Raw genomic sequence first — 136,231 nt, 5'->3', positions numbered from 1 at the left:
TTTGGTGTTGGTGGGATTATGGTCTGAGGTTATTTTTCAGTGAAGTTCTAGTGAAAGGAACTCCTCATCAAACCAAGACATTTTGGGCAAATTCATACTCCCAACTTAGCAGTTTGGGGATGGCCCCTTCCAGTTCTACCAAGACTGTGCACCAGTGCACAAAGCAAGGTCCATAAAGACACGGACAAGCATGTTTAGTGTGGAGGAACTTGACTGGCCTGCACAGAGTCCTGACCTCAACCCAAACTGATACAATATTTCGGATGACTTAGAGCCACGACTGAAAGCCAGGCCTTCTCATTTATCATTAGTGTCTGACCATTCTGAAGGAATGGCCAAAAATTCCCGTCAACATACTCCTAAACCTTGTGGAAAGCCTTCTCAGTGTATATTATCAAAGTGCTTACTATTAACCGACACTGACAAGTGATGGACGAATGTCTTTAGAACTGTTTAGAGCAATTCACTTCCCATTAAAGTATATTACTGGAAAACTGTACATAAATGATGAAAATTATGAGCACTTATTCTGCATAAAAATGATTCTGACTACTGAGAAAAAACTAATATAAAAATTTAGTCAATTTTGTAAATCCTGGTCATATAGGATAACTATCTGTGTTATGCTCATTGGCTTGCTCATTGACAAGGCAATGCACAAGTGGTTTCACATTCACACCCAACCATTCTCATCACATCCTTTTTTTTCCTTTTTCTAACCAAGATGGAAACAGTCAAAACACTAATCTCAAGTCTTTGAAACAAGACTTCAGAAACGAATCTGTGACATCACGGTAGCTATGCTCACTTTTATACTGTCTATGCTACTTGGCTTGTAAAGCTCAAGCAAGTGTAAAGAAGACATGGTCAGTCTCATCAAAACAATAGATACTACAAATTTCAGCAATCAGAGTCAAAGAAAATTAATCTTGCTTCCTGGGAGAACAGCCAACACTTCCTACGAGATGGCAGTAATTTAATAGATGGATGCAAACAAGCTAAACGCTTTATGAGAAAATACTGTTTGAGATGCACGACGAAAGACTGCTTTTGCTTTAGGTTTTAATTAATGTCTGGTTGTAGATTTCACCAGACAAGTAGCACTTTCCTTACACTACAAATGTGTAGATACACTGTAGGAGCTGTAAAGTTTGGTTGAGAAACCAAGTAACATTTACCTATGGAAAATTCTCCTTGACACATCTGCAAAGCCTAAACCAGCTCCAAATGTGAAGCTATGGTCGTTGTAAAGTTTTTTACCATTCAAGATCGATTATTACTAAATTGTGGTTTGAACCTCAACTTTCACCACCTCAAAGCTAAACTACAGGCAATCTACAAGCTCAAAATTTACACTGGATTAGACTTAAACACTTGGTTAAACTAAACCAAACAGTGCCCACCTGTGTGAGCTGATGGTCTTGTATTCCCAGAAAGCTGTGGGGGAAACGCAGAAAATTAAAAGTTTAGTCAATGACGGACTGAAAATAATTTTTTAATTTAAAGTATCCAAATATGAGGATGCATAAAATGCATACACAGTGTGTGAATTAAGGGAGAAACTAAAAGAAAAGTGAAGACATTTGCATTATTTCGATCTAGACTGCTGAATGTGAAACCTGTGGGACTGTTCAGTTCTTTTCAAGTTAAAAAGACACAGCTTTCACCCTGCGAGTGACCGCTCTAATGTACTGTAATTTTACAAGACCTAAACTCTAAAGCCTCACTAGCTTTCCCAGGAGGTTGCAGTGTTCATTAAACTTTAAAGAGATCTTTCAAATCAGATGTATTTATCTCCTTGAGAGCATGAATGTTTTCAGCAAATTTCACTCAGTTCATTCATTTGTGAAAGTTCAGACTCACAAATGACTGTTTGACCGTAACTATGGTGAAGAGGATCTGCTGAAGTTCAAACCAAGTATCAGAAAGGTAAGAAAAGTTGCTTTGAATATGGCATGGTTGGTGGTGTAAGACAAAAAAAAAAAATAATAATTGGGTATTAATAGATAGGGTATTCTTCTTTTCTCATTGTTTTTAATAATAATTTTAGTGATAATAATAGTAAATAAAATAGTACATTTACATTTTAGGTCAATTTCAAAGTTAAAAAAACAAAATTGACATAAGCTAAGAATCTCTAAGATATAATGTCTATAATAACATTTACAAGAAAGCCCTATGATACAAATCAGTCTTTAACACTGACTTACAAGATGACAGTGAGTGTGAGCTGGAATCCTGCAGGTAGAGTATTCCACAACCAAGAAGTCCTAACAGGAAATATTCAATCACCTTTTGTTTTTAAGTGTGCAGTGGGAACAGTTAACACGTTTCTGAGGATCGCAGGCTGCACAATGGTTGATAATGGACTTCAGTTCCAATATGTATGCCAGAGCCAGACTGTGAATGGCTTTAAAAGTAATGAATAAAATCTTAAAATCAATTTCAAAAGTAATGGCCAGCCAGCGTTGAGTCAATGAAACTGGTCTAATATGTTCACTTTTTTAAGAAGTCTATTTATCGATTTATGTCCCCTATAGCTGGGATAGGCTGCAGCCCCCCCATGATCCTGTTAAGGATAGGTAGAAGAGGATGGATGGGATGGATCTATTTATTGATACCTATTACAAGCAGGACCAGGTGATCTTGTTTATGTGTTTCTCAAAAATTAGATCAGAATCAAATAGCACGTCAGATTTCTAAAAAGTGATTTCAAATAAACAGATGAAGGACGAAGAGAGGATATGACGCTTGGAGGCGACTTGTCTAAACAATTGTAAGGACATCTGTTTTAGCTGAGGTTAATTTAATAAAAATAGCGCACATCCATTTCTTAATATTGGGTAGAAATATTGTAAGATGGGAGAGGTTTTATGCATCTGTCAATTTTACTGGGAGCTAGAGCTGCGTGTCATCGGCATACAAGTGGAAGAAAATGTTATTTCTCAAGATTGGAGATCGAGATTTATAAAGATTCATACAGACCTAATAAACCTATTTTGTAATTTTGGCTAGAAAATAATTTTTAAAAAAGAACCACGTGACATTTTTACCTCGCCCAAAATGGTTGAGGAGTAAGGTCACATGAAGTGCTCATGGTAAAATATAGGCAGACCTTACTCTTTCTGTCTGTGTTCACATTGCAGTACTTTATGCCTTGTGCTACTGTGATACATGAATTTCTCCATAAAGCAAATTTTCTCTTCTTTACGAAAACAACTGTAGTTTGTCTCTAGCATGTGGTAACAATTTCAAGAACGCTTGTAAAATGTTTCATCTTAAAGGGGTTAAGAACAAAACATTAGATTTTCCATCAAACTGACAAACAGTTAAGGCAAATGTATTTTTTAAGAAACTAAAAATTACTAAATTCTGTAACACAAGACTGTCACCATGACCACATTTGATGAAACATACACTTTGTGTTTCTCCCTTGATTAACTTTCTTATAAGTACTGTCTGCTAAAAAGACTTGCATTCACTGGATCGCCTAATAATACAGTCGTTTCTTTAAATGTAGATGCATCATGGATATTGTGAATCGCCTGTATTTACTTTTTGTCAGGAAATGAAGACAAAGCACAGATGCCGATTGTTATTATAGATCTATTCTGCTTATGCCTATGGTTCAAGGATTTTTTTCTCTCACTAAAACTGAATGAAATAAAAATCATTTTATACACTGCAATGTGGAGCCAAAAGATATGCCTGTGCACTTTTTTGACATGTAATGTATTTTCTGTTCAGATGAAGAGCACAAACAGCCTAGCTCTTAGACTTGCATGTGTGTGATTTGTATTTGACATATATTAATGTGCTGATAGCAAATAATGAAGACCCAGTGCAGCAGAGGCTGCTCCTACCTCAGCACCAAAACGGCCAGGTATCTGTGGTCAACAGAAAACCCTGCTCTGTGGAGCCGGCAGGGGAAATGTCATATTTGCATAAATGCCACAAAATATTGTATTTCTTCTTTTTTTATATAATTCATATTTGAAGATGTAGAATTGTAGAGGCCGCAGACAGCGGGTTGATATTTGTTCTGTTTTTCCTTGTGCAAACATCAGAGATCTCTGCTCAATGAGGGGGAAATTTAGATTGAACTGTTACAATCTAGGGAGGAAATACACTGAAGGGTACTTGAGTTAAGTTACTGAAGTCTGTGTTCACAAAGCTTCTCATTGTGATTTTTTTTTACTGCATCCCTCCTGACATCTGGTTTTAACCTGGACTCACCTTTTTTAAAGCCTCTGTTTTAAGGATATTCTGTATTATGCGCAACTTCTTTCATCTCTAGAACTGATGTAACATTTTCATTAAAAATCAATGTCATAGTTTTTGTAGTTTTACCTCTTCAGTCTATTTTGTGGGTAGAGCTTTATAAACTGAAGTGTATTCAGTATAATTATGTTGTGATGGAAATTTCCGCTGTTTCTGAGCCTTGGGGGCTTCAACTAAAAGCAACCAGTTTCAGTCTTGTTCACAAAAAAATTTATTTTCACCACGACGTGCATAAACAAGCTATGATAAACAGCACTGCTCATGCAAAAAGCCATCTTCATCACTGTGTGAGGAAAAAAAAATAAGAGAGAAGGGCATCCTGAAAGCCCATTTATATGTGACCCATGCAAAATCACAAAAAGATCAGTGGTGATGACAGCCATTGTCAATGCAGACCTGCACAATTACATTTCAAAGGATGTTATATAGACAGGTTGACAAGTCCACCTGCTTTGAATGTTATCATCCTTTTGAGTGACTGTTATCATTTGTAATCACTCACATAGATAGTGGCTAGTAGGTGCCCTCCTGCACCTACCTCCCTAAAGTCGTGTTATCATTCACTTTAATCACTGATAAACAGAAAGAAACAGATTATGTAGGAGGCTCCTAGAAGTTGCTAGAATTACCCTTGAAACGTATAAAAACCTGAGCTTCGTAACGTGTTATGTTGTCAAAAGCTGGGTCTTAACCCAAAGCACCATCTTTTACAAACCCTAACAAAATGCTTTCACAAGCAAGTCTCACAACAATAGCTTGTTACTTTGAAGCCCTAATGTAAATGAATAGGGAGAAAGACATTATTTTAGTTGTAGTGCTATAAAAACCACATCTATTCAAACATTAGAAAAATCCCATATAAACCACCTCTTTCTCCCTAATACTTCTACTATGCATGCTGGTATGAACCTCTGTTGTTCACTGTAGTTGTCAATGCAGCATGACTGGTTAAAATTTTGACTCCTCTCCTGTTTTGACTGATGATTGGCTCTTTGGGGGCAGTGCTATGTCTATTCCTGAAATAATGTTACTGCCATAACCAAATATTTGTGATGCCTGAAAATGTCTGAGCAAACAGTGTGTCAAAACAAAACTTGGATTCAAAAATGTGTCTGCTAGTTCATTTTTCTTTAACATGTTTTTCAGTTTTTGGTTGCAGTGTTGTTGGATATAGGAAAAAAAAAAATAGGCATGGATGTATATATATAAAAAAATAAACAGTGCTATTACACAATGTGTGGCAGAATACAGTAATGGCAAAGTAAAGACCTTCCATCCTATTTGTCATAGATCTTACGCTCAAGTTTAGCAGGTAAAACTGATAAAATTGCTATTCCTCCCGTCCCCTTAAGCAGACTTTAGTTTCTCTTTTAAAACTCTGGGGGCAACATGGCCACCTTAAAATGAGGTGAAAACTGGGTACCTGAGTGGTGGAAGAGGTTGCATACTGACGATATCTATAAGAGTGATTGTAATTGATAACAGCCATTTAACTGGATAACAACATTGAAAATGGGGGACTAGCAACAGCCATTTCAAGGAAGCTGCAACATGTGCAGCATATGTTATGTTACGTTAATGTTTTTCTTCAGGTTTATCATGAATTTCACATGCACTGCTAAAATGGCAGCATGTAGAGCATCAGTAACTTACTCTGACCACTGTAGAGCTGCATTACTCTCATTCCCTTAATAAAAATATAGAAAAAATCAGATAGGAGACAAAAAAAAGCTCTGCCCAGTTTCCCATACCTGCACTAAACTGGATTTTTTTTAAAATACATATACATAAAACTACTCAAAATAAGGTTATCAGTGTTTAACAGTTTGTGTGGAAAACTGAATATAAATGATAATGAGCGTGCTTTTCTCCTGTACATGAATGTAATGATGTTGGCAGATGGGGGGGATGGAGGAGTGTTTTTTTCTGCTGTAGCAATTCTCAGTATTTGATCATGCATCGGTGCATTGGTAGAATTCCTGGTAGAATGGTTCTTTATGTTTTCCCAGGAATGTCATGTTCATGTGGTAAGTGATGGATGGCATGTCTATTTATTTATTTTTATGTGTAAATACTGAAAGTTGAGAAGCAACGGTAAATGCCACTGACAGCAATCATTCAGCTGATTACACAGGCAGCACCAGCTGCAACTCTGCAAACACTACAATTAATTGACAATAACACAAAATCAGTTCTGCAGATCTACTCCTCCTCTACTTATTAAACAAATTTGGGGAGTTTTTTTAACCATAGTTTTAAGGTTTGTGCCATCAACTTGGTTTGAACATAAATCATACTGAAAATGTTTGTGCCTCACATAGTTTGCACATCACTGCACTGGTAATATTTATTTAGCCAACTGGTCGGGTTTTGAGCCTTAGAAATGTTTATTTGATGGGTTGGTTCAATTCAAAACTATGCCGCTGCAGTGTAGGGAGTGCACACAGATGCTGAGCTTTGCAGTGGTGATGCTGGTGTGGAAAACTGGAAATGTGCAGAAAATTAAAAATGCCTCTGGATTACAATTAACATTAGTAACTGTATGTACTGCAGAAAAGTTCTGCTGTACTTTTTTATATAAAGATTTATACAGGTGTGTTTTAAACAGTTATGATACTTGATAGAACAAGAGGCATGTTGCAACTAAGAAAAAAATTATTTTCCATCATTGCCCCCCGTGTTTTTAAGAGGTAGGACAGATCCATTATAGCAAACCGAGTTCAGTCAATCTCCAGACGGTGTGAAGACTATTTTTGACACTGCTTGACATGACCTACTAATAAAACTATGACTCATGAGTTGTGCTTCTGTTTTGCATCTGCCTTCTAGGCAGCTGTAGCAGCACTGATGCCTCACAGAAAGAAAGTCCTGGGTCCCCAGGTGTCGCACAGTGGCTGCCCATTGGTCCTACTTCACATAGGTAACAGCAGAGAATAAATTTCCCTGAAGGCATTAAAGAGTATTTAATCTTATTCTATGACTTGTCCTTTATATGTACAGATATTTATATAGTTGTGTTTCTTTTTATTAGGTTTTTCTTACTTTGCTTTTGTTTTGCTTCATGGCATAAATAGTCTTAGCAGAATGTGCAACCACCAATTTTGCTTTGGTTAATTCATTTTGCAACTGATTATTTTCTATAAATTCCAGGTCAAGATAACGGTTGCGTTAGCTTAACTTGCTGTCTGTATGCTTGCTTCATTATTAAAAAGTTAAGGTGGTTAACACAAGCAGCATTGCAACCCACCGATATTTACACTGAGCAAGAGTCCCAAAGTAGATCAAGCAAAACATCCTCCCAGTTAAGAGAATGTAAAAGAGGAAGGCCGTGGATTTTGTTTAAATTGCAGGATTGGGTTTGGCATGACTCCTCGCACAGTGATGCAAAATGATCTGAGCAAAGCATATTGTGATCCTTCGAACTCACAGAGTCTAAATGTCTGTTCATTTGTTCATTTTGGTTTAGGCTCATTTGACTGTGCATCTGCAAAAGAAAATTTTGAGCCATTTACTCACCACTTCATTACAAATTCAGAACACTTGAGTTTTACTGTACCTTTCATCTCTGAAAATGCTGAAATGACTGGTGTGGCTTGCTAGGTAACATATCAGCTTGCATTAATGCTGAGATTGGACATGGTGTGGTTCAGTAGCTTAGTTCAGCCTTTGCGAGCACAAATTCTGCTACCATGTAATAATAGTAGATGAAAGTCAGAGGTTTCACTGCCTAATGAGAGCTCTCATTATTAAGGTTGTACTATCTACTGAAGGACCATATGGGTACTCATATTTCTGTATATGTAAGAACACACTGCCCAAAGGGAAGGGAAAAATATGGGAAGCTTGTGCAGTGGACTGAGGAATTGCCATGCTTTGCACATGAGTGCAAGGAGCAGGGTTCAGTGATTTTTTTATAGCCCTGAGGATCACTTCTCTTCAACTACAAACAGATTGCTGTTCTATGCGCCAATGCAACACAATGCTCAAAGACACCCTCAATAGTTATGTGCCAAAAAAAAAAAAAAGGAAAGAAGTTAAACATTCAGTTCAACCACAGTGTCATTTGCATCAGTGTCTCCACTGAGTTGAATGTTGAATGCACCAACTTGTCATATTCCTGGCACTAAATATACATCAGTGCTTTCTTCTAAATGATTGACAACTGTTCCCAGGACAACAATAAATACACAAGTAAAAGTAGTTTATTTCAACAGTAAATACAAAAAAAAAAAGACAGCCTTTGTCAAAGGGCACCAAGTAATCGACTTGCAAAATAGCAGGGAGCTACCTTCATAACTGAAGGTCATGGCAGCAAAACAGGTAACTGAGGCGAGCCTCCGCCTCCTGCTTCTAAAGTGCATTTGTTAGTTCTCTAAACTGACCCCAGCATAAAAAATGAAAGAAATCCTCTTTCCTATAAGCAAGTGGAACAAAAGCTAAATGTCACCGCTGAATCTTTTCTGACTGACAAACCAGCGATGCGAAACATCTACAATATATGAAGTTTATCGTAAATAATAAATGAACTTACTTCCCAACAGCCTGTTAAGAAAAGCACACTAACACACACTTTTCAAAGTTCATGGTGTCAGATTTCTTGAGTCGCTGTGGCAAAAGGAGGAGATGGAGCTGGGAGAGAATACAAGCTAATTTAGTTGGTTGTAAATGAGAACAAACCTAGAAAGACAATTAGACAAGATGTAGGGTTTTTATGGTCTTGGAGTCAGAGAAGAGCTTGCTTGTTTTTTGCTTTACTATTCTTTTTGAGACTTAAATTATGTGGATAAAACCTCCTGTTATTTTTTTTTATTTATTTATTTATTTTTTTTTTATGTATACCAAGTACAGATCTCGCTGGTTCTATCCAAACTAAAACCATGACCACATAGCAGCTATTAAACTTCCTAATTAACATGTCCCATGTGTTTAATGCATCCACTAACAGAAATGCAAAAAGGCAGCAGGTGGCCACAGTGACCGTGTAGCCTTATCAATCGTCTCAACAAATAACAAGTGTATATCTAAGAATATTAAACTACTTGTTCTGAGTCTGCACAGTTCTGAAAAAAGAAATTCTTTATTGATGATGTGACTGCTGATAGAAGTATCAGGATGTGTTCTGTACAGGGCTATACTCTCTGCTCAGATACAGTCAAATGCTCAAAACTGGTCAGATGGCATTTCACATTACAAATGACCCAAAAGCACACCGCAAGGTAACCTAAGAGCTTCTCAAGGCATAAAACATTGGATATTGTTTAATGGCCAATTGAGTTACCTGATCGCAACCCAAAGGAGGATGCTTTTTAGTTATTAAAGATAAAACAAGCCAACGAACAAACAGCAATTGAAGGTGGCTGCAGCAAGGGTCTAGCAGAGCATCTGAAGGGAGGAAATGTTTGGAGAGATTCACTGGTTCTTTAGACAGTCAATTACTGCAAACAATTTTCATCAGTGTACAACAATAATTCTATTTAAAATGATATTAGTTTCTCAAACAGACTGCTGTGTGCTGTGTGAATGGACGGTTTGTCTGCTTTTGAGTCTCTGAAAACTTTATATTGTTTGTAGTTTTCAGAGGCAAAACTACAAAATAAAATGTGTTATTGTCCAAATACATGCTGTATATGTGCTTGCCTAAGGTTATAGTCTTTAAGCGATATAATATTTTGTTCCACTGCTGTGCAGATGACTCACATGTTAATATGCTTTGGAGAAGGTAAAGCCATGACCTATCTGAAGGCCTTTTTGGACTGCCTGGAGGACATCACAACCTGGATGGTACAAAACATGCCTAATCTCAATTAACAGATGTGCTGTTTCGACCCCCTAACCTCTACGCCATCCTAACTGATGACATCGACCCCTAGGGTTATGAAAAGCCTTGGTTTTACAAAGAAAAACAAACTGGAAGTGATTTGCGAAAATACTGTGATACTTGATAAACAAATAACTGCATTTGAATGCGCCAGTTTCTTTTAACGTATCTTTTTTAAAGCTTTAGCTTTTTGTGTTCTTGAGCCTTTTATTTCATCTTAGCTTGACTACCCCAACACAGACACTACAGGCTTTAAACAGTCTGCTTTCTCACCCGTAAGTGATCTAAAATGCTGTCGCTCAGTGCCTAACAGGCGCACTTCACATGAGCTTCTCCGCATTGGCTCACTGGTTTTATTTTTTAAGTCAATGAATGGGATAGCACCCACCCCCACACCTCTTTGATCTTTTAACGTTGCACACTTCCACAAGATCACTGAGGTCTGTCAACCAGATGCTCCTCGCCGTTCTAAGGTCCAGGCCAAGGCTGGAATTATACTCGCTTACAAACACAGACACGGACAGCTGCCGTGGATGAGTAGCTGTTCCTGCTGTATTATTTTCAAGTTCACTTAGAATCTGTGTGAAGGATGCACGGGTAGCTGGTGCATTGTGTCTCATGGACACAACATGATGGCTCGCGTTTGCCCTTTGAGGATAAAATTTGCATCACTCGTGCCCAAGAGGTCATGCCCGTACGCTCAGACATGGAAACACTCGTGTAAAGCAACTACGGCACAGATCCAGTCTCTGCCCTCCAGATCAGAGCCTCAACAACACTGCACTTTAAAAAAAGAAAACGTATTTGAAAGCTTAATTTGATTTTAATTTGGTCTTTGAATATTTATCTTGTACTTTAATTGTTTTGTCTTTTTTAATTAACACTAGCAGGATTATGAAATATTATGGCTTCTTTTTCTAGTGCTTAGGAATAACTATAATAAAAGATAACTGTGGCTTCCTCCCTTTTCTTTTTGGTTGTACAACACTTTGATCAGCCTTTAAGTGTGCTTATTAGTACATGGTCTTGACTAAACTGAGTGAGTCTAAATAATTATAATCATCTACCTGTTAGCATCTGATATCTTGATGCTGAGCTGGGAACCTCATTACTGGCCAGATGCTGACTTGTTATTCTATGCACATCTTGTCAGCGCGGCACAGATGGGATGGGGGGACAGGATGGGTAGCCTGGGAGGTACCACCGACCCCCTTCCCCTCCCCATCAGCTGCACCAACAACATGCCACATGCTTCACGGGTCCGACCCATCCTCTCCTCTGACAGAAGCTCACCTGCCCTCCAGCCCCTAAGAACAACAGAGTGAGCTTGCCTGCCACCTGTGTTGAACAGCCTGAGCTACTGGCTCACTGAAGCCTGAACAAATTCTCTGCTCGCCACTGGGAGACTTCCCGTTCATTAGGGATGTGACATTTTATTAACCATGGCATAAATATCTATTATTGGAAAAAGACTGCAAGGAAAAAAAAGGGCTGATGGTGTAAAGGAGTATCATATATATTTAAGATAAGCTCATTTAATGATACATTTGATGGAATAATAGTGATAAACTGGTGTTTGTCCACTGAAGGAAACATAATGGAGCTTTTGGTAGTTCAGGCAGGCACAGAAGTTGTTTTATAATCACGTTACACTCTCCAGTCATGCATGTCCGTGACCTCTCTCTCTTTCCCTCCACTTCCTCTGCATCCTTTTGTATTAGCATTTAACGCGTTTGTTCATGTTCATTAAATGTTGTGCGCTTGTGGGTTTAGGGACAGTCTGTGCATTTTCCCAAATGCTATTTCAGTGCTGTTTAGGTCATAGGTCTACTGAGTAACTCACAAAGTATTTTAAAAAGAAATAATACTCAAAGTTAAATCAAACTGGTCATATTTCCATCTCGGAAATAAATGTTGCATCAGTGCATATATAATTTGTACATAGAGCGTGCTCGCTGTCGTGAACGGGCCGCGCAAGGTTTTAGTGGTACACCGATGGAGCTCTCGCAGACTAAAATGCTTCAGCTGCTCTTCAAACAGCCTTAGGCATCATATGGTCATTTCTAATTATTTATTTATATATTTTTCAGAGTGAAACCCTGAAATTGTTTACTGTCAGCTCTGCAGAGCAGCCTCATTCGCTGCCCCGCTGAAACCTGAACAAATTCATTGCTTGCCACTTGGAGACGGTTTGATTTTGTGTTCATTACGTTTCTGAGATTTTCTAAACAAATGGAATAAGTACACTAAGTAAAACATCCGCATGTAGTCAGAATGTCTAATGCAACACAAATTAGTTTCCCCAAGTGATGAATACTAATGTTATTTTGACAGGTTAGATTGTCTTGTTTTGGTTAAGGCCTGTTTTTGTGAAATGGAAAACTGCTTATCTGAATGCTTTAAATTTTTCCATCCACAGAATGCAAATTATTCCAATAAAACAAGAGATAGAAAGCAAAAACATTCCTCCATCAACAATATAATATGTTAGCTTTCAAGCTGTGCCGGGATTTATTTAAATAGTTCTTCTCTCTACTACCTTGTCTGCCTCTTGCTTTTGGAAAAAGTGAAGCTGTAGGCTATAAAGAGGGTGTGATACTTAGACAGAAGATGAAAGCACACTGGGCCTAGACAGCTGATTCCCAGAGGGCAGTCCTGACGCAAGACATTAGAACCCAAATAAATCATGTAATGTTGCTGTATCATCCCTCTCTTGATCAATCTCACCTGATCAATATATCAGTCTTCAGGCACAATATCTGAGCGACAGTACAGCCGGCAACTGGTCATTAGCATCAGGTGAATAATTGGCTGACAAAAAGCTTGGTGGGGGTGACGCTGTTATATCAAGGGCAACAAGGGGCGAAAAGCAAAACACACTAATAACAAAACTCGCTGTTACAAATAGAGATGGGTCATTTTACTCTATTTGGTCTGTGCATCAGCCCTGTGCAAACTTTAGAGAAGGTTACTGTGTATTATTTGTTTGAATAATACACTACTCGAGGTCACTTGTTAATAACAAAATGTGGCCATTCACAGCATGATGTTCAGTTATCTGACAACACCCCGTATTGTTCGGGCAGGTTATGAATGCACGTCGATTCTTATTTCATTCTGCGGAACAAAGATAAAGAAAGCAATAATCCTGTGTATTAAAAGTATTGCCGTGGCTCCTTCAGTTCATCAAAGCACTCTGTGAAATAACAACACACTGTGCTACTAGTTGCCCATTAATTCATGTCACACTTGCTCACAGCAGGAACAAAGAGTCTCACTCTGAAATCTTATTTCCTTATTTTCCTCATTAGGGAACATTTTAACTTTACGGTGAATCGTTTTGCTTTTTACTGAATACATTGGCACACTTTGCTCAATTCAGGGGCTTTATACCTTTTAAAAGGCAATACTCTGAGAGGGTTTATTTTGTTTGTTTGTTTGTTTCTCCAATGACATCTTAAATTGTCATCAGTAATTTGTTCCTATTGCTCTTCGGAGAAGATATTTTGACAAGTCACAGTAGAAAAATCCCAGGTTAATAACATCAGTATGGGAAGAATTCCATTTAGCTGCTTCAGTTTTAGATTCTGTTATTGTTAATGCAAGGTCACTGGCACACTTGGGCAGAATAGAGCCTTCACTGATCAAATTAGTAACACCTATGAGTGTTTACAACTGTGAAAGTGGCCTATGACCTTTTTGTTCCAAAAAGTAAAAGTTCAACAACACCTGGTTGTTTACAGAGCAAGAACTTTCAATTTTGTAAAGGCAAACGTCTACCTTGAGCATGGATGGATTATAGTTTAGCCACTTTTGAACTGACATGAATAACAGACTACAGGCATGGAGGAGCGAATCCTGATACATGACTAAGAAAAAGGGCCTAAAATATGTATTCTTCAGTAAAAGTTTCCGTTATCCATGGAAGTGTTGTTTACAGAGCTTGAAACCCTAAAAGCAAGACGCAGACTCTACAGGCTCACATAGCATATTCATGTAAAATCTCATGACAGTACAATTACAAAAATAGAAAAATGCTGAACATATATAGGTTGTTTGTAAGAGTTGCCAGGAGACAGCCTCTTCTCTCTAAAAGCAGCAGCACAGCTTAGGTTTGCAAAGTTGCATCTCAACAAACCACAAGACCTCTGGAACATTGTCCTTTGGACAGATGAGACCAGAGTGGATATGTTTTCCTATAATACGCAGTAGCACATTTTGGTTTTCACCAAAAACCAAAATTTGCCAGTCAAAGTCCAGATCTCAACCCAGTAGAAATTCTGTGGTGGGATCTTACAAATGACTGCAAACCTCAACGGACTGAAGCAATGTTGTAAAAAGAGTGGGCCAAAACTCCTCTCCAACAATGATAAAGTCATACAGAAAACAAGTACTTCAAGTTATTGCTGCTAAAGGTGGTTCTGTAAGCTCCTAAATCATGGTGTGGACTTTAAAACGTTTCCTTTTACACATATTTCTGCATTTTGGCCAAGATGTTGTTGAATAATAGCTCTGTGTAATATGTCATGTGTTGGTCATCTACGAATGTATAATGTCCTGTATATGTAAAACCTTAGAACTGAATGAATGTGTGCTAGCCTTCTGACATGACTGTATGTTTACCGACCATTTGGTTAGATCAGACAACCAAAGCTACTTTGCTAATTTTGTTGTTGTTGTTTTGTTTTGGGGGGGGCTCTTCACAATGTTGAAAATTTTTGCTAAAGGTTATGCTAAAACTTGACGACAAGATGTCCTGACAGACTGTCCGTAAGTGTTGACCAAGGGCCTTTGCTCTTAAAGGTCATTAAGGGGGGTGTAACCCTCTCTAAAGTCCATGGGATGAGGGAAAGAAATCTAAAAGTGCTCCGGAAAATAAAAGAAGACAGCAGAGTTTTATTATTGAATTACTGAGAGAGCTTCAAAAATGCTTCTAAAAACAACAAAACAAAAATACTGGTCAAACGAGGGTCGTGCTTTGCCCCAAACACGCTGCCCTGTACTACACTGGCCCTAGCCGTCTCATGTGCCTCAACTATATGTACCCCCCAGGCTATTGACTGAGTCGAGTCAGATTTGGGCAAACCACCAACCCCGCAGGAAGAAGAGTAGTACCTGAGAAAACACAGGAGAGATAGAAGCACCACAAACGCCCACACAACAGCCCAAAGTAGTTAAATAGAGCTATATCAGAAACTGAGGCCATGTTACATAACCACAGCAGCCCACTGACCATCGAGCTTCTCCATCAAAGAGTATGCCTCTAAGCGCTCACATTAGGGTTATTATTTCTTTTTAAACAAATCCAGTTTAAATTCCTACTTTAAGAAGATACATCTGTGTAGCTCAGTAAAGAAGTGAATGCAGTATACACAAATTACAAGTACGGCCTTGTTGCCAAGAATAAAAGATTGATTTCCAATAAAGAAATTGAGGAAAAAAAAAAAAAAGTACACAGTAAGAACAAATGGGTGGACAAAAACACAATGTTCATGCATTCAAGGACCTTAGCAACATTGCTGACAGTGTAATTATATTGTTGCCTTAACAGTGATATTATTAAGTCCATTATACAGTGTTACTTAAATAAAACAGGAGTGTTTCTCTTTGAAAGAGCCCTTACTTGTTTTCTTAAAAGACACATTTGTCCTCATGAAATGAAACCCTTATTATGATTATAGCATTCAATTTATTCACCTCGCATAACCCTAACCCTTATAAATTATAATTAATAGTAAGTATTCCTGCACTAAATTCAGAGTCAACACTGCAGTGTGTAGTTTAATCATCAGTTGGCAGACATTTTTCAGAGTTGCAGCTCATACAAGACTCCGTCCTGTCTATCACCCTGAACCTAAACACTATGCACTTTTTGCTGCACTAGGATAACGTGTTCAGACAGAAAGTAAAGCAAAAGTTTTAAAAGGTGCACAATTATAATCGTGAAATGAGAAACATATTAGATTTAATATGAACGGAAAAAAGTTAGCACATATCCCAGAAGCACATGCAGTTTCTAAATGCAGGGAGACAAAAGCAAAGAACATCACTCGATTAAAAAACAAACAAACAAACAAACAAACAGCTGGAATCCCTGCTAAGTTCAGTCTCGGGTAAAATAAAAGTCGCTTCTTCCGGCTCATGTGCTCTGCAAAAACTGACACAGTCTCACAAACCGAAGATTCTCTCTGATTTTTATTTATTTCTTTTTTGTAGTATCCACCTAATGATGCATAGTGATGGATGCTGATCTGGGATAATTAGTAAGCAAAGTAGCTGGAGGAATTTTATTTCAATATTTTGCTCAGCTGTTTGGCTCAGTTTGTGTGTTCTGCCTTGCTGACATTTACTCCAACAGGATTTAGCCACGCAGTCGGACTGAAAGTCGTCATTCCAGCATGATAAATAAACAGCTGCAGGCCGATAGGCTCAGCTTAATATTCAATTTAGCAGCACCGAAATCCAGCCTTTTATGGCTGATAATCAAGATAATTTATATTTGAATGTTTAATGTACACGTTAAAGAAGTCATTAATCAACAGTTTGATATTTGTAGGTTAATAATAAAAGAAGACTATACTTCACACGCACAGCTACTTGATTTAGTGTTTGCTTATATTGATAAAATTCCCACAAAATTCTTATAAAGAACGATGTGTGGACATAGGAGTAAATTGATCAAATATTTTACAGTGTGTACATCACTAATTTGGTAGATTTGCCTTTTTATTTTAATTAAACTGCAGAAGGTAACAACACTTTATGGAGGACTGTATAAGTGGTTGAGAGCATTTACTTGTGTTTCCAGTGAACGATGAAATGAGAAAATGGCGTTAGAAGCTAAAGAGCGTGGCGTTACTCGTTTCACCAGAGTAACCCACGCTATTGCAAGAGTGTTGTGACGTGCATACACTGCACATGGTTGAGTGTAAACTTAAAGGGTATATTAAAATAAAATGTATATGTCACAGAAAATCCATCATTAATTGTCTGCTTTTGTCATTATTATTAGTAGTAGTATTTTATTTATCTTTTTGCATATATTCATTTATTTTTATGTTTTTTATATTTTCAGATTTTTATTTAATTTTAATGACCTTTGACACCTCACTGAGTGAGAAACCCTGCTGCGGAGAGGTGTGCATGTAGGAGCCCAGTCCAATGAAGATGCTGTACTGAATTTATTTTTCTGTAAAACAGCTCCCGGGAGAATAAACCCACCTCAGCTGGGATTCCTCTCTCCATTCACACAGCAGCACCGAGCGTCAGACCAGCTACGTAAACAGCGACTCAGCTTGTTGGCATGGCTATGGCCACTACAATGCAACTATGAGCAATACCGCCGAAGACAGTCCATACAAAGATTTGAAGGAGCTGATGAATGAGTTCACAACAGATTCTGACAGAAGAAATAGAAAGTTTCAGTCTGAATGTCACTGAAAATATCTTCAAGTGATTGATGATAACAAGAAATTATTGACAGGGTAAGACAGTGAACCAAGCTGCAGAGTTCCTACAGAGCTGTTTTACAGCCAATCTATCACGAGTTGCCCTGATTTATGACAAATTGTACGCATTTATGAACACAGACGTATTTATCATACATAACCTAAACATACAACGACTCTTTCTATGAAGACGTGCATTTCAACACTTCAGTTTTAAATCAAAAGGCATGGCATTTCTGTAGAAGACACGTTAATTCTTAAATGGGCTTTTATTGTGAGACATTTGCTGGTAAAAACATTTTTCCCAGCCTGTATTTGAAGATTGACTGCTTGTTTGTGTCAGCCATGACCCAGGCATTATTAGAGACTCGGCTTTTAATTGACTACTGCTTCTATTTGAGGAAACACATATTCATATATATATTTTTTCCTTTCTCAAATTGACATTAGCACTACAAAGAGACAACTATTAGGAGGTAAGTGGGCATAAAAAGACAAAATTGAACGGGACTCTCTCTTTGACTAGCAGGTCAGGAAAAAAAAAAAAGATTTTCTCACCTAAACAAGGCTGGCTTTAAATCAAGGAAAGACGCTACAGTTTAATCCAGGAAGTATTTTCGCTATGAATTAATGGTGGGTCTTTTGATGGACTGCTGCACTAATAAGATCAGCACAATGCATAATGGCATGTGACCTTTTGCTGTACTTTTGGATTCACCTCCAGATTGGAACATTTAGCTGTGGCTGTGGCCAATTATTTCACAGGTACCTCCTGTTGTGCGGGATAATAACACTTAATTAGCCGGAGAATGCAGGGCGGGCTCTCTCTTTTGCCCCCTCATCTCCCACTCGCTCTGTCTGTCTGTTGGAACGCAGCTCTCCAACAGGGTTTGCAGTGAGAGTCAATCATGCCCACTCTACTGCCTCAACACTCACCTGCACAGCGAGGGGTCGTGGGCCTGTGCAGTCTGGCCTGGCCATAATCAGGGTATTCACAGGTATCATGCTTTCAAGGGATGGTGAGGTCAGACCAGCTGCGGGCAGGAGGGAGGGATGAGGGTCCATCTGCCTCTATAGCCCCAAGGCTCCTCTGATTATCATCTTTATCATCCAGCAGGGAAGAAAAGTAGGAGGAAAGATTAGCCAGCAGCCACAGAAATATGTTGTATGAAATCTGTTCCAGAAAACTGTGCAAACTAAGGTCGTAATCAAGATAATGGACCAAAGCGGGTTGAAAATTAATCTTCGGTGCGAGTCAAAGGAGAAGTAAAGGATCGTAGAGAAATGCTGACCGATTTGAATGCACGGGATAAACCAAAATCCGGTCAACCGATGAGCATGTTAAGGCCACAACTCCCATAAAACTCAGGTAAACAAGCATCTAAAACAGCCATTGATGTGCAGATTTAAAAGTAACCATTTACAAGCTGCAATGTATGTTTACTGAAACTAATAACTGACACAATATTAATCTCTTATGCTATAGCAGTGCACATATTCCCTGGGATGATTTAAAACTAACTTCTGCTGGAATACCGGAAAATTTACACACGCCCTGCGTAAATAATGATAGTGACAGGAAACTGACACATTCTCTCAGCAGGTTTGTATTCATATGTGCAATAACAAGCATCAGAGGCTTTTAAATATTTAGTCTCAGCTTGCGAGTTAACATCACCTCCAACGGTTACTTCACAATCTTCTCCATGGCATTTTCCAAGCTCGTCCAGCAAACGTAGAGTACGATTTAATGAATCAAACTCAGTCAATGACTGTCTGATTTGTTCACACCTTCTGGTTCACACTGAGTTTACTTCTTGTTACTTTGGGCACCCAGGCTACCAGAGGGTCCAAAGCTCTACAGTAAGTGGACAGTTTAAAAAAAAAAAAGGGATGAGATTCATTTCTTTTTGGGTCAATGTGCAACAGCGTGATTATTTTACAAACAGCCAACCATCTGACTCACTTAAAACTAGTCAACATTGAAACTTTCCTTACAATAAATTGAGGCTACGGAGAAACACAATCTACCGCTAATAAGCCAGAAAGACACTTGAGCATGAGGCAATTACACTCAAGAGAATGTGTGCTGACACAAACACAGAGTGGATGGACAACTGCAATGCAAAGTCAATATAAGGTCTTTCAGTTAGCATTGACTTGAATGCATTATTTCTAAGCTTTTCTCTTATAAAGTTTATGTCTTGGTGCAATACTTGTTGGCGATTCAGTTCATTTAATAAGAAGTCATGTCAGTAAATGCAAGCCAAGAATTCATTAAACTGAGCCTTAATTTGGGGTAATGAAACAGTCTCTCTGAAAATCTCACAAAAAGTTTGAAGAATCTTTACACCCTCTCTTCCTATTGCTTTTATTATATACTGTAATTGTTCTACAGAGCTGAAGACGTAAATGAAGCTATAAGATTACATTACATTATTGCTGCTTATTGAGAGCTCCTAGGGTTAATTCAACTGGCCCTCCTAAAATAGCAGCTGCTCCCAGTCTGACACCTGTAGATGAAATGGGCCACAGAAACCTCTGGTTATATTGTGTAAGTGTGATTAAAAGTCTCTTGTGCAAATTATTGCTTTATAGCATTAAGATTTAATTAAGGGACTGTATAATTCACCAACCTATTTACGTCACTTCTCTCACAATTAACTAGGTACTCTAGCTGTCTCTGCACGTGGCATATTTCCTCCTCCATTAGTCCTCAAGACGAAAAAAAATGAATGTGGGCACCATCACCTCACCCACTGGTTTGTGCAGGCATATTTGGATTTTATTAATTCAGGTATGTAGTTATGTATGTAGGCAGAAATGCCAAATCATCAACTATAGCAAGCAAGTCTTGTTATCAAGCTCCATCCCAAAGCTGTATGGCTGCTTGTTAAATAGTATTCTAAAACAAAACTACAATTTCAGACACCAAAATGGACGCTCAGACTTTTTTGTATGGACAATTAACCAACAATAACATGGACCAGAGCTCCAGTTCAGTGACTCCAATTACCTGAGGTGGCCTAGCAGACAGCTAGTGGCCTAGCTGACACCCACCTATCATTCAAAATAGCCATGCTCCTTAATCTGCATAACTTCAAAGAGTAGACTCTATAAAATATGGATGTGATGCCAACCATTACTGGTTTTGGACATTGATCTTTTTTTGCATTACGATATTAGATGAAAAGACAGAGTGCAAAGTTATCGGTTAACTCCAGCATACTTGGTTTGCAAGCTGCATGCATAAACTGCGTAGTTGCAACACAACACTGCTAAGAAACGGACCGATAAAATACTCGAGTTTTACTCACCAAAACATAAGGACAAAATTATGGGACAGCTTGTTCCACAAAGCAAGCCGTAATATTTGTTATGGTACCAACAAACACAATGAGGAGGCGTGGCCTGTGAGGCTACAACTACCTGAAACTCCACCCCTAAGCCCAGTATCCAGGTGGATGAGTTATACAAGTTTCACCCCCCTGGAGCTATTATGAAGACAGAAATGATGGTTTTGCAGCTTTTTAACAAGGCTGTAAACATGTTTTTTAATTATGTAAAGTTGAGCATTTTAGCAAGGTAGTCTATGGAGACTGACTGATCTCTGGGGCTAGCAGCTAAATGGCTTTTGACAATTTAACCTTTCACCTCAGGTTACCACTTGCTTAAAAACATACAATTTACTGTAAATAGTTTAGTATTAACTATATATATATATATATATATATATATATATATATATATATATATATTGATACATGTCTACTGCTGCATAATTTCTATTCTTTATATGATCAAACTAGTTGTCTCTCAAAACCTCACCCAAACTTGGGTGCTACAGAGACGCATTACATTTGTAAAATAAAATATGAGGGACCTGAAATGCCACTTTCAGTGTTACAGCATATATTTAGCCATTAACAGCAGATAAGACAGTGACCTGACATTTTTGTTATTACAAATTTTGTTTAATGCTGCAGTGCAGACCGAGTAAAGCTTTAAAAAATGCTTCCTCGCTGCAAGAGTTGATGTGTCTCGTAAAACTCCCACCTGAATCAGATCGATCAATTATAATTCAAAACAGAAATAGTGTGTCAAACATATCCTTACACTAGGGACAATGCTTCAGTGTTTGGCTGCACTTTTCTCTGTATGTGTTTGAGAGTTTTCACCACATTAGAGAAATTCAACATTATTCACATCTTTTCAGCCAACCCTGGGCTAAAAATAAGGCGTAGATAGCGGAAATTGCTAAACGGGGCACACCATTTTGCTTTTGATGTGGCCACAGTGAAAGTCAAAGCCGTAGCCAACTAGCTGATGTCTGTGGTCTCGGCCAATCATTGTGAAAACGGCAGACAGCAGGACTGTGATCAGAACAAAAGCACAGACGGTCACTAAAGGACTTCAGTCAGTCAGTCATCAATTACCCAGAAGACTATGTGGGAAGTACAAAAGCCACCTAATTACATTTAATCTCAACTCTAGATGTAAAACAGGAGGTTAACATAATATCACTTAACCATCTTCATGGTTCAGTGATGCCAAATGACTACACTAATGAAAGCCAGTCTGCCTCACTAACACCCTCTGACTGGTCATTTTTTGCGAGACAAGGCACTCTTGAAAATCCAATTTTCTGTGTGCTTGGTTTCTTTTTTATGTCTGTTCACTTGTCGTGTCCTGCGTCAAAGAGATTATTATTTTATTTTATTTTTTGTGCAGTTTTTCTCCCTCTCTCTAAATCTATCATTTACAGCAGGTACAATACTTGGATAGGGCAAATCCTTTCTGCATGAGCTCCCCTTCTGTGGCGAGGACTTGAAAGGGGATGGAAACTGTTGAGCAGAAGGAATGAGTTCTGTGGTTTTGAATATGTCATTGGCTTTATAATCTCAGGAGGTAGGGCTACGCTGTATAGGGGGAAAAAAAAATCTCAGACATTAAGAATTTAAGTCTTTTGGGGTTTAAGCAGGAAAACACTCTACAAACTGAACCTTAAAGAAGGAAAATTAACAAAGCTTTAAAACCCACAGTGGGAACATACACATAAGCATAAAACCTAACACGCCTGCACACGTTTCACGTGTCTCATTGGTTGTTATCTAACTGTCATAGATCACGAGGAGTTACTGCACTTGTAGCTTGTAATGGGTCTGTACAAGTAATGGGAGAATGGCTTGAATGTGACTGACAAATTGCCAATTTTCTTCCCAAACGCAGAGGGCCTCTAATACTCCCCCCGTATAGTTTGTGCTCTCTAAAAAGCACCAGAAAAAGGAAGACGTATCAAGAAAATGACACATATAAAATGGTGTTGTTTAAAAAAAGAAAAGCGGGGGGAAATAAATTGACATTAAAAAGCATATATCAAAGTTGAACCTGTCTTATTCAGACAATTACCCCAACAATGTTTACAGATTCTGTCAGCGTGTCGAGGCAAACTCTTCAATAACCTAAGGCACTTACAACCAAACTGTATAACAAAGTACATGCACAAACTCTTAAATTAAACTACTGTAAACATGTTTCTAAATAAGTACCTTGCCTAGAAGCTGACATTGACAGCAGCCAGTGTACTGATTCAAATTAATCTAAATTAGGTTTTCAGGCAACAACAGGTAGGTTTTGGGGGGCATTTTTTAAAGATGTCAGCTTTGTAATCGGTGGGGGGGGCAATGTTATCAACAGCAATAACACAAATTCACAATATGTTGTACTGTATGTTGTACTGTAGGAGAGTGGGCTTGGGAGATGCTGTCCCAAAAGAGGGAGTTCAAGTATCTTGGGTTGGGAAGACAACATGCAACTTGGACCAGGAGACTGGAGAGCTGAGTCGAGAGGCAAACCTTTCAATTTACCTTTGAAATACATAATTCTAACCTGTATCTATGGTCACAAGATCTCTAACCAAAGCAGTAAATGACCTAAATGTGCTTTTTACTTGAGGTGGCTAAGCTACGCCATAGATATAGGAGCTCAGACATCCTGAATGATGTCATACTAGATCCGTTGTGCCATCATCTCAAAAGGAGCCAGCTCTGGTGGTTCAGGCATCTGGCTAGAATACCTCCCTTTGTAGGCTTTCCCAGACACGGAAAACTAGGAGTAGACGGGGAGGTAGACCCTGAACTCATTGCAGCTCACCTGGTCTGAGAACATTTTGGGATCCCGCAGGAGAAACTCGGAAGTGATGCTTAAAAAAAGGACATCTGGAGTACCTGTATGACCCGACTTCAGATAAGAAGAATATAATGGATGTATGGATTGATAAGTAAAATTTATATATTTATAATTGTAAGCAAGTTACTGCTTGCTAAAACAACTTGCACATTTTGAAAGACACCGATCCGGTTGTGTGCAATTAAAGTGAAGCACAGCAGCTTGTTATCTCAGTTTAGCACAAAGATTAGAAAGGGGAAACTATCTGTAAAACAGAGCATTTAGTGTTACCTTGAATTTTATTTAAATGTGTATAAAAAGTTAAAAAGGTCATGCTTTACAGGTGTTGGTTGACATGTTTTTTTGGACAGTGTCACACTTAGTATTAACAATCGCAGAAAAACATGTAAATCTTAAAATTGTCAAACTATGCATTTAAGAGACTGGGATCTCACTTAATTAAACACAAAATTCTCTGATAAAATTAACCTCATCATTGGTATAAACCCTCTTTCTTTTGATCCTCTTCCCCTTTTGTCTGTTTTCCTCTGATAACCTGAAATTTGTTGACCTTTTGTGACAAAAAATCTCCTTCTTGCAATTCAGATTCCACCCCCCCAAAAAAACAAGATTAGAGACTGACAGAGGGGTCCCTAGACACCTTCTTCCAATACTGTGCACCAGCTGTGGGGTAGTTGAAGCCTCTGGGGTTAATCTGCTATTTAGCAGCAAACAAGAAGACATTAAGTGGATTTCCACTCAGCACAGTCCTCTGCAAGAAATGTTCCACAGGACTCTGATTATGCTCAAGGGCTTACATTACGCTTGAACAAAAGGCCGCCTTGTGCCAAGACTCCACCGATTTTCATTCAGAGAATTATGCCATCACTGGCATTGGGGCAAGAGCTCCTTCCCTTTGCACTCTGTGTGTTGAAGTGCTCAGCTTTAGAATAAGCTTTCCTCCTAATGAAGGACGTTGTGTTTTGTAGTTTTCCCTCGTGTGACATATGTGTCCAATATATCATAACAATGTTCAAAGCCTGAATTCCTTTTGTTGGTCTTTGCAACATCCCTCGCTACATGAAGGATACAACCTTTTTTGGACATCAAATATATTCGAACATTATGTTATTTGAACCTTGCGTTTAGAGCTTTCTATAGGCCCCTAACAAAAGAATAAATGAGCCTTAAGCCTGTTGTCCAGTTGTCTGTAAATTATACTAACATGCACACACAAATAACATAATGTGGTCTTCTATATAAAGCTTGGACCATTACACGCTGTGTAACATGTTGTGTTCACTGTAGCTTAATCGTTCCCTCATCATTAGCCGTGTCACATTATTGACAGAAAATAAAAGATTAATGTGCTCTATTGGCCATACCTTCAGCATAAACCTCTCCTCTAATCCAATGTCCATTGCTTACAGGCAATTGTACATGTGAGCAGAATACTAATGTCACTCCAAGGACTTGATGGCTTTGAAGTGTGCTAAGAAGCTGAGAAAAGAGTAAAAAAAATTAATCATATATTTATAGGAAAATGATCATGCTTACAAGGCAATAATCAACATCTAATGAAATGCAACTCTCGCACATACTCTGATTATTGGTTACATTTTCTGTGAACGTGTTTTACACTGGCTCTGCCCTTTTTCTTACACTATGTTAAAGACAGTACCCACAAGAGGCGACAAGCAGCACCCAGAAACCATGAAATGTCAATGAAATTCAGTGTCTTGTGGAGATGAAGTGACAGGCAAAATAAGTGTTAGTGACGTAAAGCAACAGAGAGCGGGATAAATTGATCTTCACTTTGAGGCGAGAAAATCAGAAGAAGCAAAGGATATTGTTGACTAAAATATGAGAGTTACTGTACAGTACATGCCCAGCCTGTAACATCATCTATGGGGCAAACAGGGGCCAATGAATGGCTTTATATGTGGACAGAGTTTTACTGGGTTCAGTGACTGCAAATGCTTTAGCTCTAAAATATGCCATTATTAAAAAAAATACAATTACACCAGAATAAATAGCTTAAAGAGCATCCTCATGCCTTTAAAGCAGGTCCAAACACATATTCACAAATGAAAAATAAATAATAAAATTTTAAAAATAGCAACAATGTTGCTATTACTAATAACAAAAGCAATTCGTTATTAAATTAAAAAATAAAACAAAACTTTAAAAAAAAAAGTACAATGATGACAAGGAGGTGATATCTATGGAAGCCCGTTTCCGCCACTAAAAAAAACAAAAAAAACCCAAGTATCCATAACTCAAAATCTCGAGTTAATAACTCGAAATTTCAAGTTAGCTCTGCCAATCAGTAATCTACGTGAATGAGGTCGCTTTCTTGTTACCCGGAAGCATATGGCGCAGAATAACGCACACTCAAAACCGGATCGCAACAAATTGGCGCTTTCGCGAGTACGTTTGCTGATAGTAACGCCATGTGATTCAGCTAATAACACAAGGATTTCATCATTTTTGAAGCCATGCTGAAAATACTCAGCAATCTGTGCATTCATGACTGGATGTAATACCGGTAGGTTAGCTGTAGCATTTGTACCTGAGGGCTTCAGCTTCCGGGTAACAAGGAAATGACGTCATTTACGTAGATTACTGATTGGCAGCGCTAACTCGAAATTTTGAGTTACTTTTCTCAAAATTTTGAGTTAATAAGTCGAAATTTCGAGTTAATAAGTCGAAATTTCGAGAAAATAAGTCTAAATTTTTTTGGGGGGGCTTCCATAGATATCTGAAGACAAGTCATTCATCCATTCCTCCAATCAGAGGAAGCCACACAAAATAAGAAGCACAAAAGTTTTATTAACCAACTTTATCTCATATAAAAGGGGACATTAAGGAGAATCTGAGGATCAGAGCTTCTTAGTGCATAATAAAGCACAAGGAACAAACATTGTTCAGGCTATTGCACTGGAAAATGAATTGGCACCAGTTAATAAATTATTGTAATAGTGGTTGCTCGCATTTTGGTGAGTAATTTGAAATACTGCTAGACCTGATGCATGTTGTGTGGCTGTGACAGGATTGTTAGATTAACTAATTAAAGTACCATTATCCCAACCGCTTAAGATTATGACAAGATATAATAAGATATCCTGTCAGAATATCTAATGTAGGTGATACGTGAGATGGCTGACTGTCAAATTTAACTCCAGCAAGAAGAGCTTGCTACCTTCAACGACCTGAGAGCTCGGGGCTATAAAAGCAGAAGGCTGCCTTTTTTTATTGCATTGTTCTCACTGGTTATCACTGGATCCAATAATGGCAATACCGTGTTACAGCAAGAAGAAAAAAGGTGAAAAACAGATTCTGTAGAGCATTATGGATTTGTAAAATCTAAATCTATATTTAAATGGTGCAAAATAAGTGATCAGATGTTTACTCAATTCCTAAATGTGCAGCCCCTTAAGGCAGCTCTGCAGTACAACCAAAAGAAGCTATGTGTGTTTAGCTTGTTGCTCGATGGGCGTTACCTTTCTCTTAGAGAAAGGTAACGCCCCTCTATCTCTATCGCCTCTTAGCGGTTTATTTTCAGGAGTGCCACCTTTAAGGATAAAAACATTTGTAATCAACACCGCTACCATTTCATCAGCTCAGTTATTTCGTTTTTTTATAGTCCCTGTTTGTCATCTATTCCTGTCACTATAACTGTCAGTTTCTTCCTTCCCGAGTTGTTTCTATACCATATATGTTAAATTAGGCAGTATACTTTTGTAGCGATTTTTCAAATTGCACTTGGCAGGTCGTATTTGTACTCAGCCTTCAACCTGAGTACAAATACGTGCTCTGTTTTCAAGCCGTTATTCCTCGTGTTCTCCTATTTTTCCTGATGTATTTTATGGCTATGTTTGTAGTATTTTTTTTTAACTTTAGCCCTTTTTTTTTTTTTGGCACTTAACCTTTTTGTCTGCCCCTTGCGGGGATTGTTCAGCCACACTGACTGATTGCTTGTGTATGACCATTGCTTGGTGATTAAACATTTGGATTTTACTCTGCCTCCGGTGTGCTCCATTTGGTTCCTCTCATCCCGTGAACCGTCGCAACAATGGGAAAGTTTAGGAGTGCACAAAGCCCCAGTCGATGATTTTGAAAAATTCAATTTAAAAATGACAGGCTAACAGTTGGTGGCACCCTCCTGTCCTCTGTCCTCCTCCCTCTGCTGCTGATGCGAGACTCTCTGTTGGAGGACAGCATGCTGCTGGTAGAGAGGAGGAAGGGTTGCTTTGCCTCAGTCTCAGTGAGAATTCATATATATTGCTAATTAGAAACCAAAAATTTGCATTTGTTTTCAGTTTGTTCACATCAAACTACTAAATTTTGTACAACAAGCACCGCAGGGGCTGTGTAAAACATACCGCTTCAGTGGCGAAGAAGTGATTGTGTTCAGCAGGTACTTGATAAGTAGTGTCACCATTAGTGGAGGCTTTTGTTGGTAATTTTGTTGTTAATTTACACCACCATCACAGTGCAAAGTAAAACAAAGTAATTTAATTCATTTGCTGTGTGAGCACTGCCTCATTTTTATGGGATATACAGTATGTAGGACAAAGCATAGGAAATTCAAAGGCAACAATCCATGCATCTGAACCAGGGTTGAAGTAGCTTTATTAGTTCAAAGTATGAGCTGTATTAGCAACTCACAATTATTTTCGTTATTGAGTCATCTTTTTTTTCCCAGATGATCGTTTGGTCTACAAGACATTGACAAGACTGAGTGAAAATGTCCATCACAGTTTTCCTGAGGCGACTTCATAAACTGTTGTGTTTTAATTAATCGACTAATCAATATAGCCCAGTTTTATATGTGAACAGACTACCCCACCTTCTTACCTCCTGAGGCTATGCATTGTGCTTGTTACTGGTTTATGTTTTGCACACAAAAAAATAATATCCACATAATTTCTAGAATAATTGTATGACAGAAGTCACAAAGCACTTTGGTTAAAGTTGGGTAAAGAAAAAAGGTCAAGGTTCATGCTTCAAGTCAATATTTTACTAAAAGTGTAATCGTTGTGGATGTCGAAACAAAATATAAAAGGTGTAGATAATACTTTTCTCGACGCTGCAGAGATAAAAAGTATAATTACCAATATTTTAATGATTAGGTATTAGATTTATACATTTAAATTGATATATTTGGGTCAAAGATGTAAAATCACTGCAATCAGATGCAAGTGTAAGCCACTGTTCAAGGTAAAATCCAAGCAGCACCGGCCCTTCAATAAATACAGCTGAAAATCAATTTTGTGTGGTTAAAAAGAAACCGTTCAGACTGAGGGAAAAAAAATTAAACAAATATGATTTTAAAAACAATGTATCTGATTTTTTTCTTTGTTGGAGTTGGAACATTTATATAGCACGCTTTTAACTGCTCACTTGAACCTTGGACAGTTATCCAGGCTTTCAGCATGTTTTCCTGTGCAATCAGTAGCCACTTTACAAAATATCTGAAAACAAAAAAGCACTTGTTCATAGCCTTGTAATTCTTTCTTTTCTACATTAAAGCTTGAAGTGGATAGAAGAACAGAGGAATGACACATAAATCCCTCTGCATTCTCATTAGCACACAAAAGGCATCTAATAAAAGGCTGACCTTCACACCATGTTTTTTGAGGGAACCTGCAGTTTTAAAGTCAAAGTCTTTATGCCAGATAAGCAGTAGTGCATTTTAATCCTCTCTCTGCTGAGTGGGGCATCTGGTTAAATAACTGCCTTTTCACCTCTTCTCTTTGTAGTGGGGATTTCTGTTATGGCTGCGCTTCCCTCCGCAGATCCCCAAGACCTCAGATCTACCCATTGTATAGGCACATTGTGTCAAGCTTAAGCTCCCAGTCCAAATAGCCTTCACAGGCTAGGGCAGCATATTCCTGTTCGTGGCATTACCCAATCCGCATTTCCAGTGAGTTCAGATTATAAAACTTTTTTTTCAATATTTCTGTTTCCGTGCTATGTTTACAAAAGCTGCTATTGGTCAGCTATGGTTGAATCTCAAAACCAATTAACTTTTTTCTGCTCTCCTCACTGAGCTGATGCTCCTTCCAACATTATCTGCTTGGTGCTTCCAATCCAATGTTTCCAAGGCAACAAGGCATCAGCAAGATGCTGGTGGTTTGCCATTTCAGGCATTTTGAACTCCACCACTTCAGCCAGGCTAATTACTTACTAAAGATTTAAAAAGTGCATACTGACATGGTCAATACATGTAGTGAGAAGTGGGTGGATTCCTGTAATGAACCTCATTATTCTTACCATGCGCTCCACACCCTGATACGAAGCATGTGAATATGCGCCCTATAAATATGCATGCTCTGAACGTTTGACTGTACTACCTGATAGGCACTATGTCCAATCAAAGCTGTCTCCACTCCATATCTGAAAGATCACAGGAGGTGTCAGTGTATGACAGTTTCCGTGCTGCTGACTTTGGTGATGCTGTGGTGATCTCCCCCAGGCAATGGATTTTCAGCTAGCTCCTTCAGAGCTGATATATGACTCTTGGAGATGATGCAAACTGGTTTTGCTAAGTGGCAGACAAGCAAACTGTATTCGGCACCTCACCTTGCTGAAAAGTCCTCTTATACTTAAAACTTGAACTTCCTTTTGAAAGTCTTTGTGAAATGTGATTTGAGAGAACTAAATACACAAAGTGCAAAGCAGTATCCACAAAATAAACCACATACGGGCAAATTATTACTACGGACGACATATTAAAATTGAACATGAGGTGGGTATTAACTTTCTCCCGGTTGGTATTACACTACATGCTGTATGACGAGGGTGCATGGCCTCATTCTCTGGTGGCTGGCAGAGTAATCTCCTTCTCTGCAAAGACTTTGATACGAGGCAACCCTCGGAAGGATTTGCACACAGATTATTTTCCTGTTCTGACCATCCATGTGCTTAAGTTACTTGATAGCTGAAAACTGAAATTTCAGTCATACTGTTCAATAATGTTGCACATAGTTTACTTGGTCAGGAAATGTAAGACAACCCTCAAATAGTGGATATAGTATTGTAAGAAAATCTACATTTTGAGTAAATTTTTTGTTATTCACTTTTATTATAAATTAGCAAATTATGCATTTAATTCAGTGCACTAGAAGCATGAATGTATGTAAGACATGAAGTCACCACAAACATGGTTTTGGTTGTGATACACAGTGCTGTGGGTTGGAGGAAATAATGAGGGTACCTATACTGTTAATGACAGCACTAACAGAGCCAGGGGAGAGGTCATACTGTTCTAACAGCTATACCGTAATGGATATAGGGGTGACTGATGCAACACATAAACTGAGTGCCTGACCCACAACAAAGGACTACATCAGAATGGTATGGTTTTAAAGGCATATGGTTTCCATTTCCACAACACTGTTTATTGGATTCTAGACTTTGATTCAGGTCTACACTGTGTACTGTACATTTCTGATGATGAACTTTGAGGAGAGCTTTTTGAGTATTTATGCTGCTGGATAGTTTGGTGGTGATCTAGATTCATATCCAACATATTACAATTAGATGGATCTGCAAGCATGTTTATAAACTGCTTCATTCGATTATTTTATGTAGGTTTGTAATTAATGTGAAGATTAGCAAAAATGACCAATCCAGTCTTTGGACTTTAAACTAGGGATAGGCATTTCAGGCAAAAATATGCATGCATGTAAATGGTGTGAACAGAAGCGCGAATGGTTGCCTGCGTCTGGGCGTTGACCCTGTGGTAGACAGGTGACCTGTCTAGTGATAGCTGGGATAGACTCCAGCCCCACTGTGACCTTGAAAGTGGATGGGTGGTGATAACAATAATAAAAATAATTAATACTTTTACTCTACTTCTTGCAGTCCTCTGCAAAAAATGTTGGCCAAAGATGCACTGAATTTTTTTTTTTTTTTTTTAAGAACTATGCCAAAGCTCGGGTAAAAAGCAGCCATAAGCAAACCTGTGACAAAGTGATGGTTAACCAAACAAAATCAGTAGTAAATCCACTTACACTCCACTGAGTGGAATAAAGATTTTTCTCAAAAACAATCTATTCTCGCCGAGCTCCATCTTATACACAAAAGAACAGCAAAAACAACAACAACAACAACAACACAAAAATAAAGCACCTGTTTTTTTTTTCATGCCACAAATGTGTACATCACCCTTTGAAATCTCTCTGAGAATAAATAGGAACCCTTTCTGTGGCGCTCACAGCCCATCGTTTAGAATAAGTGTAATGAGAACTTGTGAGAAATTCCAATTAACATTTTAAAGCGGCGTGTACCTCATTGGTAATGACTGCGGCGCCTTGGTTCTGTATGCCGATGCACAGCACAAATATTTAACAAGGTCTTTCCTGAAACTGATGAATGTAAAGAGGAGGTCGAATTGAATGTTGAAGACATGGAGACATGCCATGTATTTCATTGGTGATGTTTAAAAATATCGATCTTCACTAAGAAGAAAAATGAGAACATTTTGAGCAGATGAGAGGAGATCCTGTAATGGTAGCAAAGATACACGCAACAGTGTGCCAGATTTCTTCCTGGAGCTTTCAGAAAAACAACACAATTCCAAATGCTCATAAAGGATGAGTGTATGGAGCCCCCTACAGATCACAGTGAGATAAGCGATAAGATTTGTGCTAGCTCACAACACTTTTGCACTTTGATCAACAGAGAAAGGCTGAGCTGTACTATAGCACCATGTAACATTATAAACTACAGAGAGAGTCAGTGTACGCTGAGCTGTGGTTGCATGCTTGGGCGCAAGTCTGTACCGTTGCATTCAAAGAGAAGAGGAGCTGTTACAGATACTCACTGACCACTGCAGATGCAGACTGGAAACATGGGATGACACAGCTGTCAGTGATTGTGGCCACTGCCATGCGGTGCTTGTTACGATTATGGCTGTGACATGTTTTTTAAAAGGGCGTAAGTTTGACTTCAAGCAACAGTTGTACGTGCGTGTGTGTGTGTGTGTGTATACATATATATATATAGTTGTGTGCACAGTGGTGTGGTGTGGTGGCTGAGCGTTGTATTCAGTACACTGTGTTTTAGGAAAACATCTGTCACAGAAGCACCGCAAGTTCAAATAGTGTGGACATTTCCTTAGCAACATGGCTGAAGCACAGCAGCAGGAGAAATTCGAACACTAAACACTTCCAGCCACAGTTTCATCTGTCACAGCTGCAACAGCAGCTGTAACTATGCTCACAGCCAGGAGATTGTCTTTTTAAAATGAGTAATGAGCACTAAATGCATCACATAAAGTGTCACATCATCTTTCCATGCCACGGTGTTTGCTGTCCTTCCCTTAAAGGGCAGTAACTGTACTGGACCAACAAACCGAGGATTGCAGACGTGGTCACCGTCTTGAAACAAACCAGGACAATATACTGTAATACCACACAGCCAATATGAAAAGTAATGTACTTCCAATTTTGTAATTAATCAGGGCATAGTGTGAAAACCACTTACATGGGTATTCTGAGCTGATGTGGGGCTTTGCATCAGTCAGGTTAGCAAACAGCACCAGTGGCACTGCAATAACCTCCAAAGATGGGATGTGTAGTATTATTAATAGTTTTTATTAATAATGGCATTGTCATGATAAATAACGGACAATCTGACCCATCTGTAATTTGTAAAGTTACCTGAAGTAATTCCAAATGTATTTTGCTTATGGAATATAAATTCCTGTTTGACTTTCATCTCCTTCTCATGGAAATAAGGGCAGTGCTGTAATCTATAAAGCGATGCATTTTGCTAAATGGGAAGATGACAAATTATAAAAAGGAGAAGATATATGAACTGACATAATCTTGCTGATCCAGTGAATGGTGCTCTGGAGCTTCCTCTGTGATTGACACTTCAATGCTAAGGCCTTACTTTTGGGCAGTACTGATGAATATGAAAAGAGTGCAGTCAAAGCAGGAAGCACAACTTTATGATTTTGGACCACTTGCATCCATCTTGTTTGACAGAGGCATTTCCAGTAGAGTTCATTCCTACATCAGCTGTTCTTTGATGTCAACAGTGAGAATTAGTTCAGTAAAACGTAAAGTTTTTGGAGGAGAGTGAGTATCCTGGGCCTGCTGTCCTTCATTGCCCATTGTGAAGGACATTTCCCTCTCCCTGACTGCCCAATCAATCAGCCTCCTGCGAGAAGAGGGAGCTTCCTTGTCCCTGTCACAACAAGTGATTGCCTTGGCTGCACTACTAACAGAACGCCAAGCTCTCAGCAGCTCATAATCGTCCTTACCTGACAAAAACCCAGGTCTCAGCGGATGAAGGTATGGGGCTGAATGAAAACAAAGTTATTACCAGATATTTGACTATGTTGGTTGAATTCTTATGTGTCAGAAGGCTGATTATTTTTCAGGTTTTAGAAATACAAAACATGCAGAACAGAATCCAGATCAAATCAGGGAAACTTGAAACTAGGGTGAGACATAAAGTACCGCAACGAGCAATGTGTAGAGATGATTTTTTTACTTTAATTTACCTTTTATGTTTTTTTCAGATTTCAAATCACTGCAAGACTTGTAGATAGTGGGTATTTTGCCTTTAGTATTTCTAGTATTTTGCATAAAGCTGTTACCCAAACCAGGGACTGCACAGCTCGCTCAAGAAGCCACAACATGCCAGACACTGCCTGGTGCCCATAACAGCAGACACATCCAGATCAAACAAGTAACACGAAGCAGTCAACCTGTAGTTGCACTTCTGGCAGGAAAACACATTCGAATGCCACTGGAGTACGATGTTAGCCAAGTGGAAGGCTCAGACAGCAACAAACAGGTGCGCTGACTCCACACGTGTGTTGGTTTTGTGAGTTTTCATAGAGACTTGTGGGAGCTGCACAACAAAACAGGTCGACCTTGGCTTTAAATGGTCCTCTTCGGCAAGAAACGTCATCCAATGAACTGCTCGATGTTAGATCCAAGAATAAAAATGTAGACTGTGGAGTGGCTGCAAAACAGTTGACTTGCTCTTTCCCCTCGCAAGGTTACAAGAGGAGTTGGCCCATTCACTCTAAAGCTTTTGTAGACTTGGAAAGGGATTATCGTCGTGTCCCAAGAGGTGTCTTTTGGCCATCTGCAGGATTATGGTACATAGATGTTGGTACAAGCCATCCAGGCCTTATATTATTAGATAAGAATAAGAATTGCTCGGCCTGGAGAAACATTTATGGCAGCATCAGTAATATTTTCTGTTTCAAGGTCACTATTGGGACTATGAATACAACATCTGACACAATTAATTTGCAGCTTTTTTCCCAGATGATTTTCAACAACAGTGCTTGAAGCTGGGAAGTTTAAAATGTTTCTCTTTAGTCCTCATTTATTTTGTGAATAAAAATAGAGAAAAGTGAAGCCTTAAATGCCAATTTGGGGGTATCAATTATGCATTAATCAGATTAAAATAAAAAAGGTATAACAAGTCTGAATCACTGAGCAGGCATGGCGTATTTTCTATAGACTCTTGGCTTTTATTTTTTTAAAAATATTAGAAAAAGAAAGGAAAAGAAGGTGCAAAAGGATATTAAAATAAAATCAGACCTTGTTTTTCTCAGGATTATAATGAACATATGTAATAAATTCACTGAACTGCTAACCTGTAAGATTACATTTTTTGTAAATTTCCACTGAGTGCCTCAAAGTTTAAATGACCCCTGGCTATAATGTGATGGTGAATAGCCTTTTGGGAAATGAGACACAGGGTGCTCGGCTGCCATGAAGGTAGCCTAACGCGAGAGACAGGGAAACAAAAGAACAGTTACAAAGTGAGAGTGGGTGCTTTTAGTGCTATTTCTGTCCTTTTTGAATCCAGGTGAGTGATGTGAAGCTGTTGCTTGTCTGCTCTACTCAGCCTCAGGCACCATTCGCTCCTTTCTTTCTTTCTTTCTTTTTTCCCTCTTTTACACTGAATTGTCAACTGAGGCCTACTGTTAGAAGCAAAAGCTTTTTCTTTAGAAATTGCAGCAAATAATTCCCCAAAATAATGTGTATAAGTGCAAAAGCACACAGATGTCCTGCAAAATATAAGACTGGTATTTAGAGGGAAACATTATCCCATTCAAATTTGTATTTATCCCCGTTCCACTTTCACTGAAGTAAATCTGTGAAAGTAGTGTGTTGCGAGAAAGCAGTAATCTGACGGTTTGTGCAGGCTTGCAATTATTATCTTTTTTTTTCCAGCTAATGTTCCTCTATACTGTGTTTGCTGCGCAGGGGTGGCTAAAAGGGTACCCTAAAGGTTTCTTGGAATCACCAAGAGGTTTCTTTTTCATTTCAGACCAAAATGCATCAGAGTTTTGTTGTGCTCACTGAAAAGAGAATTATGGTCACATAAGTGCAGCATGTTCGTGGTGGTCATAATGAAAAGCAAAGCTGAAATGAGTTTTGGGGGGAGAAATGCTTTCCTGTTTTTGCTTGGCAGTGCATGTTATACAGAAACATGACTGCGATCCAGATAACCTTTAGTACGTATCAGACAGGAAATCCTCTTTCATCAGGATAGAGGCAGTGGAAGGCGCATGTCCCCACAGATGCCTCCATATCCCTGCGATGATGGGTGGACGGAAAGATCGGGGATAAAACAAGCCAGTCCGAGAAGTAATATTTCCTCAGAGGCTGTAATATAATGGCTTGGATCTTAGCTGTGATAGATTTTGCCTTGACATTGGGTAAAGAAAATTTCCACACTATCCAGTTTCCATTTGTAAGTGCAAACAATGCTAAGATGGGTCGCCAGTTTATTTGTTTCACGTTTGTTCTGTGCTCCCTGTGGGTAATGGTTTGCAGAGAAGTGTCATTGAATAAAACAAACATTTAAGCTGAGAGCTGCCCTGACTGTAAAACAGTCTCTGAAATCAGCTGTATTGATTTCTTGTCCTGGGCACACAAACACAGTAGCAGGGTAGAGTACCACCTTTATCTCGACTTTTCATCGCTACCACGACTGATAGGAGAGGCCCTTTGCTAACAGGTCTGTCCTCTACATACGTGGACAGTTCAGATCAGCTATACATTGTCCTCTGCACACACCCTGCCAGCACCCTGAACCAGCAGTTACAGTATTTGACGAATGGACTGATGCTATCTGCCTCAACAATACTCTGACTTCAACAAAAAGCAATTCACTGGGACATTTCGGTATTTATAAATGTCAACTTCAGTGAAAGCTGAGGTCTCCCACTGCAAAGGTTTTGTAATTAAAGGTCAGCATTTGTGATAAAGTTGTTTTTTTTGTTTTTCGTTTTTTTTCCAAACTATTCCATTTTCTTCTGCCGCGCTATGGGAAAGGCGTAAAAACAATCTTAGATTAGAGTTAAATGTCTGCATTCAAGCAAGACTTGGGAAGCATAATTTTAGGGTTTTAGACATAAAAGAAACACATATCAAACTGTGACAATTACACAAAGCATTTAAAATTAACACAAATGAAGGACGTGACTAAGAATAAAAAACACTTTACAAGATTGAATATATACGGTGACAGTCTCTATGTGAAGTATCTGCACAATTTCTGACGGTGACCTTCTGAATAAATGTCATCTCCTGTATGTGTGTTTGTCTGCTGCCCATCAAGCTTTTTGACATGCCCGGCGCTGTCACCCACTCAGGAGAGAGCACTTGTGGGAGGACCGACTCAATCCATGAGAGGGCCATGTGCAGTATCAAGGCAAAAAATAACTAAATAAAGAAACAAATAAAGAAAACCTGGAAAACATCAAATGAGACACCTGTTTCCACCCCAGTAATGCAGTGACAGGTAAAAAGGGATGGCCTGCCTCGGCACAGGGGGCCACATAATGATGACATAACAACATGTTACCTTCAAATAGAAACAGCAACGAGCTCACATGCATAAGCTGCAGGAGTGGCTTTTAAGATTTGATTCAACTTTATTTATTCATTTATTTTCTCTTTTAACACTGAGATATACAGAAATAACGCGAGTCTTCTGTTTCACAGTCATACATGCATGTTAGATGATGTCTAAGCAGTCTAAGTAAAAACTGATATCCAGTGACCATTTGTGCACTTTCATCAGACATCACATCATGTAGTGAATCAAATCAAATTATAGAAAAAAATAATAAAATTATGGCCCACATATCTTCAAATAATCGCTGAGGCTTCCAACAACAAATAGCAGGCTTGTGAATAATATATAATAATATATAATTGAAGGGTGCATTGTCATTTATTGTATTTATTTATTACCAACAGCAAAAGACAGAAAACCTTTTTAACCAAATGTTTTGTGTAATTATTTGTTTGTGTGCTATTTGTGATGCTTTTAAATGACTAAAACCTGAAAATTACACTTTTCAGTACAAACAATCAGGCTGCAGATTTTTTATTTTCCATTGTGTGCACGTGAAAACAAAGACGCCAATGACCGGTGAGAAAGGACTACACAAGAGGGATGTCGAACCATTTGATTGGAAGACTAGAAGGAAGCTGACGTAGAAGGGTTTGTTTATTTCCAGCTAAATCCAAGATATTTAAAGCTTTTAAGATCTCACTGGTTGTGGCAGATTTAACATGGTTCCCGACCAAAGGGAAGTACTACAGTTACAGTTTGTGCATTCTTATTTATTTATTTTGCTTTGAATAGGAAGTGTGATCGGGGAGTGCTGGGTAGGCGTCTGTTAAAAAGGGATTGGGAGTTACTGGGGAGGGCAACATAAACAGTTCCTCAAAAGCTAGCCTTGAATCTATGGGCTGTGCACAGCAATTTTGTTTGTTATTAATTTGAGCCAAAAGACTGTGATTAATCATAATATTCATGAGACTGCGGCGACAGAGTGGGAGTGACCTTGACTTCTCTCTCTCTCAACATGCTTATGCAAGCCCCGGAGTCAAGGAATATCAAAGGGGACAAAGTCCTCGAGATCTGGGGCAGAGACATCACCCACATCTGTCACGGACCTCTGGGCTAAACCAACACTCGGAAAGGCTGAACCACACTCTGGTTAAAATATCAGGCTTTAAGTGGTCTTCCTAACTCGAGCTACTAGTTAAATCTGAGTAGAGCAAAGCAGTGTGTGTGTTTCGTGTGTGTGTTTCAGCAGTGAGCCCATGAAAAATAAGATGAATGGATAAAGCTGGGCAATAAAATAATTTGAAAAATACACCACAGAATTGTTTCCTTGATTAACGAAGTTCATATTAATCAAAAGTTTATAATTAATGTGATTCTCTGAGTGTATTTTTTTCTTTTTTTTTAATCATTCAGCCAATCAAGCTGAAGCCAATCAGGATACAGTTTGTTCTGTGCAGGCAATCAGACTTTAGTTTGCTTGTACAGTGTCACCAATGCATATGAAAATTAAGTAGTCACTGACTGAAAAGGCAAACAAGAGCGATATATGATCTCTTCATGTAATTTTGCTTCTGTGAAACTAAAAAAGCACAACCAAATTTATATGTTACACCCAAGTTTTAATGGAGGCAAGAAGAATAACTAATTACCTTCCTTACATTGTGCAGATACCAGGCTAGTACATTAAGGAAGATTCATGTTAATGACGGTACAGTAAAATCCTTGCTGTCTCCTTTCATTCAACTTGTGCTCACCGTCTCTGTCTCTGATTGAGAAAGGCACAAGGTAATTATGCAATCAGTAAGTGGGCCTCTTAACAATGTGCATTTTATGAGTGAAACACTAGTTTAAAGATGCTTTTAGAGGCTGGGAAAAAAGTAAGCTCAGAAAAGAAAACTGAAAATTCAAATCGGAGCCATCTGAATGCTAATGGTGTTCATTTAGACATAATGTATTTAATTCTAATATATAAAAACACTGATTATTTTTCTGATCACAGAAAGAAGTGTTATACTTAAAACCATCATTAATTTGACTTGATGCAACAAACTACAGCTTGGATTTGGTTCAGGCAAACAAAACCACTGTACGGGATTCTGACGAAGCCCCATATGTTTTGTGTTGTACTATTTATGTACCAATTTGGAGCCTCATAGTGTCACATTAAGAATCTTATTAATAGGGAGTGTTCATTTAAGCTATCTCATCTATTCTGGCTGTCTCCCATTTCTGTCAATTTATAGCACTCCGAGGGAGGCACCTGATGACCAGATAGACCAGCTCAGCCTTTCTCGAGGTTCACGTTCTGCAGCGCCAGCATTGGCTGTCGGGGACATTTAACAAAGAATTTGCATTATTTATGAGGCTACCTTTGAAATGCTTTCTTTAATTATGTTCCAAATTTCCATACAGGAGTCAGAGGCGCGTTCTAGCTACTTAAAATGTCCTCAAAACACACACCTACCTCAGCAACTGGAGAACAACAGCTTAGCGTCTCGACAGTTTGAGTTGTGACACAAGTCCTGATTGATCATGTTTACTTCAACCATCTTGCAACTCGCATTACAGATAAACTAATTTTAACCAATTTACAACACTTAAAGCAGTATGGTTTCCTTGGTTACTTTTTGGTCCAATCACGAAGCACAATGCCTGTCCTCGCCCCCTCCCTACATGTCAGCCTATAAATGGCAGATTAAGTTAGGGGACTTGGATAGATCCATTCTAAATAGCCTTGGGTTACACTAAAACAAGCAAAATAACGCAGGAACTAAATTACCTTTGTTTGTGCCTGTGAATGATATCACTCAAAGTCACTTTAATACAGTGTATCGGCGACTGTGCTGTCTGTCTGAGGGTGTGTTTTATGATGCAAAAATATTACATGTTGATTCTGAATGTAGATCAACCAACAAAAAAAAGATCGCATATCAATTGTTTTCTGTAGCATTTTTATGCTTTCAGTCATAAAATCTACCCACGTAATGAGACAGACACATAAAAGAGTTAATGTGTGACACTGAGCGTGTTTACAGTGTGTCAACAGAGACTAAAGTAGTTCTGCATTTCTGCATATCTAATACAATTGACTGCATATGAAATATTGACATAGTCACTGCCACGTCTTCCATTTTTTTAAGCCGTGTATGAAATGTCACTGTTAGCATTTTGGCCACTGCTGTGGTGTTTTTTTGGAGCCATGACCAACCTTAGCTAGAACGCGTGCTTTCTTACAGGGTGTAGCTTGGGAAGTAGAGCAGGCCATCCACAAATTGGAAAGTTAGTGGTTCAATCCCTGACTGGAGACTGAACCACAAGTGTTCTGTGATGCATCCATCAGAGTATGAATATCTGTGAATGTTAGACAGAAAGCACTGCAGCAAAAAGCGCTTGGGTGAATGGATGAATGGGATAAGCATGAGGCATCTTTGAGTGCTCCACTAGCACTATATAAGAGCCAGTCCATTGAATAAAGCACAACTATAGACTATATTTTTGCTAGCGGCTAATTACTGCATAACAAATTTGAAGAATATATTTAGTAGCTGTATGTTTGTGCTTAGGGTGTGTGACTGTGGGGATTAATTAGCTGTTAGAGCCAGTCTGAAGTGGCCACTTGAGGAACTGCATTTTTACTAGAAACTGTGTTTACTGTCGACTGGTTATAAACAGGCAACAGTGATGTTTACAACTAAAACCTGCAATTTATATAGTTGAATTCAACATTATAGCGACTTATTTATAACCAGGGATTAAAATGGGCCCGAATGATCCGGAACAGCATTTCAAATTCTACCTTTTATATGATATTCATACTGCCTAGACTTTCTAAATCAGCCATGATGGCTCAAGTAGCATCTACGTATATTTAGCTAAATTCAGCTGGATAATCCACAGAGACAGTAAATCTCAGAGCAGCAGCAGAGGCACAGGTCAGCTGATTACAGCTTGTATGCAAAGAAAACACATTTACTGGAGCTCACAATACAAATTATTATCCAACTTCCTAAGTTATTCCTTTCCCCACACCACATCATTGGTTTCCTTCACCTTCTAAATCCTTTATAACCTTTATTAAATAAATTTAAATGACTGTAGCAATAGACTTGACATGATCCATGCTACCTCCTTTAACCTCCTTTAGCCTCTCCTCTGCAGTAGACATATATTTGCTTTTCCATGTTTTCCTTCCATTAGCAAGTGTAGTCATGTGAACAAAGTAAGTGGAAATTGTTAGCTTTGACACATTTAGTCAACCAAACCTTTATTCTTATTAGAAAGTGTTTACAGATGATGAACAGAAACAATGTATAAAAAAAATGCCTTTTCAACAATGTATTCTACAGCAATTTTCAATACATTGTGAATAGATCAATAGATGTAACACTTATAGGAGAAAAAGCTTTTTGTGGAAATTGTTCACATTGGCTTGTTGAAATTTTTTGACCACTTTTCTGTGTAAAGTACCTTCAGTGTTTTCTTGTACGTTTCAAATTCCCCCATAAGTAGGAATCAAACGTCCCCTTTGACTTGACCATTTTCCTCTTTTTAATCCTTTTTGGTGCATTTGCTTGTGTACAAGGTCCACTTGTGGTTTAACTGAAATTTTTGGAGAGATGGTTGCAAATTACTCTGTACTGTGAAAAGCATTCCTTGTCAGTCTTCAGATGCTACTCTTCAGATTGTATTCTCAATCATTAGGGTTTAATATGATGTCAGCCAATCCTTTGCAGCTACAGTAGCTTCAACTGTTGTGGGAAGGCTTTCCACAAGGTTTAAGAATGTGTTTATGGTCATTTTACACCACTCCTCCAGAAGCTCATGATAGACACTGATGTTAGACTAGAAGGCCTGGCTCGCAGTCTCGGCTCTAATTCCTCCCAAAGATCTTCTGTCAGGGTAAAGTCAGGACTCTGTGCAGGCCAGTCAAGTTATTCCAAACCACAGTAGCTTATCCATGTCTTTATGGACCCTTGCTTTGTGCAAATGTTTGTAGAAGCAGTCTGTATGCATAGATGCTTGATCTTTGTAAGCCTGATTGGAATGACTGAATTCACTGAATTCAAACCTTAAGTGTGTATCTTAAAAATAATTATCGAATATGACACAGAATTTATAGTCAAAACAATCCCTGAAAGATGCTCAAACAATTCCAGTGTCATATTTCACAGGTGGCATGAGGTTCTTCTTCTAAAAAGCTAATTTTATTCTTTTCCAAATATCTTATGGTTTCCTGGGCAGATACCTTCCTTTTATTTGTCCCTGCGGATCATTTTTTCCAGCTTCTCGTATATTATCAAATTGTTATTTTTCACAGATTTTCACTCTTTAAAGAAAAAAATCTTTATATAACCCCTATCTGCATTTTTATTTCTGTAAGTTATGATAATAATGACAAAATATCAAATAAATATATTGTAGACTTGAATACCGTATAGCTGTGAAGGTGAACTTCAGCATTAAAAATAAATAAATAATGAAAAAGGATAAGATACAACAGCTTTTTTAGGTTCTTTTAGAGTAATGCTTCAAGCATAAGAAGCTGAAGAGGGGCTTATGCACTTGATTTCATAAACCTAATCATAACCATGACACCTGTACACATGTGAGACCTAAATTGCACTTGCATAGTAATTTGAATTGAAAGAAAAGCACAGAGAACTACACAAACATTTTCGCTTATCAGTGTTTATTAATCTTCTTTTTCTAGCAGAAAGGATAACGAGTTAAAGCTGATATTTAAATGACTGCAAATGTTTTGTCACTGCCAAGTAAAACAATTTGAGGCTGCAACACACAGCTCACAGCAACACACAATTGGGGAGAATTTTAAGATAAAAATTTGCTGTTTTACTTCAGACTGCGAGCAAACATGTTCAAAATGTGACGGTAATATTTTGTAGAACAGATGCTTAAAAAACGACGGTCATCAAAAATTATAGAATAAATACAAGAGAAAGATAAATGGTACTCATGTGGAAGAATATTTGACAGTATTTCCTGGATGCATGACTAAATAATATCTCCTTTCCAAGTCACAGAGAAGTAATCAGGTGCTCCTTCAGCATCTGGCAGAATGATGAATTCCCTCATCGGATCCTTCAGTGAAGTGTTAACGTATTTAACAAATTGCATTCTATCACAGAGACACTGTGGGGAAGGGGTGGCAGCTGGGTAGTTGTGTTGTGGCCTTTGAGCTACTTTTTTTTCAATTCTTTCTCATTTCTGTTACTATTAAGCCAACAGCAAGACATATTAAAAATATGACCTGATATTTTTTTCTTTTGACATGCAAATGCAGTTTCAAGAGATAAATCCCATATTTATACACATGAGGAAACTCACAGAAACTCTATAGATGCAGTTATAATCACACAATAAACGATAGTATATTTAAAAGGGTTTATGGATGAAATCAAAGCGGTACTGTGGTACTACTCAGCATATACTGTTTAAACAGTTCATGTATAAAAGTATAAGAGCTTGACCTTGATATCACGGCCTTTGCAGCATTGACATTGACCAATATTTCTAAAAAAAAAAAGAAAATTATTATGCGTGATGGAGTTAGAATATTATCATTTTAAACAACGTTTACCCTGAAACATGGAAAGTTTGACAAAAAAGAAAGTAATGGAAAAATGTTAGTAGTAAAAATGTTAGAAAATGTTACCAGAAAATATTGAACTTATATGTTCATTAAACATAATTTTTCACCATTTATTTCTGCAAAAACTCTTTCAGTTTCTGAGACTGTGCTGTTTAATTCTCTCTCTCTCTCTCTCTCTCGCCTTAAATTCCAGCTGTGCAGAAAGCCCAGTCAGCCCTGATTGGTCAGCTCCCACAAGTCTGTGCAAAAACCCAGTCTCTCCAATAAGGATATGTTAAGCAGAGCTGGATATTGCACTCGTATATGGTGCCCACTCACTTGAATATAAAATTGTAAACCTGGCACATGAGCCAAAAAAAAATCTAGCCTCTGGGTTTGCATCCACATTGCGTGGCCCACTGCACAACAGGCATTAGTGTTTCCCCCGATGGCCCTGCCTTAATGTTTCCACTCAGAGTTTAAAATGGAATCTATTATCTAAGTGCTGGGAAAGTTTTACAAACATGAAATGTTCATGAATTAAAGATTCATAATAGAAAGACTACAAACTGACCTTGTTTGCAGGTGGAGGTATACACAACTTTCTTTTTTTTTCAGCATAGTGTTTTTTGTTTGAACACTGTGAATTATAATCCAGCAGCTAATCCAGCAGCTAATCCCGGAGCAAACAGGAAAGGGAAAAAGGATTTTGAAATGCAGTTTATTAAATTGGAATTCAAAAATGAATTTACAATTGCAGAATTTATTCTACAATTCATTATTTAAGCACAGAAATTTTTATTTCGATGCACGTGGCTCTTGTGGTCCTCCATAGTGAATGGCCATGGGAAGCAGATAGCAGCAAGGGTATGTGAATAGCATCATAATAACCACTTGCAAAATAAAACCTTCACAAAAGCACATGGGCCCTGTACTATGAATCAAATCCAGTATGCCCACGATATGTTTCTTTTGTCTGTCCTCACTTGCGCTAAGATCAGCAATCAGGCTAAGTGGTCACACGTCAGTGGTTATATACTCAGTAGTTTAGCCCAGGTTTTCCCACTCCAGCTATGAGTGTGTTCTCATGTAAAGTGGTGTTGGTAACATCTGACCAATCACAACCATGGATAAGTTTATTTCAGCAGCAGAGTGAAAAAATATAAAGAGGTTAAAAACAATACAGCGTGAAAAACAACATGGACACTGCAGAGAAATTAGTGCTATGTGTGAATATAGCAGGAGAAGAAATATACAACAGGCTTGTATTAAGATAAGATAAGATAAGATAAGATCTTTATTAGTCCCACAGTTGAGAAATTCACATTATTATAGCAGGACAGCCGACACACCAAGAATAAATAGATACAGCACAGCCTAACAGCAATAATACAACACAAAAACCCTAGCTCTGTAATACGGAAAGCTACCAATATTAATAAAGTTTAGCCCACTTGATACTAGAAAGAACTGCTTGCAAAAATGTTGATTGTGTTAACAAAGCTATGAATATCACAGCTCTATCATTAAGACAGAGAAGAATCTGACAGATTGCAATTATTTTTACATTAAATTAATATTTAGCCGTGTGGAAGATCATAATATAATTTATATAATCGAAGTGTAAATATAAAAGAAAACAATTCAAACACAGGCTAAGTCTGTATGAAAATTCAAATAATGCAAATAGGAGTCCTGTTTTATTGTCACGTATTAATAGTTATAGAACAATAAAATTCCTGTAAAGCTGTTTATAGCAGGGATTTAAAAAACAAACAAACAACCAAGGCATTTGCATCTAAGAATTCTTATTTATTACTGATGCTAATCATGAAAAGACTTTAAATGCTATTTAAAAACAGATCCTAATATCTGTGTACAGATGTCCTGAGATCCAAGACTTGGATAAGCCCAAATCCTGTTTTTAACCTGACTTGACCTAAGGTGGTTTAGCCTGGTAAACTGAGTCACCTTTGTGACACACAAAACTCTGGCTTTAGGGTCAACATAGGTCACTAACCCATTAATTTGACTTTGTAGTACAACCATCTGCTGTCCAGTCAGCCCTAAGTGTATAAATAGTCCTGTCTCGCTTTTGTCAAAGTATCTGTTCTGTTCACCATTAACATACTCTGTGATCTCCAGTTTTGCCTCGCTTCCCCTGTTCTTTGGATTATTACTTTTCTTTTTCCCCGTACTCTGTTTGTACTTTATTACCTGTGCCATAAATGTCATTCTGTTTCTAAACATGATAGCTCGACTTTGTAAGGGTGTAGAGTGGGGTCACATAAACAATCCATTAAAATTTGGCATACATCCACCAAGATCTTCAAGGTCAACTTAATTAATTCACAAAAAGACTTAAAACTTGAAAAAAATCTAGGATTCTTACAAATGTGGGTCTACTGTCAATGTATAAAAAGTACCGTTTAAAGATATGAAATATCATATCGCATTTGTCCTTGTATGGGGATACTAAATATCACATTATAGTTTTCCAGACATGTTGTTCCCACCAAATTTAAAATCATGTTTTTCACCAAATAGTAAACTGTCCCTTTAATTTCTATGCGTTCTGTGTTCAATTGTGAATAAAACATATCTTTTTATGAGATTTGCTAATCATTGCATTCTGTTTTTACTTTTACACAGTATACCAACTTTTTGGATTTCGCAACACATCATCACATCAATCTATGCAGTTTTAAACAATATAATCTGATCCTTTATATGTTTTTGAAAGATATCAATATATGTATATTAAAAACCTAATATATCACCCTGCCCTACACATGCAGTATCCTTTATTTATTTTTTAATTTGTCTGTGATTTCTTCAATATGTGACATCCTGTGTGACAGTGGCAAAGACGTGTGGACGACACCCAAACAGATGGCATGATGCATCCAGTCTTTGAGGCATGTTCTTAGCTTTGTCATTAGGCCAGCTAGTTTCTCATCACATGGACTGACTGCAACCCCTCTTCCACGCCGCCTTTGCACATTTCACACATATTCACTAATGACAGCCTCTTAACAGTGCAGCTTACAAAACGGGAGGGGAGACAAGTAAATCAACTCAGAGTGGGTGGTATGACTTTACTTTGTGGGGACAGAGCCAAAGATGTAGTGAGGATGTGGGGAAGACACGAGGTGCAAGAGAAGCCTCCAAGAAAATGGACATGGACAGAGAGAGAGAGAGAGATTTGGGAGATCTAAAATAACAGTGACATTGTCTCTAGACAGCACTCATTATTTCTCTATTCAGTGAGCCCAGTGCTGAGGGGACATGGCTGAAATACAACTTCAGAATACATTTGACAGCAGGAGCAGAGATGAGGCGGTGGATTTACAGTGCCATACAGTATCAGCATAATATTCAACTCCTGTCATCACAAATCACAGCGCACAGCACACCAGATAAAACCTACAACTTATTTGCAGAGAAGAGATATTTTCTGTTGGTTTAAAAGGAGAGGTAGGAAAGATAAAGCCCATTTGATTTTGTGCTACAAACATCACGCCAGAGTATGCAATCTCATGCCAAATGATATGTGGGCCATCATGGCACAGACACCTCTCTGAATTTGAACTTACTTCAACAACAATTTGACCCGAGAGTTATCTAGATGAACTGCTAACTCAGACAGTGGGCATAAAAAAATAGAAAAAATTATATCAAAAGATTTTTAAAGAAAGAAAAGAAAGTCTTGTTTAAAGATAGCATCTAAAATTTTTATTTTCTCCACAGTCAGCATGGTCAGTCATCTGCAGCTCTGCACTGCAACAGCTACAATGCTTTAAAATAGTCAAGAGATGCTCTGCTCCACATACAGGTGACCTTACACGGGTTATGTGACATGGATCATATAAATTAAAAAAACAACAACATATGACTAACAAAATGAAAAATAGCTTTAGGACTAATTCCTATAACAGGCTCATGCTTCTGGATTAGTAACCAACAACTGTAGTAGTAGTGTAACTCTATACAGTGGCACAGTTTAACTCCAACCATGAGCTACATCTTACCTGAAAACCAAGCAGTTTTTTTGGACAAAATGTAAAGAAATGTGGCTTTTAATTTTTAAGGTCACCTCCACTCTCCCTGTCTCCTGGATGGCTGGAGAGGCATTGAAGCGGTCTTGTCTTCAGAAGTGCTTACATGGATCATTGCAGTACAAGTGTTTTACCAGTTGGTGGTTGCAGGAGTACTTTTCTATGCTGTGGTGTGCTGGGGGAGCAGCACAGCAAAGAAGGACTCATCCAGGCTGGAAAAACTAATCAGGAAGGCTGGCTCTGTGGTCGGCATGAAGCTGGACACTCTGGTGACAGTGGCAGAGAAAAGGACACTAAAGAAACTGCTGGACATTATGGACGATGCTGGGCATCCTCTGCACACGGTCGTAAATAATCAGAGGAGCCTATTCAGCGACAGGTTGCTTCTCCGAAAGTCAAGAAGCAACAGACTTAAAAACTCCTTTGTCCCACACGACATCAAACTCCTCACCGGAGGGGAGAGGGAGGGGAAACAGGGGGACAAAGGAGGGCGGGAACAACTGAGCTGTAGTGCCTTTTTTCACTGTGCAATATTCGCAATATTTGTTCTTATATTCAACTGTGCAATAATCACTCGGCAATAGACTCACTCAAATGTGCAATCCACTGGTATTCCTATTTATCCATATTATATATTCTGTATTTATATGTGTGTATATGTGTATATATGGTATATTTATGCTTATATTCTTACTCTCATTCCCCTTTATTGTATCTGTAACATGCAACTTCTGTCGGTGTTGTGCTACTGGAAACTGAATTTCCCTGAGGAATCCACCCGAGGGATTAATAAAGTTTCATCTAATCTAATCTAATCTAATCTAATCTAAATACAACAAACATGCTTATTGAACAAATGACTGATATGAATATTTAGTTGGAGGACCTTATAGGTAGGCAAGCCTTAGATTTACTGATTTATAATTAAAGATGATGGTGATGCTCTTTGTGATTTTCATTTCTTGAGCCATGACTGTTCTCTGACTCTGCTTGCAGTTGCTTCTTTGTATTTTTCCAGGAATATATGTGTTTTCCTGTTTTGGCCTTACATATGTCAGTTACGTAATCCTGTTGTAGCAGCCTGAGAGACTGACTAGGCTGCAGATGAGGGCTGACCAAAATAGGACTCGATTACTGTAAACATTTTTCATCATTAGTTTGGTATTTTTTTCCCCAGTAATTATCAAGACTGTACCATTAGCCAGACCCAAAACAGATCATGGCATTTTCAATGCCAGGCTCCTTTTTTTCTACTTGTATGTGAAGGTATTATACCCTGGCCTTTTTTGTCTTTTACATTTGTTGTCTAACTTAAACTTGTATATTTAAGTTTGCAGTCTTGCAAATTGCAAACTATAAATGATAAAAAAAATCAAGAAAATGTATGCTTAAACCTAAAATAAACCAGGATGAAAAGTTTTGCAGGTACCTAGAACATCCACAACTTCTGTTTTCATATTGTTATCCATCACAAAAATAAATACCAATATATTCTGACCAGTCAGCATGAATATGATAACAGTGACAGCCAGCTGATCTCAGTGCTTTGCAGGAGAGCTGATCTAATTAGCACCATCAAATTACAGCTGATGTTTGTCAGGCTGCTGTAGAAACGTCTCTCATGCTCTTCCAGCTCTGTCAGTTTGTCAGGTCTAGATTATATTTTAAGATTGGTCAGATACTCGTTCTACACTTCTGGCGTAGACAGTAAGTTGAAAGAGAAAATTATAGTGGCGCACTTCTTGTCTGAAACACATTTTGGGCTGCAAGTAATTACTATTTTCATTATGGCTTAGTACAATGATTATGTTCTCAATTAGGTAATTGTTTGGTCTATTAAAGACGCCAAAAAAAAAATGCTCATTCCAGTTTCCAAGCGTTCAATGTGATGTCTTAACACATAGTGGTTGGATGCTTCAGTTTATAGATGATTCAAGCAAATATTCAAGAACCAAAATTGCTGCTGATTAATCAAATGAACTACTTCTTTCAGCTTCAGGGTCATGCACGAAAAGTAAATGCAAGCTTTTTCCCCCAATATAGCAGAGGGCCTCAAAAACAAAAATCCTTCTAAATTCAGTCATGCAGCAAAACATGTATGTTGTGCTCACTAATACACTGTCTTACTTCCAGTTATATGTTGTGCAAACCCAGAAAGCTATTGTCCTCTTAGATTCACTATTGTCTTGCTTCATCTTTGTGTCTTTCTTGTAAAGAAGTACTTTGATTACACTATTATTCCACTGATTTGGGATGAAAATGAATGTCACAGTCCGGACAGTAAATACCACTGAACTATTGAACGTGCCGCTCTGAATGAATAACAATGAAGTACGGGCATAAGATCAAGGAGAGTAGCACTCTGTGAAGACATGAATAAGTAAGTAAAACAAATCTGTATGCTCGAAATGAGTAGGCCGTATTAATCAACTAAATGACTGCGTATGAGTTGCCCTTTAAAATCACATCTGTCCCTGGGGAAGTGCTAGCTGTTAATATTTAATACATACATGTGTAGTGTCACAAATCAATCTGTCATACAAATTAGTTCAAATTAATTCAATTGGTGGTCAAAAAGCCATCTGATTAATACGAAGTGCTGACGAGTTTTTCTCGTTTTGTAACATAAAGCAGTTTTCCCACTTTTCTTTCCAAACTACAGCGTGATGATGATGAAGTATGGCATTTCTGTGCTACCTTAGATATAAACGAAAGGGCAAAGTCATTTTGTGGTTTGTTAAAGTTAACGTGGCACAGGCACTATTAGTGCCAATGGATTGTTTTGTTCCGGCTATACTTTGGTAAGCACCTGAATAGGCCGGGTGTTAAACAGATATTTCTAGCTGGCGTTTAGGTGGCAGCACATCATAAATATGTATGTACCTGAGGTGCTCATGGAAAGCAATAAGACATCATCATCACAGAGATCACCCTGCTGTCACTCCCTTCTGCAGGGCCCATTAATAAACACTGACAATCGGAGCCCTTGACCTGCCCCTGCCACCGTGGAGGGTTGAGTGAGAGGAGCGGCCCTATTCCCCTGATGCCCCTAAACACTCCTTTTAGGGGTTTGGCTCCAAGGTTCTTTACATTTAGATTAAATTTCTCTGCAACAATTTCTCTGATGCCCATTACCAATTTGCTACAGGAATATATTTTGATGATTATCATTACTTAATAGTTACTTGTGGCAGTCGTGCTGAACTAAAGCGATCGATCGATAGGGAGGTTTTCCTCATGACTTGACTTAGATTGACAGATTTCAGATAGAGGATTAATGTGCTAACACTGTTCCAGGAATAAATGAGAATGTAGAGACAATTACACACACAAAAGATAACATTTAAGCACTGTGTGCGATTTACAGATAGTGGAGAGACACATGGAACCCGTTCCATAAGTGTACTTTTTTAAAGTACACTTTAAAAAAATCCCTTCAGTACACAGAACTATTTCTGCCATCTGTGTCCACAATTACTGTAATAACATTAACTTCTCTTTGGCTGATTGTGGAGACCTGTCAATATATTGTTCATGCATCAAAGACAAAATCGACATGTCAATGCAAACCAGCAAATACACCACACCTCCATGTCAAATCAGCATCGGACTAATCGGAGTCTCTTTGTAACTTTTTTTCAGACAAAGAAACTTTATTTCAGACATCGTGTTCCATCTTCATATAAAAGAAAGAGAGTAAAAGCAGCACAAGGATAACACAAATTCCAAAAGCAAGACTAGTATCTGATTCAGAGCAAGTTCAGTTCAGGGCATCATGACCACATTTTCAGAATCCCAAAAGGTTGAATCTGTTCATCTGGATGTAACGTTTTCAGTGGGAGAAACGTTTCGTCACTCATCCAAGCGACTTCTTCAGTCCCAGCTGACTGCAGGTTTCCCCAAACTTATAAACAGTACATTACACAACAACTGAAACTAGCCCACTGAATGAACAATGGGCTGCGAGGTCAGTTCCTTGATCATTAATATGCAAATTATGATTTGAGCGTGCATCAATCAGTGGATGAGCAAATAAATTGATGCATAACATTTAGGAACATGAATAGTTAAAACATGTTTTCATGACATCCTTGTTTTTTTTTTTTTTCATTTTTACTGTATTATAAGTGCTGTATAAAGTCAAGTACAGTAGGCTCTAAAAAGAACTATTTCACCATCATCTGCACACATGCAGAATTTATGGGTTATAATTTTTTGTTTGTGCATACAGTTTACTACTCTGGTGCTGCACATCACCATCAACACAGAGATCACTCCTGGTGATGTGACTCGAATGTCTGACTTTAGGTTTAGAAGTTGATCGCTCTTACATCAAGTATTCTTCTTCTTCTTCCTGAATGCTTTAGAAAAAGCATCCATACACAAATTGAAAAGAACCGACTCTCCTTAACAGTGATGCTATTTTTGGATTAATTTACATTCTTTTCTCGGTCCTCTGTTCGTTGCCCTTTCTTGTTTGGCCCGTTGACCCTCTGCAGATTTTCACGTCTTCTTTTTCTTCACCTCATTGCTTGCTGTTGGTTTTTCCATTTCCTCTGACGTGTTTGTTATGGTCACCTTCCTTTTCATGTTTAATACAAGCCGGGAAACTATGCTATGACTCATGAACACCACCCCCTGCTATGGAGTGCGTCATTGGTGTCTTTGCTTTTACATGTTTATGCTCAGTTGCTTGGGAACACACATATGATCGTATCTCTCAGCCAGCACATCCAGAAAGCGGTCGCAATCAGACCTTTCAGAAAAAGTGTAATACAAACTAAATATTGGATTTAAAAAGATTAGTTTTTGTATGTTTTGTTTTACATTTTAAACATATACATCAATTTAACATACAATTTATTTATTTATTTTACCACTGTAACTGTGGGTGACTTTATGATAGAGGCAGGAATAATGTTTGAATTCCACAGCAAAATTCAACACTGCATTTCCATTCACTCCAGGGCAGCAAGTGTCTATCCAGGTTTAAGCAAGTAGCCTTTATGACGAGACAGGCAAGATTTTGCCTCTAGGTAGCAAACGCATTGGTGAATGAACAGGAGGGCTGTCACACCTAGCTGTTCTCCTCGGCCTGTCTAAGAGGATTAACCTTTGTTTATCCTTACCTCCACTCGTAGGGCTTCCACAGCAAGCCAAGTGCCCCTGGGAGCACTGTAAGCATCATCACCATCTTCCTCATACCTCCACCTACTTCTCACCATCTCTACAAGATGTTTCGTAGATTAAAATTACTGCAAGTGGATTAAAGCTGGATTTTAAGTTGTCTAAACATAACATAAGTAGTTGACATACACTACATAGACAAAGGTATTGAGCCTCACTTTTTAATCTGTGAATTCAGGGGCTTTCGGTCTCATTGCCACAGGGATACAAAACCAAACACCTACTAATGCAGTCTGCCTTTACATATATTTGTGAAAGAATGGATCGTTCTAAAAAGCTCACTGAATTTGAGTGAGGTACTGTAACAGGATGCCGCCGATGCAACAAGTCAGTTCATGGAATTTCTTCCTTGCGAGGTATATCATGATCAGCGGGTGGTATTAGCTCAGTATCAGCCAGTAAGTGTCAGACCATGTAAAGTTACAGAGCAGGGTCATCGAGTGGTGAGGTGCATAGTGTACAAAAGTAATGAAAGCTTCAAATCTCCTCTGACATTAACATCAAGACAAAAGCTCTGTGCTGGGAGCTTCATGCCATCGTTTTCCACGGCCGAGCAGCTCCTGTTCTGTATTTTTTACTTAGTTTTATTTATTTTGCTGTATTTGAACAAATAGTTGATTCCGTTTGAAACTGTGCCCACAGATAGTTTATGGTTTAAGATTAAAATCAAGATAAAAAGAAAATAAAGATTTTTTAAAAAGAGTCCCAAGTAAGGATTTTCCCACTCCTCATTAGGAGCCAGTTAATTCCCTTTAAGGGGTGTCACGAGAGACTTGTCACATTTAAACCTCTAACGTTTAGTGTGGGATTCTCTTTGGCACTGAAATATGTGAAATATATGCAAAAAATCTAAAGAACTCTTTAAGGCCCTCAAAATACCTAAGGGATTTTAAAACACCTCCATATTACTTTAAATCAACAAGTGCTAATAACGGTCCAGCTCCAAAGTAGGCCACAACAATCCCAGAATATCAAACCAGTAACTGCTGATATCTCTTCAAGCTGTTGCTGTCAAAGCGCATGAATCTACAGTCAGAAAAAAGACTGAAGAAACTTGATCTGCATGTGAAATGCAAGAGCAAAAAGTGCTAGCTAGCCTAAAAGAATATTAGAGAAAAACTCCAGTTTGCCAGTGAAAATACAGGAAAAAAATACAGGAAAAAAAAAATGCAGGAAATACAGGGGGAAAAAAAGAAAAGACTTTTGTCTTTTCTTTTTTTTTCTCTTCAAGTCTGTCAATGTACTTGTTTGCAAGTCTACAATAAACTTCCTTTAGATTCCCTCAGCTTGCCTTTTTTCTAGCTGTATGACTGTACAGAACAAGATTTAGTGCATACAATCAAAGCAATTTTATATTTTAAGTTGTAAAACTTTGAACAGATATCAGTGGTTAAGTGAATGGACCAGAGCTTTTGTTTAAGATGACTATTTCCACTTCAAACAGATGGAACCACAAAGAAAGATAAACACAGAGAGAGATCTCCAACATGATAAAAAAAAAATACTATGAAAAGTAAACACCAAACATTTACCATGAGGTGCAAAACCTCTGCAAGGAGGAGCTTTGTGTGTAACTGTATGCACCTTTGTTTTGATCATTTTTAGAGAGATGGTGGATTCTTCATATGTTTGAGACAGACATCCATTGTCTAATAATATAGCCATGCATTTTATCCATAACTAGCCACACTCACATCCATAACCAAGCTGGAGTCAGCAATCACACTAATATGCAGGTCTCCTGGAGGACACCCGAACAGGCACAGGAAGAATGTGGAAAACCCACAGAATCTCCAGATTCCAACCGAGACGAGGCGCCAGTGCTAACCTTTGCACCATCATTCCACCCAATTACATAGGCATGACTAGTTTTAACAACAATATCAGATTAAGTATTTTAATAATGTTATAAATCCTATGAAGATAAAGCCGTAATAAATATTTCCTACAGGAAGACCCATGGTACAAAGTCTTAGTGCTGCAGCTGTAAATTACTACATAATTAATGCCACCATATAATGCTCACTTAATTTTTAAGTGTACTGCAACCCAGATAAAGACCTGAAGTAAAGTTGTTGGTGGGCAAGTGTGTTGATTTAAACAAAAAAAGAAAGAAAAACATGGATAAATTGACTTTTTTAACGTTGCTTTGAAATGACAGATTCAAAAGAACAGGTTTTGTGTAACACCTACAATTTCACGCATTTTACTATGAAAATATGCCAACCACTACAAGTTATCTTTTATGAGAGCTACTACATCTACTACATCCATGCTTTACGAGTCTGACTAAGATATCTGTGAGGAATTCTTTTTAATAAATTAACTAGCAATGGACTTGAGACGACAATTCCACGGAGGTACCACTTGTCTTTTAGCTTCAGTTCGCTCTCGTTCCTATTAAGCTGTGATTTATAGGTTCATAAGCATAATTGCTGAAGGGCAGCTGCTCCACTGCATGATTCAACTGAGTTTTCAGGGTGTCAACTGCATCACCTGCTGTTCTGCTTGGAACTAGACATCACAGGTAGGAGGCTTCTGATGAATAACATAATGCACAGCCTGGCTGCAGTCGAGAAAAAACACAGCACGAAATGACTCGAACTGAAGAGGAAAAAAGAAAATCACCAGAGCGGCTGCTTTCATTTCATGCAAGTCATCAAATATGAAGACTGGACCCCCTGCTTAAGCTTTGTGACTTAAAGAAGTAATTAATGAAATTGCTGGATGCGTTCTAATAGTAGGAGCAGAATACAGGAGATGACAGCCTGCTGCGCGTTGTCCTATTAATACAGGTGCACATTTAGAAACATCAAATAGGACCTTTGTGTTAAGGTTTGCATTACCTTGCAATTGCTGGCAGCTCAACGGCCTTAAAATGTTTGCCTCGTTTTGCATTTCAAATGCAATCATGGATAATTCTGTCGCAATTTATTTGAGTGACAGCATGACGGTGGAGTAATGACTGTGAAAGAGCAGTTCATCACGTCGTATCTTCATATTCCAAATTACAGACATAATCCAGAAATCCAGAGTGTGGCGGTCCAAATTTTGGATCTTCTTTTTAATTTATTCACTGTTTTGATAAGAAATCTTTTGAATATTCCAACAATTTAAGGGTGTACTTGCAGCCAAACTAACAATTGCAAACTAAATCTTCAGCCTGTGAACTTGATTCTTTCAGCTCTTTTTGACCAAAATGATAAAGCATAAAAAATAAATAAATAAATAAATAAATAAATGAAAGGAGTTTTTTATTTCTTGGGCCAAAAATAAATGGAAGAAATTCAGAATTACGAGATGGTTAGGTATTTCTATACATATAACTTCTTGAACATATTGGCATAGAGTTACTTTTAAATGACCTTCACGTGAGAGCTGTAAACTTGTGTGCTCGCTGCCTTTTTTCTTGCATTACATCAATTATAGCACGCAAAACAAGAAAAGGTCATTTTCTGTCTTGCTTTTTCAGTACACACGAGGACTGCTAAGAAAAGCTTTGCAATATCAGTAAGTAGTACCCACAGTGTAGGTTTTAAAAAATGTATCTTAATGCAGAATTTAATTTAATTTGGTAAAAAAGACAATAACCATGACTACTCTAATGCCACAATCATTCAGAACATCTCCAGGCACCAAAATGATTACCTTATTTCAGCTTATAGTAGTTGAAGTGATGTCTACTTAAAAGTTAATTAATTAGACAGATACTGCTATTGTTTCAATGGAGAGTCAATTGTGATAATATTGGTATACTATATATATACACCTACAAAGGTCAACTGCCTATCACAGAGCTAATACAGAGAGACAGACAAGTCTTTCATGACTGTAGGAGGAAGCGAGAATGCATGGAGAGAACCTGTGAAGACACGAGGAGACAACACAGGGGCCCCAGCCAGCCAGCAGATTCAAACATAGGACTCATGACAGTGCTGGAGCTTAAATGAAAACTGTGAATTCATCTAAATTCTTCATGTGTACTCACCAGCCACTTCATTAGGCTTACCTGTTTGACTTCTCATTAACTTAGATATCTAATCAGCCAATCAAATGGCAGCAGCTCAATGCAATTAGGCATGCAGACGTGGTCAAGATGACCTGCTGGCTTTCAAACTGAGCATCAAAAAGGGGAAGAAAGGTCATTTATGTGACTCTGAACCTGGCATGATTGTTGGTGTCAGACAAACTCATTCGAATGTTCCAGAATCTGTTGATCTGCTGGGATTTTCCCACACAACCATTTCTAGGGTTCACAGAAAATGGTCAGTAACAGAGAAAATATGTAGTGAGAGTCAGTTCTCTGGGTGAAAAAACCTCGCTGATGTCAGAGGTCACAGGAGAATAAACTTACTGTTTTAACCTGTTAGGAAGGCAACAATATAGATAACCACTTCAACAATCCATGTAATTGGAGAATAACATCATGGATGTGCATCAGCTGTATATGCACCAAAATCTCTGAGGAATGTTTAGAGCACATTGTTGATTCTACGACACTTCTAAAGACAAAAGCCGTCCAACCCAATAATAACAGAGTGTACCTGGTGTACCTAATGAAGTGGCCAGTGACTGTATAAACTTCTGAGAGTACTAAAACTCCAAGTCAACTCCACTTACTCCAGCACAAAGAGCATATGAATGCTTATGTAGTTATATAATATAAATAACAGCTTTAGATTTGCTGACAGAGATAACAAAGGCATGTTAATATCTTGCACACAGTTCTGGATCCATTATGACAGAAGTTATTTATCACTGGCAAAAGGATAGCAGTACTGCAGCACGTCTTGGAAAAATAACAATTATAATAGTTTATTCAGTGAAGTGAAAACAATAACGACTGCACAGACACAAGAAGAGAAACGGGGTACTGTGAAATGTGTACATTTACCAGCAACAGCACTGCGCGATTTTCCCTTTCAGTAAATAATTTTGATTTCTGAAGTTCACAATTTATTATTTAATGACAGCAGTCTATTGGCATCGGTGATTGTTACTAGGTCTGTGTTATTTTTGCAATCCAAAATAAGAAAAGGGGAAAAAAAACCCTCAGAATTGCACAGAGCATCTTCAATTTAACACATCTCATCTATTGATTAGTGGACATCAGAGCCTTGTGTTTAAACAATAATTGATTTGTTTCCACACTGTGTGTCTGGAATCATTGATTTGAACACTTCGGCAGCTGCTATTGTACTGCACTAATCGGTTTGCAGTGTGGGGGTGTCAAAATGTTATTATGAATGAAAAATCAAAGGAGGATAAGCTGCACGACGCTTTCTGTGTGATAGCCACTATTTTAACGATGCCATTTTACGACGGGAGATCTGAAATGATGGATCCGATACTCAGACTTTAGTAGGTGGTGGTAGTGGTGGAGGCCAAGTTATTGCTTTTTTCCTTCATGTCAAATGAGAATTGCCATACTCAATATTATATTGTGATTTTTCAAATGGAAAGCTTTTGCTGTGTGCTGTCCAGTTTTGTCTAGATCGCTGCACTGACTGTATTCTGACTGGATGACATTTTTCCATTTCCTTTTAAATATGTAGTAACTCAGATCTTTTATCTAGAGGTAACAGACCTATTGCTGATATTGTTAGGTTGTAGAAACAGGTAGTCAACAATGAGTTTTAAGGGGTTCGGAATCTGCTTCCTCTGGTTAAACATGGTGCCATAAATACAATAGTTCTCATTCACAAACAGTGATGCAACACATCTGTATGTAAACTCAGGTTACCTTTCTTGATAAGCATCCTCTGCCTGACATGGCACTGCAAGGTTTAAGGAATAAATAGTTTTAGCAAAATTCCAGACAATTAAAAGAACAATATTGATCACAGATCAGTTTTCAATGCTTAGCATAAAAAAGACAGACATACAGGAGTTTCTTATTGAATCATTCATTAGGTTACTTCCATCCTTGCTAGATGATATCACTTACAGTCTAATTTCAATCATATGGATGCTGGATGTTATGGATTTTTTTGTCAGCAAAAGTAGTGAATCTCATCTCGGTCTGATAGATTAGGTGCTGCTCATCCTCCGGTTGATTCCTTTGCTGGTCTGTTACAGTTTCTGCAAATATGTGTCTTTTCTAGCCTCCTCTTTAGACACCGTTGTTTTTGTTTCATCCTGTAAATGGAGGCAGATTGAAAGATCGAGCATGAGTGCAGCTGTGTGTAATATTTCTCTGAATATACTAGTGAATAATGACAGTGAACAAAAACAGTAAAGAGAGAAAGCAGCTGTCATACAATCAAAAATGTTTAATTCTTGCTTGCATATGCAGTTTGCATTCACCTTAGTGAACATTCAAGAATTACTTGAAAGTTCTTTAAATAAATCTTAACCACATAACTCCGTTTGGACGTCATCAGAGTAACTAAGTTGTGTATGTGGTGATGGAAGAGAACTGTAGCAGCTGTGAAGACCAATAACAGTTCACAGTGTTAATGTGCACAACTTAAACGTGCAAGCTGGCATTCAGTAAATTAAACATTTTGAGTCATAACTGAAATAATCTCATTAATCTTGAAAATAAATTGATCTTGTAATCGATTTTCAGTGTTGTAATTCTTTCCGTCCCCCTTTTTTTTTCATTTTGAAATGTCACACAACAGGCTGTTATTACAGCTCCACTAAATTACACTCGGCACAGACACTTCAGTCACTGTTGTAATATTTAGACACACAAGAGTGCCTAAGGTTGTATTTTGCACTACAGACAAAGCCGCCCGATGAGTGCTAAAAGTGCTTCATTCATTCATCACATGGACTTTTTGGTAGCACGATGCTGCACAGTGATATATAAAAATACTGTGCAGCATCTGTCTGTGACTACTGTGATTGGATGGTTTGATGCTTAATTAGAAACAGTTTAAAGTGACACTCAACCACCGAATTTGTCTTTTATTTGACTTAAAGAAACCCATGAAAGGCAAAGCTCTTTGACATGTAGCAGCAAATCTTCCATAAAATTCAGTTTGATCAGATCAAGTTCATTTCTGTGATTTTCAGGAAAGAAATCCTCTCAAACCCAAACACTTGTACTCAAAAGATGGCCATATTTTACATAAAATATGCATTTGAGTCTACTTGCATGTCCGTGTTTTGACAACAAAGCTCTTCATCCTCTCCAAGCTTACTTACTGGCATGCAATTTAAAGAAGGATAGTTTAAGCATTCTTCGTCTGCCCCCAAAATATATACAAACATTGTCTTATTACCATCAAATTGTCATCTTATTCTTGGAGTAAAAGGGGAGTGCCTGATAACTAAAGAAGGAACAACTTAAGAAAAAAACCCATCTAGTAAATTATATTTTATCCTACTTCTTTAATAAAATGCATGTTGTGGAGAAATTACACCATGTACCACTGATTCCATCGGTATGAACTTGGCACTTCTGCCGGTTTACAGTTGTAAATAATGGAGTTAGGATGTCCCTGTATTATTATCCCTGTTGTCAGCTGCAATCCTGCCATATATGATGCAACAGACATAAAGCACAAGAAAGGATGAATCATAGCAACACCATGCAATTTGTGTTTGTCACTTGTGTTTTAATGACTGACAACAGTCTGGATTTTAAAGGTTATCTGCTGAGTTTGACATCCAGCCTATGTATATATGCTTTCCTAAGTAAGAATGCCCTGTTATGCATCAAATGTTTAAAATTCCAATCTTACTCTTGCAGACGTCCATAAAATGAAGGGACATCAAATACTTGAAAGTAAGTGTACCATTTAATTTGAAGCTCATGCTTTTGATGACCAGTTCCTAAATTTCAAGAGTGCTTTCTGTGACACTGTGAAGAAACTCAACATTAAGAGTCTTCCTCTGTCACAATTTAAAGCACGCTGGAATAGCTTTCCTCTCTGCTCTTGCCAGTGCTCTGTTCTTTAGTTTAAATTGGAACATTTTCCACAGAGATCTGGCCTTTGTGGAGCTGAGCCCTGAAAACATTAGCTGATTATCAAACAGGATTGCGGTGCAAAAATGAACTAACTTCTGAGGTTAACCTCGTGAAGTCCTGCACATCTTAAATGTAAACCCATCAGTCAAGACTTAGAGTAATGTGACAAATTAAAGGAAAACCCCGAACCTTTGACACTAGTGAGGTGGATCCTTTGGCTCTGCTACACTGTGGAGGTCATTTTTACTGGCATGGTTTAGGCCCCCTAGCCCCCTTTAAGGAAGGGTCACTGGAAATCAATACAAAGTCGCTCTGAGTGATCACCTTTATCCCATCGTAAAACCTTTCTATCTTGACAGGACTGTTCTCTTCTATGATGACAATGCCCCCATCCACTGTGCACGAGAGGGGCAGGGGATGGCTTGATGAAAATGAACCTGAATTATATCCAGTCAACATATCTCAACCCAAACAAATGGTCACCATCATCAAAACACCATGTGATTAACATATTCATAGCTAGTTTTAATATGCAGGCCAATCACAAAAATACACCACTAGGGGTGTAAAGCTTTACAAGTGATCTACTAACAAATGCTAAATTATACAATAAGATGCAGCCGGTTTTCTTAAATAATGACGATAGCAATCTACCAAGACCAACACAGCTTAGTGCCAAAGAAAATGTGACATATAACTAGCAAAAATATGTTTCTACACAACAACAAGATGCTACAAGAAGATAAATGAGAGATGACTGACCTGTATGGTGCACAAAAGTAGGGTTAGATGTTATCTACCATCAGATCCTGTCCCAGTCACGCGCTCTTTTTGGTAACTGTGCATTCATAGATTCATGTGTTGGTCTTATTTATTTTTCTGCATGTTATATGAGGCTGCAGTCAATATTACAAAATGCAAGATTCAGAAAGTCTAATTGGCTTCAGATCCATCCTATTTATAGCTGCATTTATACAGGTATTGGTCTGTTAGTCCAAATGTATTTGGAAAAAAATACATTTAGAGCAAAAGTCCAAGGGAAAACCATTACAGACACTCACACAGAAGATAGAGACTGGTTAGTGACCCACTGGCATCCACAGGTCTCTAGAGGACAATGTGTATTCCCCATTTAGTTGGCGAGTTGTTTCTGGAGGTTGCTGTCAGACGAATGGTCAGAAAAATGTATGCACTGCAGTGCAGCACCTAAAAATCTCCTTGCAATTCCTTGCCCAGTGCTCGACAAGAGGTGGTGAACTTGAAAACATGTGATGCAAACCATGAACTGAGACCATTCGTCTGAAAGGTAAAAGTTGCTCCTTTTGAAACATGTTGATTTGCAGCCATTTATGTCACATTTTCAAGTTTCACTACTGCTCAGCGAGTACTCTGCTACTGCAGACAGGATTTCTACAGGGCACAGATAACTTAGTGCATTCATAATTATAAGACAATTAATAATGGGCACAGAGCAATTTTCATATCACAACGAATTTCCATGATAACTGATGATGTAAGAAATGTTTGCGGCACAAGTGTTTGCCCTGACTACATTTCAAATGAGACTTTGAACGTCAGGAAGAAAATTCATTATGTTTTAAGTGAATGACACATTGTTTTGCCAAATTTGTGTCATTAATGACAGGACTGCTGATTAGCAATTACTGCAATGACAGCATTTACACAGTCTTCCATCACTGCTGCTCAGGGTAACGTGGTGAGACTTTGTGAATGTAAAATGTAGCTCCTCTTAGCCTCTGTGAGGAGAAATAAATATACATGCTTATATGGTCTCTTCCAGTTATCTCGTTTTATCTTAAATGCAGCATTTTTGACGTATTAAAGCCAATAATTCAGTTTTCCTTTTTTTAAAAGTTTGGATACTCAAGAGCACACATGTCTACGTTATCCAAGCAAAGTATCTAAAAGAGAGATAACCCCAATCTTGATGTTGGGTTTGACTATTCAAAGGGTTTTATGAAAGTGGGTTACAGGGATGGTTGGTATAGCCTTAAAAAGAACGTGGTGTGTTTAGGGTTGGTTTTTCTTTTACCCAAAGAAGTCTTTATAGCCATCTCATGCAGTTTCTGCTGTTTGCATTTGTTTGCAACTGTGGAAAAAGCCAAATTAACAGATGAAAAAGACTATTTCATCATACAGCACTGCGGACAGCAGCTCTAAAATGACTTAACTGCTTTGCATGATGTTAATAAAATGTGACTGTCCCTGAGCTGTATTTTCACAAATCACACACACAGCTATTCCGAATTTGAGAGCACACTATATATTTTTCTTTGGGATGCTCCCAGTGGCATGTTTCCATCGCCTTGGCTGTGATTGCTGCATTCCCCTGGCAGCTGGGGATTGTAATGTGCTTACTTTTTGAGGACCAGAGAGTGTACAAACAGTCAACTGCAACCTGCTCTTAGAAGGGGAAGTCACTAATTTGCAATGAGCCAAAAAGGATGTGCATCTTGTGTTGACAAAACGCATCTGCACTGCAGAAAGCATTTGTAATACCATAATTCAGGCAAGCTGTCAGGTCAACAACTGAGCAAAGAGCACAAACAGTATGCAGCAAATTTCTGGCAAAAAATGTTTATACAAATATGAGTCTAATTCAGACTTGCATAGATAATTTTCACTTGTGTTGTATTTTAAGTGTTCTCTATTTTGAAGCTTGTCAGTTTTTCCTGTGGTAAAAGCCTATTTTGTGCATTTTAATGCAGCCTCGATGCAGCAACAGTGCACTCAAATATTTGAGCTGATAGGAGAAAAAAAACAAAACATGTTTGGCCTTCTTTCTGTCATGCAATTCCACTTATTCTAGACCTTGAAAAAACATTTCAACACAAACACAGTTATTAGTGTTTTTCAAGACGGGCATTATAATAGTTTGAAAATCATCTTCAATGACACATAGCAAAGCAATGCAAAGATTCCAAACATTGAGTAAAATTAATAAAAATACACGCTTAGACAAAGAAACGGGTTAGACAGACACACAATGTCGAAATAGCTGTGAGCACATCAAAACAATGAAAAAAAATCTTTTAAGCTTAATATAAACTTATATATCTCAGAAAACTACAAATGTTAAAGCTACCAGTTCAGTCAATTCTTAGGATTCAAAGCCTCGTGTCTGAAGTTTGCTCTGATACACCTGTAATCATCCACCGTCATTATCAGCTTAAATCAGGGTACTTTAAAGAAAAGAAAGCTTTAGTGCTTTTAACAACTGGTTGATCACAGAGTGATAAGCTATCAGAGATAAAAACCTTTCTCAGCACTTTACCTCATGCCTAGGTGTTGCTTCTAATATTTTGTGATTTTATTTCATTTTCAATTTCTAGACCTGAGGTTCTCAAAGTGTGTCCTGTGGTCCAACGGCAGGCTTTGGTAACTTCAGCACAACAAGAAAACAATCCTCAGACTTACGTAAAGTGATTGGAATTTTGACAACTCCTGTTCTGGACAATCCAAATAATTAGACAGCAACAGGTCATTTATTATTGATGAATTTATGGGTTATCTTTACATTAATCAATATACAAAGTGTCACTGTTTTGTCACTTTAAATTGCTCTTTGTGTTAATATTAGAAACCCCCAAATCACAGAGGTAATCAGTTCATATTAAAGTGAACAAAGATTCAAATCACTGTGGGTGAATTAGTATTGATCTGTAAAAGTAATTTCAGCATGAACAAACAGATAAGAATCCCTCCAATACCTGATCCTAAACATGCATTTAAAAGACAAAGTGCACTGCTGAGGTAATCTCAGTAAAAACAGGAAAACAACCAAATATAGCAAAAGCGAAGCCACCCTAATCTCTGAAAGCACATTCAGGTTGTTCATTGTTAGGGAGCTAACTCTCGTTGGAAATGTACAACACAGCAGTGAAGTTTTTTAAACTACCGTTTATTACAGAAGATTCAAAGGCTCAAAAATAAAGAGAATTTCTGAACACAAAGGTGATCCAAAGTGGATAAAAGGCCACCTGCACCATTAACATGAACAAGTAGGAAGGATGGCCACAGGCTAGCCTGCCAGCACCACTTGAGTTTGGTGAAACGGTGGAAAAAAGCTGGTGCAGTTTTAATACTTTTTATTGATTCGCTTATCTTTAATTACACTTAATAACATGAATTTGGGAAAATTGTTGTTGGCTCAGGTGTAGGATTTAATTACTGCTCAGTCAGTCAAATCTGGGTAAATCCAGGTTCATTGCATCAATATTCATTCACACACAACACTGCTGCTATTATATTACTGACAGAACTCAATCTTTGACACAATCGTGGACTCCAATTAAAATAAATAAAATATATAAAGATGACTAAACCTAGTAAAATGCTAATTTTACATTAATGCAAAATGACAACAGTTCATTGTCCAAATCTTTGTCGATTAGATTGTAATTTCCCAATATTACATGCCACCACATAAGTTGCCCTTTGAAGGCTGTAGTCGTTTTTTCATGTATTGTATATATGAGATCAGGTTGGTTAAGGGTTTGGTTTGTTGGTGCTCCATGTGTTATCTGTTTGGGGTAATTCAGCGCATTATAACCACTCCCTGAAAGTTTAATGCTGCCAAAGTCACTTAGAAATGGATTTGGATATAATACTTTGGTTTAGGTGCCAATATATTTCCCTTTTTTTGTTCCGTGTGATTTTCTACAATCTGAATTAATTAAAAAATGTTAGACAGTTGAAAGCCTTGTTGTATTGAATCAAGGTCTACAGAGGGATTTCAAACTGAGGTTCTATTAATTTAATTGACAGGGACAATTATTTTTACAATTATTTTGCTAAAAGCCAATGCAAACTCTATCTGCTTTTAATGAAATTACTTCACATATTTCTTTTCTGGATTAAGCAGAGAATGAGTCATAGTTTCAAACATCTAACAGCACAGGATGTGCTTGATCTGTTTGGGGGGGTTATGTGCACAGGATTAAAGTCATTGGCCAGTGGAAGCAGTATTAAAAATCACAAGGACTTAGCTACTGAAAAAAATTCCCAAATGGACAAATCTTAAATGCAGATACAGGTGTTAAAATTTACACTTGCTTTCATCCGAGCAGACTACAGGTCAGAGAGAAATCTTAAGTAAGCAAGGAGGGGAACCAGTCCGAGCTGTAATGAGTGAGCATATGTCTGTACATGCATCGCTGGTCATGATGCGATCAGTGAAATTAAACTTGGAGTCAATAGACATGATCAAATTGTCTCTAATCTGACAGGCTCATTCATCACCCAGTGGCACATTCCCTCCCGTCAGTGCCAGCCTTTCAATCTGTTCTGCAGCACTGCACTGACTGAAATATGACACGTACGGGACGGTGTTTAGTGCAGGCATTGAGACTTTTTTGATCTAAATCACAACCAACTTTGTTTTGTTTTGTTTTAAAAAAAAAATCTCAGTATTTTAAGTATTATTTAGTTGTTAACTTGAATTTACAGAAGCCTTTTCCTGTGATCTGTCACGGTTATGTAGAAGCACTGACAGGGTGACAATAAAAAATTCATGAAGAATTCTATTTAATTGACTTTTATTGATTATTTTATCTCATTTACTTGTGCCAACAGCAAATAGGCCACTTAGGCAATCCTGTTTGCTGGGTCTGCCCCAACCTGTAACAATTACAAGAAGTAAAATATGTATTAGTGAGCTAAACGGTAAAAGAGCTATAAATTATTGAACTGCCCTAATGATAATTTCTTCCACTTACAGAGAATTAGATTGTCTGCCGTCATGCATTCGGTTTGTGCTTTGGAGATTAATTCCTAACCCAAACCAGGTGACGCAAAGCTCCAAATAAACAATAGTTATCAAATAATTTACTTACACCCCTTATATCCTAATTAGGGATGTTTACTTTGGCAATAATCATTTTCAATTTCACGCCATTTTAACTTGAAGTTAATTAAAACAAGGTTGTTCATTAGCATGGTTCCAGACCCTTCCCTAGCCACTGCACCTGCACCATAATGCAATGCAAATAGGTAGCAGGGGAAAACCTAAGTGCTTTCACATTTCCTTCAAGGAAATAATGAAATGGTCAGAACAGAAAAAGGAAAAAACAAACCATTAATTCCACAAATGCTCTCGCAGATGGAAAAACACTGGTTAATTTATGCTCTGTGTTAAGTGGCCATATTTATAAAGAAATAGCGCTCGGTAATGCGGCTCTAACACGAATTTTCTTTTCTCTGCTGTAGTAATAAAAAAATATGCTAATTTTTATGTTGCAACGCAGCACACTTCCAGCCCCTCAGTTCACCACTGCCCTGGCGTTACAACATCATCATGCAGATGACAGGCACAGGAACAATCGGCTGCTTATCAACATTTTAAATGAAATACTCTCCAGACAGTTGTGTTTGTTCCATGAAAAATAACCCAATTAAAAGAGGCTTGACAAATGACCTTTCTGAAGGTAAAAATAATGACTGGCCCGTAAATAATTCTACCGAGGTACAACACTAAGGTTCCATGACTTCAGGCACCACTCATATTAGTTCTGCTTTTAAATGACAAACCATGATACGGGGTATAGCTGCACAGTTTTCATTTCAAAATTTAATACTTTCCTGACTCACATCTCCACACTGTTCAACATCTGCGTACAAGAGACAACTTACTGTAGGTGATGTTTGGTGGAAATAAAACCAGAATAACACCTTTAAATTTAAATTTCACATTTTAAAATGCCTGCATGTTACATTCTAACTATTTCTGGAGGATTGAAGCTGTAAAATCAAAATAAAACAGGAAGCATGTTATATTTTGCTTCCTGTTGCTACCTTTTCTTCCATAACGTGGAAACCATGCCCCCACCCACACACACTCTCATGGAAGCTCTTCCAATCTCTTAAATCCACCTTGGAGGAGATAAGGAGAGTGCTTCTGGAGGACCTAAGAGTTAGGGAACATAGGTATATCCTAAGCTGAAATCTTTTATCGAGTGGCATGAACTGCGTATGCTGCACATCCACATGTAACACAGTTTATTCGCACTGTGCTTGCATGCGGGGTCATATATCGGGATAATTGGCAGCTTCAGCCCTTGCTTGTACCTCTTTCTCACATCTACACTGGTAGGCGCTAAAGCATGATTAAGAGATGCAAGTGAAGGAAGTGGAGAAGCAAGCTAGCACAAAAAAGCACCCTGTACATAAAAACACGAGACAGATATGGAAAACTGATGTTCTAGGCAGCTTTTGTCTAAATTATACAAAGCGACTGAACCTAAACTTTTATAGCACAACATTTTCTTCAAATTGCAGAAATTGTGAGCAATCCATGAAAAAGGAACATCTCTCCCTTAAGTGAAAGTTAACTAAATGATGCTACTATTTAGTCACTCTGGAGACATTTTGCTAAAAGCGTTGTGTGAGTATGTTGCCTTTGCAGGAGCTTGAAGAGCAATGTGGTGGATAATTGTGTCTGGCCTGGCAACAATCTTTATGCTTCTCACACATTTTTGTCCTTTACACCATAAATTCTAAGAAACGTACACATCTCCACACACAACTGCACAGTTGTAGCCCACTCTGTCATTTTCCAGTACAGACTTAAGAAATAACATAAATATTTTATCAGTGAATGAATGAGATGAATGTGATACTTCTGTGTATTACAGACAAATGTAATGGGATTACAGCAGTGTGTCACTTTGTTAGGTTTCCCCTATATTTCCTTTCAAGCTAATTTGGTCGCTGATGTCTGGATTTGGTCTTACTATTAGGAATCTGGGACAAAACTCAGCGAGCAAGGCAGACGCAAGTAGGAGGAGAGGGCGAAATGGTGAACAGGCAAAATGACAAAGGACAACTAGAGAAACAAAAAGCTAATTACACCAGAGCAATTGGGAACTGGTAGAAATAATAAGGGGCAGGAACAATTAGAAGATGGCAGGTAAGACACACAAGAAAAGTTCAAATAAAAATACCACAGGAAGTGATAACGAAGAGGGATAAGTGAACTGACACAGAGGAGATCTTTGTTATATAAATGAGACTTTCTCTTGTTACTTCTATTTCCATTACACAGACGTCATACTCACACATAACTACATGAAAGCGCGTCCTTCTTCTTACTGGTCAGTTGCACTAGAATAGGACATCAACCTCCTTGCAACTAGAAGAAAAAAGAAAACAAATTAGTGGTTGGCTGCGTATAGCATAGTTTTGGTTTTTTTTCACATTTGGCGACAAATTGTAAGTAGTTGGAGGGTCTAACTGGTCAGTCAGACACTGCAACATCCTCAATGTTCCAGTCACAAGATGATTGTGGAAGTCACCTGGTGGGAGACAACTTGTCTCCAAACAGTTGCAGTCTGACTCAGATTCACTGGCAAAGCTTTGCAGATAACAACACAGACAGACTTTGAACACCTTCTGATCAATCTTTGTTGATAAGTGCAACTCATTTGCAACAAATCTCTTTGCAAAAAGTCACTCAGCTGAACTGGTTGTCAACTAGTTTTATTCTGGTCCATTTAAAAAAGCAAGGTTACCAAGCACCTGTGTCATTTTGTAGTTTAATCGCTGTCCCTCAAAACATTTGTGCACAATGTGAATCTCACATTCATGTGAATGTGGATGTGATACTATGAATGTTCTGTGTATAGACAGATGTCTCATTTATCACATTTAATCACCATATTATCACAAACAGATTGTATGTACTTGCCACCTTGAGCCTATTCAATCTCAAACTGAAAGCAGACTAACTCAGTTGTATTACTGAATTATTACCACCGTGCCGCTCTGAAGGGAGCTGTTGACAGCGAGCGGTTGCAGACCGGGTCCCTGCAGCCTTTAATCTCTGTTTTCCAGAGTGTGACTGTTGCAGAAAATCCACCTTGATGAAGTCAAAGAGAGAGAAGGCTCCTGGACTAGCATAGCTTGAGAAAGCACAGGTGTATCCTACAGAGGTGTTTTATCAAGTGATGTGAACTATATATGCCACAGCCATGCATGTGAGACTGTTTATTTTCATAGTGCTTGCTCTTAAGGTTGCATATATTTCTCATAACTTGGCTGGTAGGTTCTCAAGTGTGACGAAGAGACACAAATGAAGGCAGCGACAAGTCAAGCCAGCATAATGAAAATTATCCATATGTGAAAAATGGGAAGTAGGGAAGACAAAGGGGAAAAGAGAGAAACAGAAGATAAAGAGTTATGGTTACAACAGTGACATTAATATGTTTTCATCACTGTCTTTTTTTCCTCTCTCTTTAAAATTGTATTTTTACACAAAAAGATTAACATATTGCAATGCTGACATCAGAATAAAACATCAAAGTTTTAGGGGGGGTTGTGCTCTCCGGGTGCTCGTTTTTGTCCAGACATGACCTTTTCCATATCGTGGAAGAAACCTAATGAAATGAGCTCCCCTCAGTTCTTTTAGCTAGGCTGCAGTGAAAGACAGCACAAAATCCAATATCTTCAAAAACAAATTAATATTTTATGTATAGTTTGTTAAGGTCTCTTAAAACCTGAGGTGTCTATACAGTGGGAAAAGATACCTGACTGGATTATGAAGTACAGTAAAGTATTCTGAAATACTTGTGCAAAATAGATTTGCCAGTAAGGTTTAAGGCCTTCATAAGTTGGTAACAGTGATGCAACAAAGGCTGTTTGTTTCTTCAACAACTTCATATCTTCGCATCATATCTGACTCGAGACGATCTATTGATTGATTTTATAACATCCCTATTCTCTAGTGTTAAAAAACCCCACTTCTACACAACAATGAGGATTTTTTTTAGTATTTACAGCTAAAAGAATTGACAGAGCCATAATGATGCCTTTTCAATTCAACATATCTAAGAGTTGAACATTAAAAGCTTTTTAAAGTAATTACCTTGTGGACGTGCCTTTTGTAAATTAACTATGCATGCATGCTACCTGAATAAAATTTAATCTTATCCCTGCAGTGGGGTTCAGGTTTCCATAGCAGGTTGGTTTACTGTAATCTGGTCCTATTTGAAAACAACATAATGAACTGTCACCCCTCCTACGTTTGTGATAAAGTGTGTTTTGGTGCAGCCGAGGAGAAGAAGTGAGGACACCAATGGACACTTCATTATTACTTTATTTCAGCTTGCACATGTTTTGTCATATACTAGCATTAATCTTCACTTTTAGAAATAGCACTGTGGCTGTAATACGGCCCATTTCATGGCTTGGTGTGTGTTTCTTTGGAGGGGCGGTAAACCGTCAACACTGAGTTGTGGTTTGTGCAACGTGCAACACTGCTGTCATCCTCACTGTGATATGTTTCTTTTCTATGTAGCAGCCACGCATGGCGTCAATGTCTTCATTAACGGAGCAAAGGAATCCTACTTCCCTTTGAGGCAAGTCTTGTTCACAGTGTGAAGAGTGGGGGTGGGGGACCTCTGGTGTTTCACAGCCCATGGCTTCACAGACCATGCTCCTTGATTGATGTTTTTATAAGTAAGACCTTGCACTGCTTTCCCCCTGGGCTGTGCCTATGCTTCCTGGCATCAATCACATATCATTTCCATTCTTGCGCCTTTGCCTGACAGAAATACTGTAAAGGTGATCTATGTGTGTGTGTGTTAAGTAATTATTAAGTGTCCACCTACATTAATAAATCATTCACATGATACCACCACCTTATTTCCAACCTCAATTCTATGCCCCATTCCCCACTTGCTTCTTTACATTTTCTCCGCTGCCCTCTGAAACAATATCAAAGCTGCAAAAGAGCTAGCTATAGTATGATCCATTTCTCTTTTTCTGGAGTACAGTTGGCTTCTAGGGGACTTCTAATTGCAGTGCAACTGCCTGAGTGAGGGAAAACGTGTCTATTGGACATGTTAGGAGGCCTTGGACTGCTTTGTTGTTAATGAGATGGCTACCATCAATCAAGAGCTGTGGGAGATGACTGTAAATAAGGCTTTAATCACGGGAGGTGCATGTTGACAGGCGGGTTCCTGGCCCACTTTACTTCCTCACATTTGAGTTGTGTAAACACATGTCAAAGTGACAGAGGTTAAGGTTTGGGGTGAATTTGGCTGTAATAATGTTCTCCTAACAATGACTGCAGAGAGATTATTTTAGCAAATTCTGTTGCTTGCTTCTTTTTGGAGCGCCAAAGCTGGAACTGCAGCTCAGTTGAGCTTTTGTTATTCTATGTGTGATATCTGCTGTCAAATTTGCATCAAAATGTAGATAAATGCACTGTTCACATGTATGCTAATCTATGTCAGCAGCTCTGTAAACATGTGTAATATAACAAGGTTCAAGGTTACTTTATTTTACACCCGTAGGTAAATTTGCTTTGCAGAAAATGACAGCATATAACACCCCAAAGTAACTCTCCTACTGGTCCACCTCATGTACTTTAAATTATAGAAAGAAACATTCTGGGTTTTGTTTGGTTTGGGTTTTTTAAGCTAACAAGTCTTGAATTTCTGATGGTAAATTATTTGATTGATTGATTGTTTGATTTATTTAATTTGTACAATCACCCCGGCTGATTCTTTGACGCATTTCGCTTTTTGCAAGATCAAAACACAGCTGTAGCCGAGAGAAAAGATGTCTCGCTCTGTCAGGGTTGTTGGGACTAGAAAAAGTCTCAGGCTACTTGAACTTTAGTGGAGGGTTTCGTAAGTAGCTACCGTCATTACTGTTCAATGCAATTAGAGGCTCCCTGTGCAAAGCCAAGCTATCATTAAAGAGAAAAGAGCAGAAACAGAAAGGATAGGATTTTTTTTTAACAATCCATTAACGTTTGCCTAAACACCAAGCATTAGAGTTATTTCAGGACGTCTAGTCAAATACAATGTATGTGGTTAAGCTATAGCTTTTTATTCAATTGTCTTATATAAATGTGCATTTGAAGACTACTCATAAACGTTGTCACTTCACTAAGTAGTGCTATTCCCAACAAAGAAACTGAGGGTTAGTACCATGACTACTGCTGAATTGGACATTTTAATCATATTTCTCATTTATTCACCTCACATATCTGATTTAAATACTCCACTATTGAAAATGATGATTAAAACAGTGAGTGTTATTAGATGAGAGGGGATTGCTTTAAACAATAGAGAGGAAATCTTATTACTCCAGATGGCCAGTCCATCCCTGCTGTCAGGTCTTCAATGACACTAATTGTTTTGTAACAATCGAGCATTCAAAGTTTGGGGATATTTTAGATTTGGAGTTTTCAAAGTTATGCTGAAACCAGGGGGAAAAATGTGTAACTAACAGACCTGTGCAACTTTGACAACAGCTATTTGTTCTCGACTGAAGACTGGGTCAGTGCATCTCCAAAAATGGCAGGGCTTGTGGGATGCTTCCAGTCAGCACTGGTGAGTCCTCCTTATCGTCATCCAGGGAGACATGTTGTAAGGTTTTATGCACTACTGAATTTAAAGGAACTGCTGCAAACATCTTGATGCCAAATCAATCAGGGCACCTTAAGAGGTGTTGTAGAGCCCATTCCTCAGTAATTTGGAGTTGTTTTGCCATCAAATATTAAGCAGGTGAGGTCATTATGTTTTGGCTCATCAGTGTATGATTTATAGCTGGAAACAGCCAATGTCCAACTCCATATTAAAGGCTTGTTCAATATCACTACTTGAGAATGTGTTGGGGGGTTTTTCTTATTTTAAAATTCTGCTACATGAAAGTTGCAAGTTTGTGTCCAGATATATTTATAAAAAGAGAGATTGTGACCCGAACTGACACTTTGTCTGCACCTCACACCAGGGGGGACCTTCGTTTTCCTGTAACCACATGCTTGTTAGCGATCTCTCTTACTGTCCAATAATGGCCTTTGAGACTTAGTTCAGATAGGTCACCCACAGCAATTTCTGTGTTGCAGAGCCCAAAAGCTTGCTGTAAAACAGTCGCCCATATGCTTACAGCACTCAGCAGTCCACTCATTTTTGTTATTCAAGCCGCTTGAGAGTTTCACTGAAGTTTACACATTGCTGCTAATTTACTAGAAATTTTAGAGACAAAACAAACTAATCTTGTTGAGGTAAGTACAGTCAAGTGTAGGAATGGGCTGTTAGGCAGGTGAGTGGACAAGAACACCATGAATACTTTTGTAATATACACTTAAATCTCTACTGCAGAGGATTCACATTTGCAGTTGTATAAAGAATCAGTGTGGAAACAAACTGATCCTGATGAAAATGATAATGACTTTGGGTTTTGGTTTTTTTTGGTTTTTTACAAATCAACGCCTTTGTAGCTAAAGTTTTTGTTGTACACATTTGTTGTACTGTTTAATCACAGAGTCTTTTACAACTAAAACATGAATACGACAACTTCCTTAAAAAAAAAAAAAACTCCATAAGTATCAGACTGAGAAACTGACTGTAGCATTAGTTTGACTTTTCAGACACTGCGATATTTTCCATTTTTTAAATTCAGTACTTGCTGAAAAAAGAAAAAAAAAAACTGTTCATCCATCTGGTTCGTCTGTTAAAATGAAGCGTGCATGACTCCCATGGGGGACAGAAGGCACAGAAGATGTCTGTTTACTTCTGTATTTATGACAATATGCACAGAAACACTGTACATTTCAAATTCTCAGCGATCAGCTGGCATCTTTTAAAAGAAGCAGTTAAACAGATCTGCACAGAGGCACCCCTGTAGATCACAAAATAAATTTAGAATGATAGTTATGTTGTTTAAGTCTTCAACTTTTCTTAGGTTTCAACTTACAAAGAAAGAGAGAAAAAAAAAGAAAAGCATGTTAGTATGAAAGCCACTACAGAGACCTGTCTCACCAGTGAGGAAGTGCCATCACTCATGATCTGATGCAGAAAACCATTTCGGGTCCATTATTTCTCTTCCTTACTACTAAGACTACAGTCTCCACCTTCACTCACCTGAGAAGGCCTGAGCGCCAAACCAAGGATATAAATCTACTTCTGAGCCATGGCAGACAAGGTGAGCGATGTGATACTAATAACACAAAGGGGCTGAGAGAAGAGGTAATGTTGGAAAGGTTGTTGGGCTTTAGTTGGGCTTCATCTGTCTTGTCTCCTCTTTTTGGAAGACATCAACCTAGCACAAAATTGCACTGTTCAGCACTGTTCTGGAAACTTCCACTGTTAACGGTGGGATGGATGGCACATTTTGCGGCATAAGAAATGAAATCGCTGAATCGTTAGGTCTGTCTTAAGCAAATATTAAACTTTGCTTTGATTTATTTTGCAGTTTTATTATTTCTGTGTATTTAAATCAGACAAATACAGCAGCTTCCCTTCTCAGGGTGCATGCTTTTGAAGTGAACAATTTTAAAAATATTTTCATGCTTTGATTTGATTTACCATCAATCCAGTTTTACAAAATAAACAGACACATGCATAAATTATATATATTTATGTGTTTATTTATTTAAAAATGTTATCTAGTTCAGCAGACACATGACTTATTAGCTAAATAATGTCAATGTTATTTTTTCTAAATGTCAGAAAATAATACACTATAACATTACAGTTGTCATTATAGGTAATTTCATATGATTTTTTTTTAAATTTACTATTTTGTTTCCTTTTGTCATTTTGTTTTCCCAATTTTTTTATTGTTGCATATGATTTCTCTTTTTTCTTCCTGTTATGCCTGTGAAGCACTTTGAACCACACTAACCTCTGTGAAAGGTCTTTGTGAAAGGTACAAACAAAGCTTGATTGACTGATTGACTTCAGAGCAAATTGCACAAATAATATGGCAGGCAAGGTGAGCGACAAGGTGAACTGTTTCATGCGCACCTGATAATGATGCCTAAACGTAAGGTGACAGCGGGATGCTTTTCTTCTAAAAGTTCACTGTCCTGTGACACTTGAAAGAACACAATCACGAGTCCCCTCTCTCCAATTACAAAACAAAATGCGCTCATCCATTTCAGTTGTTTTGGGAACTGCCTGTCCCCTCCCATGGCCCTGCTATTCCTGACAGCTGACAGATGTTTCATGGTTTCTTGTTTTAACTCACACTATATCACTTCTTGTAAAGTTCTACCAATGCACTTATAAATGGATGGCACTCTGGGGACCAACTCCCACATAGTGTGGGTAAGGAAATAAACCCTGAGCTGCTGGTGATTGTGCCACCAGCAATGTGTCTAATTCCGACGCTTATCAATGGGATTTAACTGAAAATATCACGATACAGGTGAAGAAGAATTTTCCATTTTACTTATTACTTTTTTTTTTTTTTTTTAAATCTAAACAACAATTGGTACTTTTCACAGCTCACTGAACTCTGCTTCCTTATCCTCCAGACTGGCCTCTGGTGGAGAAAGATGCACATTGCACTACAAGGGATCACCTCAATATTAGTATCAGTTTAATAAAAATAGGGGGTGGAGGCATTTCAGATGACATAGAAAATTCAGGAATTTTAAAAACACTGTTACACCTCAAGGATGAAAGAGCCGAGCCTTGTGAAGTTGTTGCTATGCAGGCAGCCCAACACTTATTAATGTCGCAGACCACTTTGGAATTTCTTCTTTAGCTCACACAAACTTTTAATCACATCTCTAATCAACACACAAGTATGATGTCTTCTGGTCGCATGCTTTAAATCTCAGAAATAGCTCCTATTTTCACTTGAGCGCTTTCTGCGAGTACTTATTTTTGTTATCCCAAACTGTTTCTTACTCTTCTGACGATTCAGTTGTTGGTGTTCATTCTCAATCTGTAGCTAATCTTTCAGCACCTGAGCTTCACCACTGAATTTCTCCACTACTAATGAGGTATTCTGTTAATTACAATTCCTACAATCTAGAGCAACAAAATAGTTCTGGATCAAAAACCGGTGGGATAAATGAACACCACATGATTTGAAAGAGATGGCTTCTTCAGGAACGTACTAATACTAATGAAATCTCAAGGCACACATGTACCACCTTAATATTCTAATCAGGGGGGGCATGGCCCACGCTTTACTATTGAAAATTCCTTTAACAAACAATTACAAGAAAAATTAATCACTTGGTTTGATGTTTTAGTTTTCATTTTGCACATGGGACTGAGACATTTCTGAATCTCTCCTCAGCTCAGCCTTACGCAGATCCTTTTTCTGCTGTTGGATTTTATAGACAAATGGAAGTCAGAAAATAGGAAACCTCTCCCTGAGTTCCATTTCATGCATTTAGCTGGTTAGTAGATGAGGCCAGGTGGGTTTTTTTAGCCACACAACAGCCTGTGTTTCAAGGTCATAGTTCAGGCTAAGCTCAGCATGACCCCCACTCATGTAAGTGCACTAGGTTTGCTTTATGAAGCGTGTTACTCAATGTGATGGCCACCCTTTGCGATAATGTTGTATACCATTTCTATATAGTAGCCCCTGCTGATGAAGTCTGGTTACCTCTAATTGGTTCCTGCTTGCTGCCCCTGCCTCTATGACCCTTTCATCTTCATTAACATGAAGATGATATCCTCTCTTTATAGACAGACAGTATTCCTCCATCACTCTACATCCTCCTCTGCTCACCCCATGCACTTCTGTCTGCAGAAAAAAAAAAAAAACAGAGAAGCATTGATTTTCTAAAGCTGCCATTTGATGCAGAATGATTTAACAGCCCCCACACCCCTCCCTTGGTATGAACTCTACGGTTGAGCCTGTCCAGAGCAGGGCAGGGCTGAATAACTCAGACTTGCTGATGGATTTGGATGAGACCTTGTCCGCCCTCCTGTCTCCATAGCAGCATAATGATGGCAGCAGCGCCAGTTATAGTGCACACGATGCAGACAGAGATCCATATAGATAAGAGGAACAAATCACAGCTAGTGTCTTTCAGTGTAAATTAATGTTCATCCCCTTGAATTACACAGCCAACCTGTGCCTTATCCGCAATTATCAACACTCCATGACCACACAAAGTCTAGTTCAACTAAAGCAAGAGAATACAACAGGCCTATCATCAAGTCAAGAGTGTAATCTGATACCATGGTACTAACGCATGTAGAATTTACCACCCCTGCAATCACAAAGTGGAGTTCAACTGTTTTGACAGAGCAGCAGAGATACATTAAAAAACTGCAGACTTATCTAATATATCTGGGTAGGTTTGTTGTTGCACACATAATGTAATAACAGTAATACCATATTAAAACTCAAGCTTCAAAAAGCTATAGCATGGCTCTAGACCAGCGGTCCCCAACCCCTGGGCCACAGCCCCGTACCAGTCCACGAGAGTTGAGGCTCGGGTGTGAAACTCAGGGTTTTTAGCGTTATTGTTTTTAATCGTTTTTATCATTAACTCTGTTTCCCTGGGTCTTTTCCCGTGTGTTATAAATAAATCTATTTTTTTGGTACCGGTACTGGTTTTATTTTGTTGTATTTATCCACGACACCTTTAAAAGGCAGGTCCGTGAAAATATTGTCAGGTATAAACCGGTCCGTGGCACAAAAAAGGTTGGGGACCGCTGCTCTAGACTGTGGCTATCATTTTGTGCGGAAATTTTAAACACCGGTTACAGCAGATGGTTGCCCCTCCCTGAGTTGGAGGTTTATTCCTGTTAAAAAGGAGTTTTTCCTTCCCACTGTTGCCAAGAGCTTGCTAATCACGGTTGCTGGGTTTTCTCTCTTCACTTTACATCATGAAGTGTGTTGAGGTGACTGTTCTTGTGATTTGGAGCTGTATAAATCCAGTCAAATTGAATTGAATTATTTCATGTGCAGCTACCCTCATTCTACAACTATGTGTAATATGTCAGTCATTGGACAGTGATGGACTAAAGAATCCATTTAGCTGTTATCATCTTTTAAAGAAGCTGTCTATAGGTGATTATTTTGAAAAGTGATTGATGGAGAGCTGACAAGAGGTCCCAGCTCAGACACAACTAATAATAGTGCAGGTGCATGCAGGAAATTGTCTAAAAGAAAAACTGCTTTCAGCCAAAATGGATAGCACAATACCCCAGTTGTGGTATAAAAGATGTTTTGCTGCACTGTTGGCAACTTGGCATGTCCACTGTAGGCAACTTGAAATATTTTACTCGTGTGTGTATGACACTGAGGAGTACAGAGCAGACGTGCACACACTGAAACAGAGGCCAGATGAAAGCAGCAAAACAGTCGAAGGGAATCTCACTCTGAGCTAAAATGATAAATTTGGAAGCGCACAATATCATACACACATTGGTTTTTGGCTTTGTTAGGGAAAGCTCTGGACTACATGCAACTTCACTATTGTCTCTTTATAAGTGAAGGGAGGGCCAGCACAAACATACGCAGCTGACTGGCAAAAACAATGAACAGTGTAGCACACACACAGGGAGACACTGTTACTCCACTGAATCCTGAAATGGCAGATAAAATGTTGGTGTTATAATAACATGCATATTAACATTCACGTTATCACTATTCCAGCCTTTGAAGTTTGACAACTATAAGAAGAAAAACCTTCAGGGTCAGATTAATGACCTGAAACAGCCTCCTGAATAGTTTCAGTGACTGAAAACACACACACTGATTGTTATGCTCGATTTTTCATTATTTTGTTAATTAAAAACATTTTATTTTAATGTTTGGATACAATATGACCTATTTCGTCAGCCCCTGCTTGTGGCAGAGATTAAGGTGTTCTCAGAGAGTTGAGACTTAAATGCACAACCATGGCGTGAAAATCGGCAGCACCAATACTACCAGTGAAACTCTTTGTCTGGTGGGCTGTTTTGGAGAAAGTGTCAAGGACAGAAATGCGAAAACAAACAATATTTATGCAGTGAAGTGTCATGCAGTATTTCAAAAGCAGAAAGGTCTGAAATATATCAATATCGTCTCTGGATGTCAAAGCTGTTTGGGCTTTATCCTCTTTGCTGCTCAACGCAGAGTTTAACATCAGCCAAAGGTGGATGTATGGTGATTTTCCAGTTTAAACACAAGGGAAGAGGAAGGAAGCCTTAGAAATAGGCTCTATTCTTTAGCAGTTTAACATTCTGGGCATGCAGCAGCAAAGAGATGAGAGAGAGAGGCTCAAAAGGTTTAGTTTGGGTTGCAGAATGAAACAGCATCAATGTGTGTATGTGTGTGTATATGTATATATATAGTAATAAAAATGTTGAGGTTGCTCTCTAATTATTAGAGAAAGGATGGTTCAGTAGGTTTAATAATATTTTCCAAATCAGTTTAGCATGGCTATAAATGAAGCTGACTGCAAGCCCGACAATAAGTCATGCAAACCTCATTAGGCTTTTCTTTTTGTGAGTGTGCGTGTGTAGTAGTTATACCATTTAACTATAATGCAGATTATGAGATAATAGCTTATTAAAATTCAAAGTTCACTGTGGTCGTGGAAATTAATTTCAGGTATGGAGCATAGCTTTTTGTAACATTTAAGTTTGCCAGACTTCCTTAATTGCACGACAAACAGAATTAGCCCAGTGGATAAGCTAATATAAAACTGCAGCACTGTCATTTTCAGGGTGGCTGATGAATGTTGCAAGTAATGTCCACATGATTGTTACAAATGAGACAGTCATTAATTTTATAAGCAACAATTTGCTAAAACTATTTTTTTTTCTAGATTAAGCATTAAATCACCCTGAAATGGCAATATCCTGTGGAATATGTTCTCATACAATGAAAGGTACAATGATTCTCTTTATTTTCTTTCAAAATGCTTTCAGTGTGGACTTGAAGGATTAAAATTTGCCACTGAACCGGTCTAATAAATCCTGAAACTTTCCGTTTCATTTACTGTTCACTCAATTTACTATTTAACCTTTTTCACTTTAGAAAATAAAGATCAGAAACTTCATCCACAAAGGCTTTCTTCGGTAAAGTCTATAATTGACAATTATTGCACACTGCTTTGGACAGGTGCAATTATTTGTTTCATGAAAAAGGACACATGACTGAATAATTGGTAAGCAAGCCTGTTATTATAACTCCTGAAATGGCACAGTGGAAACGCCCTGCCAAACATAAGAGTGGTCATAACCACCCATTTGAAAATGCTAAACTACAATCTTTACAGAGTAAAAGAACTTTTTTAATTTAAGATGTGACGCTCCTGCTAAAAGCAAAGCTAAGCAGGGACAGCAAGAAGAGATCACTTTTCATTATGTTTCAGTCAAAACTTGAAAGGGTAAAAAAAACAGCTTGTGCAACATGAATAGGATCGAGTATCAAGTATACTACGTTTTATGGAAATCTAGCTTCTGTCTTGCCTCTTAAACTATAACAACAGAGAAATATCACTATATCACTAAGACCAGAGAAATGACACCTTCACACAGAAGCGGCAGTGTCATCTGTGCAGAATACGTCACCCTGCTAACCAAGATACTCGAGGAGAACTTCCTCACATTTAGTCGATGTGAAAGATAATTTAATCCAAATCTTTTCTAAAACTTACTCATGTACTTTCATTGCTTAAATCTAACTAAAGCGTGACTAAAAATGTAAACAAAAACACTAAGAATTCCACCCATAGGATATGTACCCAAGTCATCTGAGTGAAAAAGTCATGATTCATTTTCTCTCGTGACGAGTGTTCAGCAAGTTGGTGATTTGTCATCCAAATGTCAGTCTAGAATAGAAAATGCAAATGGAAGTGCACAGTAGTTGTGCCTTTATGAAAAATGATCACCCCTAAAGCTAAAAAGCTAAAAAGGGAATCTTTCTGATGTACTTATATGCGTTTCCAAGTTTAGAGACCTCTACGGTCTTGCTGGGTAGGTGCGTGGGAGGTCTTTTCTCATCTTACTTAATAACGATCTCACTCAAATCATGTCTTCCCTCTTGGAAACACATTTAGAGCTCTTATCCTGTCTGTGATTTTAGCATAGCCGGGGTCTTCGCAGACCATTACTCTTCCTGAGTTTCTGAATCAAGGCTAAGGAGCTGAAAGCCTCTTGTGTGCTGCCAGGTCCTCCAACTGTACATCTCTCTCCATTAGTTGTGTCAGCCTGTCTCTGTCTGATCACGGTAACACACACACACACACACACACACACACACACACACACACAGCCATATAAGCATACTAGTAGTACACATAAACACAGTTGGAGGTTGCAGATGGGCAGTGTCAGATAGCCTTGCTCTGCAAACAAGCTCGGGAGGACGACATCATTCCAAAACAGCTCATTAAACGCTATTAGCCTGTCATTTCATCTAAGTAAATCTTTTCTCGATTCCTCTGCTTAGCAAACAGCTTTGGGGTCACAGCTAAAGACGAAGGGAAAAAAAAGACAAGCAAATGAAGCAGGGCCACTCGCCCTAATGGTGCTTTTGGGACTGACATAGAGGATAATGTGTTGTCAACGATCAGAGAACAGAATTTCAATCTAATTATACACTGAAGAGCAGTGGATGCAGGATAGTTTGTGCTTTTGAGAACATGCATCTCCCAAAAAAAAACAAACTAAATAACAACATCCAATGAGCTGTGTAACACAAAAACAGTTATCCAAGTCATGCAAATTACCAATATAGTTACAGGCCAATTGCAGAGTTAATGTTGTGTTGGGAAACTGTAATAGTTTCAAGAGCATTGAAACAAGATGAAACGCAAGGATGCAAAAGCTGGTTAGAAGCCGCACATGCAGATGTGCACACAGAAAAGAATTAAAGTCTTCTTGAAGGTCCCAAAAGACTAAATAAATAAAAAAAAAAAAAAAAACACTCAGTTTTTAAATCAATTGAACTACAGGAAATCTTTGTGGTCATGCACAATATTGTCTAAATTCATTAAATTCGCTTGTCTGGTACCATTTGGTCTTTACTAAGCCTGGTCCTAACTGCTAAGTCAGTCTTTGTTCAGACCTGTCTTCATAATGGATGTTACACTGACTCCATCAAGATCAATTAAGTCTAAACTATGCCCACTCTAAGCAATGAATGTGCATGTAAATACACACACCTATGGCCATTGTCTAACAATATACCTTCATCAGAACATAGTGATTTCAACATGATAGCAAACTACAAGAAGCAAGTGAGCAGGAAATAAATCAATATTAAATAAAGACAGCCTTAGCTAGAAAGCATTGTGAGGAAAAACCTGCTTTAGGCAGCAGAAAGTGGCAGTGACCATCTGCTCACTTGTGGGCCACCACAAACAGCTCTTCAGTAAGCTTAAATCGATATTTTACAGATTCAAAACCACTAGTTCAGCTCCTCATTAGTGTATACTGTATATCCAGCTGATTGCTTCTGTCTCCACTGTCTAAAAGTCAGTTTGTTCTGAACTCTACATGTGACTGGCAACATTACCTGTGGTGTTACAGGTCACATAGAAATGGCCAAGATTCTGACTTTGCTCCCAGACTTGACAAGGCAGAGGCTCTTTGGTTAGTCTTGGTGTGAGGAAGGCCTAGATCAGATCAAACTCCAGTCCTCGAGGGCCGGTGTCCTGCAACTTTTCCATGTGTCTCTGTTGCAACACACCTGAATAAAATTAGCGGGTCATTAGCAAGACTCTATAGAACTTGACTGCATGCTGAGGTGGCAGTTCAGCCATTTGATTCATGTTACAGCAGCTTGTGAGTGAATGAACATAGTGCAATAAAAGTAGTTTTAGGACTACATTTTTCCAAACACTTACATTTACTTACAATTACCTGAGTAGGGTTAGGGGTTGTCACTTCAGCATGCAGTTAAGTTCTATACTCTTGCTAATGACCTATTAATTTTATTGAGGTGTGCTGCAACAGGGACACATGGAAAAGTTTCAGCAAACTGGCCCTTGAGGTCTGGAGTTTGAGACTCCTGGCCTAGATGATGCAACTGGTGGAAGTATTGACTGGGACTCAGTACACCAAGTTGCAATCAGTTTAAAATAGTGTAAGTCCTGTTAGGATAATCAATTCCTGATGTATATCTTTACAGCAAAATGCTATTATGCTATCATTCTGTTATTTTATGCAATTCAAAAGATCAAGGATTTTTATTCAGTAAAGCCTGTACAAGTGGCAATGTCTGTAAAATAGTTGGATAGGCACATGATTTAAATCTTCTTGAAAAATCCCTGATGACTCTGACAAGCATTCACAGAGAAGCCAAGTGGTTTCACTTGAAATTTGAAGTGCAAAAATCATATATAATACAGCAAAGCCTTTAAAGTATAGTCTATTATGATCTCACCAGTTTATTTATTTATTTATTCACTCTGACGAACAGGATCAAATGGTGCCATTCAACTTTATTTGAAAAGTTTTTGTCTGGTGCCTCCCTGCAGACGGCTATATAAATCAATACGACTCAACAAAGACAGAATACAGCCTAAGTGGGGGCTAAACAGATGATTAATATGTCTCAAGGTTTTTATAAAGGTCAATTTCGTAAAAGTATGCATCGGTTTGAAGCAATTACCACCAGTGATCTGGCTCCACCTGCAAAATTAGAATTGCTATGGATACTTGCTGAGCAGGAAAGAGTGATGCTTACCCAGCATGACAACATTTTAAATGTATTCATTACATCTGTGTTTACCTGCCAGTGGAGCTGGACACATGGATTTCTTCTGAATATTCAGCAGCAGGATTTTGTTGTATATGTGGTAAACTATGTGCTTTCATTTTTGTTAGAGCACATGACATTAACAGACATAATGTTTGTGTGTATATAAAGAATTAAAGGCTTAACTCAAGCACCCGAATCATCATCTTTTTATGATGATAAAAAGCAATTCCTATATGATAACATATAGGAATTGCGAATTACATATCCTGCCCCGATATGGCTGGCCAAATATTTTGGACTAGTTTCACCCCTTTTTTTATCATAATTATTATTTATTTTATTGATCCGCTATTGCCACCCTACTTCAACCTCATGTTAGTCAGACTTCGCAGGTCTGACCCATGGATATTACTACACTAAAAACTGAAAACACATATTAAAAAAAACATTATAGTTAACTAAAATTGAAAAAAAAAAGACTTTTTTTCATATAGAGCTAAAATATAGAGCTAATAGTTTTAGCATCTGTAAGTCTGGCAAAACAAAATTGTTGTCACAAATTATCTGATGAACCATTGATGGACATATTTTTTAAACTTTGGGTGTCAAGACAACTGTTTTCAAAAAACTATAATAATAATAATAATAATAATAAAGAAACTATTTTTTCTCCAATAATAAACAAATTGCTAAAATAGGAAAATAAAGTCTGGACAGTAACTTAAACTAAACTGAATTAAAACCAATAAGTCAAAATGAAATAAAATGAAAAACTGATGCAAATGCAAAACTAATAAATCTGACCTGAGCTTCAATTTAATCTCTCACTTGCAAAGCTTCACTGTATCTTGCACACAGCTGTGATGGGATGCTGAAAGAACACTTCATTAGTTAACTAGGACCAGCGTGTCATGTAAAAACACCAACCTACACTGAAGTCATTTGTTTGTTTTCAAAACCAAAGCAAATTCAAGCTGAACATTAACATTGGCGGATTAAGTAAGAATTAATTTAGTGCCACATATAGCACCTCATAGCCAATGCCATGTTTATTCTTCCCTCAGCACGCTCACACTTCTAACTTCATTTCAAAAATGACTAGATTTTCTTGCACTAACAAACCTGTCTCAAGTGATTTAATACACAGTAAATCAAATTTCCTAGTGTCACATATTGCTCAGGGATGAAAAACCTTACATCTTTCCTCTTCACACATTCTGAAATTGTTTCACAGATAATCAGTAATTCATCAGTGACCCCATGTTAAACGAATCAGTGATCAAATCCGTATTTGAAATTGAATTTATTCTATAGTGGTTCACCCCGAGTCAACTACAAAACAGTTTGACTCTCCAAGAGGGTGTGTTCACACACTATCCAAAAGACAGATGTAGAATCTGGATGTGAAAAGTGGACTCTATGCAAAATTGCCAGGAACCTGAATTCTTTCTATTGGCCACAAGGGGACAACTCCTCTACTTTCGAAAAGGAAGTCCAGTTGTATGGAAGCCTACAGGAAAATGACCCTTCATCTCTCTTGCCAAGTAGCCAGTCCAGTTTCGCTCATTGCCAGATTGTTAAGGCACTTGCCTAGCTTTCAAGCTGACTTCAAATTAGATCATATCATCTCAGTAAGTTATAATTACATCATTGATCAATAATCAGTGGGTAATTAAGAGGGTAGAATAAAGAAAATGTGAAATATTCAGACATTCAAGCTTTGTTTTATTGCAGCTTATGCTATGTGGAAAAAGCATTTTTCACATCACAGATACTAATCTGTTGAATCTTGTACATTAGTTAATGATGTTCGAACTGTTCTATCAGAGTCACCATCTTTCATTATATAATACGGTTTTATACATGCAATTTGCAGAGAAAGTAAGAAGAATAAAAAAAGCTGGCACACAATTTTCATCTGAGTAACTGAAGATTAGATAACTTCACATTAAGAACCAAAAGGTAAATTACAACCCACAGACCACAAGGTCACAGAAGCAAATACCCATGTAGTATATTTAAACATGGGAAGTGTCGAGCAACAAACTCCCCCTAGCTCGGGGGGAGTATAAGATACGACTTCTCCAAAGTAATAATTTAAACTTACAATTTTTCCACTTTATAACTTGGCCCTAAAGGGCGACACCTCCATGCATCACTGTAATTCTTTCTCTGAAATATCTGCTGCTGTGTTTTGCAAACTTTTTAAAAGCTTTAAATTCAATTAAGTAAGCAAGAAAAAGCACAGATTTTTATAAGATTCAGTGTTTCTCGCTGGCAAAATACAACACTTTCCTCAGTGTTATATTTTTAAGATATGGCTGTCATCCACATGATTTGCAAAACTATCATTGTCAGTAAGATTTTAGCAGATATTAACATGGGGTTGTGACAAATATGACGATAAACCCAATCCCTTTCAGACGAAGATATCACAGAGCAGTGACACTGCCTTCTAAGTGAGAAGGGTTTTAATTAAACCCACAAAGACAGAACCTATCGATAAAGTTTTCACAACTTAATGCCCTGTGAGTTGCTGCCGTGGATGCGATCAGGTTCATGGGGTTATTTACACCATAGGGGCTCAGTTAATCTTCCTTGATGCTCTTAGATCTCTAATCAAATGGGAAGAGATTGTAAATACCACAGAATAATCCACCCAACCTTTGTGGTGAAGAGTCAGATGACTTTCAGAGTTTACACACAGAGTTCATCCGAACAAATTGGGCTTAGAGCATGTGTAGTAAATACTCATTTGGGACTATTACTTTGGTTACTAAGTGCTGCTAAAAACCCATTAATAATTTAGAAAAAGCAAATCTCATATGGTGCAATTCCAGTTTTTTGTTTTTTTTATCTCACCACTTATTTGTTATGTTATTGTAGGTATGAGTTGAGTAGACTGAGTAAAATACAATGAGGTACCAACCATACAATTAGTTTAGTGGAGAGGACTGCAGGCGCAGAATAAGTATTGGGGAAACAAATCCCATAGCAGCTGAGTAACCTTTTTTTTTACTGCTTCTCAAGCAATAGCTCTCGTCAATTAGATTTCCCATTTTAAACTAATTTAGCACCACCCCCGTGCATACTTTGGTGCACTATGCTTTAATACTATTTCCAGAAGTTGATATGTTTCTCCTCTCTAACGTTCTCCTTTTGATACACAAATATTTTAATCTGCCAAAAAAAAAATTTAGATGTGGAAATTTTCCATGCAAAACAGATTTTCATTAAAGCCACAGACGTAAGGGAATCATCAGAACTTACTGTATTACAATTCCTCCACATACACAGTGATTATCAAATAAAATGTGTATCCAGGAAGAAGTAAGGTAAAACAAAGAACTTTATGGTTAAATGTGGCTTGTAATTTAAAGAAGTTGGAGTGATCAGGAAGATCAAAAAAAAGGTTAAATAAAAGATACTCCAGTTTATTCCATTAGGTGAATTTCAGTAATTGGACGCACGAAGGATGTGGCACAGGTGAGAGGCAAACTGTACTAGCAGACTGGTGCAGCTGATAGATAAAATACTTCTCTGCACAGAATGGGAGTAATATGGCCTTATAAATATACAAAGATATGACATTTTGACTTTGAAAGTAGCTTCAACACAAGAAATTCTGATGCTCCAGAATATCCAAAATGCACCCAGCACAGGTCTGATACAACTAACCAAAAATACAATGGAGAAATGGGGAAATTCTACAGTACGATGCAGATATTAAACAGAAAAAAAAAATCCGCTTTGATGTCTAGTTACTGTCTTCACAGATAAAAAAAAGTCTCCGGCGAGCTTGACGAAATTGAGGCAATGTGCATATCCTCGCTATACTGGAAGAAAAGGTGTGTATATAACTCTACTGTCCATCTCTTATGAAACCAATCACACTCTGAAACCAGGTAAAAAATTAGGGGTGAAAGTCTTTGATTCTTCAATACACTGTGGTTTATATGCATATTTCTTGGTTTATTCATATCTCCCATACAACTGTGAGAGCCTTAAGGCCAAAACCTCTACTGAAAGGATTAAGTTCAAAGGCAAGCGAGAAAATTACTCACAGACTCAAAGTCTTCAGCTGTGCAGCTGGTCTTTCCAAAGCGACAAGACTTCACCATGTCCCACAGGCGGTGAGCTGAACGGTCGTACAGCTTTTTCCAGTCAAACTGGCCACAGCATGGAAGCACTGCTTTGGTCCCATTGAGCTATTTCAAAGTTTCCCTATTCATCTCATACACAGAACTTGTGATGTTCCCTGTAAGCTTTGCAGGTATACCCCACATCTCTCTCAGACGTTCTGTGTCGCAGGCAGTGAGTTTAGACTTTCTAAGAGGATTTATATTACAGGATGTAATAGCAGGGAAGGTTTTCCCAGAAACTATGATTTCTTCAAGTTTGGTGATATAATGGAACTCAAAGTAGGTAGACAGTCCTGCTAATGCTGTAGCAGACAAAGAGTGAAAGACACCCAATGAAAGAAAATGTCCAGAGGTAATGGTGGACCCTAGAGGATCCTTTGTCGACAACATTAACCACACCATGTAGAGAGGTCTCGCTGGCAAATTGCTGCAAACTCCCTTTCCTCTGAACTGATGTCAACATGTTTGGGGCAGGGAGTTGACACTGGGTACGTTTCACCCCAGGCCCTAAATGCTGAATGTGTTATTGTACCGCTCATAATCATCTAACAAGCCTGAAGTGGAATCTAGTGCTTTTATAGGAAAGAGCGGGTGCTGCACAAAACAAAGAAGGAAGGCATTTCCATTCAAATACATTATCTCTATCCATAACAAAACCTTTTTCATCAACTATCCATCTCACATAAACAGGAAGCCAAGTTCACGTCCATGTGGCCCATTATAAAACAAATAAGAGCAAAGTTTATGCAAAATGGAAGTTAATGAACACTCACATTAAAAGCCTTTTTTTGTCTGAATGAGAGAGGACTTTCTAATGCAACTTGCTCTCACTGGTGTTGATAAAAAAGAAAGATAAAGGTTCACTTGATAGACAATTAGGTATAATTTTTCTGCCAGAGCGGAAATAAATTTTAGGATTCAAAATGTTGCTTTAGTCTGAAAGCACTGTAGCAAAACAAAATTATGCCCTAATTGTTTTCTCTGGAAACAATGACAGTATAACTCTATCTTAATGGTTTAGAGAACTAGCATGCATTAACATGAATCTATCAGTAGATGCTTGTACACATGTGATTTATAGTGCCTTCTAGGTAATAGGGTCATAGCACGAGAGCAGGTATCCTCTCTGTCCCACTGCCCAACATATGTCAGTAAAGTTTCTACCATATTTAAGCTGCACATCATGATGCCAATCTCCCATTCCACCACATCTCAAAGGTGCTCTGTTGGTCACTGTAGAGTCCATTTCAATACAGTGAACCCATTGTGATACTAAAGAAACCAGGTTGAGATGATCTGAGCTTTGTGACATGGCGTGTTATCCTGCTGAAAGACCCCATCAGATGATGGGTACAATGTGGTCACAACAGGATGAGACTGTCAGAAAAAATAAAGTGCTTTTACAGGGTGTGGTGTTAAATTGGAGATTATGTATCGGAATTTCAGGAGCGGGACCACGCCTCCAAACACACTCCTTCCGGCTGTCATCTATAAAGGTTCCCCCAGTTCTGCAAGCTGATCATTCTCGTTTATGTGCCCCAACCTCCCTCCCCCCTTTTTCTCCATTCTTCAACTTCTTCACCTCTATTTAGTACATGGGGATCTGCCAGGCCCAGGAGCCATCGCCAGTCCCCTTCGAGGCCTTCCCCAAACCACAGCTCAATTCATGTCAAAGCATTCACTTTTACCTACTAAAGTGCTGTCAAACCTAAAATGAGGACGTGGGCCCAGCTAGTGAAACGAAAAATGGGTTGATACTCAGGGGTGCCAAGAAGATATCTCTTACACCACTACATCACCACCAGCTGCCTAAACTGCTCATACAATGCAGAATGGATCTAAGTTTTCATATTGTTTACCCCCCAACCTGACACTGCCATACAAATCTCACAGAAGAAATTGAAATTCAGACCAAGAAATGCTTTCCCAGTCTCCTGCTGTCCAAAATTTAATGAGTGAGCTGTAACCTCAGTTTCCTTAGCTCCCAGTGGTGGCAGCCATTGTGTTCTTCTGCCGCTCTATCCTATCTTCTTCAAGATCCTGGAGATAGTTGTTTGGAAAAATCCCAATCTCACCAAAATCCCAGCATAATCTGAAATACAACAAACAACAAACAAACAAACAAACAAACCAGTCCATCTAGTACAAAATACTCAACTAACAGTGCTGAATCATCTCATCAACAGTGGCCCTAAGACACTGTAGAGAAAAAAAAAAGGATAATTGTAATCATGATGTCTGTCATCTTGGGGAGCTGTCTCGATAACAAGAAATATCAACATTCACAACTACACTTTATAAATGTAAAAGTAGAATGGGAGGCAGAGCCTTCAGTTTTCAGACCTCTCTTCTATGGAACCAGCTTCCAGTTTGGATTCAGGAAATGGACACAATCTCCACTTTTAAGATTAGGCTTAAAACTTTCCTTTTTGCTAAAGCATATACAGGGAGTGCAGAATTATTAGGCAAGTTGTATTTTTGAGGAATAATTTTATTATTGAACAACAACCATGTTCTCAATGAACCCAAAAAACTCATTAATATCAAAGCTGAATGTTTTTGGAAGTAGTTTTTCGTTTGTTTTAGTTTTAGCTATTTTAGGGGGATATCTGTGTGTGCAGGTGACTATTACTGTGCATAATTATTAGGCAACTTAACAAAAAACAAATATATACCCATTTCAATTATTTATTTTTACCAGTGAAACCAATATAACATCTCCACATTCACAAATATACATTTCTGACATTCAAAAACAAAACAAAAACAAATCAGCGACCAATATAGCCACCTTTCTTTGCAAGGACACTCAAAAGCCTGCCATCCATGGATTCTGTCAGTGTTTTGATCTGTTCACCATCAACATTGCGTGCAGCAGCAACCACAGCCTCCCAGACACTGTTCAGAGAGGTGTACTGTTTTCCTCCTTGTAAATCTCACATTTGATGATGGACCACAGGTTCTCAATGGGGTTCAGATCAGGTGAACAAGGAGGCCATGTCATTAGTTTTTCTTCTTTTATACCCTTTCTTGCCAGCCACGCTGTGGAGTACTTGGACGCGTGTGATGGAGCATTGTCCTGCATGAAAATCATGTTTTTCTTGAAGGATGCAGACTTCTTCCTGTACCACTGCTTGTAGAAGGTGTCTTCCAGAAACTGGCAGTAGGACTGGGAGTTGAGCTTGACTCCATCCTCAACCCGAAAAGGCCCCACAAGCTCATCTTTGATGATACCAGCCCAAACCAGTACTCCACCTCCACCTTGCTGGCATCTGAGTCGGACTGGAGCTCTCTGCCCTTTACCAATCCAGCCACGGGCCCATCCATCTGGCCCATCAAGACTCACTCTCATTTCATCAGTCCATAAAACCTTAGAAAAATCAGTCTTGAGATATTTCTTGGCCCAGTCTTGACGTTTCAGCTTGTGTGTCTTGTTCAGTGGTGGTCGTCTTTCAGCCTTTCTTACCTTGGCCATGTCTCTGAGTATTGCACATCTTGTGCTTTTGGGCACTCCAGTGATGTTGCAGCTCTGAAATATGGCCAAACTGGTGGCAAGTGGCATCTTGGCAGCTGCACGCTTGACTTTTCTCAGTTCATGGGCAGTTATTTTGCGCCTTGGTCTTTCCACACGCTTCTTGCGACCCTGTTGACTATTTTGAATGAAACGCTTGATTGTTCGATGATCACGCTTCAGAAGCTTTGCAATTTTAAGACTGCTGCATCCCTCTGCAAGATATCTATTTTTGACTTTTCTGAGCCTGTCAAGTCCTTCTTTTGACCCATTTTGCCAAAGGAAAGGAAGTTGCCTAATAATTATGCACACCTGATATAGGGTGTTGATGTCATTAGACCACACCCCTTCTCATTACAGAGATGCACATCACCTAATATGCTTAATTGGTAGTAGGCTTTCGAGCCTATACAGCTTGGAGTAAGACAACATGCATGAAGAGGATGATGTGGACAAAATACTCATTTGCCTAATAATTCTGCACTCCCTGTAGTTGGGGCTGGATCAGGTGACCCTGATTCCTCCCTTAGTTATGCTGCAATAGGTGTAGGCTGCTGGGGGATTCCCATGATGCATTGAGTGTTTCTTCTTCAGTCACCTTTCTTACTCACTTGCCTGGTTCTGCCGGAGGTTTCTTCCTGTTAAAAGGGAGTTTTTCCTTCCCACTGTCGCCAAAGTGCTTGCTCATATGATTGTTGGGTTTTTCCCTGTATGTATGATTGTAGGGTCTACCTTACAATATAAAGCGCCTTGAGGCCACTGTTGTTGTGATTTGGTGCTCTATAAATAAAATTGAATTGAATAGAATAAATTAATAAATGCATTTAATAGCACATTAAGCATATCTGAAGGAGATAACTGGAATTCAGCTATCACTATTGGTATTATTTACAGCTCTGTTTTCCCACTGTGACACCTGAATAAGTAAAAATGCTCATTCCATGTAAGTCCACTACATTCTAAAACACATCAAACAAATGAGTCTTTTTTAAATGTGTAGCACCGGCATGAAAAAATACTGTAGGCAGGGACTAAACCATGAACTACACCCACAGCCATTACACTTAGATATGTACATGAGATTTGAGTTAAAACACTGCTTTAACTCAAATCTAATGCACATATCTAAGGCTGACCTGAGTTAGAGTAATGTCTTGTTTTTTATTTACAACAGGGGTCAACTAAATATATCTCTGAACATATCTAAGTAACTTGTTGTAAACCATAATCAGCTTTCTAGTAAATGACACTCACTAACCTTTTTAAAATGAAAAGGACAATGAGCACCCCATCCTTGTACATAACAAGTAGCTGGGTTCTGTCTATGAAGTGCCAAATCTGAAGTACATAACAGCAAGCTTAGAGGTTTACTGAGAACTGATGGCACAGAACATGCAGTGACAGGAAAGTGGCTTATTGCAAATGGTAAATACAGCCGAGAAAGGTCTCTAATAACAACCCATGCAAATAAGAAAGTACCTGTTTTTGAAATATGCCAGATATTAGATATCAGGTAGGTATCAGCTTTGCAATTACTGTGCTTTAATGCCACTTCCATTGAAAACAGAGATTAAAACCTTTAGTGAATAAAGTTTAGAATCTGGTATTTTGAGCTGATAGCACAGTGCAGCACATACTTAGTGGATGTGTTGAACACCAAAATCTGGAATTATAATTTAACCTAAAATCTAAAAAGTGTTATTTGTTTGTAGGAAGTCTTGAAAGTCTTCTCAGACCTGGAAACATTCATAAAGTACACGATGCAGACTAAAATAGACCATCTGACAGTGATTTAGCTTAATTTACATGTAGGAAATAACTTTAAGATTTACCAAGAAAGTAATAAAAAATAAAAAATAATTCTTGATTCTTGAACTCCAGTAAATTCTATATTCCTGTATCCACTGATCTTTGTGGATTTAGCAATCTGAATTTAACAAGATACAAGCAGATGTTATGTAAGCTAAATGCCTGATTTCCAACCTCTAGGCACTAAAATAGTGCATCACTTTAAATTTAATCACATTAATGCATTAAACTAGTATACTCCTCCACTATTTGCCTGGAATTTCCATGCAACCTCCAAATAATAATTTGTTTTGCATGATTTTTTACAAAACCATTAAGGGTCACATCTATAGATCCAATATCTGATTTCGAAATGATTGAAGACATTACAAGTGAGCTTTACATTTCCAGTCTCATGTCACTTGTTGAGCCGTGCTTGGCTCTGAAAATAATCTCTCATCCTTTTCTCTGTTCTCTGTTCTGTTTTTATATTTTTCTTCATCTGTCAGTGCTGTATTAGCATTAACATTTTTGGGGAAACAACTGCACGTTGAGCTCATAGACACGTTTTGTGACAAACTGTGCAGAAACATTATGTTTCACTGACATGTTTTACTCTGGTTACTCTGTTTATGCTTGTTCATATTCTGTATTGCTAGCCAGATGCTTAAGCATTGCGAATGCAACTTTACGTATGCACCATGAACGCATCGCGGGGATGTGAAGTGTGATGTGTCGAGGCTATAAGCAGGCCATGGGATGTCATTATTTTCTTATTACTGAGCAAGCATCTCCATGCCATCACTGAAAGCAATGCCAGGCTGCAGCACACGAAAAATTAAGTCGTTCAATAGTAATATGCATTAACCTGCCTATCAGATTTAATTACTCATTAAATGAAGGTGGCGGCGTGCCGTTCTGGATCGTTCAGGCCCATTTTAACCCCTGCTTATAGCTCTTTATGGTTAATACTGCATGTCTTAATTAGATCAGGAGTTACAGTATATCAGAAAACTCAACTCTGAAAGAAAAAGCTAATGTTTTAGATGCTTTAGAGCTGCAGTGACGAATAAGTGTCACAATGCAGAACGTCAAAGCTCAACTTGATGCCAAATTTTCTAACCCATCTGAACTGTACGTCTCCAAGCTTATTAATTCTTATCAATTCTGGCATGTTTTACTGACAACAGTGAATTGCACAACAGTGATGATGAAATCAAACTCTGGACTGTAGAACTGGGGCCTTTTCTTCTGCTGTTTCCAAACAGTAGTCAGACTGAAAGATAATACAAGCATTCCTTGTATACGTTTCCTTGTCTCACACAGAAATCTGATCAGTAACAGAGGGTTAGGGTGACTAAGGGAATCGATAAAGAATGCGACTAAAGCAGAAACAATAACACCACTGATATCAATAATATTTTATCCATATTCATCTCTTTCATTCATATGAAAGCAGTGGTGGTAAAAGTGTTGGTTTCTCCAAGTATCGTTCCAGCAAGGCCACATTAAGCACTTAAGCTTTAACCAAAAAATGAGCAGTCACAGTGACAACACTCATGCATCAGACACCATCGGTGGCAAAACATGAATAACTGACGTATAAACACTTGGTGTTTAAAAGCACACTGAGTTTCCTGCGAAGTTCAGAAGAGCTAAACCACCAATGATGCAGCGTGTCAGTGTCTGGACTTTGTAAACAGAGAGATCCCTCATTAGCTTGTGAATTAGTTGACATGGCAAACTGCACACAAGGAAAAAACACGATGATTGATGAGTTCTTAGATTGTTAGACTTTTCTACTTTAGTTGGGTGATCCACACTTGTTTGTTTTTATATATATATATATATCCTGTGACCCTTTGACCTTCAAATGAATACCATACAATACCGTCAGCTTAACCAGCTGGAGGGCACATGCAGACTCTTTAATGATATCTTAGAAATCACTAAACTGCACTCATCTGTATGTGTGTCACACTGTGTGTAAATTTGTCTAAATTATAATTCTACCAGACACAGAACAGCAGGGCAAAAAACGCACTGCAGGAAACCACAATCCTGCCTTCTTTAAAGGATACACGCTCTCAGTATAACAATAACACAAAGATTACTACAGCATGTTGATTTTAAAAAAAAAAAAAAAATCTAATAAAGTACATAAGGGCCTATAACACAATGATTTTCTCTCTGTTGCTTCTCATCAACTTTTATGTGGGTCATTTTTCCTTTTGCATTTGTTGATGGTGTCTTTAATTAAAGCTTAAAAGTTTAACGCTTGTCTGATAAATTTCTAGGTCTCAGTCGCTCAGAAAAATGTTATCTTTGTAGTGGGTGCATAAGTCAATACTGCTTAAAGATTTGTCATAAAAAGAGCCTAATAGTAGATCACGAAGCAGCATTTTTTACACTTTGACATCTCTCCGACAGGACAGTTTCTAACTGTCTGACTGTAAATGTAATCAGGATTAAATTCAAGTCCATTCAACTTAAATCAACAGGGAATGAAGTGAATGTAGTAAAAAAAAATAAAAAAAATCCTGACCGCCCCATTCACAGGTCATTGTAGCAACGTTATAATCAAGATTAATTCAATGTCCACGGCACATTTTTCATTTATTCTGAAACTCCCCAAAGACCTCCATAATAACCTTTTACAGTTTCCATCAAAAATAATCGATATTATAAGAAAAAAAATCCTCCTTGAATAATTCACATGCAGTAAGAGAAAGTTATCTTCCAATGTGGCACTTTCTGCCACACTCATTTCGGTGTTGTTAATTGAGTTTAAAAATTCAGTCTCCTTCTAATTGTTCCCGATAAAGCCTCAGGCTATCTCTCAGTGTCATCACTGATTAGGGATTTAACTCTCTTGCCAAAAACACGAAGAGTCCACTAACATCGATGGCATGTCAATTCTCTTTCAAGTATAGACTCTCTCTTAGACAAATGCAGTGAGTGTTTAACATATTAAAAAAATTCCCTAATAAATAATTTAATCTATTATGTTTAATTACCATTACTTCTTTATATTTTTTTGTAGATTGACTGCTTTATGCTTCCCATGTCATTAATGACATCAGCTCACTGATCAACATGAATATTATTTGTTTGTTATCTAAAACGAGTCACTCACGTTCATGCAAAGACAGCTTTATTTTTACATTTTATTGTGTAATTTATTCAGTGCAGTCATGAGCATACACTGTGGAAGCATAGTCTTTTAGACAAGGAAACAAAGTAGAGAAAAATAATCATCTGTAATCTTCTTAGTGTTTGTTTATCACTGCTACATTGTATAAATATTAAACTCACAGGATGACAATGGATGTTCATTAAACAGCGATAATGATTTTTTTTCCTTTTTTTAATATAGCTCAGTTTATCCATAATGCTCTGAAATTACCCTGAACTAGCTGCAGGGTTTTGTACCTCTTATCTTTCCAAATAGAGTGAAAAACATGTTCTTTTTTATATAATTACTTTCACAAAATTATAACACCCAGCTAATTAATATTTTCATGTCTGTCATCAGTAATAAAATGATGGATTAGATGAATTACAGTACATTGGCCTCCTGTAAAACTCTTACATTGGGTTGTGGTCTAATAAATTCATGTTTTAAGAGCATTCAGGGAAGAGAGTACTAGTCAAAAATATAGATTCGAAAATGATTTCCATGTAGCCTTCCAGGAAAGACACCACCAAAACATAAAAATTATAGCAAACAGTGGAAATGTGAGGTTCAAGTCCAAGCACGTCCTTTCTCCAGTTTGCACAGACACGGGTCAAGCCCTGTTTGTGTGTTAGATGAAATGACTAAGGCTAATGTAGAATTTCAGTGTATTAGTGAATGGTAAAGATTTTCAGATCAACGTTATCTTCGATTAATTAGGAAAATGGTTCACATACAGTGCCTAACAAATTTAGTAGATAATTTGTCATAAACACAAGAAAATACAAATATTTATGTTTTTATAGCTAAAATTGGACTTTTCTGAGAAGTCAGAGACTAATTTAACCACTTAACCTTTATATTTACTTTTGTTCAGGAACTGAATGTAATGTGGCATCTTCATAAAAAATAATACTGTGCTTTACAATGTTTTCTATTTGTTTTGTAAAACGTTAATTTTAAGCATTATATTTTTGATCTAACTATTACAGAAAAGTAAAAACATATTTTGAAATCACCATTACTGTTAATCTAGGGCAGCTGTTGCATAAAGCTTAACGTCAATGGTTCTGTTCTGTTTTTAAAAAGTCACACCTGACTTGGCGAATTCAGTGAACGGATATACACGCAAATTCAGTCCAAGCTCAGATTGAGATATAGTTTTTGAGATTTTTTTTTTGTCAATCTCTGCAGTCCTGAGTGAGGATGTTGAATATTTAGATTAATGAATGTACAAAGAACAAATGTGGAATTCACATATATAGAGAAATATTTATAGAAATAAATAAATGAACACAGTTTGTGAAATTATTACGTAATGTCTTAACAGTAGCTTAATCAATATTGCATGAATTACATCATTTTCAAATGCGGTCAACTGCCTCTGCTTCTGCACATCTCCGATAAATTGCAGCAGTAATTTTATGGACAACCTTTGCAGACAGGTAAGAGAGCGCAGACTGTCATTAGCATCACAGCGCATTCTTTTGTCACACATTAGGTGATCAGTCAAACAGCTCTCTTAAATTTATACAGTTCACACTGAGTATAGATGGATATTAAGAAATAACTTCCTTTCCTGAAAGGAAATTAACAATTAAATTAAATCGTAACTATAGGAACAAATCACATCTGTCGTCTAGAGTCGCTTTACATCGTAAGGTAGAGAACCCACAATATTAGAGAAAGAATCCCACCAATCAGACAGCCCACTATGAGCAAACAATCAGCAACAGTGGGAAGGAAAAACTGCTGCAACCTCTGCTAGAACCAGGAAATCTGTCAAGACTGGTTGGGGGTTAGGGCAACAGATGCAAGTCTTCAGAGCAGTGGCAGCGTGACTTTCTTTGTATATACCTGAACCTGATTTACCTTTTGATTTTCTTACTTGTCAAAATGCATCGTGGGTAAAATACAATCCTTGAAATAGTAATAACACAGTATCCTCAGCAAAGATGAATTAAACAAGTTTTATTTTAATGAAAGTTTACTTCAAGTCTTCAGATTTTTGCTGTTTTTTATTTGATTACTTTAAAGAATATGATTACCTTAAAATAATCAACTAAAGACAGTTTTGATGGAGCTCCTGACCCAGCCCAAGCTCTCTATGAAGACGAGGAAAAACTCCCTGGGGGCCAGATTGACGGAAGAAACCTCGGAAAGCCCATTCAAAGAGATCCCCTTTCCTGGGATGGCTGGGGGTTACAGGAATTCCAAAACACCAAAGTTTAAAATAGGGCAATTAAAAAAATTATTTCCTGTCAAACAGAAAAAAAGAAAGTTACCTCATATATCACACATACATGATAACGTCTGAATTGCGTGTGTTTGTGTGTGTGTGTGATGGGTTTATCTCAGCCAAGCGTGATGCTGGAGGTCCTCCAGCGTCGGCCGCATCTCTGGGACTCTGGTTAAACACGCGTCCAAGAAATCCCGGCAGCCTGGAAAGAAAGGAAAGAGAAAAACATGAAGATGATCGTTCCAGTGGTCCAAGCCATCAGTCAATCTTGAAGTGTGACGTTTTCTTACGTTTAGACAGACGGCTTTTGAATTTCAGGCGCTTTTGAGGAAGCTCGTGGTGTTAAAGTCCCCACATGAAGCGCTTCGTACAGAACCACTCCCATTTGCCATACCGTGGTGGGTCCACACCTGTAGCAACTGCGCCTGTACCACTCGGGAGGGGAGTAAATGTCTGTACCTAATAAACAGACACAATTGCAATTTCTTCTAAAACAAAAGGTGAAAATTGTTACATCTGTGAAGAGCAAGAGCAGAATATGTTACCATAGAAGACGCGGTACAGCGACCGCTCCTTAACAAAGCAGCTCAGTCCAAAGTCGATGATAATCGAACACGCGGTACATCTGAGCCGGTCTCAATTAGAATGTTCTCACTCTTGATGTCCCGGTGAAAGATGTGTTTATCCTCCAGGTGCTTCGCAGCATCAACCAGCTGCTTCAGAATGACCTGGAAACGATGAAAAAGACAATAATCAATCAATGGGTTAATGTTTCTCTAATACTCTGTGCTTTGATTGAATGATGTACAGTCTAAGGCTCTTCTAAGGCAAGTCAACTTGCCTTGGCCTTGGCCTCTGGTAAAATCCTCCATTTTCTTCTATGTATTTATCCAGGTCCACAGCGGGACAGGTCTCTCCATCACCAGGATCAGCTCTCTGCCAAAGTCAAACCACTCCAGCAGAGACACTGGGGCTGATGTTCCCACTGATCCATCTGCTTCAGCTGCAAGCTTCAGCATGATGGCAACTTCCACTGACAGATGCTTCCCGTTTTCATCCTGAAATATTTCGACAAAGTGGATGATGAGGAACAGACGTTCCACAGGTGAACGCTGCATGCAATCCACTAATGTAAAAACAATTCAAGTGTTGCACATTTACCGTCACTTTGCAGTACACTTTCCCCTTTGGGATGTGTTTGATGGCCACCTAAAAGACACAGGGCATTGATCAGCATTTCCTCAGTATGACATAATTAAAGGTGTAAAACAGCACACGTCTCAGCTTACGATATTATCCCTTATCTGCGTTACTGCCTGTCTTACTACCACCATCTCAACACTTACTGGAAAATGATCTTTTATGCGGTAGCCAGCAAACACTGCTCCGCAGCCTCCTTCTCCAAGCCGGTGCTCCTCCACGTATCTCGCTTGGAAGTCACCTAAACAGACAAACAAATTGGGTTTTACTACAGCTGTCACACAAATTACTCTCTGCTGTACCCTAAATGTTCATTTTGCCCTTCACCTGAATATAAAAGCCAAGCTGCTTGCTACTTACGTTTCTGTTCGGCCACTGACTTTTTGGCAACATTTTTGGTTTTGTCCTGGTCCACGTTCTTCTTCTTAGGTGGGTCCCTCCTGTCTCCCGCAGCTTTCCTTTTGCCAGCGTTTTGGTTTTTACTGCAGCTCTCTGAAATGTCTATGCTGCAGTCTGCAGATGTGGAAAACACCAAAAGCACATCAGCTTATTAGATAATAGACACAAATATCACCCAAACACTAATATCTTAAACCCAGCAACCAGCTGTACACTTAATCTACCCTCACTCAACTAATTAGCCTACCTTTACCAGTGACCAACCAGGAAGATGCTTGTCCCTTGTCACCGCTCATATGGTCAAGAAGTTTACACTTTTTTGCTGTATTGGTTGTCCCCGCTTCATCTTGTTGGACCTTGCGCTTGACTCCTTTGACCACATGAGCATCTGAGCTGGTGGAAGGACCAGCCTGCTCACTGACCCTCCTTCTTTTTGGGGGTCTTTTTTCAGGACTGGCCTTTCTTTTGTCATTCTGGTCTTACAATCTATAAACAACAACAACACATTAGTGAAAAAGAGCGTTCGACATCAGGACTGGAAGCATTTTGATGCCATTGAATTTTAAATTAGTATTGCTTAAAATGTAATAACAAGTTTATGCTTTTGATAAAAACAGACCAACACGAGTCCATACTAGGTCTACTAAGTCTTAGATACTGATGACACTTGTTGCTCTGTTTTCACTGCTCAGTCCAAGAATAAACTTGTCACATTATTTTACCAAAAGACAAAGTGCCCCAGTAACCTTTCTTTGATTAGACATGTTGCATTTATGCTAGTTTCAATCAAACATAGGATTTAAATCCTCTAAAAATGAATCATTTTATACACAGAGTGTCAACATTTTTAGAAATGTAGATTCTGTTATTTGGGGATTTGAGCTAGATTTTCCGTTTTTTACTTACTTTGATCTCCTGGATCTTTCTTATCTGCCTCAGTCGTAACTTTTCTTGTTTCCTTTTTCATCTTAATTTTTGAGAACTTTTAAAATAGAAAATGTCACCTTAATGTGCAAATAGTCCTTCAAATGTCTGGATGCTTGACTTTTCTAACTAAGCTGTATAAGCCAGTTCTGTAAGTGAGCTTTAAAAGTAAACTCCGGAGACTATGGCAACACAACATTAGAACCTTGCCTTTCAGTGACATCACTGACTGCCAGTAAAAGTGTCCCAAGTAGTTTAAAAAAAAAAAAAAAAACACTCCGGCAGAAAAAAGCCATAATATTTCATATAATACAAAGAGAAAACAACTGGATAAATATGACTTACTAAGAAGTTGCTATGAACATGGCACCACAGCTTTGGTTTGCAAAACTGCATCAAAACAAACCCACCACTGCTTCTGGAACATTTCCTTTGGACAGGACTAAAGTGGAGATGTTAGGCCATAATGTGTTGTGCCATGCATAGTGGAGGAGGGTTGACGATGTGAGCCAGATGACTTGGGCACCTTCTGACTGTGAACTCCTCTGTATACTCAAGTATTTTACAGTCAAAATTCAGACCATCTGGCTGGCAGCAAAAACTTTGCCCAGATCGTATCATTCAGCAAGACAATGATCCCCAGCACACCAGCAAATCTACAAAAAAAATGGTTGAAAAAGAAAAGCATCAAGATGTTGCATTCTGTGGTTTTGCTGAAGAATTAGTTAACTACGAAGCTCTGGCACTGTGCTTAAAACTATTAGTCATTTTTCCATTTACACTTTCCAAATAAATTGACAGTCATAGCGGTACCTTTGTGATTTATTTTAATACTCTGGTTCAAAGATTTTGCGCTGTGAGAGGGTATGGCGTCATATTTGTGCCACTATTCTGAGTGCACGTAACAAAAAATTTGAGCGTAAGTAAAAAAAATTTGCAAGTACAAGTGTTGCATTTTGAGGAGAAATTTATTTTGAGTGAAGAAAAGCTAAACTTGAACAATCAAAATTCACTGCTGCTTGCAAAAAAATGTATTTCAGTGTTTGCTACTATCCATATGCACACACAATAGCAGCCCCTCTCACTCAGCTTTTGCCGCCAAGATCTGCATTTGCTCAGATCTTGGCGGACCTGCTCGCAGCGTGTCGCTCACGCTCTCAACATTTCTGCCCGTACGTGTTCAACTCTTTCTGTACACCGTTATATTTGTGCCACAAAACCAACCAATCACAGACTTGGATGTAAAAAATTCTGATTGGCTGTTTCGGTCTCCAATCAGCACGCTAGCTACTGCAGCCAAACCCAGGCAAATATCCCAGAATGCATTTCGTCCAAAACTCAAGCGAGGCAGAGGAGCGCAGAGTGGTGGAGTTTGAAATATTACTCTTACTGGATCACAAAATAAACCTTTAAGATATTTTCACGTCATATCCCCTGATGTAAAATGTTCTGTTCTTATTTAAACAGCTGACTCTGAATTAAATTCACTCCAAATTCAACAACTGGTACATCTCTCACAAATAAATGTCCAACCTGCAGTATTTATTTACTTAGTTATAGGTGGCAAATCTCCATGTGCTGACAGGTAGGCGAGAATTAACAGTTATTAGTCTTCAACCTGGTCTATACTATATAAACAGCCCTACCTGCCCACACAGAATACCATGTGTTTCAAATATGAAAATCAAAGGATTATTAATAGTTGACAGCTAATTTATCCATTTTTTATATCGTTTCTTGGGATTGTGCAATCAGAGCTTCATCAACATCATACAACCCCTCAACCTGAATATTGAGAATAAACAAGACAAAATTTATGGGAAAGATTCATCAGAATCCTGACGATGAATAAATAAATAAATAAACACAGTTTGTGAAATTATTACGTAATGTCTTAACAGTAGCTTAACTAATATTGCATGAATTACATCATTTTAAATGCGGTCAACTGCCTCTGCTTCTGCACATCTCCGATAAATTGCAGCAGTAATTTTATGGACAACCCTTGCAGACAGGTAAGAGAGCGCACACTGTCATTAGCATCACAGCGCATTCTTTTGTCACACATTAGGTGATCAGTCAAACAGCTCTCTTAAATTTATACAGTTCACACTGAGTATAGATGGATATTAAGAAATAACTTCCTTTCCTGAACGGAAATTACCAATTAAATTAAATCGTAACTATAGCAACAAATCACATCTGTCGTCTAGAGTGGCTTTACATCGTAAGGTAGAGAACCCACAATATTAGTGAAAGAATCCCACCAATCAGACAGGCACACTATGAGCAAACAATCAGCAACAGTGGGAAGGAAAAACTGCTGCAACCTCTGCTAGAACCAGGAAATCTGTCAAGACTGGTTGGGGGTTAGGGCAACAGATGCAAGTCTTCAGAGCAGTGGCAGCGTGACTTTCTTTGTATATACCTGAACCTGATTTACCTTTTGATTTTCTTACTTGTCAAAATGCATCGTGGGTAAAATACAATCCTTGAAATAGTAATAACACAGTATCCTCAGCAAAGATGAATTAAACAAGTTTTATTTTAATGAAAGTTTACTTCAAGTCTTCAGATTTCTACTGTTTTTTATTTGATTACTTTAAAGAATATGATTACCTTAAAATAATCAACTAAAGACAGTTTTGATGGAGCTCTGACCCAGCCCAAGCTCTCTATGAAGACGAGGAAAAACTCCCTGGGGGCCAGATTGACGGAAGAAACCTCGGAAAGCCCATTCAAAGAGAGATCCCCTTTCCTGGGATGGCTGGGGGGGGGGGTTACAGGAATTCCAAAACACCAAAGTTTAAAATAGGGCAATTAAAAAAATTATTTCCTGTCAAACAGAAAAAAAGAAAGTTACCTCATATATCACACATACATGATAACGTCTGAATTGCGTGTGTTTGTGTGTGTGTGTGATGGGTTTATCTCAGCCAAGCGTGATGCTGGAGGTCCTCCAGCGTCGGCCGCATCTCTGGGACTCTGGTTAAACACGCGTCCAAGAAATCCCGGCAGCCTGGAAAGAAAGGAAAGAGAAAAAACATGAAGATGATCGTTCCAGTGGTCCAAGCCATCAGTCAATCTTGAAGTGTGACGTTTTCTTACGTTTAGACAGACGGCTTTTGAATTTCAGGCGCTTTTTGAGGAAGCTCGTGGTGTTAAAGTCCCCCACATGAAGCGCTTCGTACAGAACCACTCCCATTTGCCATACCGTGGTGGGTCCACACCTGTAGCAACTGCGCCTGTACCACTCGGGAGGGGAGTAAATGTCTGTACCTAATAAACAGACACAATTGCAATTTCTTCTAAAACAAAAGGTGAAAATTGTTACATCTGTGAAGAGCAAGAGCAGAATATGTTACCATAGAAGACGCGGTACAGCGACCGCTCCTTAACAAAGCAGCTCAGTCCAAAGTCGATGATACGAACACGCGGTACATCTGAGCCGGTCTCAATTAGAATGTTCTCACTCTTGATGTCCCGGTGAAAGATGTGTTTATCCTCCAGGTGCTTCGCAGCATCAACCAGCTGCTTCAGAATGACCTGGAAACGATGAAAAGACAATAATCAATCAATGGGTTAATGTTTCTCTAATACTCTGTGCTTTGATTGAATGATGTACAGTCTAAGGCTCTTCTAAGGCAAGTCAACTTGCCTTGGCCTTGGCCTCTGGTAAAAATCCTCCATTTTCTTCTATGTATTTATCCAGGTCCACAGCGGGGACAGGTCTCTCCATCACCAGGATCAGCTCTCTGCCAAAGTCAAACCACCCCAGCAGAGACACTGGGGCTGATGTTCCCACTGATCCATCTGCTTCAGCTGCAAGCTTCAGCATGATGGCAACTTCCACTGACAGATGCTTCCCGTTTTCATCCTGAAATATTTCGACAAAGTGGATGATGAGGAACAGACGTTCCACAGGTGAACGCTGCATGCAATCCACTAATGTAAAAACAATTCAAGTGTTGCACATTTACCGTCACTTTGCAGTACACTTTCCCCTTTGGGATGTGTTTGATGGCCACCTAAAAGACACAGGGCATTGATCAGCATTTCCTCAGTATGACATAATTAAAGGTGTAAAACAGCACACGTCTCAGCTTACGATATTATCCCTTATCTGCGTTACTGCCTGTCTTACTACCACCATCTCAACACTTACTGGAAAATGATCTTTTATGCGGTAGCCAGCAAACACTGCTCCGCAGCCTCCTTCTCCAAGCCGGTGCTCCTCCACGTATCTCGCTTGGAAGTCACCTAAACAGACAAACAAATTGGGTTTTACTACAGCTGTCACACAAATTACTCTCTGCTCTACCCTAAATGTTCATTTTGCTCTTCACCTGAATATAAAAGCCAAGCTGCTTGCTACTTACGTTTCTGTTCGGCCACTGACTTTTTGGCAACATTTTTGGTTTCGTCCTGGTCCACGTTCTTCTTCTTCTTAGGTGGGTCCCTCCTGTCTCCCGCAGCTTTCCTTTTGCCAGCGTTTTGGTTTTTACTGCAGCTCTCTGAAATGTCTATGCTGCAGTCTGCAGATGTGGAAAACACCAAAAGCACATCAGCTTATTAGATAATAGACACAAATATCACCCAAACACTAATATCTTAAACCCAGCAACCAGCTGTACACTTAATCTACCCTCACTCAACTAATTAGCCTACCTTTACCAGTGTCCAACCAGGAAGATGCTTGTCCCTTGTCACCGCTCATATGGTCAAGAAGTTTACACTTTTTGCTGTATTGGTTGTCCCCGCTCATCTTGTTGGACCTTGCGCTTGACTCCTCTAACCACATGAGCATCTGAGCTGGTGGAAGGACCAGCCTGCTCACTGACCCTCCTTCTTTTTATGGGGGTCTTTTTTTCAGGACTGGCCTTTCTTTTTGCCATCCTGGTCTTACAATCTATAAACAACAACAACACATTATTAGTGAAAAGAGCGTTCGACATCAGGACTGGAAGCATTTTGATGCCATTGAATTTTAAATTAGTATTGCTTAAAATGTAATAACAAGTTTATGCTTTTGATAAAAAACAGACCAACACGAGTCCATACTAGGTCTACTAAGTCTTAGATACTGATGACACTTGTTGCTCTGTTTTCACTGCTCAGTCCAAGAATAAACTTGTCACATTATTTTACCAAAAGACAAAGTGCCCCAGTAACCTTTCTTTGATTAGACATGTTGCATTTATGCTAGTTTCAATCAAACATATAATTTAAATCCTCTAAAATGAATCATTTTATACACAGAGTGTCAACATTTTTAGAAATGTAGATTCTGTTATTTGGGGATTTGAGCTAGATTTTCCGTTTTTTACTTACTTTGATCTCCTGGATCTTTCTTATCTGCCTCAGTCGTAACTTTTCTTGTTTCCTTTTTCATCTTAATTTTTGAGAACTTTTAAAATAGAAAATGTCACCTTAATGTGCAAATAGTCCTTCAAATGTCTGGATGCTTGACTTTTCTAACTAAGCTGTATAAGCCAGTTCTGTAAGTGAGCTTTAAAAGTAAACTCCGGAGACTATGGCAACACAACATTAGAACCTTGCCTTTCAGTGACATCACTGACTGCCAGTAAAAGTGTCCCAAGTAGTTTAAAAAAAAAAAAAAAAAAACACTCCGGCAGAAAAAAGCCATAATATTTCATATAATACAAAGAGAAAACAACTGGATAAATATGACTTACTAAGAAGTTGCTATGAACATGGCACCACAGCTTTGGTTTGCAAAACTGCATCAAAACAAACCCACCACTGCTTCTGGAACATTTCCTTTGGACAGGACTAAAGTGGAGATGTTAGGCCATAATGTGTTGTGCCATGCATAGTGGAGGAGGGTTGACGATGTGAGCCAGATGACTTGGGCACCTTCTGACTGTGAACTCCTCTGTATACTCAAGTATTTTACAGTCAAAATTCAGACCATCTGGCTGGCAGCAAAAACTTTGCCCAGATCGTATCATTCAGCAAGACAATGATCCCCAGCACACCAGCAAATCTACAAAAAAAATGGTTGAAAAAGAAAAGCATCAAGATGTTGCATTCTGTGGTTTTGCTGAAGAATTAGTTAACTACGAAGCTCTGGCACTGTGCTTAAAACTATTAGTCATTTTTCCATTTACACTTTCCAAATAAATTGACAGTCATAGCGGTACCTTTGTGATTTATTTTAATACTCTGGTTCAAAGATTTTGCGCTGTGAGAGGGTATGGCGTCATATTTGTGCCACTATTCTGAGTGCACGTAACAAAAAATTTGAGCGTAAGTAAAAAAAATTTGCAAGTACAAGTGTTGCATTTGAGGAGAAATTTATTTTGAGTGAAGAAAAGCTAAACTTGAACAATCAAAATTCACTGCTGCTTGCAAAAATGTATTTCAGTGTTTGCTACTATCCATATGCACACACAATAGCAGCCCCTCTCACTCAGCTTTTGCCGCCAAGATCTGCATTTGCTCAGATCTTGGCGGACCTGCTCGCAGCAGTCGCTCACGCTCTCAACATTTCTGCCCGTACGTGTTCAACTCTTTCTGTACACCGTTATATTTGTGCCACAAAACCAACCAATCACAGACTTGGATGTAAAAAATTCTGATTGGCTGTTTCGGTCTCCAATCAGCACGCTAGCTACTGCAGCCAAACCCAGGCAAATATCCCAGAATGCATTTCGTCCAAAACTCAAGCGAGGCAGAGGAGCGCAGAGTGGTGGAGTTTGAAATATTACTCTTACTGGATCACAAAATAAACCTTTAAGATATTTTCACGTCATATCCCCTGATGTAAAATGTTCTGTTCTTATTTAAACAGCTGACTCTGAATTAAATTCACTCCAAATTCAACAACTGGTACATCTCTCACAAATAAATGTCCAACCTGCAGTATTTATTTACTTAGTTATAGGTGGCAAATCTCCATGTGCTGACAGGTAGGCGAGAATTAACAGTTATTAGTCTTCAACCTGGTCTATACTATATAAACAGCCCTACCTGCCCACACAGAATACCATGTGTTTCAAATATGAAAATCAAAGGATTATTAATAGTTGACAGCTAATTTATCCATTTTTTATATCGTTTCTTGGGATTGTGCAATCAGAGCTTCATCAACATCATACAACCCCTCAACCTGAATATTGAGAATAAACAAGACAAAATTTATGGGAAAGATTCATCAGAATCCTGACGATGAATAAATAAATAAATAAACACAGTTTGTGAAATTATTACGTAATGTCTTAACAGTAGCTTAACTAATATTGCATGAATTACATCATTTTTAAATGCGGTCAACTGCCTCTGCTTCTGCACATCTCCGATAAATTGCAGCAGTAATTTTATGGACAACCTTTGCAGACAGGTAAGAGAGCGCACACTGTCATTAGCATCACAGCGTATTCTTTTGTCACACATTAGGTGATCAGTCAAACAGCTCTCTTAAATTTATACAGTTCACACTGAGTATAGATGGATATTAAGAAATAACTTCCTTTCCTGAACGGAAATTACCAATTAAATTAAATCGTAACTATAGCAACAAATCACATCTGTCGTCTAGAGTGGCTTTACATCGTAAGGTAGAGAACCCACAATATTAGAGAAAGAATCCCACCAATCAGACAGGCACACTATGAGCAAACAATCAGCAACAGTGGGAAGGAAAAACTGCTGCAACCTCTGCTAGAACCAGGAAATCTGTCAAGACTGGTTGGGGGTTAGGGCAACAGATGCAAGTCTTCAGAGCAGTGGCAGCGTGACTTTCTTTGTATATACCTGAACCTGATTTACCTTTTAATTTTCTTACTTGTCAAAATGCATCGTGGGTAAAATACAATCCTTGAAATAGTAATAACACAGTATCCTCAGCAAAGATGAATTAAACAAGTTTTATTTTAATGAAAGTTTACTTCAAGTCTTCAGATTTTTGCTGTTTTTATTTGATTACTTTAAAGAATATGATTACCTTAAAATAATCAACTAAAGACAGTTTTGATGGAGCTCCTGACCCAGCCCAAGCTCTCTATGAAGACGAGGAAAAAACTCCCTGGGGGCCAGATTGACGGAAGAAACCTCGGAAAGCCCATTCAAAGAGAGATCCCTTTCCTGGGATGGCTGGGGGGTTACAGGAATTCCAAAACACCAAAGTTTAAAATAGGGCAATTAAAAAATTATTTCCTGTCAAACAGAAAAAAGAAAGTTACCTCATATATCACACATACATGATAACGTCTGAATTGCGTGTGTTTGTGTGTGTGCGTGATGGGTTTATCTCAGCCAAGCGTGATGCTGGAGGTCCTCCAGCGTCGGCCGCATCTCTGGGACTCTGGTTAAACACGCGTCCAAGAAATCCCGGCAGCCTGGAAAGAAAGGAAAGAGAAAAAACATGAAGATGATCGTTCCAGTGGTCCAAGCCATCAGTCAATCTCGAAGTGTGACGTTTTCTTACGTTTAGACAGACGGCTTTTGAATTTCAGGCGCTTTTTGAGGAAGCTCGTGGTGTTAAAGTCCCCACATGAAGCGCTTCGTACAGAACCACTCCCATTTGCCATACCGTGGTGGGTCCACACCTGTAGCAACTGCGCCTGTACCACTCGGGAGGGGAGTAAATGTCTGTACCTAATAAACAGACACAATTGCAATTTCTTCTAAAACAAAAGGTGAAAATTGTTACATCTGTGAAGAGCAAGAGCAGAATATGTTACCATAGAAGACGCGGTACAGCGACCGCTCCTTAACAAAGCAGCTCAGTCCAAAGTCGATGATATGAACACGCGGTACATCTGAGCCGGTCTCAATTAGAATGTTCTCACTCTTGATGTCCCGGTGAAAGATGTGTTTATCCTCCAGGTGCTTCGCAGCATCAACCAGCTGCTTCAGAATGACCTGGAAACGATGAAAAGACAATAATCAATCAATGGGTTAATGTTTCTCTAATACTCTGTGCTTTGATTGAATGATGTACAGTCTAAGGCTCTTCTAAGGCAAGTCAACTTGCCTTGGCCTTGGCCTCTGGTAAAAATCCTCCATTTTCTTCTATGTATTTATCCAGGTCCACAGCGGGGACAGGTCTCTCCATCACCAGGATCAGCTCTCTGCCAAAGTCAAACCACCCCAGCAGAGACACTGGGGCTGATGTTCCCACTGATCCATCTGCTTCAGCTGCAAGCTTCAGCATGATGGCAACTTCCACTGACAGATGCTTCCGTTTTCATCCTGAAATATTTCGACAAAGTGGATGATGAGGAACAGACGTTCCACAGGTGAACGCTGCATGCAATCCACTAATGTAAAACAATTCAAGTGTTGCACATTTACCGTCACTTTGCAGTACACTTTCCCCTTTGGGATGTGTTTGATGGCCACCTAAAAGACACAGGGCATTGATCAGCATTTCCTCAGTATGACATAATTAAAGGTGTAAAACAGCACACGTCTCAGCTTACGATATTATCCCTTATCTGCGTTACTGCCTGTCTTACTACCACCATCTCAACACTTACTGGAAAATGATCTTTTGCGCGGTAGCCAGCAAACACTGCTCCGCAGCCTCCTTCTCCAAGCCGGTGCTCCTCCACGTATCTCGCTTGAAGTCACCTAAACAGACAAACAAATTGGGTTTTACTACTACAGCTGTCACACAAATTACTCTCTGCTGTACCCTAAATGTTCATTTTGCCCTTCACCTGAATATAAAAGCCAAGCTGCTTGCTACTTACGTTTCTGTTCGGCCACTGACTTTTTGGCAACATTTTTGGTTTTGTCCTGGTCCACGTTCTTCTTCTTAGGTGGGTCCCTCCTGTCTCCCGCAGCTTTCCTTTTGCCAGCGTTTTGGTTTTTACTGCAGCTCTCTGAAATGTCTATGCTGCAGTCTGCAGATGTGGAAAACACCAAAAGCACATCAGCTTATTAGATAATAGACACAAATATCACCCAAACACTAATATCTTAAACCCAGCAACCAGCTGTACACTTAATCTACCCCTCACTCAACTAATTAGCCTACCTTTACCAGTGTCCAACCAGGAAGATGCTTGTCCCTTGTCACCGCTCATATGGTCAAGAAGTTTACACTTTTTTGCTGTATTGGTTGTCCCCGCTTCATCTTGTTGGACCTTGCGCTTGACTCCTTTGACCACATGAGCATCTGAGCTGGTGGAAGGACCAGCCTGCTCACTGACCCTCCTTCTTTTTATGGGGATCTTTTTTTCAGGACTGGCCTTTCTTTTTGTCATTCTGGTCTTACAATCTATAAACAACAACAACACATTAGTGAAAAAGAGCGTTCGACATCAGGACTGGAAGCATTTTGATGCCATTGAATTTTAAATTAGTATTGCTTAAAATATAATAACAAGTTTATGCTTTTGATAAAAAACAGACCAACACGAGTCCATACTAGGTCTACTAAGTCTTAGATACTGATGACACTTGTTGCTCTGTTTTCACTGCTCAGTCCAAGAATAAACTTGTCACATTATTTTACCAAAAGACAAAGTGCCCCAGTAACCTTTCTTTGATTAGACATGTTGCAATTACGCTAGTTTCAATCAAACATAGGATTTAAATCCTCTAAAAATGAATCATTTTATACACAGAGTGTCAACATTTTTAGAAATGTAGATTCTGTTATTTGGGGGATTTGAGCTAGATTTTCCGTTTTTTTACTTACTTTGATCTCCTGGATCTTTCTTATCTGCCTCAGTCGTAACTTTTCTTGTTTCCTTTTTCATCTTAATTTTTTGAGAACTTTTAAAATAGAAAATGTCACCTTAATGTGCAAATAGTCCTTCAAATGTCTGGATGCTTGACTTTTCTAACTAAGCTGTATAAGCCAGTTCTGTGAGTGAGCTTTAAAAGCAAACTTCGGAGACTATGGCAACACAACATTAGAACCTTGCCTTTCAGCGACATCACTGACTGCCAGTAAAAGTGTTCCAATTAGTTTAAAGAAAAACACTCTGGCAGACAAAGCCATAATATTTCATATATTTCAGTAATTTCACATTAAACTTTCTTTCATTATTTGTATAAAGACTTGAATTGTGGATGCTACTATGAAGACTTCTAGTTTACCAAACACTAATAAACACAGTGACAGCTACATTGTCATACGATTTCAAGTATTTATTATTGTATATTTAACTTTCTTATTATATCAATTGATTAACCAAAAAAAGTTAAAGGGATAAAAACAGTGTGTGTGTACTGATGATCAAATCTGAGATAAAATATAATACTTTTTTATTAAGTCAGTGTTAACTGTATTTTTTTCTGTTAGTATCATTCCATAGCACAAAGCGCGGGTAGGAAGGAAGTGATCATCAATTTCTATCACTTTGTCAAAGGCTGAGCGTAGGGTGTCATCCCAAGACTGTCCCAGTGGAAAATCTTCTGTGGGGCAAATCATCGGAACCGGCAGGGTCTTCTCGTAAGGCCCTAGTGAGTCTCCTCCCACTCGGAGTCAGTGTCGGACAACCCCGCATCACCGCTGAGCGCCACGCAGACACTACACACTGCTAAATATCGTGATCGGAACCCCAAATACTGCCCCAAAAGTTTATTAAATCCCACCCAATGTGTTCCTAAACTTATAGGACATGACAGGCACAAACTGACTGCAGGCTTTATTCCATGTTCTTTGTTTGTGAATGCCCCATGTACACATTTAACCTCCACCCACTCCAATAATGTCCTGGGGTGAAGCAGGCTTTGGTAAACCAGGGGCTGCGTGCAGCCCGTCTCCACCAAAGCCTGGCGTATACCCCCTTGACACCTTACTAGAATGCTGTACCTCCACCTAGGGCCGGGGGGGGTGGGGGTTGCCCGAGCCCCAGCAATGCGGAACACCTAAGGTGTCCCAGCTGCCAGAACTTTCACCACTCCTGCCCTGACACCTCTGCCGGTGGATGAGTGCAGTGCCTGTCATTTCCGGGGCCTGGGGAAGAAGAGGGGAAAAGAACAGGTTTATGAGCCACATCGGCAGCGCCCACTCTGCCGGGCGGGTCAAGGGAACTTACTTCTCAGCGCTAGCAGGGGTGGCTGCCTGCCCTGCTCTGCTCCTTCTGCCCTGGCAACCAGGCAATTCTCAGCCAGGGTGACTTGCCGGTCAATGGCAGGGGACCCCTCGGGTGGGCCACTTTGTCCAGCAAACCAATGACTGTAGAAAACAGTTCTCCAAAAGCACATATAGTATTTACCTAAAAAGCAGTTAATGTCATCTTGCATTTATTGATTGTTACTACATTGTTTTACAGCAGCTAATTAAAAACCATCATCTTAACTACATGTTTTTTTTTTGTTTTGCAGTTGTCCTGTAGGTGATGGTGTAGCACAGAGACTGAACTAGTGGCTAGCTAACATAAGAAGAATGTACTTGAAATGTACTGTACTTGAAACTTGCACCATCTCATCTTTGCAGCGTTCACTTTGAAGAGATTATCTTCACCAAGGACTCACAGGTTAAGAAAATTTACAATTTTCATATTACAATATATAATTTTAGAGCATGATTACAGCTGTGCCATCTTGATTGAAAATTAAATACATCTAGATGGCACTGATCTAAGTATGGCAAAGAAGCGCTCCAAGTTCACATTATGAAAAAAATTATTTTTTTTTTCAGACGAAAAGTCAGAATTTTGAGACTGAAGTCAAAATTACATTGCAAGAAAAAAATTGAAATACTATTTAGAGAAAAAAAAATGAAATTTGGAGATTACGGCTGATTTTTGAGGACAAACTTCCAAATCTGCTATACCCTCTAAAAATTCTTTGTGTAGATGAGTTAGTGGAAGAACTTAATCATTCTTATCACTTCGTCTGATACAACATCCATCCTCCTTATTTCTTAAACGTGTAACAATCGAATTGCATCTTTCCATTGTCAGCCATCTCATTTTGTACAAATCCAGCCAACTCTTCCAAGTTTGTGTATTTTTTAAACCCTATTTAGCACCACATTGTGTTTATGTAATAAAAGATAAATAATTTCCTTGCAACTAAAACCGGTTCAAAACTATGATTTCACTAACACTATTAAAATGTATTCACTAAATTGCCAAGTCTTGCAATGTTAGTTCCACTTCGAAGTTTCACTAACTGCAGCAAACAGCTAACAGAGGCTAATAGCAGTTAACAGTAGCACAAATAGCAGAACTTACAACAGAAAAGTTCAGGATTAATAGCCATGATACTATATTTTTGCATACGATGCTCATTGCTGTTGCCATTAACTATTCTTTGTGTAACACAATGTGTACTTACACCAAAGCCTTAATGCTTGGAAATCAGGACTGTTGACCTTGGGCAGATAACTAAGAATCAAATCAAATCAAATCAAATCAAATCAAATCACCTTTATTGTCACGTCACATGTGCAGGTACACTGGTACAGTACATGCGAGTGAAATTCTTGTGTCTTGAGCTTCACAAGCAACAGAGTTGTGCAAAATACAATAACGTGCAACAAGCAAAATATAAAATGGTTAATCTAAAAAGTAATAAATATATGTACCATATATAAAGGTATATACATTACTGAATGTGTGTACTAAATATGTTTTTCACGTGTGTGTGTGTGTGTGTGTGTGTGTGTGTGTGTGTATATACATGTTTTACAAATGAAATAGAGTAAACAATAAAATAAGATATATAAAATATAAAATATACAGAGGTAGGTATGTGCAAAACAGTGGCATTAATGTACAGTATGGAGTGCATAATGTTGAAGTTCCAGTAGTGAGGGTGAGGTGTCTATGAAGTGTTCAGCAGTCTGATGGCCTGGTGGAAAAAGCTGTCTCTCAGTCTGCTGGTTCGGGACCGGATGCTGCAGAACCTCCTTCCTGATGGAAGTAGTCTGAACAGTTTATGGCTGGGGTGACTGGAGTCCTTGATGATCCTCCCGCTTTCCTCAGGCACCGCTTCCTGTAGATGTCTTGGAGGAGGGAAGCTCACCTCCAATTATCGTTCAGCACACCGCACTACTCTCTGGAGAGCTTTGCGGTTGTAAGCGGTGGTGTTGCCATACCAGGTGGTGATGCATCCAGTGAGGATGCTCTCAATGGCACAGCGATAGAAGGTCCTGAGGATGCGGGGGCTCATGCCGAATCTTTTCAGTCTCCTGAGAAAGAAGAGGCGCTGCTGCGCCTTCTTCACTGTCTTGTTTATGTGTACTGACCACGTAAGATCCTCAGCCAGATGTACACCAAGGAAGCGGAAGCTGCTCACTCTCTCCACAGCGGCGCCGTTGATGGTGATGGGGGTGTGTACTCCTCTGCACCTCCGGAAGTCCACTATCAACTCCTTTGTCTTTGCGACGTTGAGGGTGAGAATCTGTATCTTCAATTTCACCACAATGTTTAAGGCCAAAAATCACACAGTTTCTCTGGAAAGAGGTTACAAGAATTGAAATGTGTCCCAAATATCTGTATCCCATCAGAGGCTAGTTTCTTAAAGGAGAGGTAGTAGCTTCTCCACCATAGGACCAGTAGGACCTCCAGCACACAATGAAAACTTACTTAACATTAACACATTTATTAAAACACAATTTTAAACAATAACCCTTTTCTTTTAGTGTGTTTCAATTTGTTCCTACCGCTCCATTGGAATGGTGTACTATCCAGTAACAGCATCCAGCTGGCAGAAGCATACACCTGCAGCAACACCAGGCAGGATAGTTCAGCGGAGTCATCAGATGAGGATTACCATGAAGTGGTTCATCCAGCAGGAAGAGGACACCAAAAGGGGAGGGAAAAAACACAGAAAGCATAGTTATGACTAACTCAGTGTCACTAACAGCTCATCTAGCAGTCTTAACATCATAAAGATACAGGCTGGTTCATATAAAAAAAATATTAACAGAAAACATAAATGCTGTTAAACAAATTTTCTTAGGCAAAAACACATCTCCGTGTTTGACCTTGTATCAGCCGCCATATTGGAAAGGTAGCCAGGTTTCCTTAGCTGCTAGCTTGCTAACAGTCTGCTATCCACCCCGGTAATAACTTCATTCACATATTTTATAACATTTAGCTTTCTTCCTTAACAAAAACATCGCAGTTGTGGATTTGACTCTCGCTGCAGCATAATAAGATCCAGAACATTAAATTTGAACATGCACTGCAAGCTAACTCCCCAGAGGAGTTCATGCAATGGCGAATGCCTGTCGGATTCGGCTCATGACTTCTCTCTCTAACAACACATTAAAACATCAGTTTCAAGTACAAATGTTTCGTAAACTTATCTACAGCGACTCATATTAAATGTACCCAAGTTTCCTGCTGGCAGTGGGCACGAGAACAACACTCCTCATCAGATCAACGGGCGGAAAAGAAAATACTAGCTGGGCTAGGCGGCTGCTATGCTCACGGCATTGTGGTGCGTTCAATGACTGCCAAATGATCAAAAATCTCATACTTCAGAAAATAACCTGGGTTACAAGAGAATTTTTAAAAATCGCAAAATTAATGACTATCTATTGAAACATATTTACTATACCTAAAAAAAGTATGAGTGTACAAATTTTAATTGCCCGTTGCTAATATGGTGAGTCATGAGGGTGCTACCCATGCTCTATGACTCTATGACTGACAGTTTCGCTATGCACCAAATTGTCAGTTATGTTTAATGCTATAAATAAAATAACTTTACTTATCTTTTAAGATAGGTATGTTAAGATGTGCGAATGTTAAAGCATGAATATTAGCTGTTGTAATTAGCATATTTTAATGAGTCATTTTTGCACTGCAGGAGATGAGTGACAAAAAGGTTCCTCCCACTGAAAACGCTATGTCCATATAATATGAACAAAATCCACTTTTGGGGATTTAGTACCTGGATGATTGAGCATGCATCAAGACAATGAGTCCTTTACTTTAGTAAAACTTTGTAATGCAACAAGCGCAAAAAATGGGCTGTTAAAAAAAGGAAAAAAAAATCTGAACTATAGCACCGACCCTTAAATAGCAGTCAAGCCCAATAAACAATTTCTTTCGTTAAAAGAGGGGCCTAACGTCCACCACAATTATGTGAGATGATAAAGCCATACAGAAAATGATTACTTCAAGATATAGCTGCTAAAAGGCGTTCTACAAGCTACCGAATTATGTGTATGCATCCTCTCTTGATTTATTTCCAAAGTTTACTCACTTGATTTGGATTACTGAATGGAACCTAACCATTTTATTAATCTATACACACAGAAATAGCCACACAAATTAAATTAGTTAGTCAAATTTTATCCAGACACTTGGTGAAATAATCACACAATGTAGTCCCTCTAATGACAGCAACATACTCTTGTTAGGAGGTGGTGGGATTGTCACATGCACTGAACTAGCATGATTTACTTAAAGTTGATGTGATTCCCAGATTGGATGAACTATTTGCATTTTGCCCAGCATTATTTTTATTTTTGTTTTCTGATTGCTGATTGGTAGTGGTTGCCAGAATTATGCTTTCGCTTAAAATACAGTGTTAGCCACTAGTGCCTCAATTTCTTGGTTGCCTAAGAAATTCATCCTATCAGAGCCCTCAAAAACAAAAAATAAAGACAAAAAATAGATTTTACAAAACATAATTCCAATTAAAATAGTTAGCTGGGTAAAATGCCACATTTTTTATGTCATGGTACAGTTAGTGTGATTCTTGATTCTTATGATAAAATGTAATTATATTTTAATCCCACAAATTTCTTATTTCTTTTTATAAGAGGTCACACACTTAGAGGATATCCCAAAGTCACACATTTTACAACAGCAACCTCATTTTATAAATGCAATACACTACAAAAAAAGGGGAATGAAAGCAAAACATTAAGAGCTTTTTATAGAATAAATTGCATGACTGCAGTGAGAAAGCAGTAACATCACGACAATGTCAGTTGGGAGTGGGGAGAGGGTTTTAGGAAGGATTCGAGTGCCAGGTCTTACAACTGCAGCACAGATCATAATAAAATTGCTATTTGCTTGGGTATTACCTTCATGAATGACATCCATATCAATAGGAAGCAAATTCTCTATCTTCAAGTAAGGATTTTAAGGGGGATAAGGGGCGGGGACACCTACTGATATACAAGTTATACTAAAGCTTTAGCATAGGAGTAATACTAATGATTCTTGACACCAGCGATGCTGACAAAATGGTGTAACCATTTGATTTTTTTAAAGATATAATTTCCTATTACTGACATCATCTAGAGACTGGGGTTTGACTCCAGTGTGAGACCATCATTTTCTTCACTTTTCTTTATTTATGTAACTTTTGTTTTCACTGGCAATTTAGTGTTAGGTTAGAACAAAAAACGAATTAGGAAGGTTAAAGACAGAACATTACTAGACTGTGGTTTTAATTAAAATGTAGCCTTTGACAATGCTTAACATATGAGAAGCTACTTTTAGGGATATCACCCAATTTGTAATATTGCAAAACATTTCTTAAGGCAGACAAGTTATGCTGGCTGGGTCAGTGTCATATTTGTTGTAATTGATGTCTGGTTTGTTCTGTTCCCTAGTGATGGGTTCATGCTACTCATCTCTCTGCTTTAGGCTTTCCACACATGCGTGTGGAAGGATTGGGAGTCCTCAAAACAGACTCATGCTGTCAAATATAATTAAGCTTTTGCGACTGGAAATAATCATTTCTTTGAATAAAGTGGTCCTGAATGAGCTGTGATTGTTTACCTGAATAAGAGTGAGCAAAACATAAAAGGAGGAGGCAGGAATACAAATGGCGAAGAGATGTTCATTACAAATGTAACTGTGAAATGTCACAAAGGATCGTAACCCGAGAGGAAATACATTTCCATTCAAACATGATTAAAAAACGTAGTTTCGTTGTGCGAGAACATTTTTTTTCTTTTGGAAACAAACTTGTGTGGATAGATTTTACTTGTACTGACTGACAGATGTATTCAATTTCCCCGGCATTGTTTAGTGCTAATTGTCAGCTTTTGAGTAGATGCGTCTGCCCCTCAGGACACCGTCAAACTGACTGTTCTCAAAAGTCATTAATATACGTGCCAGCGCTGACTCACTATTCAATATTCAACAAAGACATCATGCAAATATCAGAACTGTGGTGGTAAGAAAAGGCTGTGGTGATTTTTTTTCATTCATTGACCTTGAAAGCCAGCAGCGGTTTCTCAGCATAGCAAAATGTATGGCTATATATAGATATATAGCGATGTATTTAGTTTACTCAGTGCTGAGTGTTTTTCATAATTCTTCACAGAACTGATGTATTTGCCTGAGCTTTCTTTATCAGATGTTCCTTTTTTAATGATACAGTAATCATGCCGTCATTCAATTCACTTCATTTAAACTGTATTTATGTCTTTACTTCTCAAAAACAGTCATCTCAAGGTGACTATTCCTCATCAAAAGGAATCAAACAGAAGCTATAATTATGCACCAATATTCTTTAAAGAAAAAAAAATCGTTTCTATTCTATCCTTAAACGACGTCCATCAACAGACGATCACAGTTCTCTAGAAAATAACCTTAGCAATGACCCGAATCCAATCCACTGGAAGACATAATTGTTTCTGTTGTCAAAAACTTAAATGTGCAATTGATTTTTTTTTCTTTTTTAGAAAGTTTTAACTGAATAAAATTTTATAGCTCAGAGTTCTGGCCAATACCTAAGTACATTTCCACTTCTTTGATATGACTAAGGCCTTTACTGTGAAACAAACATGAATTATGGACTTAAAAAGCATATTATTAAGTTTAACTGCACACTCCCATCTTATTATTGATCATCTTTAAGTTTCAAAAGCAACTAACAGCATTCTTGGAATTTTACCTGCTCTTATTTGTGCAGTCCGTGCGTTTGCTGTTGATTTAAAACTCGTCTAATTAATTATTCAAGGGTATTATTTTCTACAGTGAATCTATTTCCTGCATCAGCGATGCCAGTAATGGCTCCCAGAGGATTCTGGAGTGCCATACTTTCACCTCCTCTGCTTATAAGAAAGTGCCTTCATAATAGGGCTGCAAACAAATTCAACACACACACACACACGCACACAAAAATCGATGTTTCAAGGACTTGCAGTGTTTAACAAAGTACTAAGTGAATCTCTGTTCTTGTTAAAGTGCAAGTTTTTTTTTTTCCAGTATCCTCTATTCAGCTGAAGCTGTTTCAAAGATGTAATACCAGCTACAGTGCAGCTGAATAGTTTAGGTGAACTTAAATAGAGTATAAATTGAGTTTTGTGTGACTCATCATGCTATTGTAGCAGAAGTCTGAAATGCCTGCCAAGTCCCACTTTTTGTTCAGAGCCCTATTGTATTATTAAAGAAATACGAAGTTAATCACTTTATTTTTCTTGTAAACGTATATTTAATCAAAGCTAACAGTGGCTAAAGTGGACCAGCAGAGGACCAGCTGTTTCATCTGACTGATGATTGATGTTAATCTCAAGTATTACATAAACACACAGACATGTTACATATAATAAATAAATGTGAGAAATGTGGGTGTAGTTATTTATAAAATATTTCCATGGAGAAATAATGAAGATAATCTCTAAGCAGGTTCTAGTCGTGACATAAATGATTCTCCTGTTGATTAGTTTAGATTAGTTAGAGGTATTGGGGACGTATGTGCTTCGAAGACTGCGGTGAACTTTGCATGATCTTTATGAAACAGAGCGATTGGAATTTTTAATTAAAGGTGTTAGAAAGAAGTGACCAGACACAAGGTGTTTTGAACAGGATGTGATGTGTCATATTAAAAAGAAGGGACCGATGGCTGATTAAACCCCTTATCTGTTCTGGTGTTATGTCATGGTAAATCATGTTCAGTTTAACAAACCTTAAACTCAAGTTTGCAAAAAAACAACTTTTTCTGAAATAAGCCCACTGCACAAAAAAGCCATATAACGGTGATAAGCAGGACAACTCCTCGGATTATATTAGATTAGAGGAGATGAATTACCAGGACAAAAAAAAGTATTTTAGTACAAGTACCAATATAATCTGAAGACACACTAGAAAGGAACATTCCTATTAAGCAAAAAGAACCACATGTGTTTCTTTTGTTTGTTTGTTCCTTTCTTTCTTCCCCCTCCCCCCTAAAAGTATTATCAAGATATGTTGTCTCAAACTAAGGAATGTTTTGTGCCTTTAATGAACAATGTCCCCCAAATTACTACCCATTCCAATAAACCTAAAGTGGAAGGTCCCTGGTCCGATCCCGAGAGGAGATCAGTTAAAAGAAAACTGTGACTGCACTAGAGAACTTGTCTTGGTGTGAGCCAGAGAGCCATTTAAACTTCGAGGCCAGTGGACAAAATAAACTTAACAGCAATCATTTCTTCTAAAAATGTCCAACTGCACAGACTTCACTTCCAGAATAGTTTTTGACTGAAAGAAAAAAAAGTCCAGATGAAAAAATGTTGACCGCCAAAAGGTAATATCTTTATACAGAGTTTAAATAGGGAGGCGTGAGGCAGGTTCCTCATCCAGAAGACCAGGTTAGCATGGGCCTGGTTAGGTGTAAGCACTTACAGCTACTTAGTTTGGAAACGATCATGGTAACATGAACCATGTGATGAAAAATGAGCAGTGTCATTTCAATAAGGAGAGATCATTTGGAAGAACTGCATATGGTTTATTGAGATAGAAAAATTAATCAATTTATTTGGCAATTAGACTCTGATGACCCATCATGGCAGGACTAAGTGGTCATAGGATTTAGGACGGGACACCCCCAGAGTCTAAGCGCTGGTGGTGGTGAAGATGAAGAGTGAGGCTTGGATGGAGCGCTGAGTGACTTGGATGACAAGGAGATTGGGAGGTGGTGGGTTGCACGAATGAAAGTCTGAAAGGGAGAATGATGGAGAGCGCCACACAGATTCACAGAACTGCTCTTCACTGGATCTTTGTGTTAACTAGTCGTTGAACAGTTGCTACCTAAAAAGTACCGAAAAAAGTGGCCAGTGTGTGCATAGCTGCACTTTGGCTGTGCATAATACTAAAGATCACAAGCAGAAATAGTCAAAGCCTGAGCAGCTGCAGGCAATACCAAAGAAATGTATACAATATTGTTTTACATCCCACTCTTTGCTTAACAAGCAGCACCACAATAGTTGAATTAGTTCTGCACTGTTCATTTGTTACACATGCCATCTATTGTAGGCACTGTTGGAATAACTGGCTTAGATTAACCTTAAGACATGAACAAACAAAGAACCCTGATCGGTTCTTTCAGCTTTCCTCATCCTTACATATATGATGATAGATGATGGAAGAGACAGGCCAAAAAAACCTTTGTTGTCTTTTAGAATTATGGCAAATACTACAAGTGTAGGCTGTCATCAACTGTCACCTGCAGCAATGTGTTAGTCGGGAATTAATAGAAAATGTTTTCAGGTAAAAGAATGACTCACCAGAGCGGCTGCTGGGCTGCCAAGCTGAACAACATTTTATCACAATCTGCTACTTACAGCTTTTGTAATCTGTTCTTTATGATACTAACAGAGCTGAATGTTGCTGTGTGCAGTCAGTGTCCTGACTGCTCTGTACACCTTAGTGCTTTTGAATCGATGAACCTCTTAAAAAGAAAAAAAATTACCAGTATGGATAATTACAAGGCTGCCAGCCTGAGCAATTAGACTCTTAGATTAGAAAAAGATTTCTCTAATTCTCTAATTCTAAGAATTTCTCAGTATATTTTACAAGTTAAAGAACAGCAGTGGTGAAGGGATGTAGGCAGCAAGCATCCAGGGTTTGATTCCTGGCTGTGTATAGCTGATCCAGCAAATACTGTTTGGTAAGTTTAACCTACAGAGTTAACTACCCTGAGAAAGTCCAGCCAGGAGTTCCAGTGCCAAGGGCGAGAGACTTAAAAGACCAAATCAGGTTAAAAAACAAAAAATATTTGGAATAGTTACCTATAGGCAACCCTTGCCCAAGGATCTTCTGGTTGAGGCGTTAATCATTAGGGACCCATATATAAAGAGTATGTTTAATTAAAAATGTTAAACAGGTTAAGTTCTGATTTTACAGGACTTGCTGGTGGACCCATTCCATAGAATCACACCAGTAAACATGATGGTGACCTCCTTCTGTCCCGTCAGTAGTCAGCATTGCTATTAACACCTGGACCTTTTTGGACAGCTATAAGCATAACCCACAAAAGGTCCAGTTGCAGAAAAGGGAAATTTCTTCCACTTTAAGGATTCTGCATGCAAGGGTTAATAGAAAAACAATTTCAGATTAATCTTAGTAATATAATGCCAACATTATTTGCCCTTCCATTGCCAATTTTCTGATATCCAGTTTAGAATTTTCTCCTATAACATAAATATTTTTTCTCTCAAAACTGACAGTAATTGTAGTAAAGAGGACAATTAATAGCAATGTCAGCTTTGCCACAAATAATGTCTTCCATAGATAAACCCCATTTCATTTAAATGAATGTGCCAAGTTAATCCACTGTCTTATTATTGTCTGCTGATAATTTTGAGTGTTTTATAAACAATGTTTTGTAAAGCCAGGAGCAGAACAGATTCTGCATGACTCTCCCCATCAGAATGACACTTAAAAAAATCATTAAGCCTCTGCATTTAATTTAGTGAGCAAACCTCTATTTCTATAATAACAAAAGGATTGCATAAACAGGAACAGACAGATGAAGAGACTGGAGGGGAGACCAGTAGTAAATCTATATTTCTACATTCATATACAATAGAAAAGAGTCAGGAGTGATAGGAAAAGATGGGTAAAAAGAAAGATGAATGAGAAATTACTTTACATAAAGGATAAAAGCATTCATTAATATAACTCTGTCCATTACTTCATTCAAAAGGACAACATTATAGAGACTCGTTGATGAAAGTGGCCAAGGAGCCTCACCTGCAAGATTTAAAGTCATTCTTCTTCTCTTAGGTATCGTTTCTCATTTGCATGACAGTAGGTAGATTTATATTAATGCATTTAAATGTTCCAGGAGATTCTTATACATTTGGACCATATTAACACCTACTTTTAGGCTCATTCATGTATCTAAATCCAGTGGTGGGATCACAGCTTTGATTTGAGACAAAGGTTTCATAGATCAGTTTTGTGATCTTTAAAAAAATATGATCTTTATTATTTGTATATGTTTTTCCTGGACTTACAGGTGTAGGGAGAACACTAAAAGTAAATGCAACCCTCCACCTTGCTTACTCAGTCTCACAAAGTCAACCAAAGTCTACACAGCTTTGCTCAAACACTGTAATCATTGGGTGGTCACACACAGACACACACACGAGACATGCCCGGCCTTAATGAATATCCACAGTGCCCTCTACTGGGGACAAAGAAACGCACCCTTTAACTTCATCTCTGAGAAGATTAATTTTGAACAGAAATCCCAGTTTAGGGAACAGGTGTTCACATCAATGACAGGAAGGAAATTTTGTTACTACTTTTATTGTGTGTGCATGTGTTTGTGTGTGTGCACTGATCGTTGTCTCAGCCACATTTCAAGAACTTGAGATCTGGAGAGCTGTGAGGGGAAAAAACTATTTTGCAGTTTTTAAATAGTATAATTTCTACAGAGACAACTTAAAAATGAATATAGATATAGCATTGTTTCAGCATCTTTTAGTGCAAAAAACAAAATTCTGAATGTTTGAAGTTAACCAGCCTTCAAGAAGACATTTCTTTGTTTTTCAAATCTCTTTCTAGTCTCAGAGGTAGTCATATCTTATTCTATAACCACTTATAGGTTCATTTTCAGCTTATTTTGAACATAATGGAAGATCAAAGATAAAAGTTTTTGTTTAATCACTCACTTCTACCAGTAGACAACTGGTAGAACACATTATTCCAACTGCACAACATGTGTTTCGCTCTAGTTTGGTAACCAGCTCACTCAGATGAAGGGAAGCTGATGTGTTACTGAACATAACTATAATTTGACAAGGCATCAATATACATAAGTCTATTTTAATGCAGGAGCTGTCTGACAGCTGCTGCCAGCACAGCAGAAGCAGATACCCCACCCCCAGGACAGGGTGTTTCTCAGATGCTTTAATCTTAGATGTACAGAATGTGCAAAATTATGATTTTATGGAAATGATGCAAATAATCACACTGCCATCCTCCATTAGTATGTGACAGCCTTACATTATGCAATGTTATGCATAGTGTTCTGTCCACCCACCACTATTGCAGTCAGAATGTAGAGTGATGGTGTGCATGTCTAATAAATATTGCAGGAGGATACATTTGGACCATCTACCAAACTGCATAAATCAAGAAGCTTTCCAGCCCCACATTATAAAGCCTTCTCTTGGCTGCATGGCCCTTCTGCTCTCCAGCAACTGTCAGTGGTTACTCATAAGCATGTATGTATCTATGCTTTCATGTTTGCCTGCACTTGGATTAGTTTCTCAGCAAGACTACACATGTAGTCCTTTAACTTCACATAAACCGGGTACAGTTAATTAGTACTGAACTGAGTAGAACGGGGGTCGCAGTTTCTACCAAATAACACCTGCCAGGAAAGACCTTCATTTATTAGTGTGGGATAAAAGTTTACTGCACCCCGTTTCTTAGAAAAACCGGGCTGGTTTGGCAGGTTTTTAATATGGGAAGCAACGACAGCAGGTATTGAAATCACTTTCAGTAAGAAAGGGCGAAGGTTTTAGGGATATGGCAGGCCAGGGTCCTGTGAGATTTGCAGCTTGTGTGCCACTAATCCACATCCTCAGGCACATCTCTGAGATACCAAAATTCCACTTTTTAAGATGACAACCCAGATTTATCATCTTTACCCTCAAAGTCCTTTTGTGACTTTGAGTTCACAATTGGAAGAAAATGCCATTTTATACTGTTAATTATTAAACTTTATAGTGTACATTATGCTGCAAAAAATTTAAAGGGGCATAAACAGAAAGGCTGGTGTTTGGGAACCTTCCAGCTGATACTCAAGTAGCCTTTTTATTTGTCTTCAGTGAAATGATGAGTGGCCGAGCACATTACCTCGTGTGACCGTGGCTTTTGAAAATCGATCAAGTCCTTAGTATGCATTATTGCAGATTTGTATATAAGTGCAAACATAACAAAGCAAAGCAGAGCAGAGACTGAATCAGGAACACTGCAACTAGCCGGCTGGTGGGATTTAAACATTCCAATGTTGGGATTTTGCACTTGGATAAAAGAAAAGTCAATCAGTCACTTTTTTTTTTTGGTCAAATGTTCTTCTTCCTTCCTTCTCCCCTGCTGTAGTGTAGTGTTACCTTCCTCACTAGGGGTTGTGGGGAAGTAACAATATAAGTGTCCAGGAGAAAGAGGCAGGGAGCTAGAACTGGGAACAAAACAGAGGATTATTATTAATAATTAAACTCAAGAAGACAGCCAAGTCACTATTACAACCAAGAACAGAAAGAAATGGTACAATAAAACTCAGACGCTGGGAACAAGTCAATAAGTTTAAAGAAGAGGGAGGAAAAAACGAGCACTCGACACAGACAGAGAAAAGACTTTTTTTTACCGTGTCCTCTTCCTCTGCTTAACTACAAGAGCTGATTGCTGAGTGAAGCAATCAGGTGCGCACATTTCAGCTCCACAAGAAAGAGGCTGGTGTCTGTGACAAGAAGGAGAGAGCAATGCCACACACCCACACAAGTGAAACCACTGCAGGTCTGCTAGGGCCATAATATCAAACAAGAGGAAAATATGTTAGTGATTGAAAACATTTTCTTGTTACCTCTACAGAACTTAAACAGTGAGAGAAAATATCTTCAGCAAGAGGCTTTGGCCTTTGTCTGTATGTAGAGCTACTGCATAAGCTATTTGCAGGATTGTTTTTGTGTTTGTTTGATGCCACATCACATCAGTATGCTACATAAAATAGATAGTAAATAGAAAAAATAATAAAAATTCAAGATATTTTTTGAGCATGAATAGATAGCATGACTAGATAATGATTTTGTTGCCGTCTTGTTTGAAATATATTAGTCCAACCTTGCCTGACCTAAAATTTATGTTAATTAAGGGAAAATTCACAACATCAGTAAGAACAGCTCAGTGTATTAGAAATCCATTGATATAGGGCAGCACAGTTCATAGAGACACATAAGGACATTCTACCAGAAACTTTTTCCAGTAATTAAATGATGTAATATTAGCAAACTTCTGCTTAAAGGAAAAAAAATAAGGGAGGGCGGACTTGGGGTGGACTAATTAACAGTACACCTTACAGCAAAGTCAAACAGAAGACCACTGCTGTGGGACAAGGTGCCTCACTTACTTCACTGCTTCTAATACAAACAACTATTTCACTGAACTCATCCATTTTACCTTTACTGTATTTAGTGACTTTTTTCTCTGCTAAGAGCTCAGAGGTGTGGGTTTGTTTGGGTTTCTTTTTTTAAAGAAACCCAGAAGCTTAATGCTGAGCTGGAGCTCAGGAAGCACAAATGGCTGCTGATGAAATCAGTCACTGCCAAAGCTGTTGTAAAGTTGAAACTGAAACTTGGCCACAGGTAGATGTGGATATTCCTTCAGAACTGAGGCAGGCAGCCTGTTATAGGTACGCTGCCAAAATAGCTGGAAGTTGTGGTTTACACACAAATTCTGTGACATTACAGTTTATTATTTTCTATCAAACGGATAAGAGAACAAAAAAAAGGAAAGATGCTTCTTATTTTCAGTCCTGCTGTCTGTGGCACCTTCACTGCAGACTCGGAAAGGTTTTGCTGGAAAGCTTTAAGGCATCACTGGGTCCCGATGGCTCATTTCTATCCCTACCTGAAGGACACTGAGTCCAGCATAATTAACAACATGCAAATTGGGCATCACCCGCTGAAAGCTGATCGATTCTCAACATTATAAAGGAGTCTATTTTATACATGTATGTCCCAGACTATTTTAAACAGTATTCAGCTTCTTTGAAAGGAAACAGATTTAGACCCAACTCTTCCTCATAACTACTGTCTCCAAATTACCACTACTTTCAAAAATTCTTTTTTACCGATTATCTCTTTTACCTTTTAGAGATAATCGAAGCCAACGACGTATTTGACAAAGTTTAATCTGGCTTTAGAAAAAAAACACCCCATTTTACTTAGGGTTGTGGCATTTTAAAGAGTGCAGACTCAGGTAGTTTTACTGTTCTTATTTTACTAGAGCTGACTGCAGCGTTTGACACATACAATTCTCCTCAAAAGACTTAGAAATGAGGCTGATGTAAGTGGAAAGGTGCGGAAATTGTTCTCATCCTACATATCAAACAGAGTATTTACAGTTACTACTGACAATTTTACTTCATTAGCTGCTATCATGGCATTTGGGGTCCCAGGGCTCAATCTTTTTACCTGTTTTGTTTAGTTTATGTGTGTTGCAACTTAGTCATGTGATCAGTAGTTGTACTCAGCAGCCAGTTTGTTAGGTGTGTCTTACTAGAATGAGGTTGGACCACCTTTTGTCTTGAGAAATCTTCATGGTATAGTTTCAACAAGGTGCTCGTAAAATTCCTCAGATACTTTAGTCCATCTTGACATGCTTCACCACACAGTTGCTACAGATTTCCTAGTTACACATCCCTGACAAAAATCCACCACATCAACAACAAAAAGTGGTTATTTGAGCTGCTGTTCCCTTCTATGAGCTTGAAGAAGTCTGGTCATTCTCTTCTGACCTCTGACCCAGAGAGCTGCCGCTTACTGCATATTTCCTCTCTTTCATATCATTCTTTGTAAACCGTAGAAATGGTTTTGTGCGAAAATTTCAGGAGATTTGCAGTTTTTGAAATACTCGAACCAGCCCGTGTAGCACCCATGCCAACAACCGTGACATGTTCAGAGTCACTTAAATCTATTTACTTTGACAAAAATACCCATTTTAACAAGTAGTCGAACAGGTGTAGCTAAGAAAAATGTAGCTGGTGTAAGTGCTCTACCATTTTTATGCTGATGACTGCCAGGTGTATGTCTCATTTAGTCCAGAAAAACACAAAGACTGAGATTCTCTTCATTCCTGCATCACTGCCATTATAGACTGGATGACTTCTAATTTCTTGCAGCTGAACTTGAATAAAACTGAAATTGTTCTTGGTGGTCCTGATCATATTTCTAATAGTGTCAGTCCCCACTTTAATCAACATCTCAATTTAAACCAGCATGCCAAAAGTGTGGCTCAGTGCTTGGTATGTACAGATTAGAAATATTGCCAAGGGCAGAGCAATACTTCAGAATAATTTAAATGAACACCTTATCCACACCCTCATTTCCTCCCGATTAGATAATTGCAGCTCTTGTGTACAAGCCTAAATGAAACAGTAGTTTCCCATCTACAGTTATACAAAAATTAAACCCAAATTGTACTTATTTGTGCCTTCTCTGTTATTCTACCTTATTCTTTTCTATTCAGTTTGTGTATTTTGAAACATTTGAATGCTTACCTCTGCCAAGGAGGTTATGGTTATGATAGTGTTTGCTTGCATGTGTGTTTGTGTATCATTTTGTCTGTAAACACGATTAAAATGTGGCTTACATCCACCAAGTTTTTGAAGGTCATCTTAATGATTCACTGGTAAAAATTGACAAAAAGCAAACAGTGCATTTAAAAAGAACAAAGAAAACAAAATAGTTATACAATATACTAAATACACTATTCTCTTAAAAGTAAATATTGTTTTTTTACTGTCTGTGGTCTGCAAACCTGATCAGTGTTTGTTACTTTAGTGCTATTCCAGGACATTAGTACCCTTGTGGTTGTCTCAGCAGCTCTAGATGCAGGTCTACGACTGACTCCAACACCTTTTTTGGGCAATATTAATGTCACCCTGCATAAAAGCAGCTGTCTGAAGGCTGATATATATAATGCATGTTCATAGACTGTCAACTTCTTAATCATAAAGTCATGAATACCATACTTTATCCTTCTTTTTCACTCTATAATTAACATAATGGCTGAAACTTGAAAGTAGGGATTAACAGCAGGGGAGCAATCACTGTTTTTTCTACAACTAGACATGTTTAATCAACCACAGGTGTTGCCCTCTGTTGGCCAATGAAAGGATTGTTTAATTTAAGTTGCTTGACAACCAGAAGCTATGTCCATCTTTTATGTATAGTCTATTGTCTACTTCCACTTGTCAAATGAGTATCATTGTGGTTTTGCCTTTGATTTGCTGTTGTCAATATCTCAAAGATTAACTAATGCAGTGTCTGTGCATTGCAATAAAAGCTTTTCACAAAATTGTACTCTGCAAGTTAAAAAAGGGGGGAAAAAAGTTTATGCAATTGCAGTTTTATTTCATTTCAGACATTGTGGTAAATCCTGTGCTGGAGAGAAAGCAGCCAAGTTTATGAAAGTTCAGCCTGGTGAGAGAAGTGGAACTAAGACTGTTTCAATGTAGGGATTCGGACTTGGCTCAGCCTCTCTGTATTAAACTCCACAAAGCATACAGAGAAAAGAAAAACACAAATGGAACTATAAATATCATCGAACTGCAGAGCAGCTTTGCTGAATTTAAGTTTTCAGAGCAGTATCTAAAGCTACATTTAAAGTCCAGTTAAAGCTGTCAACTGGTGGAGTGGAATCACTGTGACAACCAGGCAGATTTAAAAAAAAAAAATACTGGTATGTGGTGCCATGAAGGTATGAATCACAGCCATATTAGTCAGACTGTCAACATTTGAGCAAAAATCTATAGAGGCTGTATTTATCTTGCTAAATCCTGACTCAGTATGCCCTGCAGAGGCTGAAATGAGCTTGTGTATATTTGTTAAGGCAGACACGTTCAAGGACACATCTTGCTGAGACACATCATTCTGAAAAAATAAAGTAAGAATATGAAATTATCATTTCACTTGTTCAAGACTCTTTAAGTTGGATGTCATGCATATGATATAATATTTTTGTATTTTCATGTCCACATTGATTTTTTTTTGCAGTGTACAGTATTTTATTAGTTTTTCTGCATTAAACAAGCTGTCCTCCTAAAGTAATACCTTTCTAACATCAAACCTTTGCAAAAGGGAAAATATGCCTAACACATAAAAGATAACAGGATTTATAGTATATGTCAGGTTGTTCAACAGGAGAAGCAACATTTTATTCATAAGAGGAAAAAAAAGATATCAAATAAGTTTCTGCAAGGGGTTGAAAACAAATGCTGTAAAATTTGTAACAAATGCAAGGTTGAGACAAGTTTATTGTCTGGCTTTGTGTTTTGTTTTGGTTTGTTTTACAACGCATTTATCAAAGTCGGAAGTCAAAAACGTAAGATTTCTACAGCACAGCACATCTGCTGAGTAAGAACAAAAATGCCCCCTTTACACCTCTTCGGGGAACTGGTGGGCTTGGATGTTCTCAGAGCACAGTTTAGCACAACATTAGCATTCACCGGCGATGCATGACAGCCAAATCCTGTTTTTCTTTACCGTATGAATTTGAGCACCGTGAGATGTCAGTTTCTATTTGACAGCTCATTTGTCAATCCTTTAGGCTTCTGTTAGGCATCTTCCTTTCAGTGTACTGACATGCAAACCCTCCACCTGTGCTCTCAAGTGGAAACATCCCTGGACCTTTGCCCAAAGTCGGTCTAGCCTCCACTGTTAGCCCTCCTATACACGCTCAGAGTATCTGAAAGCAAACAATGACCAGTGAAGCTGATTTCATTGTTTATTCTTTCATATCAGTGGACATCAAGTTTGTCCACTAAGGTTACGGGCCATCCTCTCAGTTGGTAGTTTTGCTTTTTCAAAACCAAACCTTTGTAATGTGTATGCTGACGTTAATGTTGATGTGTACATGAAGAAACATGCAGAATTTGACATGCATCGTTGCCATTGTCTTTGCATACCTCCTTGCTACCAAGATTGGAAAAATACTACAGCTTGTGGGAATTATTTTTTTATTATTTCGGCTAATATTACTGTCATACATCATCACATATTACATATTATTAAAACCTGGGGCTTATGTTATCCATTTTAATTGCATCTGAAACTTGGGTTTGTTACATTAATAGATGCTAATGCAGTTTTCTGCTCAAGCTGAGGTAAATTTTGCATCCCCAAACTGTTTTGAGTCTGAAGCACAAAAGGAATCACTTTTCCAATGTAATACTCTACAAGATCACAATACCTCAAAAGCAGAATATGTCTCAAGGCAGTGACAAGGCAGTTTACCCTTTCCTTGTATAAAAACTACTAGGGAAAAGATTGTAACAGCTAACCTCCCGGAGAACAGCTGGACTTGGAAATGTGAATTGTTTATATTCAACGAAGTGTTTTTTTTGTTTCTGCGGCTCTCACAACAACTGCAATAACTAAAGGAAACTGTTATCACAAACCTACTAGAGCTGCCACGATTAGTCGACTAGTCACGATTACGTCGACTATCAAAATCGTCGACGACTGATTTAATAGTCGACGCGTCGTTTGAAGCTTTGTAAGATCACAAAAGATGCAGGAATAAGTAGTAGGATTTAAAAGTGTAATAACGGACTGAAACAGAAGATGGCAGCAGTGCATGTAAAGGATGCCAGCTGCCGTTAAACCCCGAAGAAGAAGAAGCTGTGTCCCAGAATTCATAGTGCGGCCCAGCGCAGTTGTCAACAATGGCGGCAGCTAGTTAGTTTTAATATTACTATTATTATTCTTTCTGGGTCACAAAATAAACGTTTAACATATTTTCAAGCTGTAAGTTTTACGTCCAATCGATGCATGATCTGATTAGTCGACTAATCGCAAAAATAATCGGTGACTAGTCGACTATCAAAATAATCGTTTGTGGCAGCCCTAAAACCTACAATAAGGTTTCAGGTTGGAAATTATTTTAAAATCATATGATATCAAAGCAAAGACAAAAAGTATATATTTCACGTCAGTGAGTGGTCCTGGTGCTGCTCTGTCGCTCATTTTATTTTGTACACTCAGCTAGGTCAAATAACAATAAATGGTGTCACATTAACATATTTTAAACCTATTTTGAAGCCTAGAATTTGCGTTTAGTGGTTACAGGTACAGACACACACAAAAATTAAACATATTTGGAATAAAATAAGTCAATTCTTACATCACCAAGCACAATGCAAAGCATCTGGTGCAGTGGCATAAGGTACACCGACAGTGGACTCTAGAGCAATGGAGACGAGTTCTCTGGAGTGACGAGTCACACTTCTCCATCTGGCAATCCGATGGACAAGTCTGGCTTTGGCAGTTGTCAGGAGGAACGGTACTTGTCTGACTACATTGTGCCAAGTGTAAAGTTTGGTCGAGGGGGGATTATGGTGTGTGGCCTGGCCCCTCTAGTTCCACTGAAAGGAACTCTTTAATGCTGCAGCATATCAAGGCGTTTTGGACAATTTCATGCTCCCAACTTTGTTGAAACAATTTGGAGATGACCGCTTCCTGTTCCAACATGTCTGCACACCAGTGCACAAAGTAAGGTCCATAAAGACATGGATGAGCAATTTCAGTGTGGCCTGATCTATAACTGCAAAGGGTTTGCTGGCATCTTATTAAACCCAGTGGATTAAGAATGGGATGTCATTCAATTTCATATGCACGTGAAGGCAGATGAGTGAATACATTTGGCAACATATTGTTTAAGCCATCATACAACAGCCAGTGGGTTTCAAGATTTAGGTTGGGTAAGAAAGTAACAACCAGAGACACCGAATAATGAAACTGAAAAGAGACAAAAGCTTAATAATACACTTAAGACACAAATAAACATTAATTTAAGTCCCAAAAAGTTGATTCTGTTCATCTGGACGTAGCATTTTCAGTAGGAGAAATGTTTCGTCAATTTAAGTCATAATATAACAATTAAATTCCTGCAGACCTTTACTGAATACAGCATATCATGGTCTTTCAAGGAAGGGCTGCCCTGAAAAACTCGAAGATTCAACTCTCACTTTTTGAAGGGGTCACTGGAAATTAAATATGGTTCAAAGAGCTCAGCAGCGAGAAACCTTCAGCACCGTAAGCACTGAAGCACACGGAGGACACACACGAGTCTAGTCTCAAACTGGCAGGAAGTGAGGCACGGGAATTGGATGTCACCAGCCAGCAGATCAATGGCTGCTCAATGGATCTTGACAAGGAGACAAGCACTTCACTAACCTGGCCTCTAATAGAAACAGTCAGAACTGTGGAAGTTGTGCACTCAAAATCATTAGCCCCAAAAATGTATTATTTTAAAAAAAAAAAATCTATTTGTTTAAAATTGATGTGTAAGCATCTAGTTAATTGTAATTGATCTACTTAGTGTCATCCTTTTACATCAGAGTGTATACCTTATATGAATACCTCACATGTCTGTAATAGACACAAGTCATGATTCATGAATCAAATTCTGCATTTTACCCCACCAGTACAATACAGATTGAATCCATCCAGTAGAGACTTTCTAAAGGCTAATAGAGATACTTAAGCTTTCCTCATGCTTCATTTACTGAAGACACACTGTACTACCCAACTGTTAACCACAACATGTAGCACGAGAGTGGCTGGTCAGATTGTGGAAGCAGCTAGTAACAAAGGCTGGCATGAAAATGAAGAGGATGACCAACTACGGCATATACAGCAGCTCCTCAGCAAACACTATTGTTTTCTGGATAATGATGGCATTGTAATGAGCCACAGGGCCTTTAAAATGCTGTCATTAAAGATCCAGTGCTCTAGTTAAAAGGGCTGTAAGAGACTTTCTTATAGGGACATGAGGAACCTCATGGATTAGAGTCAATTTGATCATCTGTCTGCTTATTATTTGCTTTATATATGTTATATTATGTGTGTGTGTGTGTATATATATATATATATATATATATATATATATATATATATATATATATATATATATATATATATATATATATATATATATATATATATATATATATATATATATATATTAATAGAAGAACAAACAGTCTTTGAATCAGTGTTCATTTCCAACAAGTGGAGGTTACAGTGGTGATGACAATAATTATAACATACAGGGAACAAAGATACACATAAGAGCAGAGGAGTTTAAATACCCACTTCTAAAAATCTATGTTGACTGAAAAAGATGAGCACACACACTATGCCCTCTGACTCACCACACTGAAATGCTCTTCATTTAGCCCGAGCAGGGAGGATTTGTCA

General features: G+C 38.3%; 2 protein-coding genes and 1 long non-coding RNA gene across 12 annotated transcripts; all 3 read right to left on the bottom strand.

Annotated features, from left to right (window-relative positions):
• Positions 1–59,302: 59,302 nt before the first annotated feature.
• LOC120433711 lies at positions 59,303–99,487 on the bottom strand. 2 transcript variants are annotated; one of them, XR_005608712.1, is made up of 4 exons: positions 99,413–99,487; positions 90,858–90,982; positions 69,400–69,473; positions 59,303–59,541 (listed from the first exon to the last, which is right to left on the bottom strand). It is a non-coding gene; the product is annotated as an uncharacterized LOC120433711 (long non-coding RNA). The 2 variants fall into 2 exon arrangements; XR_005608711.1 differs by lacking the exons at positions 90,858–90,982; positions 99,413–99,487 and adding an exon at positions 83,561–83,697.
• Positions 99,488–100,481: 994 nt separating this feature from the next.
• Positions 100,482–101,630, bottom strand: LOC120433665 (serine/threonine-protein kinase pim-1-like). Its single transcript, XM_039600334.1, has 5 exons — positions 101,450–101,630; positions 101,164–101,316; positions 100,950–101,044; positions 100,765–100,812; positions 100,482–100,661 (listed from the first exon to the last, which is right to left on the bottom strand). The coding sequence occupies exons 1-5, from the start codon at positions 101,496–101,498 to the stop codon at positions 100,482–100,484; spliced, it is 525 nt and encodes a 174-aa protein (XP_039456268.1). The 5' UTR covers positions 101,499–101,630.
• A 3,202-nt stretch (positions 101,631–104,832) lies between these two features.
• On the bottom strand, positions 104,833–117,537 carry LOC120433430 (serine/threonine-protein kinase pim-1-like). 9 transcript variants are annotated; one of them, XM_039599599.1, is made up of 11 exons: positions 117,396–117,537; positions 116,723–116,780; positions 114,147–114,326; positions 112,133–112,375; positions 111,846–111,998; positions 106,292–106,386; positions 106,107–106,154; positions 105,785–106,003; positions 105,492–105,672; positions 105,235–105,405; positions 104,833–105,145 (listed from the first exon to the last, which is right to left on the bottom strand). In XM_039599599.1, exons 2-11 carry the CDS (start codon positions 116,757–116,759, stop codon positions 105,054–105,056), a joined length of 1,419 nt encoding a protein of 472 aa, XP_039455533.1. In that variant the 5' UTR covers positions 116,760–116,780; positions 117,396–117,537; the 3' UTR covers positions 104,833–105,053. The 9 variants fall into 9 exon arrangements, with proteins under 9 accessions (XP_039455533.1, XP_039455534.1, XP_039455535.1 ...); XM_039599600.1 differs by having other exon boundaries at positions 114,147–114,301; positions 117,396–117,499; XM_039599601.1 differs by having other exon boundaries at positions 114,147–114,286; positions 117,396–117,499.
• Positions 117,538–136,231: the final 18,694 nt, after the last annotated feature.

This window comes from Oreochromis aureus, linkage group 16, assembly GCF_013358895.1.
Source record: "Oreochromis aureus strain Israel breed Guangdong linkage group 16, ZZ_aureus, whole genome shotgun sequence".
Taxonomy (NCBI): Eukaryota; Metazoa; Chordata; class Actinopteri; order Cichliformes; family Cichlidae; genus Oreochromis; species Oreochromis aureus.
The sequence above is the reverse complement of the archived record's forward strand: the minus strand, read 5'-3'. Positions and strand labels throughout refer to the sequence as shown.

Bases quoted from the DNA above. Each gene is read 5' to 3' on its own strand.
- LOC120433665 (XM_039600334.1), bottom strand. From the start codon at position 101,498: ATGAGCGGTGACAAGGGACAAGCATCTTCCTGGTTGGTCACTGGTAAA. The intron at 101,317-101,449 runs GTAGGCTAATTA...CCACATCTGCAG, and splicing joins CTGGTTGGTCACTGGTAAAG to ACTGCAGCATAGACATTTCA. The intron at 100,813-100,949 runs GTAAGTGTTGAG...TGTGTCTTTTAG, and splicing joins GCATAAAAGATCATTTTCCA to GTGGCCATCAAACACATCCC.
- LOC120433430 (XM_039599599.1), bottom strand. From the start codon at position 116,759: ATGCTGTTACTGGATAGTACACCATTCCAATGGAGCG. The intron at 111,999-112,132 runs GTAGGCTAATTA...CCACATCTGCAG, and splicing joins CTGGTTGGACACTGGTAAAG to ACTGCAGCATAGACATTTCA. The intron at 106,387-111,845 runs GTAAGTAGCAAG...TTGTCTGTTTAG, and splicing joins GTCAGTGGCCGAACAGAAAC to GTGACTTCCAAGCGAGATAC.